Source organism: Eubalaena glacialis, chromosome 2 (genome assembly GCF_028564815.1).
Source record: "Eubalaena glacialis isolate mEubGla1 chromosome 2, mEubGla1.1.hap2.+ XY, whole genome shotgun sequence".
Classification (NCBI taxonomy): domain Eukaryota; kingdom Metazoa; phylum Chordata; class Mammalia; order Artiodactyla; family Balaenidae; genus Eubalaena; species Eubalaena glacialis.
Window position 1 is genome coordinate 5,290,776 of NC_083717.1, and position 121,873 is coordinate 5,412,648.

At 40.1% G+C, this 121,873-nt stretch overlaps 1 protein-coding gene across 1 annotated transcript; it reads left to right on the top strand.

Moving 5' to 3' along the window:
* Positions 1–39,193: 39,193 nt before the first annotated feature.
* ST8SIA6 (ST8 alpha-N-acetyl-neuraminide alpha-2,8-sialyltransferase 6) lies at positions 39,194–90,846 on the top strand. The gene is made up of 7 exons (XM_061181399.1): positions 39,194–39,198; positions 39,823–39,912; positions 64,322–64,408; positions 82,864–83,008; positions 86,443–86,555; positions 88,987–89,079; positions 90,277–90,846. Exons 1-7 carry the CDS (start codon positions 39,194–39,196, stop codon positions 90,743–90,745), a joined length of 1,002 nt encoding a protein of 333 aa, XP_061037382.1. The 3' UTR covers positions 90,746–90,846.
* The last annotated feature ends 31,027 nt before the right edge of the window (positions 90,847–121,873 follow it).

Consider the following 121,873-nt stretch of genomic DNA (forward strand, 5'->3'; position numbering starts at 1 on the left):
AAAGCTGAGCTTTATTCTGCACTGCGATTCCATTTCCTTTTTGTTCCCCTTGTGCGTGTTTTAAGTCTTTATTTTTTAAGAGGAGTTTTAGATTCACAGCAAAGTTGAGAGGAAGGTACAGAGATTTCCCATATACCCCTTGCCTGCCCTCCCCCCCAACACACACACACACACACACACACGCACACACACACCCACGCGTGCGCACACACACACAATCACACATGTGCACACACGCAACCACACACACGCGCACACATACACGTACACACGTGCACACACACGCAGCTTCCCTCATGGTCAACATTCCCCACCAGGTGGTACATTTGTTACAATCAAGGAACCTACGTTGACACATCATAATTACTCAAAGTCCATGGTTCACCTTAGGGTTCATGCTTGGTGGTGTACATTCAGTGGGTTTGGACAAGCATATAATGACATGTATCCAATGTTATGGTATCTTCCAGAGTATTTTCACTGCCCTAAAAATCCTCTGTGCTCTGCCTGCTCATCCCTCCCTCCCTCTCCTCAACCCATGGCAACCACTGATCCTTTTACTGTCTCATTATTTTTGCCTTTTCCAGAATGTCATATATATAGTTGGAATCATACAGTATTTTCACGTTGGCTTCTTTCACTAGAAATATGCATTTAAGGTTCCTCTGCGTCTTTTCATGGCTTGATGCCTCATTTCTTTTTAATGCTGAATAATATTCCACTGTTGAATGTACCACAGTTTATTAATTCATTCACTTACTGAAGGAGATCTTTGTTGCTTCCAAGTTTCAGCAATTATGGAAAAAAACCACTGTTAACATCCATGTGTAAGTTTTTGTGTGGTCTTCTTGTTTTTTCTTTTCCTGCTTAATTTTTGTTTGCTTAGTTTTGTGAATAGCTTTCATAAATTTTACTCCACATTCTCCAAAGGAGCTGTAAAATCTCACTCAATATAGTCCAACAATCAGATAATCTATCACGTTAATTTCTTTTTCTAGAAAATTTCCCTCTTGGAGCTGCCTGCTGTCCTACTCCAATCAGGACTTATCCCTCTCAGCCTGCTGCCCCGTTGTCATGCTGGAATTTCATTTCAGGATCATTCTGTGAATTCTCCTAGTTGCTGCCTTAAACGGGGGTCGCTGTTTCCTGAATCTCAACCTCTTTTTTAATATACTCCCTCATTTTGGTGGATACATCCTCCAATAGCTTCCTCAGAAAGGGTTCACGAAAGATAAACTCTTTGAGACTTCGCAGGTCTGAAAACATTTTGATCCTTCCTTACCATTTCATGAAAGTTAATCTAAGACTAGAATTCTAGGTTGGAAACCACTTTCACTCAGCCTTTCAAAGGCATTGCTCAATTGTCTTCTAGCTTACAGTGTGTCATTGGAAAATCTGGTGTCATTCTGATTGCTGATTCATACATTTATTCATGCATTCATTTATTTTTTTCATTCAACAAATACCTCTGGGACTGTTTCTTCACCTGCTATGTGCCAGGCTCTCTTCTAGGTTATGGGCAACCAGAACAAAAGAGATAAAAGTTTCTGACTTTATTCCAGAGCTTACATTCTGATCTTTTCTATTTTTTTTTTTTTTTCTCACCTGAGGATACTCAAATCCCCCACTCGGGGGTTATAAGCTTGGCTGTCAGCATTCTGAGAGTCCAGTGGAAGGAGGGTATAGGGGTCTCCCATTTGGTGTATATACTTGGACTTTCGCTTAATCATCCCTGTTTCCACTATAGTGCCTGACCGCACCCTCCTTTGTCATGGATGTCTTCAAGTTTGTAGATTCTCTGGTTCCGTTTCTCCAGAGACTATCAGTCACGTATCTTGCTGGTGTGCAGGAGGGGTGGCTGGAGAGGAGCTAGGGTCCTCCTGTGTTAACTGACCCTCCGGTATACAGTGCCCCTCTCTGCTTTCTGGGGTTCTTCGTGCTCATAATTCCTGTGCCTTTCTGAGGTTCTGTGCTTCAAACCAGCATGTTTCTTATTGGTATTCCCCTCTGTAGGCATATAGGTTGGAGGTTTTTTTGCTTCGCGAAGTCAGTTATGATTCACCCATCAACTTTTCATCTTCCAAGAAATTGTTTAAATCTCATTTTCTGTCTTTTAATCTCTTTGCGCTTACGGATTTATTCCTTTGTTACTTTGTTATTTCTTTTGAAAAAAATTAATGGGAATTTAGAAGGAAGTGGAGATTAAATATAATACATTTATTCCACCATGTTTGATCAGAAATTGTACCATATCTTTCCAAAATTTTAAAGTAAATGAATTTTCATGTTAATATATGTATGCTGTTTTAATTTCAGAAGGGATTGTTGGGCCATTCCAAGTTTTTAAAAAGTGTAACCTTTTACACATTACATTTCAAATTACCTGGTGTGTATATATCTGAAATCATCTCAAAACAGCAACCCTCATTTCATTATTTTAGTTTCCCTAATGGGGAGGTATATGTTTGCAACTTAAGGCTTACTTTACGCACTCAAAAGAGACTGTCCAAAATACAGAGAAATGGTATGATAGAACTTATACTCAAGGTTGATCCCTTTTCTTTTATTGCATTCTGTGTTTTTATATTAATTTTAAAATAGATGTTGTATATTCATTTAACATCTAAGACTAAAATGACTTTTTCACTCTGTTGGATGATGTGTCACTACTAGTCTCTTCTGTTGCCACAGAAAATGTCAAAAATAGTACTAGCTGCTCCAATCAAAATTGTCTTCTTATTTTATATGTCATTTCAAACAAAGGATGGTGCCCACACAGGACAAACTGGGGGCTTCATAATTAAAAAGAAAACCAAACATAGAAACAGAGTAAACCATTCTCTTGTCTGGCACTTCCTCCCTGTGACATCAAGAAGGGCTTGCCCTGGGGTCTGGAGCTGGGAGCAGCAACTTCAAAGTACTGGGGAATCTTGGGGAAGCTAATTAGGCATGCAGGTTCCTGGGCCCCGCCCAGAGGCTGGACTTTGTGGGTGGGGCTCGGTCATCTGCACGCAGCAAGTGCACCGGATAATTCCGATCAGATGATCCTTAGATGACCCTTTGAATACCCCGGGTCTGGAGGATCCGTGAGGCCTGAGACAGCATGGCTTAAGTTGTTCTATTTAGTCTTCAGCTTTCACATGGCCCAGATATGTTCGGCTAAGGGTTTGGACATCTCAGAGCTATGTGACACACTTAGCTTCCTTGAGCAAAACAATTTCTTTACCTGGCATTTTTTCCCTCTTTAACATGCTATTGTAAACCACTTTAAAGTGATTTTAAACTTGTATCTTTTTAAAAATTGTGGTTTTGTGATTATAAATGTATTATAAATTCATTGTGGGAAACTTAGAAAATAACAAAAATTGTAAAAAATAAAACGAAAATGACTACTCTCTCACCATTGAAAGGCTACTTGCTACCTTTATCATATGGGTGTATTTTCTTATAGAAAAAAAAAATGCCATTTTTTACCTTTCTTTTTTTCATTTAATGTCCTTAGGAATCTGAATATTCTGTATAAATAGATGTTTAGTGTTTTTATTTTGTTTGTTTGTTTGTTTTTAGCTGCACTGTGCAGCATGTGGGATCTTAGTTCCCCAACCAGGGATCGAACCCTGGCCCTTGGCAGTGAAAGAGCGGAGTCCTAACCACTGGACCGCCAGGGAATTCCCGTAATTAGATGTTTTAAGTGACTGCACTTCCCTTGTCTGAGACTTCCATAATTGAGTCATTCTCTTTAATTTCTATTTTTCACTATTATAATCCTGACCTCCATCTTTTCACTTTCATAATACTTATCAATATATGATATGTTATATATTCTATTTGATGATTGACTGTCTGTTTCACCCTGCAAAATGTAAGCTCCAAAAGGGAAGGATTTGAAGTTTAATTACTTAAACTTCCACCCCTATACTCAGTACCCAGAACAGTATCTGGAACAGAGTAGATATTCCATAAGTGTTTGTTGAATGAATAATGAATGAATGAACAATGCAGTGAACATATTTATGCCCATACTTTTTTCACTTTATGGATTCTTTTCTCTGGGGTTGATTTTAGAAGGATAATCCCTGTCAGCAGATACTAACAATTTTAAAGCTTTGATACCTATTGATATTTTCTCAAGTCTGGAAAGATTATGCCAACTTAGACTCCTACTCCTATAAGAATTCTTGTTTCATGAGACCTTTCCTACCCTAAGTATTATTATGTTTTTATTTTTGTTAGTTTGGTGGATGAAAATGGTATCTCTTTGTTTCATTTTAATTTCTTTGACTATTAATAGTTGAATATTAAAGCTATATCTTAAAGCTTCAACCTTATGAACAAATTGATGACGCCCTGTGATTTTTTTTTTTTGGTCATTGGTGTTCAACAATTATTAAATTAAGCAAGTTTTTCTCTGTGTGTATGTTTAACAAATTGATGTAGAAATGTGGTTCTTTCTACATCATAGAGAAAAGGCAGAGGTTATTATTATTTTTTCTAGATGTAGAATGTTCGTTAGTTTCTTTTTATTTTTTAAATTTTTTATTGAAGCGTAGTCGATGTATAATATATTACAGGTGTACCATATAGCGATTCACAATTTTTAAAGATTATACTCCATTTATAGTTATTATAAAATATTTGCTATATTTCCCATGTTATACAATATATCTTTGTAACTTATTTTATACATAATACTTTGTATCTCTTACTTCCCCACCCCTATGCTGTCCCTCCCCCATGCTGCCCCTCCCCCTTCCCCACTGGTAACCACTAGTTTGTTCTTTATATTTGTAAGTCTGCTTCTTTTTTGTTACATTCACAGTTTGTTGTATTTTTTAGATTCCACATATAGCTGAGATCATACAGTATTTGTCTTTCTCTGTCTGACTTATTTCACTTAGCAGAATGCTCTCCAAGTCCATCCATGTTGCTGCAAAGGGCAAAATTTCATTAGTTTCTTGAGTCATACGAAGAAGCCAGAAAAGTTGGGATGTGACCATGGTCTCAGACATCTGCTCCCTTGGGCCAGTAAGCCAGCTCTAAATATGACACCCACCTGGTGTCCATTCTTTGACAAGCTGAAAAGTACATCTCCATCATTGTTTATGAGCTCATAATACGAAACTGTATTTGTTGGCTGTATTTTTTTCTGCTAGCATGTTTTTAGCATACATGTCATAAACTGACAACAATAATAAGCCGGAAATGCATGCGGTGTTTTGAAACCGAGGCTTACATGCGTTGCATCATAGCAAATTGGTGGGGTAGCAAAGGCCTATATCCACCTGCCTGTCTGGATGGGTGTAATTGCCCCTGCGGTACCCAGTGCCCTTCTATAGTGGAGTCTTAAAACAATGAGCTGAGGGGTCCTTTTCCCTGTAAACCCTCCCTGCATCTTGCTCAGAACAGGAGCCAAAGTCCTTGCAGTGGTTCATGAGTCATCATAAAATCTGGCCCCGTGGCCTCCATGACCTCATCCCTTTCAAGTCTCCTCCCCGTTCACTGTGCTCCAGCCACACACAACCCCCGGCTGTTTCTACAGAACACGCTGTGCTCTGGTGCCTTCTCCCGACTGCATCCTCTGGCCGGACCACTGCTTCCCGACCCTCACCCGCAAATATCCCCCTGTCCTGTTCCTTCCCCTCATTTCGACCTTCTTCCAAGTTGTCCGCTCACGGAGCCAGCACTGTGCACCCTGTTGGCCACCAAAGCCTCCACTTGCTGACCTCGCTCTCCTGTCGCTCTTTCCCAGCCGTGTTGGTCTCTGTGCCGCTTTTCACCAAATGTCCTGAGGTACATTTTCCTTCAGGTTGTGTCTGTCTTCTCTCACTCAGAAGTCAGCTCCCCATGGGCAGGGCTGTGTGCCTCTTTTCCTTTCCAGCCAGGCCTGGAATAATAGAGGCTGACTCAACCTTTGCTAGTCCATTCCTGTTTTACAACTGAAGAAAACGAGGCCCGTGGAAATGACTTTCCCACCATCACACAAAGGGAGGGGGTAAGCCTGGAGATCTGAGTTGGAACCCCTGCCTCCAGGGATGTTCTTAAGGCTGAAAGGGGCACAGCACTGGCTTTCTGAATTCTTCCTTTGTTTTTACAGTGGGCTTTGCTGTTCTAGATTCTCCTTGCCTCATGGTAGCCTGGATAGCCTCTGGCTGTCAAAAATCCAAACAAATCTAAACTACAAGCCCCTCCCCCCTTTAAACTGTCATTGTTTACTAAGACGACTGCTTTCAAAGCAGTGTATCACTATTGAAGGTGTACACATGGTACACCTTGAAGGGATGTGCTTCACATACCTTTGCAACAGCACTGGGAAGAAATCCCTTTTATGGAAAGGTTGTAGATGTGCTTTAAAATAGATGCCCTGACTTTCTTTTCTTTATCCTCCATCTCAAGGTGGAATCTACCTACCTTCAGAACAAGGACCACAGAGATTTCCCCTCGTTTATGTGTCATTCTGTGAAAGTCCCATGTCTTCACTGGGCTGGAGTCAAGAGGCCACTTGGCCTGTGATGCCAGGACCCTCAGGTGGTCTCAGAGGAAGGTGATGGGGTGAGGGGATCCGGTGACACTGCGGGTTCCCCACTCTGTTTCCGCCGGAGATGTGTCTCTTTCATCATTTGATGTATTAAGCATTTGTATTCAATCTTGTTAGCAAAAAAAGAAAAAAAAAGATGTTTCACAGCAAAAGAGTTTGAGAACCAGGTGGTTAGCGATTTTACAGCTGAGGTCCAGAGAGGCTCCACATGCAACAAGCTTCTCCAGCACTCAGTGCAGGCTCTCCTTCACCAGCTCACAGTTTTTATGGCCTTCAGCAGTTTTAAAACTGGGAACCACACGCATAATTTTCACCTGAGGCACTCATTGAAGATGAAAAGTCCTGGACCCCACTTCGAATCTAGGGCATCAGAATCCCGGGCCCCAGGAATCTGCATTTCTAAACAAGCCAAGCGCCCGTGTTTGTCCTGGGGCTTTCTCTCAACATACACCCCCCTCAGCACAGCCTCAGGCTGCTTCCTTGTTATCAGGGCCCCAGGACCCTGCCTGCTCTGCACTGGCCACTGTTAGACCTTTATTTCCCTCCCCTCCCGTTGCTCCTCCCCTCCTGGCCCCTCCTTCAGTAATTTTATATTAATAGGGGGAGGGGATAAGCCCACTTTGGCAGGTGTGACCCATGCAACTGTATACTTTCTCACCCAGGCGAGCTTCTGGGTCCTTCTGTGGTTTTCACCCAGAAGTCAAGAGTATCCAGAACCCGTCCAATCGGACTCCAGGGTTGTCGGATGGGAGGGCTTCTCAGCAGAAGCCGTGGCCGCACTCGAGGCAGCAACAGGGCTTTATCCTCCTCACTTAGCAAGAAGTTCTGGGGGAGCAGTCAGACTGGTGTCCCAGCTCCCCAAGCTCCCAGAGTCCCAGCGTCCTTCATCCCTCCTTTCCACCATCCTCAGCGTGTCTTTCTCATCCTCATGTCTGCAAATCGTGGCTGCCCCCGGACGGTCTGCATTGCAGTTGGGATGAAGACAGAAGGGCTGAGGGCAGAGAAGGCTCTCCTTTCCTAATGAGGCTTTGCCTTTATACTTGGAAAGGAAATCCCTGCCCGTAATTGTCTCATGCCCAGCCTGGCCATAAGGAAGTCTAGAAAGATACACGTTCTGGCTTTCCCACCCTGAGTGCTAGAGGAAGACAAAGGAAGGGGCTTGGTGACTGGCCGGGGAGCTGTCAGTCAGCTTCCTGCCACAAGGGGGAGCCCCCAGTCGTATGGCGCAAGTATTTTGTGTAACCCTATTGATACAAAGTATCTACGAAGAGTATAGGTGCTTGGGAGAGGAAGGGAATACATTCATAGATACTTTGCTACAAGAGCAAAGGATAAGATGCTAAATGAAGCCTCAGTAAGACGTGAGGTCCAGACGAAAGTGGAACAAATACACAGGAGTATGTGGAGGTGTGGACAGTGGGGTTAGTGGTGGTAGTGGTATAACTCTAAAGGGAAAAACTGGTTGAATAAACATGTAAGGGGTCATAAATTGCAATGGCAGGAGATGTACTCAAAATATGGAATATAGATGCCAAGGGACCTGTCTGCAAGTACTGGCTCTAAGCCAACAGCGGTGCACCTCTGGGCTTACTATTTGAGGTGCTGGTAAAACCATGACTTCCCCACAGGGCACCAGGTGGTGGGGTGGCGGTGCAGCTCGGGTGACAGAAGCCACAGAGCGTGTTTGTACTCCGCTCCAGTTCACTTGCCAAGTTACCCCAGACTCACTTCTGCCCCTGCGGCTCTCTTTTTGCCGTGATGATCAGCAACAACGTAGCCAACGAACACTTCTCCATCCCTGGCTTACTTGCTCCGTCGGTTTGCCCGTTCCTTTCTCCTCTGGATGGTTTTGGCCTTTGACTCACATGATGCCAGCGTGGTGACTGTCCTTCTGTGTCTCTCATTCAGTGTTGCCTCCCCAGCCCCTTATCGAGCCGTCAGAGGCGTCCCAGCTCTGCCCTCCGTGCCTCGTTCTTGCTCTTCCTTCCGCCCCCTCGTCTGCCTGGCTGATTCCTCAGCTTTTCCCGGGAGACCTAGCTCAGCTGCTCCTTCCCCTGGGAAGCCCTCCAGACTGCCTTTCCTCCCTCTGTCTAACTTGCTCCCTCTGTGTTTCTTTGGCATAACTCCTTATCACTGGGGGAAATTGACTCTATTTGTCCATTTGTCCATCTCCTGGGTAGACTGAGAGCTGCGTGAAAGCAGGGGCTGGCCATCATGTTTCTATCTCTAGCATTTACTGAGTGTCACCTCACAAATGTTTGTTGAATGAATGAATGAAAGTATTAGGATTTATAAGTACTCTAACTCTACAGAGAGCCAGCAATCATCAGGACAGCTCATGAGGGGGACAGGGTGTGAGAGGGGAGGGAGAGGGATGATGGCAGGTCACACTCAGCTCCAAGGAGACAGGCCCAGCTAGACACTTTTTACGTATTGTTACCTTTATCACTACAACAGCCTATAGAACGCGTGTTAGAGCGTTTGTGTTATAGTATTTAAAGAAATGGACATTCAGAAAGATTGAGTCACTCAGCTAGTAAGTGAGGGCAAACTTGTAGGGATAATACTAAAAGTTAATAGAGCTTAAAATGAAGTCACAACAATGCCTCGAAACACTCTGACAATAAGCAAAATGATCTTGCTTCTTTTCTTTGTACAAGGAGAAGGGTGTTTCACAGGCATAGAGAAAACCCGCCCCACTGATTCCATCCCTCGTTGGGTCTGCCTTTTGTTTATTTTGTTATTATTTTTTTAACGTTGTAAATTGCATGCCATTCTTTTTTATTTTATTTATTTTTAAATTAATTTTTATTGGAGTACAGTTGATTTACAGTGTTGTGTTAGTTTCTGTGGTACCACAGAGTGACTCAGTTATACATCTACCTATATCCACTCTTTTTAAGATTCTTTCCCATATAGGGCATTACGGAGTATTGAGTAGAGTTCCCTGTGCTGTGCCTTTTGTTTAGACTGACCTCCTAGAAGGTGTCTGGCTTTGCCTCTGCGGGGCCAGGCAGCAGGAAGATGCACCCTCGATTTAGAGGCAAGGTTGTGAAACAGACCATTCAGAGACTTCCTTCCTTGCTGCAAGCACCCTGTGCTCCGTGGCCTACCTACCACCTCTAGGTGGTACTGTTTCCAACTGGTTTTTCAGGTTCTGCAGTAAAGTACCTCACCTAATCCTGAATTCTCACTGCTTCTCCTCGTGTGTTGTACCCCATGTTCCCTACCATCAAATTTCTTTTTCCGTATCAGACCCTTACGGCTCTGTGCTGAGCCATCCATCACGTGGCAAACTGTATCATATGTTAATTTCCACCGAGGTGTTCCTGCAGGATTCTAGCTCAGTGTTGGGCATACTTGCCAGTCGTATTATAGTCACTGGGAATCTCTTCAAGACCCAGTGCCTCACTGAGAAGGAGTGAATCTGAAACTGTAGAATTTCAAAAGGGTTGGCGTGGATCTGCTTGGATATATAGGGCACTTGCTAGAGTTTCTTAACCCTAACAGGCTGTGTATTCTGAATACACTCTTGAAGAAGGCATGGGTTTTTTTTCGAATTTTATTTTATTTATTTATTTTTTATACAGCAGGTTCTTATTAGTTATATATTTTATACACATCAGTGTATACATGTCAATCCCAATCGCCCAATTCATCCCATCCCCCCCCCCCGCTGCTTTCCCCCCTTGCTGTCCATACGTTTGTTCTCTACATCAGTGTCTCTATTTCTCCCCTGCAAACCGGTTCATCTGTACCATTTTTCTAGATTCCACATATATGCGTTAATATACGATATTTGTTTTTCTCTTTCTGACTTACTTCACTCTGTATGACAGTCTCTAGGTCCATCCACATCTCTGCAAATGACCCTATTTCATTCCTTTTTATGGCTGAGTAATATTCCATTGTATATATGTACCACATCTTCTTTATCCATTCGTCTGTCGATGGGCATTTAGGTTGCTTCCATGTCCTGGCTATTGTAAATAGTGCTGCAATGAACATTGGGGTGCATGTGTCTTTTTGAATTATGGTTTTCTCAGGGTATATGCCTAGTAGTGGGATTGCTGGGTCGTATGGTAGCTCTATTTTTAGTTTTTTAAGGAACCTCCATACTGTTCTCCATAGCGGCTGTATCAATTTACATTCCCACCAACAGTGCTAGAGGGTTTCCTTTTCTCCACACCCTCTCCAGCATTTGTTGTTGTAGATTTTCTTATGATGCCCATTCTAACCGGTTCGAGGTGATACCTCATTGTAGTTTTGATTTGCATTTCTCTAATAATTAGTGATGTTGAGCAGCTTTTCATGTGCTTCTTGGCCATCTGTATGTCTTCTTTGGAGAAATGTCTGTTTAGGTCTTCTGCCCATTTTTGGATTGGGTTGTTTGTTTTTTTAATACGGAGCTGCATGAGCTGTTTATATATTTTGGAGATAAATCCTTTGTCCATTGATTCATTTGCAAATATTTTCTCCTATTCTGAGGGTTATCTTTTCCTCTTGTTTATGGTTTCCTTTACTGTGCAAAAGCTTTTAAGTTTTGTTAGGTCCCATTTGTTTATTTTTGTTTTTATTTCCATTACTCTGGGTCAAAAAAGATCTTGCGGTGATTTATGTCGAAGAGTGTTTGAAGAAGGCATGTTTCCTGTCCCACAAGAGACTCTCAGTAAGCATTTGAAAAATGAAAATTGTAGGTATGATGAGACTGGCCTTTGTGGCCCGTGGTATTAGAAGCTAGAGCTTTAAATTCTTGGGGGTCTGAATTCTGAGTTTCAGTAGAGATTTTTGGGGAGGAAAGACTTCCTTCTCTCACCTCCCTGAGACCTTTGTGATGGGCTTTTGTCACCTGATGGTGAGATTTCAGGGTTTTGTTCTTCTTTCTTTTCCAAACAGTAGTTGATCTGGGAATAGCTTCTTTTTTTTTTTTTTTTAATTTTATTGAAGTATAGTTGATTTACAATGTTATGTTAATTTCTGCTGTACAGCAAAGTGACTCAGTTATACATATATATATTCTTTTTCATATTCTTTTACCATTATGGTTTATCACAGGATACTGAATATAGTTCCCTGTGCTCTACAGTAGGACCTTGTTGTTTATCCATCCTATATATACTCGTTGGCATCTGCTAACCCCAAACTCCCAATCCATCCCTTCCCCACCTGCCACCCACTTGGCAACCACAAGTCTCTATGCCTGTGAGTCTGTTTCTGTTTTGCAGATAAGTTCATTGGTGTCGTATTTTAGATTCTACATGTAAGTGATATCATATGGTCTTTGTCTTTTTCTGACTTACTTCACTTAGTATGATAACCTCTAGGTCCATCCATGTTGCTGCAAATGGCATTATTTCATTCTTTTTTCATGGCTGAGTAGTATTCCATTGTGTGTGTATGTGTGTGTGTGTGTGTGTGTGTGTGTATCTATCTATCTATCTATCTGTCTCACATCTTTATCCATTCATCTGTCAGTGGACATTTAGGTTGTTTCAATGTCTTGACCATTGTGAATAGTGCTGCTATGAACATAGGGATGCATGTATCTTTTTGAATTATAGTTTTGTCTGGATATATGCCCAGGAGTGGGATTGCTGGACCATATGGCAACTCTATTTTTAGTTTTTTGAGGAACCTCCGTGCTGTTTTACATAGCGGCTGCACCAATTTACCTGATTTGGGAATAGCTTCTTGGGCACTGGAATTCAGAGGCAAAAAGACGAAGCGCTAATCAGGGTTGTCTTCTTTCATGAGCAAGTGGGTTTCCATGAGACCAAGACACTAGGCTAATTCCAAAGGCAAGAACAGACTCTTGTTGGACTAAAGGGATAAAGGCAAGTGCAATATATCCCCTTATCAACAGAAAGATTCCCAGTGGTTGCCTGGGAAAGTGGTTCCAGTTGTCAGTATTGTCTCCTTTGGAAACCCCTTGTCACTTTGTTCATGGAGAGAAGGTCCATGTACACTGGGACCTTGGGTGAACGCAGGTTCAGCTGCTGTCTTATGTGCTTTTTCCTGGACTGTCTCCTTGACCTCGATCTATATAAAGCAAATAATCACCTCCTCTAACACCAATACAGCAAAGACAAAGCTGTTGATTCTTTTTCTGTTATTTAGCCTCATGCTTTGATGGTCCATCCTATTTCTGAAGAGGTCTGTTCTGACATTATTTTGAGTATGTCACATCCTTATCACTCGGCACAGGTCTCCATAGCTCCACACCTGAAGACCTGTGGTGGCAGAGCCTTGGTCTAGAGCCCGGTGTGGTCTCTGGGCCAGCAGTATCAGGGAACTCGTTGGAAGGGCTCACCACGTAACGAGAGACTCTGGAGTTGAGACCCAAGCCCTCCACGTGGTGTGGATACATGCTAAACCCTGAGCCCCACCCACCCGGGATGCCTCCTTTCTAAATGCTCGAGGTGAAATGAATTGGCATCATGCTTTATCAAACCATGGCATTCAACACTTTCCTTTTTGTCCTTTAAAAATCCTCCTTTCTTGCATAGAACTTTGTCTGTACTGAAAGATGGAGTCTTTTTGTGTGCAAATTGATAAATTTTGTGGGAAAAATTGGGAACTGTCACGATTTTGGCATGATGGACCATCTTGCTTTCACACTGTATGCCCTCAGGCCTTACAGCTGTGGTGCCTGCAGACCCACTTCCATCCGCAGGCCTCTGTCTCTCTGGCTGAGGGCTGTCTCTGGCGGGTTCGTCTGCTTCACCCATTCGTAACATGCCAGCTCTCAACTGGTGACTGACAGGTGGCTTGAAAACACCCAGTTCCTGTACACATGGGGCGGGTGTCTCTGAGGCCGGCTCCGCACTGGCTCCTAGAAATCCCCAGAGGGTTTTCCCTCCGGTTACCCAGTAGTCACGGTAGTTATTCGCTTGACAACGCACACTTTATTAGATGCATTCCCTTCTGTCTCCGTTTTAATTTTCTCCTATTTTCTTCGCTGGTGAGGCAAGGATGCCTGCCCTAGGGTTATGGAGATGACCAGACACACATCACCCGGCGCCATGCAGATGAGATCACCAGCATTTATGAGCCACCTGTACTCCCAGCCCGGGGGGGGACGCTGCATGCCACACAGGGGGGCGGAGAGACTGCATTCCAGAGCACTGTGCCCAAGCAGGGGCTCTGAGGCAGGCTCTGTAGTATCAAGAGGGTGGGGTGCCTGCCGGCTCTCGTGGGACGATGAGGTTTGTTTGAATAATTCTGTGGGCTGGCAGGGAACTGAAGCCCGCTGGTAAGGGATCAACAGGAACGGCGCCTGATCCTGTGACGAGGAGGGCTCTTTGGCTAAGGGACCTTATCTGTGGGCGCAGAGTCAGGAGGAGAACCTGCAGTCAGGCCATTCAAGGCCCCCAGTTGCCCCCCACACGTCGAGGCACACAGAACACTGCACACATAGCACTGGGCTCCGTTTGGGGTGATAAACCACAGTATCTCACTCCCCTCCCATCTTCCCTGGGGTCATCTCCCCAACACACTCTCTTACATTTGAATCTTTATCTCAGGGTCTGCTCTGGGGAGAACCTGAGCTAAGACAACCATGTGTAGACGTCAAGCATGTCCTGCTACCAGAGCATTAAATACTGATGAGTGGGTTCCATAATTTCTGCAAGTCATCTTGTTTTAGAAAACATTCCTAGGTCGTTACCCCAGTTTTGAGTCAAATAGCTGGTGCAAGTAAGCTAGTTCTTTAGATCACCGCACATTTATGGTAACACTGGGGATGTTATATTTCTTTCTTTCTAAAAGAAAAACAGAAAAAACTAGTTCGGTAGACACAAGCTCGGGTAAAAAGGAAGATACTGAAATAACTATGAGTAAATGGAATGAGAGTTACTCTCAGGTTAGACCTGTTGAAATGTTTGCAGAATGAAGATCCATTTTTCCTTTTTCTGTAATTGATAATAAGGCAAAGTCTTAAAGTGAATAAATCAATAGATGACAGATACACACACATTTCGGGGGTACAGGCAAGACTGAAATAGAGTGTCTGTTATAAGGACAGTCAGGCAAAAGCAGAACTTGCAAATAATGCTATGAAGGTTGTTAAGGGTAAGATATCAGCGTAAAGCGTGAGGGGATGGAGGGGATGTTACTTCAGAGCAGAAAGGTGGAAAGTGTGAGAATGACCATCACCGGACCAAAGAATCCAGTAAAAATTTGTTAGATCCCTGTTTGTGATTTTGGATAATTTTTTAATAATTGGCACATAGCAGGTACTCAGTTAATACCTGTGATTTTGGCATCACTTAACTGTAGAGGCCTGGTAGAATCTATATGGTGTTGCTCTGAAGATGATTTCAGGCAAACATGTAGTAAGATTATTGCTTATGGAAATCAGGACCCATCATGGGTGCCTGAATGCGCGTGGAACAGTGGTCTATTTTCGGTGTGCAAAGAGGTGGGAGAAGTGGGCCCCATTGCTGGACATGTCATCTTGTTTACGGGATGCTGTCTGCTGTTGCATTCTTATCACAGTGGTAGCAGAAGAGAAAGTGAGAGTGTTGACAAAGCTAGCAACGACCAAAACGAGACAAGAAAATAAACCACTGATGTGTCGAGAAGATTATTCATTCATTTAAAAAGTGTATTTGGGGGCTTCCCTGGTGGCGCAGTGGTTGAGAATCTGCCTGCCAATGCAGGGGACACAGGTTCGAGCCCTGGTCCGGGAAGATCCCACATGCCACGGAGCAACTGAGCCCGCGAGCCACAACTACTGAAGCCCACGTGCCACAACTACTGAAGCCCGTGCACCTAGAGCCCGTGCTCGGCAACAAGAGAAGCCACCGCAATGAGAAACCCGTGCACCGCAGTGAAGAGTAGCCCCCGCTCGCCACAACTAGAGAAAGCCCGCACGCAGCAACAAAGACCCAGCACAGCCATAAATAAATAAATAAATAAATAAATAAATTTATTTAAGAAGAAAAAAGTGTATTTGGAGAGGTACAAACTACCAGTTACTAAATGAATAAATCACAGTGTTGTAATGTACAGCACAGGGAATATATTCAAAATTTAATAATAAAAAAAGGTTTTTTTGGTGGTGAGCACAGCATAGCGTACAGAAGTAGAAATACAGTGTTGTACAAGTGAAACATATCGTGTTATGAGCCAATAGTACTTCAATTAAAAAAAAAGAGGAAATTAAGGTACAATGAGGTCAGATGGGTGGATCCTAACCTAATCAGACCCTTATAAGCGGAGAGATTAAGACGCAGACATTTGGATACTCAGAGAAGGGACCATGTGAAGAGAGAGAGACAGAGAAGATGGCCTTCTAAAAGCCAAGGAGAGAGGCCCCCGAATGAAACCAGCCCTGCCCACACCTTGGTCTTGGACTTCTAGCCTCCAGAACCATGAAGAAATAAACTTTTGTTGTTTAAGCCAAAATAATTCTATTTACACTATACTGTAGTTTATTACATGTGCAATAGCATTGTCTAAAAAAGCAATGTACCTGCCTTAATTTAAAAATACTTTCTTGCTAAAACATAAAAATACATGAAAAGTACTTTTGGAGCACCCGTACTGTATCACACACCCCACTAGGCGTGTAGGGAACCAAACAGTGATGGGGTCTCTGGCCTCATGGAGCTGACAGTCTGCTTGGGGGAGGTAAACATTAATCACAGAACCCCAGCAATATTAAGTTATACGAAGGAGAGGAAAATAGGAGGCTATGAAGACATAACAAGGGGACCCACTCTGGAGGATTCCAGAAGGTTTCCTGAGGAGGTGATTGGGATTTGGAGAACAGGAAAGGAGCAGGTGTAAATACAGTAAATTTCACAAGCTTCCACTTACCTGTTTTACATGGTTGGACTTTGTGGGATGGCTTCTGCTTCTGGTGTGGTTTCAGTATTTCTAATTACCTGCTAATTTGCCTGCATAATATGTCAGGCACATATTTTTTGTTATCAAACACCCTCTGAGTGTCTCGTTGGCTCTGATGCTGCCAAATGAATGGCAACAATATTCTATTAACGATTGCCCCCATGCACATTTATCTTCTGTTGTGTCGAAAGAGATTTTCATCACTTTCCAGTTGGCTCTATTCAATGTGAAATTACAATTGTCTATCATCCTGTCTGGTCCATATTGTTAAACAATTTCTATATTTTCTCTCATTCCCTTCTCTGTCTCTTAGCATGCTTAATCTTGTCCCATATTTGTTTATTTTGGGCGGGGGAAACTTATAGCCAAATTTAGTGGATTTAAGTGGTGTGGAATCCCTGAAACCCAGGCATTTCTGATCATTTTCAAGTCCCTTTGGCTGTAAAGACATAGATACAGCACTGCCATTAAAGTAGAAGATAAATTGTTGTCCCTGAGAGTCAGTAAAATAGTTTTTTTACAGTCCATTTCACTAAGTGTTTAGAATGTGTATTACCTGATTAATCAATGTGTTGCAAGATTTGGGGGGGGGGCGGCAGGAAGGGAGGAACAGCATTATTTAAGGCTCTGTTTGCCATGGAGCAGTAAATTATCCTCTGTTAATCATGAGAGTAGCTGTTGGCTACCCTTTGGTAATGAGAAGATCAGTATCGTGGGAGGACAGAAGGCGATATATACATTTTATCTTTGTGATTCACAGTAATTGCCTCTGACTGGCTAAATTCTGTCCCATGAAACAACTCTTAATTACTACTTGCGGGGAGTTGCTTTAGGGAAAATGATAACCCAGAGCATACTTGCAATATTTTGGAGATTAAAAATGATATTTCCTAAAAGTTTAGAGTGGTTGACCCTTTCAAATACGAGCTTTCTCCCAAAGTTTTTTTTTTTTTCCCATTTATTTTATTTTTAATACCAAGTTTCTTCTCTTGTGACATGATTTGAGACTGTTTCTGTTGGCTTAAAGACTGTTGTTCTCTTGATTAATATCATTGTTAGGTGCTCTTACTTTCTGTAAATAGATTTAAGATTGAAATTATCGATCTGCATGAAATTATAAATTCTGAAATATTAAAATTAATAAAATATCTAATAGATTCTGAAAAAGAATGTATAAACCAAACATTTGCAGAGTCTTTATATTTCTTCACTTGTTTCCTTTTTACTTTAGGGACTGGATACCCAAAAAAGGAAATAAAATACAATTTAAGACTTGTTCTAACTTTGTATGCATCCTTTAAATTCTTGGATCTTGCTTATTCAGGTCTAGTTAATTGGACAGTTTATATACATGATTTTTTGTGCATACCAATTAGAAGCACAGATGAATTAAACTACATACTATGTAATTTTTATCCTATTAGGGATCGTTGGAAGTTGGGTTCCCTGGGAAATAGACTCCGGGATGGAGCTTTGTGTATAGGAAATTTATTAGGAAGTGCTCCCAGGAACAATGCCAGTGAGGGTGTGAGGGAAGCAGGATTGGCAACGGCAGAACTTACACTTTAATGCTCCTGCAACGAAGGTCTTGGCCACAGGGCATGGGAAGCTGGAGTGTCTCCTCTGAGTTGGGCTGAACTGAGGTAAGGGGTCAGGCATTGATCAGTCATTGGATGCAGCCCACACCTTTGAGAAGGCAGCTTCTTCACCCGAGGATGGTTCCTAGGGAAGGATCCATGTGGGCATCAACAGAGTCCCAGCAGCTGGAGGGATGCATGTCCTAGTTCTGATGGAGGAGTCTGGATGCCACAGCATCCTCTAGACGTGTGAGCACTAATTTCATAGCATTTGAATATTTAAGCATTTATTTTTTTTAACATTTTTATTGGAGTATAATTGCTCTACAACGGTGTGTTAGTTTCTGCTTTATAACAAAGTGAATCAGCTATACGTATACACATATCCCCATATCTCCTCCATCTTGCGTCTCCCTATCGCTGAATATTTAAGCATTTAAATTGGTTCCAAGAAGTATTCATCAGTATCTGTTCCTGGGGTGACCTTCAATAGAGGGTTTTGGGGGATGATCCCAAGTAATTCAAGTAGTCACATGACTTCATTCAAGTAGTCACATGCTACCTCTTTACAAAGCATTTCAGAGTCCTCGGTCTTTGAGATGATAATTCTTAAAGAATGATCTATCTCACGGTTATCATTTTATAACCTCATCTTTATCTGTTTGGAAAACATATGTCTATTTAAGGCTTGCCAGGTGGAAAAATTCTTTAAAAATAAAATGCTGATGATATAGATGCAAATGAGAAGAATTGGGAGGCATCTTGTAAAGTAGTGTGACTGCCGATCTCAGGTTCAGAGAAGGTGCGTGGAAAGTTAATGTTAGGGTGTGTAACAAAGATGTGTGCAAAAGAGTGGTGTGTAAGAATGTTGTGGAAGAGGCTGAAAAATAGAATGAACCTCTGATGTTTTTAAGCAAAAAACAAACAAAAAAACGGATATGCTTGTTGCTTGGGGCAAATTGGGTATTGTTCCTTGAAGTTGGGGAAATCAAACTGCTCCATTTCTATTTTGCTTCCAACTTCCCTTTCAAGAACAGTGATCTTCGAAAAGGAAACATCTGGCACAGTAAAGAGATTGGAAACCCAAGACAGGTGAAGAAGGAGTAAGAGATCACCTTGTCACTTCAAGTAAATTCTGTTGTCCAGATGGAGACAATTTATCTGCCAGGAACTAAGTGTTCCTTACCCATGTAATTGTATACCCCACTGCTGGTCATCTTTAAGGGATTTCAGAGAAGAGGTGATAGAAAACTAAGAATGGAACAAATGTTATTTTGATATTTGAAGAGAGCATAAAGATATATTTTGGAAACCATAAATTGGTGAGCTTGACTCACATTACCCCGAGCAATTAGAAGGGAAATGGTAGGAAATCCCCCGGCGGTCCAGTGGTTAGGACTCAGTGCTCTCACTGCAGGGAGCCCAGATTCAGTCCCTGTTCCAGGAACTAAGATCCCACAGGCCATGAGGTGCGGCAAAAAAAAAAAAAAAAAAAAAGGGAAACGGTAATAGAAGGCTGCATTGTTTACTGGAAACAAGACATGTCCAGTTAACCTCCTTTCTTGTTTTGGAGGGAAGCAGATGTGTAGGAATATAAGCCCAGGCCCTGTAGGCAGAAGTCCTGGCTCTGAATCATCATTTTGTCACAATTAACTGAATGAGTGTGGTTATGTCACATAATCTCTCAGAACTTCAGTTTCTTCCTATGTACATAATAACTCTCTTGGAATCATATGGGCCCCTAGAGGTCAACCTTAGGCTGGTCCTAAAGGAAGCACAGCTCAACATGCAAAAAATAAATAAAAATTGCATTCTTATTTTCCTATTTTCTTAAAATACATAAAAAGGGATCCAATTCAGAACCCTCAGCCATGCTGTTCATATCCCGTTTACTCTGCTCAGTTTTTTGTCTCTCACCCGCTCCAGAGACTCAAACTTGACAGGTGCTGAGAGAGCTCTCTCGCTGACACCTAGACCACATGGATTTTTTTCCCCCTTTTCAGTGCTCTCTCTTCCCACCTCCTCACTCAGACCTCTATTCTTTATTATTTCTGGCTGACAACCAATTTCTCCAAGTCTTTGCCTACCGAAGCCTTTCAGATCTATCTCCCTTTATTAATTCTCTGTCACTCTCTTACTCTGATGTACAAAGAGCCCAGGACCGGTCTGGCTGAGACAGCCCTTCTTAGGAGACAGATGGGGTAGGGGACACATGGGGGATTGGGGAAAGCCATTATGGCAGCCTGGCGGAGGGAGAGGGTCAGTGATCAATTTCACTCTTTCAGTGAGTTTTTAGTATATGCCAGGCAGGTGCTTGGTGCTGGAGATATAGCAGGGGGGCGACAGACCAAAGCTCTGCCCTCTTGGACAGATACGTAGTGATAAGTAGTTTGCAAAAACAGAAAGTCGATGCTAGAAATGAGAGTAGGAAAAGTCACTTGGAGGGGCTGACATGTGAGTTAAGACCTGAAGGACAAGAAATAATGTTCCAGGCAGAGGGGACAGCGAGTGACCAGACCCTGAGCTTGGCGTGTTTGAGAAGCAGAAAGAACAGAGCATGGGGAGGAAGGGGGAGATTTACCAGCGATCTGGTAAGTAAGGTCACGTTGTAGGACATGGGCTGTGGTGACAGTTTTGAGTTTTATTCTAATAAGTGAAATCACTGAAGGGTTTGAGCGAGAGAATGACAAAACATGATTTACATCTTTGAAAGCTTCCTCTGGCGACTGCATAGGGAGTGGATGGCAGTGGGGCGAGGTGGAAGCCCAAGGACCATTCGGGGAGGCCCTGGCTCCAGTCCAGACAAGAGGAGGTGTGCCTGGAACCTGAGTGATAGGAGTCGAGATAAAGAGAAGTCGATAGATTTGAGGCAGAGCTGCTAAAAGGCTGGATGGGGGAAATGAGCAAAGGGGAGATATCAAGGATGATCCATTTGGGGCTTGAGCAGTTCATTGCCATCCACTGAGATGGGGAAGCCTGGAAAGGGAAAAGGAAGTCAAGGGTTATGTTTTGGATACGCTACATTTGACAAGACTATTAGACGTCCAGGAGGAACTGTCAGCCAGGCATTTGGAGCGTATAAACCAGTCTGGAGCTCAAGGGGGAGGTCAGAGCTGCACGTATAACTTTGGGTGTCATCACCAGAGAGACAGGATTCAAAGCCAAGAAACGAGATGAGCTCACTTAGCATTAGAAATAGCTGAGAAGAGAAGATGAACTTGCAACAGCAAGTTCTAGGGCACGCTGGTATTCGGAGGTTTGCAAGAGGAGTCGAAGCCAGCAGAAGGAGACCGGGAGAGTATGATGTCATGAACCCGATAAGAGGAGAGTTTTCAGGACAGAGAGTGTTCAGTTGGGTCACATGTTGCTGAAAAGTCAAGTAAGATGGAAAGAGAGATGTGCCCATTGAATTTGGAGCATGGAAGATGTTTAAAAGCATGAGGCAAGCAGTTTTAGCCAGATTTGAGTGCTCTGATGAGTGAATAAATTGTTGAGGAAGGGGAAACAGTGATTTTAGAGAATTCTTTCGAGAATTCTTGTCTCCAAGGGAGGTAGAAAAATGAGTTGGGAGGTGGAGAAACACCGTGGAGTCAAGGGAGGAGGACGTCTGAATTCTTGGAAGAAGGATCCACAGGAGGCTCTGGCTACGTAAAAGAAAGAGATGGGTGGGTCAATGATTTTCCTAAGAAGGTGCTAAGGGCTGGGGACCCAGAGCCGGTCGGGGGCTACTGGCTTTTGATGGGAGCAGTGACTTTGTTTCTGTTGTGACTCATGGTAACCTGAAGAAGATGGGCAGTGTTAAGGACTGATCTGTGTCTTCACCAAAATTCATATGCTGAAGCCCTAACCCCTCAATTTGACTGTGTTTGGAGACAGGGTCTCTAGGGGGGTAATTAACGTTAAATGAGGTCATAAGCTTGGGGCCCTCATCTAATAGAACAGATGCCCTTACAAAAGGTGGAAGAGATGCCAGAGAGCTCTCTCTCCACGTGTGCACCCAGGAAAAAGTCCACGTGAGGGCACAGTGAGAAGGTGACCATCTGCAAGCCAGGAAGAGAGGTCTCATCAGAAACCAATCCCAGTGGCCCCTTGATTTTTAGCCTCCCAGACCATGAGAAAAGAAATGTCTGTTGTTTAAGCCACCCAGTCTGTGGTGCTGAGTAGACTAATGGAAGCCCAGAAGGCGAGAGGTTTTAGATATAGTGGAAGATGTACGAAGGTGTTGCCCTTTGTGGGTTTCTGTTTTTGCAGTGGAGTATGAGGTAAGGCTATGAGGTGGGAGCGTAGGGGTTAGGGAGTGTGGGAGGTTGGTACAGAGGGAAAAAAGGAAGTAATGATTTTGAGAGAGGAGAGTGAAGTTTATTAGGGAAACATAGTAGGCTTGCCAAACTTCAATGCCAATTTGAAGTTTACAGAGCTGAATTTATTTTATTTTATTTTCACTTTGTCATTTTTTTATTGAAATGAAATTCACATGCCGTAAAATAATCACGTAAACCACTTAAAAATGTACAATTGAGGGCCTTCTAGTACATTCAAAATGTTGTGCAACCATCGGCACTATATAATTTCAGGACATTTCCGTTGCCTCAAAAGAAAAATCTGTAGCCATTAATCAGTCCCTGTCCCTCAGTCCTTGCCAACAACTAATTTGCATTTTGGTTCAGTGGATTACCTATTCTGGAGATTACCTCTCATTGAAATCATATAACATGTAGCCCTTTGTGTCTGACTCTTTTTTATTTAGCATAGTGTTTTCCTCTTTCTTTTTTTTTATTTTTTAAATTTTGTATTTTATATTGGAGTCTAGTTGATTAACATTGTTGTGTTAGTTTCAGGTGTACAGCAGAGTATCCATGTACAGTTCATATACATGTATGTATTCTTTTTCAAATTCTTTTTCCCATTTTGGTTATTACAGAGTAATGAGCAGAGTTCCAAGTGAAGTCCTTCAGCAGAGTTCAGTGATTTTTCTCCAGCGGTATTTGGCTGGTCCAGGGATGGCCCAGATGGCAGAGAGTTGGGTGCATCCAGGGCTCCGCATTTCCCGGGCAAGGGCGACAGAGAGAGAGAGTGTTTTTGAGGGTGTGAGCTGGGGAAGGAGGGAAATGAAGGCAGGAGTTTGTGTTGGAGGGAGATTGCAATGAGATGAATCACTGCAGAGAGAAATACTGGAGGAAGTGAGCTGGACAAGTAGAATGTATTAAGTTAACAGCAGTGAATTTGATTTATTATGCGAAACTGGTGGTTAAGACCCTTCACAGCGTTACAGTAGCCAGGTCATGGGAGCAACCTAAATGCCCATCGACAGAGGAATGGATAAAGAAGATGTGGTACACAGATACAATGGAATATTACTCAGCCATAAAAAGGAACGAAATTGGGTCATTTGTAGAGATGTGCATGGACCTAGAGACTGTCATACAGAGTGAAGTAAGTCAGAAAGAGAAAAACAAATACCGTATATTAACGCATATATGTGGAACCTAGAAAATGATACAGATGAACCGGTTTGCAGGGCAGAAATAGAGACACAGACGTAGAGAACAAACGTATGGACACCAAGGGGGGAAAGCGGTGGGGGCGGTGGTAGTGTGATGAACTGGGAGATTGGGATTGACATGTATATACTGATGTGTATGAAATGGATGACTAATAAGAACCTGCTGTGTAAAAAAAAAAATAAAATTCAAAAATTCAAAAAAAAAGAAGATCCTTCACAGCATTATTCCAAGGATTAAATGCAAATACTTGGTAAGCTGTAAAGTGAATTATCAGGCTGGTAAAGTAATATCGTAGATATATCTTGATTTCCTCAAGGTACTCCACTATAGCTGTCACTCACAAGCTGGATTGATGAGTGACTAATTGCATTGTTGCAAAAACATTTTTGATTCTGCTTGTTTTTAGCTCTGGGCCAACTCCCTTGGCAAAATGGTCAGTACTTCCGTCTCAGACAACCCTTAGGTAAGAAGTTTCAGGTGGAACATTGGATAAGTAAGGCTTTTTGGTGTTTTCCAGAAGCCAGAAATGACTAGATGGCAAAGATATCGAAGAATCATACTATTAATTTCAGGAATCTCAAGTGAAAAGTTGCAGGAACTCCAAAGAAATACATGCAGAACGGCACCTTTTATACTTAGAACTGCTCAGACGGAATGAGAATGTGATGAGACTTGTAAACTCCAAATTACAGTCAGTTGTATGTAATAAAGAGATCTAAGAAGTTGAGACAATATGTATTATTACTGGGAAAGAAATAGAAGAGTTGAAAAAACAATGATAATAAGTAGTTTAATCAGATAGAAGCATTCATTGCCTAAGGAAAAACCCACAGCTATAAGAAAAACAATCATTCTGAATATTATATTTCTAGAATTAACAAATGCACTCAAGTTTTGATGGAATTGAAAAAAGAATGTTCGATAATAAAATGCTAGCACTGTGTGTGCATGTATCTCAGCTTTTCCTGGATTCTCTTGATCAGGCAGACCTCATTTTATTGCGCTTCACAGGCGCTGCATTTATTACAAATTGAACGTTTGTGGCAACTCTGCGTCCAGCAGGTCTGTTAGCGCCATTTTTCCAACAGCCTCCACTGATCACTTCATGTCTCTGTGTCACATTTTGGTAATTCTCGCAATATTTCAAACTTTTTTCACTAATATTATATCTGTTAACGTTGATCTGTGATCAGTGATCTTTGCTGTTACTACTGTGACTCGCTAAAGGCTCAGATGACGGTTAGCATTTTTTTGCAATAAAGTGTTTTTCAGTTAAGGTGTGTACATTTTTTTTTAGACATAATGCTATTGCACACTTAATGGACTACAGTATAGGGTCAACATAACTTTTATATGCACTGGGAAACCAAAAAATTCGTGTGACTTGCTTTATTGTGATATTCACTTTATTCGGTGGTCTGAAGCCAAACCCACAATGTCTCCAACGTGTGCCTGTATTCATACGCACTTAATTCCTGTAAAATTCTTGTAGATAATGTTCCCGAAAGGTCTGTATATCAGAAAAATGCAGGTTCAGACCAAAGGAAGATACCTCGACGCAGCCGTTTTGATGTCACAGCGCTTGGACTTCCTAGGCTCAAATGAAGGATTCACAGCAAATTGGTCTTCACTCAGGGTCATCCCTGTGCATGATCTTCTTAGGTCACACCTTAGCCCCCCACGTGGCCTGACACTTATGCAAGAACGGGGGGTTGCATGGTGTGGCTTGAGGAGCCCATTTCTCTCCAAAACTTGGGGCCTGCTTCAGATGCCAAATCCCTATCTTAGGACCTCTGCTTGGATGATTCACCCCCTCTGAATCCCAGTTTTGAGTTCCTGGGACTGGGTTGGCCAGCGGTCAGTCCGTGGGGTGTGGGTGAGGCTCTGAGCAGCCAGAGCGGGGGCTGGGAGAGGGCAAGTGTTGTCCAGGGCAATAGAAGCCAAATCTCGGTGACGTGAGGGCGGTCACAGGGATTGCGCACCATGTCCCGGAGAGATCCCCAAGGTGAAAACAGGGAAAGGCAAATCTGTCCAGTGGGACTTGGGTGGGAAGTTGAGAATTGGGTAGCTGTAGGTACCCCCAGGGGAGTAAGAGGGGCCAGAGCACCTCCAGAGGCTCAGTGATTCAGTCCTCAGTCTAGACCAGAAGGGGGCTGTCTTTGCCACCAGGGTTGGGTGATGAGGGCAGAAAAACATTCCTTAAAGACTTAAAAAATTTTTTTTTAATTGAATTATTGTTGATTTACAATGTTGTGTTAATTGCTCCTGTACAGCAAAGTGATTCAATTATACATATATATACATTCTTTTTTTTAAAATACTCTTTTCCCTTATGGTTTATCACAGGATACTAAATATAGTTCTCTGTGCTATACAGTAGGACCTTGTTGTTTATCCATCCTCTATATACTAGCTTACATCTGCTGACCCCGTCCTCCCACTCCATCCCTCCCCGATTAAAGATTTTTTTTTTTTAACACAGGTATGTTCATTGTGAAGTGTGGTCCATTAAAAACTCATTAGAACTCATTACCATGCATGACCCTACTCACAAACTCTAGTTTTCCAGATGAGTAGGAAATGGGACTAGGAATTAGCCGACGAGCGAGAAGGACTATCCTCCAGGGGGAAGGTGTGTAAGGGGGACATGAGATGTTGCAGGAAAGAGGCCCTGTGACAAACAGAGACACAGAGCGTGAGCCCTGCTAAGTTGCAGAAAATCCAGAACCAGACCCAGTAGCTCTGACTTAACAGGATTCGGATTATTCCAAATCTCCAGTAAAATAACAGCAGGACATTTTATCAGCTGGGAAATTGTGAATATGCAGATATGAGATTAATACACTGTAATGTAATCAAGAGTTCCATTTTGTTGAGTATTGCTCCTGAGTTTCATGAAATGAGACTTGATTGACTGCACTGCTCAGAACCCAACACCTCATTTGAGTAATTGTATTTCCTCTTTTCAAGGATTATTACATTGTGCTGTTTCCTTGTTGAATTTCATCTGTAGTTATATTGCTCCATTTTGAGATGGATCGGTCTCCTAGGACACTCTCATAACCCTTCCTAATTATGATTTACCTAAGCACAGTAAATTTGGTGAACCAGTTCTCTGACACTTTCATTCATTATTAATGAGAGCATTTTGACATCATTTTAACTGCAGTAAAATCTCAATTAAAGAGAATGAACAGAGACTGGGTTCTTCTGGTTGATTAAATCTTATAATTATCTGGGGGTTAATCAGAAGAACCTTTTGGTTCTAATTCTTCCTGTTGACTTTTATTTTCCTAGAATTTTATTTTACTTTTCAGTCTGATCAGCTCTGGAGTCTCTTTTTCCCTGGATAAGTTATAATCTTCAAGTATCTCAGGTTCATTGATCATTTATTCATTCATCCATTTGCTCAAATTTATTAGGGAGCTACTAATAGGTAAGGAAGACACAATCATGTCAAAGGCAGACATAGAAATGTGTCACAGGTAATCAAGGGAAAATTCTGGAGGTTGCTTTTTGAACAAATTCTAGTTTATAGTTTTTTTTATGAGAACAAAGGGAGCTTTAGAAGATCAAATAAAAAGTATAAATAGTGAGTCATACAGCACATGAAGTGGAGATTCCAACATTCTTTTTTTGCTTATGTTGCTTTTAATGGCATTTGAGATTAAAGGTCAAATAGAATTCAACACAGTAACCCTTGTAAGGCTTGATAATCTATATTTGAAGATTCTAACTATTCATCTCTTCACCCAGAACTTCACTTCTCAACAAGATGTCTGTCTTTATTGCACTTTTCATGTCTGTTTACCTCAAATCCTAACCAGCAAAATGGGTACTTTAATTTTTTTATTTTTTAATTAATTTTTATTGGAGTATTGTTGCTTTACAGTGTTGTGTTAGTTTCTGCTGTACAGCAAAGTGAATCAGCTAAATGTATACATATATCCCGTCTTTTTTGGATTTCCTTCCCATTTAGGTCACAGAGCATTGAGTAGAGTTCCCTGTGCTTTACAGTAGGTTCTCATTAGTTATCTGTTTTATACATAATAGTGTATATATGTCAATCCCAATCTCCCAATTCATCCCACCCCCTCCTTCCCCCCTTGGTATCCATAAGTTTGTTCTCTACATCTGTGTCTCTATTTCTGCTTTGCAAATAAGTTCATCTGTACTATGTTTCTATATTCCACATATAAGCATTAATGTACAATATTTTTCTCTTTCTGACTTACTTCACTCTGTATGACAGTCTTTAGGTCTAGCCACATCTCTGCAAATGGAACTATTTTGTTCCTTTTTATGGCTAAATAATATTCCATTGTATCTATGTACTACATCTTCTTTATCCATTCCTCTGTTGATGGACACTTAGGTTGCTTCCATGTCCTGGCTATTGTAAATAGTGCTGCAGTGAACGTTGGGGTGCATGTATCTTTTTGAATTATGGTTTTCTCAGGGTATATGCCCAGGAGTGGGATTGCTGGGTCATATGGTAGTTCTATTTTTAGTTTTTTAAGGAACCTCCATACTGTTCTCCATAGTGGCTGCACCAATTTACATTCCCACCAACAGTGCAGGAGGCTCCCTTAGTTTATAGTTTTTTCATCACTGCCTTACACAACATGGGTCACAGAAAAAAATCTTTATTGACAGCAAGATTCCGGTGAGCTTTCTGTTGACTGAATGAAATAGTTCGCCTCTTTATATTTCAGAATTTCAAAAATCATCATTATTCTGTGATAGGGCCTTCTGCCTCGTTTCACATTTATAAAATTGCCGCAGTGAGATGACAGTCCACTTGCTATTTTTATTTTATTATGACATACTCTTCTCATAATTTTATTTCATATTTCAGGCGCCCCCAAATGTTTGGACATGATTTCTGAAAGATTTTTTGCACTGATTTTCATTCTGATGACACTAACCTGAATTCCACAAGTAAGCCCAAACAGCCTTTGTAAGATCCACCAGTCTTGATTAGATCAGTAAATTAAGATTTTGCTCGCCGATCAGATGTGTTCAGCAACTAGCCTTTGGAGTATTTCTGTTTTGATAGCATATATTTCCCTGGAGTCTCCACACTGACTGGGCAGCTTCTCCGTACTGGAGTCCAGTCTTGGCATCAGTTTTCATTGCTTCAACTTTTCCTTGCTCTGCTGATCAGAAACCATTGTACCACCCTATTAAACTTTGTTCATTTTGTTATTTTAAAGGAGATTCCATTCAGTTTTCTACATGAGGTCCCTGGCGTTTGACCCTAATGTTACCAAACCAAACTTGGGTCTCCTCGCTCGCCACGCAGCAAAGCCAATCCACTGAGACCGGGTTGTGGTGAAGGAAAATACAGCGTTTATTGCAGGGCCCAGCAAGGAGAATGGGCAGGTGATGCTCAAAAGACCTGAACTCCCTGATGGCTTTCAGGGAATAGTTTTTAAAGGCAACGTTTGGGGGAGGGCTGCAGGGTGCATGACTGTCTTCTGATTGGTTGGTGGTGAGGTAACAGGGTGATGTTTCCAAAATCTCAGTCATCGACCTTCTGGCTCTAGCCAGTCTGGGGTCTAGTGCTTGTGGTCAGCATGTAGTCACTGTCTTCCACCTGGGTGGGGGAGAGGTTCCTGAAGAAGCCCACAAAGATATGCATCAGATTATTATGCATATCCCTTGAGGAGGAATTAGGACTCTGTTTTATCACTGAACTCTTGTCATGACTTTTCTTGTTAAACTGCTCTTCCTTTGTTTCTGCATTCGCTCACTTTCCTAATTAGTAACTGCTTGTGCCTGCTCTTTGGAACTCAGGGCAGACCTAGGAGACTAAAGCCTTTTTCTACAAACTGGTAATGGGGAGGAGGGGCAAGGAAGGGCTTTTGTACACAGGAGGGCCCTGCAGGGTCCTGCTCGGTTTCACTAATGCTTTCCTGAAAATGAGTATGAAATATGAATATATTAAAATGAGCTGTGAACTTACAGGTAATAAGAGGGTTTTTGCTCTTTGATGACTAAACTTATAACAGTGGTTATGGTTCTAATATTTAAGTATTTTTAAATTATCAAGTGCTGTCTCACACAGCACCAGAGAGTCAGTACGGAAGGTAAATAAAAGTTATTTTCTCATTAAAGGTCTTATCTTGGAATTCACTTCTCCAAGTTTTATTGAAGAGATATTTAGTTGCCAGAGGAATTTCCTCATTTGTTTTTTGGTTGGGACAAAGAACTTCTCGACTGGGGTTGCACAGCTGATATGGACACTTAAATGTGGATTTTACGGACATTTTAGAGATGTTTCCCACACATGTCCATTGGCCTTTTTTCAGAAGACATTGCATCCTCCAACTACATCCAGTTTGCTTGAATAACGCCCGTTGGAGCGGTGTGTTTGACGGGCTGGTTAAGCCTGAGTGAAGGTGTTAGGGATGGTGGGTGTGTGTTCTCTGTAGCAGAGCTCCCGGGAGGATGAACCCTGGGTCTGACTCCGGAAAGCAATTATGTTAAATATTCTCAGTACCATACATCTCCTCTTACAATATTTCCTTGGTTGAGCTCTTCATATGAAAAAGAAAAAAAAAACCTCTTCTTTAGTGACATGGTAACTTAGCTCATTTTACTCTTGTAGTTCTGTCAAGTGTTTCATTGTTTCTCCCCGCTCATGCTTCTGGCCATAGGACAGGCCCACATTTCTTGGAAGTCTTACTCTAGCCTATTATGAAAAATCTATCAGTGCAGATGAACTTGATCCAGGAGGCTTATCATGCTTTGTCAAAGTGTGATCCTCAGTCCGGCAGGATTGGCGTCACCTGGGAGCTGGTTAGAAATGCAGACTAGCAGGCCCCATCCCAGAGCTGCGTTTTAGTAAATTTCCCGGGTGATTCATGGGCACGTTGCAGTTTGAGAAGCACTGCTTCAAGAGGCATTCCGTGATCTTGACGGCCGCCTTGAGGACTCCGGCTGAGCACTGCCTAAGTGGGCTCTCTGTTCCAGTCATTGTGCTGAGCGTTTTTTATGCATTATCAGTTACAAACTTTGCATCAGATCTATCAAAGAGATAGTAATCACCCTCATTCTGCACACGAAGCTGAAAGCATAGAGGGGCTAAATTATTTTTAAGGGGCTAAGCATCGAGTGTGTAGCAGAGTAGGCATCTGAGCTGTGATGTTTGCCACCAAAGTTTGTCCTCTTTATCAGGTAGTGTTTATTCACTTTGCAAATGCTTCCAGCACGCTCATTCAGAGTGTTAAAAGATAATTTTAATAAAAAGGTAAAATCGTGGCTCTCATACAGATATGAAAATGAACACTTTTTAAAATTTTATTTAACTCATCAGTGAGGAAGCTGGTAAGGGATGACAGCCAGTTCAAAGGAACAGACGCATTTATAGGTCAGGAATACTGAGATGAACATGGCAAGGGAGACAAAACAGATTTTTCCACTGTGAGGAAGGGTTGTCTCTCCACTGGACATAACCTATTTGCATGCCCGTAGATAAGAATTGTTTTATGTTGCTATCACTTAACTTCAATACATAGAATTGCAAAATAGCTCTGTTAAAGGACAGGCAGGCAAGGCAGATTTTATTCAGTACTACTGCAATGGGTGTAGGGACTCCTGCAGTGGAGTTTTGCCATAGGGGAGAGAGATTGGACTCAACTCTGAATCCAACAAGGAAATGTGGGAATTTATAGCCAAGGAGCAGGTGGGGGTCAGTGGAGGGAACGTCAAGGGGTAAGGGATGATTCTCGCCAAACCAGCCTGCTAGGAATCTTGCCAAAGGCAGACCAGGGTGATTGGATATCGCCTGGGGAATGGTGGAGGATGAGGAATTTGGTCCGATAGCAAGGGGGAATCACACCTGGAGGATGGGGGATTCTGGATAAGCTGACTTAGCAGGGCTCTTGTTAAAACTGGTCTCTTAAGGACATACCCACAAATGGGTCCTAGTTGAAAAAGACCTCAGAGGAGCTTGACTAGAGTTTGGTCAAGGAGAGACCATTTGTCAGTTCCTGTGGACTCAGAATCAGGTAACCTGGAGTGGTGAGTGCTGTAGACAATGAATAGCTCTCCACTGAAGAACAAATTTTTCCCTATAAGGGGAGGTAGAATAGCACAGTGCCTAAGAACACAGACAGGTAGTGTCTGGGTTCAAAACTCTACTCCAGTTCTAACAGAGTGACTTTACATATGTTCTTTAATCTTCCAGTGTCTTATTTCTCTCATCTATAAAATGGGCACAGTCCCTACCTTGTATATTCATTGTGAGGAGTATATGACACATGAATAAAGTTTACAACAATACATAGCGCCTGATGACCGTCCAATGGATGTTGCTGTTATCATCTTCATGCTTAACCAGGAAAGCATATCAGAATTTTTGCATCAAGGAATCTGGATATTAGTATCAAAAATATACTCAGTTTATCCAAGGTTTGCAAATTCAAAGCACATTAAAGAAAGGTCAGAATAATCTTGGCTGTATCAAGTAAGAAAATATTGTTGGAGGTGGGTTTTAAAAGACTTGGAAACACTGTACTGAGAGCAATTCCATCCTGTCTACACTTTTGAGTTGATCTCAAGGCCCCAAGGATCTCACACTCAAGGACCAGTGGAAAGAGGCACGAATGGTCCAGTGCTAGTCACTTGTTTTCTTCCATTTGTTCTCAGTCTGCTCCTATTTTACTTTACCTCTACTTTGACCCTCCTCTTGCCCATCTGGACTTGAAGTTTAAATCAATCTCCATATCAGACTTGTCCTTCTGGTAACCCTCACTTCAACCTGCTTAGGTAAGGCGGTGCCGCCTGTGTGCCTCGGAGGACTTATACCTAAACCAGGTCCACCTGTTCCCCTTGGGCAAGCTGTGGAGTGGAGGAGACTGCAAGTTAGATAGTGTGAAAGTCTTTTAGGTTCATTACTCTTGATCCTTCCTTTATAGTGGTAGGCAGTGATACTGTTAATGGTTTAGGGGAAGTTGTGCGCTTCGGTGGATACATTGGCATTGTTCAGATCACACACCTCTGAGTTAGCTGGTGCTGATCTCCTGGGAACAATTTTACAGCTCTGCAAGATGTAGTTAACTCAGAGCAACACAGAATAATTATCTCTAAATATGCAAATTACATCCTATCTGGTAGCGGTCCAATGGACTTCCTTCTATTTGCACATTCATTTCAGTACTTCTGATCTATAAGTCTGTGTGTTCTGTGGCGTCTGCTTTGAACTGGTTCCCTCATGGGGAATTAAAGAAAATCTTTAATGCATGTTCATTTCATATCTGTATGATATTTATGATTGTCCATTTTTGAAAACTGTCTTTCAACAGTGGTGGAGGGACCAGAATACCTTAGGGTAACTGATTTAGTAAGGGAGTTAGTTAATTAATCTTTGTCAAGGGTAACCAAAGACAGGTAAAAGTCAAGGTGAAAAACCAAGTTAGCAGAGATTATTTGTAGAAATTTCTGCAAGTTAAGGTGGCTGCAGTGTTCATGTATAAGGAAGTGAAATTCTAATGTAGCCATTTTCAAAGCAGTTCTTAATATTTTGAATTAAATGATACCCACCGAAACACAGATTCATGGTTTCTTGAAAGTAACGTGATGGTGGGAAATAGCCAGCATCCATTCTGCAGACTCAGCATGGTAAGCGTGTGCTTACTTGTCTGTCCTCTGCACCAGACTCTTTGCTCCAAGGCGACAGGGACACGGTCTTGTCCCTGTCCTTTCTCCAGTAGCCGTAGTTCTCTGTGGCACAGATGCCTGGTGAGTGACTGAACAAAGAGGTTGGCCGGGGTCTTCCCTTCATCTCTGTAGACACCAAGACTTGATTTCGTCAGTTCTTGGGTCTGATTTCAAAGGCAGACTTGTGTTCACCACACTCATAAGCCAGAATATTAATTTGTCAATTAAAGAGAGTAATCAGACTCTCCCGGTAGGCTGGGATGCTTGCCTTTCTCCCTCGGGGAACTCGCATGGCACGGGGTGCACATGATAATTAGCTGTTTGCTTGATGAGCTTGAAGTGAGCACAGTTGGCCCCTGTCCCCTCTGTCCTAGAGCTGGCAGGCCAGCTGTCACACCAATGGACGGGGGTTTCTGCTGATGGTCAGGACGCACTCCTGGCTCATCAGCATCTCTTCCCAGGAACAGGGAAGGAGTGTGCAAGGTACGTAGATAGAACAATTCCTATTCTTTGGATTTTCCATTTTTAGGCTGTGTTCCCCATCTGTTAAGAAATTCTTTCTTCAGAGAGAATAAAGTTGATTCAGTTTTAAGCTTTTCATTTAGATTCACAACTCAGTTTTTGCCCCCTTTCTGGCCACTGTAAATAGAATTCGGATGTCCCAAGAACTTGGGACTTCCCTGGTGGTCCAGTGGTTAAGGATCCGCCTTCCAATGCAGCGGACCTGGGTTCAATCCCTGGTCGGGGAACTGAGATCCCACATGCCACAGGGCTACTGAGCCCGTGCGCCACAACTAGAGAGAAGCCCATGCGCCACAACAAAAAGCCCGCGTGCCACAACTAAGACCCAACACAGCCAAAAATAAATTAATTAATTAAAAAAAAAAGAATTTGGATGTTCTTGAAACTCCTTAGTCACTTACAAGCAAATGATTCTTTGGGATGTTTTATTTGTCCGGGGACTGAATGCATATTGCATTAATTAAAAGTCATTAACTCTGTGTTTTACTGGTGCTTGTGGATACCGACTAAATAATGATGACATTACTTTGTAGAGACTGAATCACTTGTTCTGGTTAAGAGATATTCTTTGCATTTTCAGAGCCTTAATTATTATTAGTTTTCAGTACCCATTGTAGTCTCTAAGCTTCTTGTTATATTGTGAAATCTTGCCAGTTGGTTTTCAACTCAAGTCTGACTTATGAAGATAGAATTTCTAAAAAGCAGATCAGCCACATAGATAGCAATGATAGCAGAAATGCTTGTTTTTGTGTATCTTTCCCCTAACCTTATTAAAGATTTTTTTTCCCCCCTGTGACATACTGAAGTGATGAAAACGTGCCTGAAGGCTTGGTTGCCGGTAGCAAAAAAATAAATCCTACAATTAAATAATAAAAGCAATCAAAATCCATAATCTAAGACTCGCAAGGAATGGAAAAAGAGGAATTTGTACCATTTAATGGTTAGCAAACTGTCAGTAAAAGATGAGACTGGAATTACGGTCAAGGGCCAGGTCCTGGATGGCTCTGTGTGTCCCTCTGAGGCTGAAGGGGGACATGGAAGGGAAATGACACGATCAAATGTGTATGCAAGACCGCCCACCTCGGGGACCATGAGGATGGAGCAGAAGGGAAAGGGCCTAGCGTACTGGACACCATGAATTTATCAAGGCACCAACCCACCTACCTGGGTGATTTTGTTCCCAGCAGTCCTCAGGGGGCAAGTATAGGAATGCATTAGGCCAGAGGCTGTATTGCTCCATTATGGCAGATTTGCAAGGTGGATGTGACAGAATGTTGAAGGAGCAGGAACTTGGCCATGCTGGTGAGATGCTACCCATGATACAAATGAGCAGACAAGCAATCTTGTCTAGTGACATGCAAGCAGAGATTGTGATCTTGTAATGGAGCAATTAAAGAGACATTGGCAGGGCAATTAGAGCCGTCTCAGCTCTCTGGTCTGGGACGCCTCAAGCACTAACTTGGTTCATCAGGTTCTAGCAGATCTCCAGGAGGATGGCCACCGTCCCTCCATGACTTGTCCTGGGAGGCACTCTCCACTGTATATTTGACAGATTGTATGTAGGCTGATTCTTTTCACTTCTTTGGCTAATTCTGGTAAGAAGTTCTTTAAAAGGGTTTTCACCAGCAAATTGAAATTAAAAAAAAAAAAAGCTATCAGAGTTGATGGAAAGATAATTATTATCTTTATAATAGATAATTATCTATTATCTTATTTTGAACCCATGAGAGTCTGGCCCCAGAGATTTTGGTTCTTAGAGTTTATTTTTGTCTCCCAGACCCAACTGCTCAGACCGCCAACTTGAGTTAGTTTGTGGGGGGCAGGGGTCCCTCTCCATTCATATCCTAGACTTCTACCTAAATGTGAGATCCCCGGCAGCAGCAGGCTCTGATGTGCTTTCTCTGCTGCTTCCTTTATCATTTCAAGTTCTCCCTGAACATCCAGTCCTTTTGGATGAGCCATTCCAACCTGGTCCCCAGTCATCCTTCCTTGGGTTATAAATCAGCCCACACGACTTGTAGCCATCTCATCTTCTGCCAGGTTACTTGTGACCCCAGGTCTTTGGATTTCCTACTTTCATCTCGTTGTATTTCTCTCTGTCCCCTTTGCCTTGTCTGAGAGATGTCCCCAAATCAGAAGTTGAGGAGGATTTATTCTAATGTCTTCATCTGTGGTGGATGCCGTCTTCTCAAATAGGATTATGGCCTGGCTCAACTCAGACCTGGGAAGGTTTCTTCTTTTCCTCTCTCAAGAGCAAGTAACTCCCTTATGGTTCTCCTCATGAGCTCAGATCTAAGGAACGTCTAATTCTCATTTATTCCCACAACAGAGAGGACTGATGGTCTAGCCCTCTCCCTGGAAGGTCTAATGCCTTCCACTTCTCCACAGGTCCTGGCATCTCTTACGGTGTCAGGTCTTCAAGCATCTTAAAACATGGCGGTTATATTGTTAATTTGTATTTCTGTCACTTTGAATAACAAACATTGTTGAAAACAGCATGAGCTAGGAGTCTTGTCTAAGAGGCAGTGAAAGGGGCTATATTGGCCAGATGCCTAATGTAGACAAACATTTGAAGTTTATGGGTTCCACAGGTCAGTATTTTAGCATTTTCCTAGGAAGATTTTAATGACATTAGATGAAAAAGAAGAAAACTAGGAAGATCCTTTGAATGAAAAGGGGGCAGGAGAGAAGGAGAGAACTCAAGGGGCTCCTCTTTCTGTTCCTTTCACTGTGAAATGACTTCTGTGGGTGGGAGAAGTATTACCATACCGTCCCCTATGGTAGTAACAACAACTGAGGAAACAACACAGAATGCATTTAGGAGAACAAGAACACAACATTTATTTAGTAACTTCCGTGTATCAGCTGTTTTTATACTCATCCCATGTAATCCCTTGTCTTGGTCCATTCAGGCTGCTAGACCTGGACCGAGTGGCTTATAAATACCAGGAATTTATTTCTCACAGTTCTGGAGGCTAGAGGTCCAAGATCATAGCATGTACAGGTCTGGTGTCTGGAGAGCCCACTTTTCCATAGACAGCCATCCTCTCATTGTAACCTCACAAGGCGGAAGGGGACCAGGAAGCCCTCTTGGGCCGATTTTATAAGGGCACTAATCCCATTCATGATCGCCCCCTCCTCATGACTTCATCACCTCCCAAAGCCCCACCTCCTAATACCATCAGCTTGGGGGCTAGGGTTTCAACCTATGAATTTTGGGGGGACACAAACATTCAATCTGTAGCATCCCTATAAACTACCTTATTGAGTAAAGATTCAAAAAAGGATACTCTTGGATTTAAAGGCCAAGGTCAGAGAGTGGAGCCTAGATTCAAGGCTGGCCCTGCTGGCTGACACCTAAGGCCGTTTTTGTCCCTCTGGCTTCATTCTCTCACCTCCACTTCCCCGCAGGTACCCTCATGTGCTTTCCATGGGCCTTCTTTGGTTTCAGTTGGGCAAAGCTGTTTGGACTTTTTACTAACAAGGATACTCTCCGATTTAAGGAAAGTGCTCTGACACCGAACCCTGGGTGCCTGTGTGTCACAGTTTCACAATTCAGTCTTGCGAAGCCATCAAAATTCAAAGCACTGCTGGCTCGGTAATTCACTTCATTAATGGTGCTGCCTGAATAAAATACACAGCAAATTAGAAATAACAAATCCTTGGAAAGTACAGTAATACATTCAGAAAGCACAGAAGGTGAGGCACGTAGACAGAAGGAGGAAGGACGTGGGGAGGGGGAGAAAATGGTATCAAGATAAAGAGGGAGGGACTTACCTGGTGGCGTAGAGGTTAAGAATCCGCCTGCCAATGCAGGGGACACAGGTTCGAGCCCTGGTCCGGGAAGATCCCACATGCCGTGGAGCAACTAAGCCCGTTTGCCACAACTACTGAGCCTGCGCTCTAGAGCCCGCGAGCCACAACTACTGAGCCTACATGCCACAGCTACTGAAGCCTGCGGGCCTAGAGCCCGTGCTCCGCAACAAGATAAGCCACCACAGTGAGAAGCCCACGCACTGCAACGAAGAGTAGCCCCCGCTCGCCGCAACTAGAGAAAACCCGCGCACAGCAACGAAGACCCAATGCAGCCAAAAAAAAGAGAAAAAAGATACAGAGGGATTTTGTGAGCCCATATGTATTTTGTGCACTGTCTTTTTAGACAGCACTTCTGGAGGATTAATTATGAATCTCTCTTGTTTATATCTTTACCTTGATACCTCCTGCTACCTCACCTCCCATATCCAACTTATTATGAAGTCCTGTCAGTTTTACCTCTGGAATAGATCTCAAATCTGTCACCCTCTCTTCCTGCCAGTGGGCAAGTGGATGTGGGCTTCTGGTCCACTCTTGGATCCTGATCGCCTCTTTCTCTGGGCACAGAGGATGATTGCCCTTTTCTGACAACCACTGTGCAGTCAGGTCGGGCATGCAGCTAGTTCTGGCCAGGCTGAAGCATCCGGATACAGAGTAAGACCTTCCAGCACTTTCTTCTCCTGCCACAGCGATTATGGAAGTGGGTTGTTGAAAGGAAGGTGCCCCAAGAGTGCAGTACGCAGTATTCCTAGGTTGCAGGGAGCACGGCCACCCTAGAGAGCTACCCAGTGTCTAGTGGGCATTTCATGAGTAAGAAACAGACCTTTGTGATGCAAAGCCACTGCCATTGGGTGATGTCTGTGAGCACATCATAGTCTGTTCCATCCTGGCTGGCAAAGCAAGTTGCCGTCCTCTCTCTCCTGGAGCCCTGCAGAAGCCTTCTAACTTTCCCACCTTCTCTCTAGTCCTGCTTCCTCTCGTTTCATTTCTCAGTCAACTACTTAAAACACACATGAGGCCAGGCCCATCCATCACTCCCCGCCCCTAACCTCCTATTGCTCCCCGTGTTCTTAGGGTCCATTCTAAACCTGGTTCACCAGGCCTGTGTGCTCTGGCCCCTACTTACTGCTCCAGACACCCTTTAGCCTTTCAGCCTTGAGCCCCACCGGCCTCCTTTCAGCTCCTCAAACATTCTGGGGCCTTTGCACATGCTTTCCCCTCTATCTGGAATGTTCCCCCCTCTTCCCAAAGTAATGCCCTTGGATTACCCTGGGGATCTCCACTCAGATGACACTTTCTCAGAGGCCCCCCGCCCCCGGGATGCAGGCAGCTCCCCACTGCACCCCTCCATGGCACCCACTGCTGTCCTCAGGATCCTAACCACAGATCAGAATTCGTTATTCATTCCTGTGGTTGTTCGTTTGATATACATCGTTCTCTTTAACCAGACTGCAAGCTCCACTAGGGAATGGGACTCTGTGCTGTGTTATCCAGCCCCGTATCCTAAGTCTCCTGTGCCTGGCTCCCAGCACGTATTAGATCCTCAGCAAATACCTTCAGGATGATTAAATAGATGCACTACCAGGAAGCTGGAGTTGTGTGCATGTTTTTGAAGTGTAGAGAAAGTGGTGGTTGATATTTTTTTGGGCATTTACTGTGGTAGGCGTGGTACCAGGTGCTTTTCATTGTTTCCGCTGTTGTGTATATATCATGACAATAGCGCTATGGGGTAAGGACTAGAGATGCAGAAACAGAGGCTTCAATCAGTTCAGTAGCACACATGTGTCCGCAAGGCTCGTTAGGCAGCCCGACTCCATGACCCATTTCCTTAACTCACTTTGTGATTTGGTTTTGTTCCAACTCCAGTTTTTCCAAGTTCATAAAACAATAGCAACAGACCCTTGTATCACAGCTACTGTAATAATCAAAGGCCAGATTTATCTTGCCTTCTTTTGGGAGAGAATTACTGATCTCCTGTGTCTGCATGCTTCCTAGCCAGAGACATCTTTTAAAAATAAAGCCTGCTTACACACACAATGATTAAAACTATTCAATAACTTGTTCATTGTACATACTAACCTCAAAATATGAGAACCTGAAAATACAGTCCTCCATGGAGTGTTCTTTTCTGTTTGACTTTATCATGTCAACTTTCTTTTTTTTTTTTTAATTTAGACCCATTGTTGGAGGTGAACATATCAATTTCCTTTTCCGCAGAGAAATCCAATAAAGGGATGAAAATCAGACCTCAATTGGGCCCACTTTATCAATTAAATCTGCTTTTTTTTGTTAACCATATCTCATAAGCTCACCTTTTAAATCAATCTATTTTTTAATCTCTTTCACAAAACAGCACATATCTGAACGAGAAGTTCCTCCCGCCGACAGAGAGATGCCAAAATCTGCAAGCTGGGTTGGAGACTTTATCTAACAAAACGAGAAAGTAAGTTCTACTCTTTGCATTTAATTTAATTTTTTTTTTAAATGGAACTTTATTTATTTATTTATGGCTGCACTGGGTCTTCCTTGCTGTGCGGGCTTTCTTTAGCTGTGGTGAGCTGGGGCTACTCTTCGTTTTGGTGCGCAGGCTTCTCATTGCGGTGCCTTCTCTTGTTGCGGAGCACGGGCTCTAGGCGTGCGGGCTTCAGTAGTTGTGGCTCGCGGGCTCAGTAGTTGTGGCTCGTGGGCTCTAGGATGCAGGCTCAGTAGCTGTGGTGCACGGGCTTAGTTGCTCCGCGGCATGTGGGATCTTCCCGGACCAGGGCTCGAACCTGTGTCCCCTGCATTGGCAGGCGGATTCTTAACCACTGTGCAACCAGGGAAGCCCTCATTTAATTTTAAATAGGTGTTTTGTAAGTGTCAAAAAATGTTGCACGGCATCTTTGAAATCGTTTGGAAAATAAGACTGTTCGCGAGAAAAGCAAATATCAGACAGTAACGCATATATGTGGAATCTAGAAAAATGGTATAGATGATCTTATTTGCAAAGCAGAAATAGAGACACAGATGTAGAGAACAAATGTATGGATACCAAGGGGGAAAGGGGGGGAGGTGGGAGGAATTGGGAGACTGGGATTGACACACATACACTATTGATACTGTGTAAAGTAGACAACTGATGGGAACATACTGTAGAGCACAGGGCACTCTACCTAATGCATTGGGCTGACCTAAATGGGAGGGAAGTCCAAACAGGAGGGGATATCTGTATGTGTCTGGCTGATTCATTTTGTTGTGCAGTGGAGACTAACACAGCATTGTAAAGCAACCATACTCCAATAAAAATTTTAAAAAAAGACTCCACATGGAGGCATGACCTTGGGCTTGGAGAAGCTCTGTCGGGTGAGGGGGATGGTGAGGGGCTGAACAGTGCAGACCAGGGTCTGGCCCTGGCACTGGGGACTCTACGTATCTGCCTCTGCATCCACATTCACTCGACACTCTGTGTAGTTTTACCAGCTCAGCTTCTCTAGGCCCTCACTCTTTTTGAGAACCCCGTGGCATTCCGGACCCTAGTCTAGAACAACGCACACCTGTATCGAGCCGCTTACAGTCCCATGAAGGTTAACAGGTTGACCCCCCCACCCCACCCCACCCCCGCCCCAGTCCCAGCTGTGGTTCACTCCCAGCTTCCCACACCTGCTGACAATCCTGTATTTCAGAGAGTCTCCAGCACCATCTTCTCCGAACTGGGGAAAAGGAGTTCGAAAAGCTCCGAGCTGCATGCCTGAGAGTCCGATGGTAGAGGCACTGCCTGGGCCTTCCCGGGAAGGGGCAGAGTCTGGCGGCGTGGTGGGGTGGGGGATGGACGCGCCTTCGGCCGGGGCCTGGGCCGGCACCTGTAAATCTCCCTGGAAGGGACTCATCAGAGTTGCATGTCGCTGTGCGCTTGCCTGACCGAGTTGGAAAACTGTGCAGGGTGAGAGGGAGGGCGGGTTCCTCATGGCAGTCTTGCGCAAGGGAGACCCAGCGGCCTTTCCTTCTCTTTTTCTTCCTAATAATCGGTCTGTCAATCAGTCTTTCTCTCTCCTCTGTCTTCCTCTCCTCCTCCTTCCTCCCTCCCTCCCTCTCTCTCTCTCTCTCTCTCTCTCTCTCTATCTCTCACACGCACACACACACACACACACACATCTCTTCCTCTTTTAACGTTAAGAACAGTTTACGGGAGGAAGCAGTTAAAGCTGCCTATAATCCATGTACTTCCGTCCCTGGAGGGTGACCCGGGGGGGAAAGGAAACTGAGGTAGGCAGCCTGGTCTAATCTCCTTTCAACTAGACCTTGGGTAATAGACTAATAATACTTGCTGGGAGGAAGGGACGTTATCCACTGAATGTCCTAGCAGTCTGCTCCCTGCCTGAGGAATTACTTACATTAAATGGAACCCAGGATCCGTGAGGCAGGTCTCCCTGGAGAGCGGCACATGGGCTGTCCAGCTCTCTAGGTGTACGGGGAAATGTTTCCTAGTTTAAACATTCCTGCTGTGTAAGGAACCCAGGGACCTCACTTAGAGGCCTCACCTACCCTTCTGGGCCAGAGGTGCACGTCCAGTGCAGGAAGCCAGGACCGGGGAGGCCCCCTTTGATGTCCCAGGTCCCTCTGCTTTGTCTGAGCCTCCCGACAGCCTGGATCCTTGAAGTTAGTGGGAAAGCCTGCTACCCAGTAAGAATTCTGATTTGAGTGAATCTGGTTTGACAATCCAACCCTGTATGTTCCTGTATGTTAGCTCAGTTTATTACAATGGATAGTCCTCTGGAAATGTTTGTTTTCTTTTCCTTAAATTCCAACTGAGGGGCCTAAGCGTCCTAGAGAAATCCACTGTGCTGCGTACTTGCATTTGCTGCACGGGACCCACTTCTCTCCCTTTGCCACAGTTTGGTCTGTGTCCCTCTTTGCCCTGGGAGGCCGACCTACAGGGACTTCATCCACAGGCTCCTGGCTCCTTTGTCAGCTGGTTTTCTTTGGATTTGACTCAGAGGAGAGCCTAGAAATGGATCAGGAAGACGGAGGAATGAAAAGAAGCTTTTCTCTTGTGACGTTGCTGCAGGCGAATTACATCCTTGACCGAAGGAAGGTGTTCCATCCTTAATGAAGGTCATGACTTTTGTTAAGTGTCTCTCTCTCTCTCCTTTTTCACTTCATTCCCTCCACTGGACTCTTCAGCCTAGGGGTGAGCTCTTAATGGTCCCCTGATACTGTATTTGGATTTTCCTACATCCAGCCCAGGACTTTGGGAAAAGTGCCTTCTTTAAGCTTTTCTTAAATGACTCAGTTTGAGCAGGCCACTGGTTTTGCCAGGACCCTTGCTTATGGTAGATGGGCCAGAACTAACAGTTGCAAACGCTTCTTTTCTCGCACAATAAATACATTGAATTTTGAGGCGGACGTAAAGCAGCTCATGCATTATAGATGGCACTGCACGTCTGTTTTGATCATATTGGAGCCATTGTTTTGCTTGTTGTTTGCTGGGCTCTTTCTGAAACTTTCCCTGAGGGACTCAAATTCCAAATGTCTTGCGGCACCACGCCTCATGAGAGTAGAAGTTGGAAAAATTGGTCTTTGCTCCCCCTTCCCTGCGACAAGCCTGTTGTATTCCTTGCCCGACATGTGAGTCAGCGTGTGAAAGTTTCAACTGACTCTCTTCACCTCTCTCTCTCTGATACGAACTGTCTTCGTTCCGCAAAGTGACAAAAGTGCTTAACGTAACCATGACCCACAGCTGTACTCTGGAGCAAAGCACTTGAGTCGACGTGGCGGAAAGTTCTTTAATCACAGAAGGTGATGTTGTTTTTCAAGGCAGAGGATTTTACGACTCTTCTGTGGGCGTCCACAAATACGGTTAACTGCAGCATGGTAATGAGATTGCCTGGGCATATGTTCTCACGTTTGCGCTCTCACTTTTTTCCTGTTGTTTTGGATTTGGCGCTAAGACCTTTTCTCGGCTGTTCTTTAGAGGGATGCCTTTTCATGACCTGCACAGTTTTCAGCCGGCTCGTGTAATGACCCTGCACTGTTATTCTGTTCGGCAAAGGCCTAGAGAAAGTAGGCATGAGTTACCCATTGTTATGAAAGTGTTATTTTGCACTCAGGAGACTACTTTGTTCAGTTGTATTGTCTATTGTCTGGAACAGGTGTGTTCTGCGACCACTGCTGTTACAGACGTACGGGGGACAATCAGGAAAGCTATACGGTGCGTGGTGATAAAAGGCAATTTCATTTTCTTAGAAATAATGATTTAGCTCTGTTTTTGTCATGGTCTGTTAAAGAGTTAGAATTTTCTCTTTCTTCAGCCAATTTGTCCATTTCAGATGCTTAAATAGAACTTAGGAAGGCGGCACTAGAGTGGGAGGGAAACAGTGCTCTGTCTCCCACTGGTCTTGACTACATTTTTCAATAAAAGGAAGTTAAACAGTTGCCATTGGGAAGACCATTGGGGTGGGGTACCATGTATCACAATTCTTTATTTTCTGTTTAAGACTATGAGCTCCAAGGCTATGAGTTTGTGGTTCTGTCCATGGTGCCTATCACAGGGCTCAGCACATAGTAGTTGCTCAGTAAGTATTTGTGGGATTAAACTAATGAATGAATAAATATACTTCTTAGATCCTCAAAGCATTTTCTCTACTATCTCTAATTTCTAGCTCTTAAAAAATTATCCATAAACTTCACCTCCTTTTTGAAACCTATCTTTCACTTCTCTGGCTCTGTCTCTTACTTTGAATCTGAAGTTCTCTGTTTTTTCCTATCTCATCCTTTCTCCCTGAATGTTTCTCTGGGTTTCTCCATCCCAAACCTTTTTTACCAGGTGTCTCCCAGATAAAATATTATCAGGAACTAAAATGCTACCTAGCCGGGGCTTCCCTGGTAGCGCAGTGGTTAAGAATCCGCCTGCCAATGCAGGGGACACGGATTCGAGCCCTGGTCCAGGAAGATCCCACATGCTGCGGAGCAACTAAGCCCATGGGCCACAACTACTGAGGCTGCGCTCTAGAGCCCGTGAGCCACAACTACCGAGCCCACGTGCCACAACTACTGAAGCCCGCGAGCCACAACTACTGAGCCCACATGCCACAACTGCTGAAGCCCACGTGCCTAGAGCCCGTGCTCTGCAACAAGAGAAGCCACCGCAATGAGAAGCCCGCGCACTGCAATGAAGAGTAGCCCCCGCTCACTGCAACTAGAGAAAGCCCGCACGCAGCAACAAAGTGTAGCTCACCACAACTAGAGAAAGCCTGCGTGCAGTAACGAAGACCCAATGCCGACATAAATAAATAAATAAATAAATAAATATATTTATTTATTTATTTATTTTAAAAAAATCTTTAACATACTACCTAGCCATCTTATCACTGCTAATTTGCATTTTTCAGTATGGCAAAGATTATTTGTAATCTTTTGTGCTATGTGTATATTATTTTAAAATGTTGACCGTATGAATATCCGAGTTGTCCATCTTAGTCCACTTTGTTTCAGACCAATGAGCTGGTTTTTCAAGAGCAGATACTTCAGAGGGGCTGATCCAGGAAATGAACTCATTCCTCCCCATCTTAGGTTTTGCTGCCTCTGTTCCTGTGCCTTTTTCTTCCTGTGTTCCTCTTCCATTTTCCCAGATGATCCTGGATCCCAAGAAAATGTACATCTATATTTCTTCAGTTTCTACCATCTGGTCAGGGTAGATGAACTACTCCAACAAAATCTCCCCAAACGCAGTGTCGTGACACAATCTTGTATTCTCTCTCATGCAGCATTCAGTATAGATATTCCTTCCTGGTCAGGCAACTGTCCTCTGAGTACTGACTCAGGGATTCTGGCTCTTTCCGTCCTATGGTTCAGGCATCTTCAACAGGTGATCCCAGCGTTGCTGCTGAAGGAGAGGGTGCTATGGAGAAAGCACACCCAGCTTGGAGGGGACACACATCACTTCCGTTCATGTTCCACTGGCTGGAACTAGCCCACCTAGATGTTTCGGGTCATGTGACTGGGCTTGGCCAATAGAATGTGAGTGGAGCTGGTGCGTGCTTGGCGTGGGGGAAGTAGTTCCTGGCTGGGATGCTGCTTACAGCAACAGCTATGCTATGGAAACGGAGCGCCAGTCAGTGACGTCAACCAGATATTTCTGCGCCATATGTATTAAATAGCTCTGCCGTTCCCATCATTCTGTTGACTCTAGGCCCTTCAGGTCTTCCTTAAAGATGGAAGGAAACATTTTTCTTAAACAACAGCAATCTCTTACATCTTCTGAACACTTGAGTAGTTTAAATAGTACTTCTAGTGAAAGGAGATATTTAGAGCTCTTCTTAGGCACAGAGTGTAAGCCACTGCCCTGTAACTTCCTGCACAATCACCAGGGCATGAAAAAGTTGCTCGTGTTCAAATAGCTTTTCTTGGTAAGATTCAGATTCTCAGAATTAAGGTTTGGAACACAGGCTTGCATAGGCTAGGTGTGGCTTGAACCATACACTGCTTGGTGAGTGTGTATGTTTGATGAGCTATTTCATGCCGTACCATTTAAAATTACTGAGAACAGAGAATTTTCTGAAAGGATCATCTTAATGGGGCATCCTAAAGATGTCTGTTCGAAGGCTCTGTTTTGCAGGGTGAAAGGCAAAGTGAATTGAAGGCTGGCCCTAAGCGTTCTTCCTGTTTATTATCTCAGAGAGCACAGCATGACCTGAATTGCAGCTTGAAAAGAAGAAGTATAAATTATGGCAGATCAGGCTTCAAAAAACCTGACTCTGAACATATCACTTGACAGCCTGTTAACAAAGCAAGTATTCCTAAGTTTCACTTGTCTGTCAGGAAAAACAGTTTGTGGTCATATACAAGATTTTCTCGGCATAGAATGATATACGACTGGTTCATCTAGCTTTAAATCTATGGTGCTTTCTTTGCTTCTTAAAGAGATACCCACACTTTTGTCTGCCTTTTCATCTCTGACCCTTTAACTTGCCTTTTGTGGTCAGCTTTTAAGGACTAGCCCTTAAAATCTAGCGCTACTTCCTTTCCTTGGTATTGAGGTCAGAAAGAAGAAGTTAACACAAAACCGCCATTCATACTAGCTTGGTATGTTCTTAATATCTTGTGATGTATCTCTTGGTAACCAAAGGAGTGGCTGTGTTTGCTGGTATAAACTTTTAAGTTGGGGCGGGTGAGCTAACATCGAGGCTATGATAGAAGTCTCTGGAAAGTTTTTTTTTTTTTTTTGCAGTTGTGTCAAGTCTATCAAAAGGTGGTTTAGCCATCATTCTGTGACTCAAAGAATACATAAGAAGTAAACCATCATATAATTTAAGAACTTGAAGGAATAGTCTCTTAAATTCTTCTAATCCGTATACTTTTTTATGTGTAAGTTTTGTTTTTCTAAAAAATCTAATTTCCTCAGTTTAAAGATAAAAGTGGGATTATGACTTGTTCAGAGTCAGGCAACCAGTTAATAAAAAGGTGGGAAATAAAATATTTTGCGTGTGGTTGTTGCTGCTAGAAGGTAACTAGAGGAATTCTAGTCTGAATTCCTTAGTTAATATGTGGCAAGAGTTGCTTAGTATCATTTGTTACCATGCTGAAGATTGGAATTGTGAATTATTTGATTATAAGTGTTTGTCAGTGGAAACAAAACCGCATTTTCCCTCAGAGGAAAACTGAAACACTGACTTTCTCGTTATACTGCAATCTTGATTATGTATTCACATTAGGAATTATTTCCAATTTTAGAAGTGGGATGGAGAAAGAAAGCAAATCTGTCATTGATACTTTTGTTCACCACTTTCAAATATGTTAAAGGTATCGTTTCTTTACTATTTGTGGTAACCAGACTTCCAAGATGGCACCCAATGATCATTTCCTCCTGGTATTTACTTGCTTTTCCCCTGCCTCACTGAATAGGGCTGCCCTGTGTAACCAGTATGATATCACAGAAATAACGATGTGGGATTTCAAGGCCAGGTCATAAAAGGATTTGATAGTTCAGCCTTGCCTGCTCTTGGGTTGCTTGCTCTGGGGGAAGCCAGCTACCATGTCATGGGGACACTGAGAGGTCCACATGGCAAGGAACTAAGATCTCCCACCAACAGCAGCACCGCCTTTTCAGCCATGTCAGTGAAGCTCCTTGGAAGTAGATACTTCGGCCCCGACCAACATCTTGACTTTACATCCTAATGAGCTGCTGGTCCAGAACTATCCTGCTAAGCTACTCATGAATTCCTGACCTACAGAAACTGTGCAGTAATAGTTTATTGTTGTAAAACAACTAAACCGCTAAGTTTTGCAGTAATTTTTCACATAACCACGAATAACTAATTGACTACTCAATTCACAATCTTTATGTTATTATATTTTTATCATAATGACAATTATTATGATTACCAAAATTATCAGTAGTGGTAATAACAACTACCGTTTTTGTGGACCTACTGTATGCAAGATAATTTAAGTATATCTACAGTCTTTGCAGTATTTCTTCAGAATAGCTTTTGTTATTCTAATTCCGCAAGTGAAAGAGATGAAGTCAGAGGGTTAAATGGCTTGCAGAACATCAGACAGTTAGAAAAGGCAGAGCCAGGGCTTGGATGAAATTCTGACTGTTTTATTCTCACTACTGTATGGTTCCATCCTTAATGAGAACAGAATTACAAGTCACAAATACAGGAAGAGAAAGGCATTTGACTTTAAAATGTGAAGCTACTTAAAAGCAATATTCCTCCAACATACCATATACTTTCCTCACTTTTTGTTACTTATTTTATTTAGGCATCCGTAATGTAAATATACCCAGGTAGCTTTATCTTGTACAGCAACCGCTGTACCCTGATGGTTACTCGGGGACCAGTATGGCTTTTCTTGGTAAGATCATGGCGGATGGCTAATTTTTGTCATAGTTCAAAACTAATATCTGAAACCTTTGGGTGTTTTTATGTTCTAATCATATATTAAGTTTCAATTTCAGAAACACACAGCAACTTCTCTGTGTCCAGCACTATGAAAGGCACAGAGACAGTGATTCTCAACCTGGAGGTGTGTATCATACTCCCTGGGAGCTTTTTCAAAGGATGCGTGGTTGAGAACAGGTTGAGAACTCTTGCTTAAGGAGCACAATGATAAAGAAATTATTTCTACTCTTTAGCAGCTTGCAGTATATTAAGAAAGTCAGGGACTTCCCTGGCGGTCCAGTGGTTAAGATGCGGCACTTCCACTGCAGGGGCCACGGGTTTGATCCCCAGTCGGGGAACTAAGATCCTGCATGCCACACAGTGCGGCCGAAAAATAGAAAAAAAACCAAAAAGCAACAGAAAGACAAAACACCAACAACAAAAAAGTCAGAGAGTTACAATACTTTAGTTTCTCCTTCTCGATCTTTGTAGATTCCTCCTCATCTCCCCTCACTTTTGACACTGGAGTGTTCCAGCGCTCAGTCTTCAGACCTCATTTCTTTTCCTCCTCAGACCTCAGGGACCTCATTTAGTCTCATGGATTTAAATACCATCTACATACTGATGATTCCCAAGTTTGTATTTCCTGCCTAGACCTCTTTCCAGGTTTGTATTACCTCTGCCCAGTGATCACCTCCCTGGGGTACTCATAAGGAATCTCAAACCTTATAAATCTCACAGGATCTCCTGGATCCACCCCCCTGAACTTTGTGCTTCAGCACTGTTCTCCATTTCAGTTAATGGCAAGTCTATTCTTCCAGTGCTCAGATCTAAATGCTTGGAGTTATCCTTGACGCCTTTCTTTTTATCCATCCCATTGTCTGTCATTAAATCTCACTGGCCACCTTGAAGTCATACCCAGAAGCTGATAATTTCTTACTCACTCTATCACTTCCACCCTGGACCAAGCCATCTTTATTCCACTCCTGGATTGTGGCCAACATCTCTAAATTGGTCTTCTGGCTTTCACCCCTGCTCTCCTAGAGACTCTTCTCAATGAAGTAGACAGTGGGAACCTTTCTAAATGTAAGTCAGATCAGGTCACTTTTCTGTTCTAATGTCTTCGCATTTCACTCAAAATAAAAGACAAAATTCTTAAAGTAGCCTACAAGGTCCTTAGAGCACTTCTCAAATATACATGTAATATATTTGCCAATAACAGCACAAAGGAGCTGTTATGGGTGGGAGCAGAGTTGCATCAGGCTAAGGAAATGACTACAAATGGTAAAGTAATAATTATAACAATGTGTAGTTGGGTTTATAACATTAATAGATGTAATATTGTATAACAAAAATTCCACAAAAAGAAGAAAAAGGGGAGAGAGTGATATAAGAGTAATATTTTTATATATTAGAGCAATTAAGCTAGTATAAACTGAAAGCTGATTCTGATAAGATGTGTATGGTAAACCCTAGAGCAACCACAAAAAATATAGTTAAAATTATTAAAGATGTCAAAATGCTACATTAGAAAAATTCACTTAAGGCATAGGAAAGCTGTAAAGGAGGAATAGGGGAACAAAAAATACATGAGACATAAAAAAACAAAAGTAAAATGGCAGAGGTAAATCTAACTGTATCAGTAATAACATTAAATATGAGTGGATTAAACCATGCAATCAAATGACAGAGATTGTCATACTGGATTAAAAAGCATGATCAAACTGTGCTATCTACAGAAGACACATTTTTGGATTCAAACACACACATACATTGCAAGTGAAAGGATGGAAAAATATATATCTTGCAAACAGCAACCACAAGAAAGCTTGAGTGGATATATTGATATTAAAAAAAATAAACTTTTAAAACAAAAAGTGTTAGTAGAAATAAAGCAGATCTTACCATTATAAAAGGGTCAATCCAGCAGGAAGATATAACAGTTATAAACACATATACATCTAATAACAGAGCACCAAAGTACACAAAGCAAAAACTGACAAAGGGAATAAATAATTCAGCAATAATTGGAGATTTTAAATACTCTGTTTTCAGTAGTGGATACAACACCAGACAGAAGATCAACAAGGAAATAGTAGAATTGAACAACACTATAAACCAGCTAGACTTAACAGACATCTATAGAGTACACCACCCATCAACAGAATATACATTCTTCTCAAGTGCACACAAAACATTGTCCAGGGTAAATCATATGCTAGATTATAAAACAAACCTCAGTAAATTTAAAGAATAGAACTAATGCAAAGTATGTTATGTGACCACATTTTAATGAAATTTAAGATGAATATTCAGGAAAAATAATTGAGAAACTCACAAATCTGTAGAAGTTAAACAACATACTCTTAACTATGCAGTGGGTCCAAGAAGCAATAGAAAGGGAAACCAGAAAATACTTGGAGATGGATGAAAATGAAGACACAATAGGCCAACGTTTATGGGATATGCAGGAGGTGATAGCTAAAGTGTACAAGACGTCTTTTTGAGGTGGTAAAGGTGTTCCAAAATTGACTGTAGTGATGGTTGCACATATCTGCGAATACTCTAAAACCCACTGACTTCTCTGCTTTAAATGGGTGAGCTGTATGGCATACTAATTATACCTCAGTGAAGCTGTTAAAAACTTTAACAGGTCTGCAGATCTTTTGAGGATTTTATTTTAAGACAGAGTCTGATTCTGTAGGTGTGAGGCAGGGCCCGAGAATCTGCATTTCTAATAATCTTTCTATGTGTTGCCAATACTGCCAGTCTGAGGTCCACACTTTGAATAGCAAGGCCTCTACCATCAGATTTCCTGTGACCTTTCTGACCTCATCTCCTGGCACCTTCATAAGTGGATTCCTGAGTGACTCGTGTGTGATTTCCAACCAACCTGACCATCTTGCTGCTCCTCAAACATACCGTGCCTACCTCTACCTCTGGCCTTCGCACTTGTCCTTTCCTTTGCATAGAATGTTCTTCTCATTCCCAAACCCCCATATGTGTATCGCTTACTTAATCCCTTTCTTCAAGTCTCTGCCCAACTCTTACCTCCCAGGGAGGTCTTCCCTGACCACCCCACTTAGATTGCAGCCCTATTTCACATAGTTTCTTTCCCTCTTTTCCTGCTTTATTTTTCTTCACAGTACTAAGTACATTATACTTCAACATGCTTCAACATACTTCAACATGCTTTTAATTTATGTATTATTTGATGTACAGTTTGTTAGGGCTGCCATAACAAATTACCATAGACTAGGTGGCTTAAACAACAAAAATTTATTTACTCACAGTTCTAGAAGTCTAAGACTGAGGTGTTAGCAGGTTTGGTTTCTCTGAAGCCAAAACCAAGTCTCTCTCCTTGCCTTCATGCTGTATGTATGAAGCATACATACATGGTCTTTTCCGTATGTATGGTCTTTTCTGTATGTAGGCCAGCCTCCTGGTATCTCTCTGTAAATAAAAACTTCCTTTTCTTATAAGAACACCAGTAGATTGGACTCGGGCCACCCTAACGGTCTCATTTCAATTTAATCCCCTATTTAAAGGCCTTATTTCCAAATATAGTCATATTCTGAGGTACTGGGGGTTAGGGTTTCAACGTATGAATTTGGGGGAACACAGTTCAGCCCATACATTGGGTTTATTGTCCATAATCCCCTATTACAATATAAATTTCATGAGAATGTGCATTTTTTTAAAAAAATTTATTTTGTTCACTATTTTTATTATTGGTCTCTAGAACAATACCTTGCACATAACAGATGCCCAGTAAGTACTTATTAAGTAAATACATGAAAACAAAAGGTAAGTGCTATAGAGATATTTAGTGGATTTAGGGTGGTGCAAAGGACATAGGAGAAAGAGATCAACTCTGCTTATGTGAGTCAGAAGAATTTAAAAGGCAAAAGGTTCATAGCCATTCATATATGGTTTAAAAATCTTACCAGGTGCAATATCCATGCTAGCTTCTTCACTCTTGTAACTCACTCTAACTATATAATGTTACTCTTTAAGAGATGGAGAAACAATTTATTGGTTCTTTCTGATTCCTTGCAATATGTAGGATCCTAGTTCTAAAAATTTATAGTATAAGATCACTAAACTGTTATTTTCAACTCTGGATATCCTCTTATATGTGAAGATTTCTTTCCATAAACTTGAAAAGTGGGTCATCTTTTTTTCATCTTCAGAAATCATACAGCAATAGTGTTGTGAGGGAAAATGTGAGAATCGTAAATAGCAGCCTCAGTCCTTGTTTATTCATTCTTTCCATCCTGGTGATGTATTTGCATGTTGCAGATATTTGTGAAGGGGATACTTTTTAAAAAAAATATCTTTATTGGAGTATAATTGCTTTACAATGTTGTGTTAGTTTCTGCTGTACAACAGTGTGAATCAGCTCTGTGTATACATATATCCCCATATCCCCTCCCTCTTGCGTCTCCCTCCCACCCTCCCTATCCCACCCCTCTAGGTGGACACAAAGCACCGAGCTGATCTCCCTGTGCTATGCGGCTGCTTCCCACTAGCTATCTATTTTACATTTGGTAGTGTATATATGTCAGTGCTACTCTCTCACTTCATCCCAGCTTACCCTTACCCTCTGTGCCCTCAAGTCCGTTCTCTACATCTGCGTCTTTATTCCTGCCCTGCCATTAGGTTCATCAGTACCGTTTTTTTTTTTTTTTTTTTTTAGATTCCATATATGTGCGTTAGCATACAGTATTTGTTTTTCTCTTTCTGACTTACTTCACTCTGTATGACAGACTCTAGGTCCATCCACCTCATTACACATAACTCAATTTCGTTCCTTTTTATGGCTGAGTAATATTCCATTGTATATATGTACCACATCTTCTTTATCCATTCATCTGTTGGTGGACATTTAGGTTACTTCTTAAAATGATATTTTTTGTTGGACTGTGAGGTACTGCTTGACTTTGGCATTATATCAAATGAGTCCAGTGAAGTAAATTGTTACCCCAAAATAATTCTGATAAATAGCACCATGAATAGCTTTCCACTTACGCTATGTATTCCTGTTTCATCTTCCAGATCTACTCTCTACCTTTTTCATTCTTGCTGTGTGCTCCAGGAGGCTGATTTCCTTGTGCTGCCTTAGTTGGATTCTCATAACTTTTGGCTTCTGGTTAGGGTCACTTTCTGGAAGTCATTGGTATGAGAGTAAAAAATGGGAAGAGAGAAAGTTTGGGGTACTTATTCCCCTGGATCTCTCTCTGTGGGAGTGGTTTAGGGATGACTTCATCCTCTACCAAAGGCCACCTCTCCAGTCCTGTGGCCTTCTTCTACACCTCTAGCTATAGCTCTTTCTGGCTAGTGTATGGACTTAGGGTGGTAACAGCTTTCCTACTCTACCCCTATTGTAGCCTCAGTGTGCTTCACCAATCCGTGTAGCCTTTCCTTTACCACGTCCCACCCCTTTGTAAATGGATACCCCCTTCCGTTTTGGTTGGCTAAAGTTAGTCACTGCTTGCAGTATTTCCTAGCACGTGTCTTAAACATACAATTACTGTCCAAACCCCAAAAGTTAATGATCCAGGACAGAGAAAGTGTTCTTTAAAAAAAAAATCAATATCTGGCTTTTTCAAATGTGGCAATTTGGAGATTTCAGTGGCGCTGTGAAGAAGAACATTGGCATCTTTAGGAATTCATTCCTAAAGCTGTTTTGGAATACTTAACTTGCCTGAGGGACACTAAAAGGTATGCAGAGAATAAAAGTTTGAATCCTTTTCTCCTATGCCAAGTGACAATAATCACAGCATTCTAATTAGAAGTTACCATCACGCAGAGTTAAAAACGATGTAAATGGAATTCTCTTGCCTTTAGTGGTTGAAATGTCAGTATGTCAGTACCATGTGTAGCTCAGTTCAGTCTGCTTGCTACATATTTCTCTTTTTTAGCTGTCACACATTCATCAGCCATTCCTTTAGCATTTGCCTTACCTATTGAGGTGCTCCTATGTTGGGTGCATAAATATTTACAATTGTTATATCTTCTTCTCGGATTTATCCCTTGATCATTATGTAGTGTCCTTCTTTGTCTCTTGTAATCGTCTTTATTTTAAAGTCTATTTTGTCTGATATGAGAATTGCTACTCCACCTTTCTTTTGATTTCCATTTGCATGGAATATCTTTTTCTATCCCCTCACTTTCAGTCTGTATGTGTCCCTAGGTCTGAAGTGGGTGTCCTGTAGACAGCATATATATGGGTCTTATTTTGGGATCCATTCAGCCAGTCTATGTCATTTGGTTGAAGCATTTAATACATTTACATTTAAGGTAATTATCAATATGTATGTTCCTATTACCATTTTCTTAATTGTTTTGGGTTTGTTTTTGTAGGTCTTTTCCTTCTCTTGTGTTTCCTGCCTAGAGAAGTTCCTTTAGCATTTGTTGTAAAGCTGGTTTGGTGGTGCTGAACTCTCTTAGCTTTTGCTTGTCTGTAAAGGTTTTAATTTCTCCGTCGAATCTGAATGAGATCCTTGCTGGGTAGAGTAATCTTGGTTGTAGGTTTTTCCCTTTCATCACTTTAAATATGTCCTGCCACTCCCTTCTGGCTTGCAGAGTTTCTGCTGAAAGATCAGCTGTTAACCTTATGGGGATTCCCTTGTATGTTATTTGTTGCTTTTCCCTTGCTGTTTTTAATATTTTTTCTTTGTATTTAATTTTTGATAGTTTGATTAATATGTGTCTTGGAGTGTTTCTCCTTGGATTTATCCTGTATGGGATTCTCTGCACTTCCTGACCTGAGTGACTATTTCCTTTCCCATATTAGGGAAGTTTTCAACTATAATCTCTTCAAATATTTTCTCAGATCAGCCATTCCTTTAAAAAGTAATGCCCAGTGGAAATGATTGGCTGTACTGACTGAAAATCTTATACTGCTGTATTGACTTGCAGAATTTATTTTCATGTAGACCTGAGCTCTTCAGGGGTTTTATAGAGACTAACTACTAAAGACTGTTTGACCTACACAGGATACCACTTAGAAGCTTACTGACTTAATATTATTGGGGTGTCTCCACCCATTTCAGTAGACAAAAAGATTGGCTTTCACCATGAAGAGATGTTATAGGAAACTAAATCAGTACCTCAGCTGTTTACATAGGACTGATAAATGAATATCTTCAAGATAAGGTCTAGGCATCTAATAAGTACCCAATAAATATTTAATGATTAAGTTAACTAACCATAAATTGTGCCTTTTGAAAAGTCCTATTTATATCTTAATTGAAATAAAACTAGTCACAGCAGGTGGGTCTTCATCTCCAAAGAGACGTCTCTAGAAAAACATTTTATTATTATTCTTTATTGAGGTATAGTTGATTTAAAATATTATGTTAGTTTCAGGTGTACAACGTAGTGGTTCACAATTTTTAAAGGTTATGCTCCATTTATAGTTATTATAAAATAGTGGCTATATTCCCTGTGCTGTACAATATACTTTCATAGCTTATTTATTTTATACACAGTAGTTTGTACCTCTTAATTCTCTACCCCTGTCTTGTCTTTCCCCCTTCCCTCTCCTCACTGGTAGCTACTAGTGTGTTCTCTATAGCTGTGAGTCTGTTTCTTTTTTGTTATATTCACTAGTTTTTTTTTTTTTTAGATTCCACCTATAAGTGATATCATACAGTATTTGTCTTAGAAAAATATTTTAAATTTTAATATTATATTTACCTAGTATCATTTTTGTATGTTATTTATAATCTGTATCTCATTTTGAGTATTATTAATAATGACTGAAATAGACATTATTTATTCCTTTGAAAATAACTTGCTGCGTTATTTAGTATGATTTATTGTATGTCTTGGTACCAGAAAATACTTCTGATGGGATTGATTTGCAGTTTCATTCTGAAAATAGATGAGATGCAGCATGATATATTGGAAAGAGAGCCAGAGTGTGAATTAAAAGATGTGAGTTTAATTCTTAGTTCATCTCCTTACAGTACCACATTGAGAAAGCTGTTTATCTTCTCAGAACTTTTAGTTTTGTCATCCATAAAAATGGGGGTGATATCATAGGGGTAGCTGCCTCTCACAATTTTTGGGTGAAGACCATACTTTGCAATTGAAAACCAACTATAACTGTAAATTTGCAGAAAGTCTGACGTGATTTAGAGCATTTTACTCAACAGGAAAATTCTATAGAGGCACATTTGTTTCACAGATTGGTCCGCACTCGTAGCATCCATGTGATTTTCCTTCTCTAGCCATGCTCCCACCTTACAAATCATGATGGTGCTGTGGTAGTCTTAATTATCTCAAAAAGCTCGTTGGTGATTTATTGTTCAGTAGAAAAGGACCAGCATATAGGGGAAAAAAACTCCCTGTAACATTCCTTATTCTTTAGTCTTCCCCTTTATAATACCAGAGGATAATGCTTCATTTCTAAGCATAAAAAAAGATTCTTTGAACACAGCAACTCCAGGAAGTAAGTAGCTTGAGTATTGTCTAATGATTATAAAATGACCAGGAGTATTTCTCCTTTTAAAATATTGATACATAGGTCTGCTGTAATGTGTTTGACTTGCTTTTAAGTATCAGGGACTATAAGGTCAAAAGCCCTTCTATGCAGCTAACTTACTAGTAAAATCAGATACATTATGATTGGCATCTTTCAATATTAAGTTACATTGGAGCCAGCTACAATTTATTGGGAGACATATGGCATGAAAACAAAACGTTTTTAAGACTATACATACTTTACAATACACTTTTATTCTAACTGGCAGTGGATGATAATTTTAATGTTCTAGACTAAACTTGATATAATGGGAAGGATGATTGTCAAAATGACACAAACTCTGCTTCTCAAGTAAGCCAAAGTTGAAGTATAATATACAAAAGAGTGCTTAAAACCTTTGGAGAAATAAAGTCATCTGTAATTTCCCGAGCTTGGAGTTGCTCCTTGGATCTAATATGATAGTTTTGTTTCACTGAGGCTTAGGACCCCTCTGAATCAGTTTTCTTGATGAGTCAGGTGTGGCAGCAAAGTCTTACCGGGCCTTCTCGGCCGGCCTCCATAAGGCTCAAACTGGGGGAAGACTGGAAGGTTCTGAGCAGTCTCACAGGTTGTGGAGCAGGGGTGGAGAAGGATGGGGCAGTGGTGCACTCATGTTTAACAACTAGCTTGAGGAGAAAGCCCTGACTGGCCACATTTGCTGCTTCCAGTGATGTAAATAGTCCCACCTTGGCTAATTCCAAGCTACCAGTGGTTTAACAACCTGCTCACAACGTTGCTGGACATTTACCAGGCAGTTCTTCCACGCTTGTATGAGCCAGCTCTAGCACAATAATGAGAAAGAAGGTATGGAGCTAGGAAGAGAGGTTCCCCGCACCCATCCTGCGGCAGCAAAGAGAGTTGAGAAAAGAGCTTACTCTCAAGTCCAAGAGTTGGCCAAAATGAGATAGGGATTTACTGTGTTTTTTGCTTTTACAAGTTGCACAGGTTAGATCTCTCACAACATAACCCCTTTCCTCTATTTCCTGTGTGAAATCTCAGCAAATTCTGCATTGATCACGATTGAGGGAGTTCAGAGTCGAAGATGGAGGCAGTCATGGGTTAATCATTGCAAAAAGGGTAAAAGTGTAACCAGATACGCACACGTGCACACTCATTTTATTTCATGCTAAGAAATTGGGGGGCTTCCCTGGTGGTGCAGTGGTGAAGAATCCGCCTGCCAATGCAGAGGACACGGGTTTGAGCCCTGGCCCGGGAAGATCCCACATGCCGCGGAGCAACTAAGACCATGTGCCACAACTACTGAGCCCACATGCCACAACTACTGAGCCCACGTGCCACAACTACTGAGCCCGCACGCCACAACTACTGAGCCCGCAAGCCACAACTGCTGAGCCCATGTGCCACAACTACTGAAGCCTGCACGCCTAAAGCCCATGCTCCGCAACAAGAGAAACCACCGCAATGAGAAGCCCCTGCCCGCCGCAACTAGAGGAAGCCCGCACACAGCAACAAAGACCCAGGGCAGCCAAAAATAAATAAATAAATAAATTTATTAAAAAAAAAGAAAAGAAAAGAAAAGAAACTGGGAAAGTAGGAAGGATGAGTTGGGTTAACGGACTGGCTGAAGTGACTGACGAGCTACTGAGCTCTAATCTGAGGCTCTTCAGGCAATATGCTGAAGGAGGGGTAGGCTTTAATATAGGGTGACTTGTGAACGGGTCAAGGGAGTGCACGTCAGCACTGGGGAATGTTACTGAGTAGAAGCCATAATCCATGGAGGAAGGAAATATTGCTTTGAACTTACAGTAGTTTATGACATTACATTTTGTATTTATAATTAAATTACTCACGTATTTCCTGGGTTAACAAGAATAATCAGCTTGACCTGGGATTGTGTTAGTCTAGAAATGCTCAGCCATCGAGGTCCTGTGGGGAAAGGCATAGTCTAGAAGGGCAGCCAGTGTGTAAACACGGAACGAAATTCAATGTGAGAAAGGCTATTATAGGAGTATTGGTCTAAGGACTCTGAGAACACATAGGAAGTAGCAACTTCTCAGCTCTTTAAAAAGCATATTCATTTAAATATACTGTAGGTTCAACGTGACTAGAATTTTGAATTTTAGATATTTTGTCCTCAACAATGGCCGATGTATAATGCTCATTATCGTATTTATATCACCATGGAAAATACAATTTTTTAGCCCAATATGAACATTTTAGAAGTTTTTTGAGGGGTAAATGATGTGCAATATACTGTAACTTAAGCGTGCCACGTGAGGAGTCTTGGCATATGCGTGTACCATTACTCCAGTCAGGATTAGGAAGACATCCATCCCCCATCAAAGGTTTCTCGTGCTTTTTTGTCATCCGTTCCTCTGTACCACTGCTGCCCCTCGTGTGCCAGCCCCCATTTCCAGACAACTCCTCACGGGCTCTCTGTCCCTGTAGGCTAGTTTTCATTTTCTGGAGTGGAATCTACGTTGTGTACTCTTTTTTTGTCTGTATTTTTTCATCCAGTGTACTTACTTTGAGATTGATCTATGTTTTTGCAGGTATCAATGGTTCATTTCTTTTCATCACCAAATAAAAGCAGCACTATTCCTTTGTAAGTAGATACCACCATCTGTTCATCCATTCACCTCTTATGATGTTCACGTGATAGTTATTTGGGGCTGTTACAAATAAAGCTGCCATACAAGTCTTTTTGCGGATGAAAGTCCGCATTTCTCTTGGAATACCTAGCAATGGAACAGCTGGGTTGCATGGGGTATATGTAGGTTTACCCTTTGAAGAAGTTACCCAGTGGTTTTCAGAAGTTGTTGTAGATTTTACATTCTCACCAGTAGTGTATGGGAGTTCCACTTACTCTGTTCCTTGCCAAACTTCGTGTGGTCTGGCTTTTCAGTTTTAGCCATTCTAGTGGATGCAGAGTAGCATATCATTGTGATTTTAGTTTGCAGTTCCCTAGTAGCTAATGTTGTTGAGCATCTTTTCATGGGTTGATTTGCGACCTGTTTACCATCTGTGGTGAAGTGTCTGGTCAAATCGTTGGCCCAGCTTTTAACTGGGCTGTTTGCCTTATTGAACTTTGAGTTCTTTACATATTCTGGATAGCATTCCTGGTACTGCAGATTTGCTGGTATGAATTCCTTTAGCCTTTTTATACCTGAAAAAGTCTTTATTTTACCTTCATTTTTTGAAAGGTTTGCTCACCCTCGAATCCTAGATCGACAGTCCTGCCAAATCCTGTACTGTATTTTAATGGCATTGTTCCACTGCCTCTGACTTGCATTGTTTCTGACAAGTGTGCTGTAATTCTTATCTTTATCTCTGTGTACATAATGTGTCTTTTTCCTCTTTTACTTTTAAGATTTTCTCTTTATCACTGGTTTAAAGAATTTTTTTTTATTATGTGCCTTGGTGTAGTTTTCTTCATGTTTCCTGTGCTTTGGGTTTGTTGAGCCTCTTGGATCTGTCGGTTTATAGTTTTCCTTGAATTTGGAAAATTTGCCACCATAATTTTTTCAAAAATTTTTTGGTCTCTTCTCTCTTTCTAGGACCATAATTTCTCATTTAGGCCCCTTGAGGTTGTCTCACAGCTGAATGATTCTCTACAGCTTTTTCGTTCAATCTTTTTTCCCCTTTATGTTTCATTTTCAAGTTTCTATTGCTGTGTCTTCAAATTCACTAATCTTATTTTCTTAGCTATACATCATGAGAAATTTCATTTCTTTTTAATTTAATAAATGAAATTTAAACAAAACTTTAGACTCTGACACATTTGGTTTTTATGATAGGATAATAATTTCTCATTTACTGTACTTTTCATGATATGTTTTATTTTGATGACTTAAGATACAGTTGCAGTTCTCATTGGTTTAATTAGATATTTTGTATTTGGCCCTTCCCTTTCCATTTCTCTTTAGTTGAGCTTTGTGAGACAACAACTCTTTTATAACTTTTAAAATTTTTTAATTGAAATGTGGTTGATTTACAATGTTATGTTAGTTTCAGGTTTACAGCAAAGTGATTCAGGTATATACATATATACGTATACATATATGATATACATATACTTTTTCAGATTCTTTTACATTATAGGTATTACAAGATGTTGAATATAGTTCCCTGTGTTTTGTCTATTTTATATAAAGTAGTGTGTATCTGTTAATCACAAACTCCTAATTTATCCCCCCCTCCGCCCTTTGGTAACCATAAATTTGTTTTCGATGTCTGGGAGTCTGTTTCTGTGTTGTAAGTAAGTTGATTTGTATCATTCTTTTAGATTTCACATATAAGTGATATCATATGATATTCATCTTTATCTGACTTACTTCCCTTAGTCTCATAATCTCTAGGTCCATCCATGTTGCTGCAAATGGCATTATTTCATTCTCTTTTGTGGCTGAGTAATATTCCATTGTGTGTGTGTGTGTGTGTGTGTGTGTGTGTGTGTATATATATCTATCTCATATCTTTTTTGTCCATTCATCTATTGATGGACACTTAGGTTGCTTCCATGTCTTGGCTATTGTGAATAGTGCTGCAATGAACATTGGGGTGCATGTATGTTTTCAAATTAGCATTTTTGTCTTTTCTGGATATATGCTCAGGAGTGGGATTGCTGGATCATATGGTAACTCTATTTTTAGTTTTTTGAGGAACCTCCATACTGTTTTCCATAGTGTCTGCACCAACTTACATCCCCACTAACAGTGTAGGAGGGTTCCCTTCTCCACACCTTCTCCAGCATTTGTTATTTGTAGACTTTTTAATCATGGCCATTCTGACTGGTGTGAGGTGGTACCTCATTGTAGTTTTTGTAGTCTTGATTTGCATTTCTCTAATAATTAGTGATGTTGAGTATCTTTTCATGCGCCTGTTGGCCATCTGTATGTCTTCTTGGGAGAAATGTCTATTTAGTTCTGCCCATTTTTCGATTGGGTTGTTTGGTTTTTTGTTGTTGAGTTGTATGAGCTGTTTGTATATTTTGGAAATTAAGCCCTTGTCAGTTGCATCATTTGCAAATATTTTTTACCATTCCATAGGTTGTCTTAGGTTCATTTTGTTTATGGTTTCCTTTGCTGTGCAAAAGCTTGTAAGTTTGGGGCTTCCCTGGTGGCACAGTGGTTGAGAATCTGCCTGCCAATGCAGGGGACACGGGTTCGAGCCCTGGTCTGGGAGGATCCCACATGCCACGGAGCGGCTGGGCCCGTGAGCCACAGTTACTGAGCCTGCACGTCTGGAGCCTGTGCTCCGCAACAGGAGAGGCTGCGATAGTGAGAGGCCCGCGCAACGCGATGAAGAGTGGTACCCGCTTGCCACAACTAGAGAAAGCCCTCGCACAGAAACGAAGACCCAACACAGCAATCAATCAATCAATAAATAAGAACGTGAATTTAAAAAAAAAAAAAAAAGCTTGTAAGTTTGATTAGGTCCCATTTGTTTATTTTTGCTTTTATTTCTCTTGCCTTGGGAGACTGACCTAAGAAAACCTTGGTATGATTTATGTCAGAGAATGTTTTCCCTATGTTCTCTTCTAGGAGTTTTATGGTGTCAAGTCTTACGTTTAAGTCTTTAAGCCATTTTAAGTTTACTTTTGTGTATGGCGAAAGGGTGTGTTCTAACTTCATTGATTTACATGAGGCTGTCCAACTTTCCCAACACCCCTTGCTGAAGAGACTGTCTTTTTCCCATTGTATATTCTTGCCTCCTTGGTTGAAGATTAATTGACTGTAGGTGTGTGGGTTTATTTCTGGGCTCTCTATTCTGTTCCATTGAGCCATACATCTGTTTTTGTGCCAATACCATGCTGTTTTGATTACTGTAGCTTTGTAGTATTGTCTGAAGTCTGGGAGGGTTATGCCTCTTGCTTTGTTCTTTTTCCTCAGGATTGCTTTGGTAATTCTAGATCTTTTATGATTCCATATAAATTTTAGGATTATTTGTTCTAGTTCTGTGAAAAATGTGAGATGACAATTCTTTTGATACTTTGCATGATGGACCCTGGTACACACATTGCTCTGATGGTTGTCCTGTTTCCAATGTGATCAAATGACTAAAAACCACGCCTTGGTGGTAGATAAGACTTCTCCAGGCAGGAGAGGATAGTCACAATGTCACGTCTCTCTCTTGAAGAGCCAGAAATTGAGAGAGCCTTGAGTAGGCTGCTGAATGTGCATGTCTTCTTTTTTTTTCTTTTTTTTAGCTTAATGCTGTTTTGCAGAAGGTCTTTAGATTAACTCTCACCATATGGAGGCAGGTGATCCTCACTCCAGCTGGGAAGTGCCACATCTAGACAAAGCTTTGGGGCTAGAGTATAGATCTCTCGAGTCCCTTGGTGACAAGACTTGGGGCCCTTGAGAGTGAGGTAAAATGGTTGAGGTTGGAAACCTGTATACAAGTCAAACTATTTTTAATCTCTCCCGTGGTAGCTCTTTGCTTTGTTCTCCTTTAGTATTTTGCAAAGTCTTTCAAGATTTTCAGCTTTTCTTAGCTGGTCCAATGGGAACCAAGAGAAAATATTTTCAATTAATCTTGGTGGCAACATTGACAGGCGAGATACCCAAAAGGTAGGTAAATTTCAAGGGCAAAGGAGTTGATTGGTTGACTACCTTCCCCACCTATAATAAATACTTCCTTTTAGAGACAGAGCTGCATTATACTGCATGGGGGTGGAGAAGGTCCTTTTCTGACAAGATTCTTTACTGCCTTCCCCAGACACTCATCAACATATACTCTGTCTTTTTATTGCAAAGCCTTGATCTCAAATAGCTGGCAACTAATGACTATGCTATTAACTGAAAGGAAATTTAAGGGTTTTTTCACTCAAAAGGATACATGCATTTTAATTGATAACCGTTAAAGACTAGAGGCTATTTTGTGATTTCAGGGAGTTATTACGTAATGATGAAATTTCAGGTAGAGGGAGATCTACCAGGGACTGGGATCCGGCCAAACTGTACCACTATGCCTGTAGATTTTTATGCCAATATACATCTCTTTTAACCTGGCCCAATCTGGTGTTTTAGTGTACTGTTCAGAATTAAAATTTAAGATGATTATTTTGTGGAAATGTTATCCATATATCCCAAGATAAATCTATCAACTTAGAGTCTGAAAAAGATGGTAAACTATATATTTATGGTAAGTGTCTATAAAAATATATTTATTTGTTAATGAGAAGCTAAGGTGAACTAGCCATAAGATATGCATGTGAATTAGTGTGCTGTCGTGGTTGGTTTGTAATACTAAACTTGACTTATGAATGTGAAAATTACATATTCCTAAATCAACATAATAATTCTTTGTGAATTGCATGCTCCTACAAGTTTTGAAATGGGTGTGATGTTTACTTATTTCTACATCACCTTATTTCAGAAAAGATTTAGAGGGCTAAAATGAGTAGATTATAAGTGTCGTTTAGAAGACTTATATATTCGTTTAGCAATAAGTGAGATCTTTATTTTCTAATTTCATTGACATTTGACTTTTAGGTATTCAGAGGATGACTATCTTCAGATTATCACAAATATCCAGAGCTGTCCATGGAAGCGACAAGCAGAAGAACATGAGAAGTTTAGGTAAAAAATTTCTTCATAAATAATATGAGATAAAAAATGTTTTGTACATTTGCTTTGTCGTTAAAATAAGCAATGCGTTGTTAAAAAGAAACGTAGAAGGGGCCAAGCGACCATCAGGAACTTTTCGTTCTGAGATCCTCTCATGAGACACAAGGCCCTGTATCCCCAGCTCTTAGATAGAAATTTGTATTATGTTGCTGAAATTAATTACAGAAATCCCAACTTCAAAAAGAAAGTTTTTGTTGTACTTTTTATCATATTTTAGAGGATGTTGTTGCTTCTTTGTACATTTGTATTTGACATTTATTTGTAAATAACATGTAGCAGTGTAAAGGAATTTTGGAAAACATAGAAGGAAAAAAAAATCACCTATGGTCCCAACACTCTAGAACAAAAACTATGTTCCTTTCTGCATATTCCCTTCCTGTTTTTCTCATCAGTTTTTTAATCTCAGCAACATTCAGGAGCATGAGATGCTCCAGGTAATAACCCAGGGAGGCGCCGTCAACCTGACAAGACCAGGTTATCAGTGGATGATTACAGAGCTGTCTTGTGCTTGAATACCTCGGAGCCCACCCAGACAGAAATAAATTGTGTCAAAACAGTACCCTGCGGGGGGTGCCTGGGTAGTTCTCTGGCACTGCTTCCTCCTATTATCTGCTCATAGGGTGCAGCCAGGCCAGGTATCTCTGTGCCTGCCTGGGCTACCTTGCTCTGCTTTTCTTTGCCACATTCTGATTCTTTGCTTTGCATCAACACAGGTTTTGTCTTGTGCCAGGTTATTACAACTTGGTAATATGTTTTTATCTTTACTGGTTCCTGTTTTCAAAATTTACGTTAAGCATCGACTCTTCTAAAAACCTTATTAAAGAGACTTGGCCTTCCCCTGAGATTCTCTAATGCTGCTCAGTTCTGTTTGCTGTGGGAAGCCAGCTCTTCTGCATGCAGGGTCCTTCAGTCAGTACATGCTGGAGTCATTGGACCAGCTGTCTTTGATTCTGGTGCCACTGGAGACGGGTTGTGGGCAACTCTCATTGGGTAAGAGAGAAACTTCCTGATTGGGTTAAAGCTGAAAATGAACATCCTTCCTCCACTGGGTAGACACATGGTTGTCATGACCTCCTGTAGGATTCCATTGTCTTTCCTAACTGACAGTTTAGAGTGTGGGATTCCTGTGTAACTATTTCATCTCCAGGACATTTTATGCTAGATCGTCCACTATAGACTGAACTTGTCCCCTCATAAGTCATAAGTTAAAAATCTAATCCCCAACAGGATGGTATTTGAAGGTGGGGCCTTTGGGAGGTGGGAGGTGGGAGGTGATTGGGTTATGAGGGTGGAGCCCTCATGAATGGGATTCATGACCTTATAAAAGAGACCACGTACTGCTGTCTCGCCTCTTCCATCATGTGAGGACACAGCAAGAAGACAGCTGTCTAAGAACCCAGAAGTGGATTTTCACCAGACACTGAATCTGCCAGCACCTTGGTCTTAGACTCCCAGCCTCCAGAACTGTGAAAATAAATTGTTGTTGTCTCTAAGCCACCTGGTTTATAGCATTCTGTGATACCAGCTCAGATGGACTTAGACACAATCCTACCGAAGACTAGATTTGAGAGATTCTCGTGACAGGAAGACCTGATAGAAAGTTGCACGGGCAATTGTAACCTAAGTGATCACAGGGTCAATGAGTAGCAGAAGAGTCTGTTTTTTTTTTTTTTTTTTTTTTTATTTATTTATTTTTGGCTGTATTGGGTCTTCGTTTCTGTGCGAGGGCTTTCTCTAGTTGTGGCAAGCGGGGGCCACTCTTCATTGCGGTGCGCGGGCCTCTCACTATCGCGGCCTCTCTTGTTGCAGAGCACAGGCTCCAGACGCGCAGGCTCAGTAGTTGTGGCTTACGGGCCTAGTTGCTCTGTGGCATGTGGGATCTTCCCAGACCAGGGCTCGAACCTGTGTCCCCTGCATTGGCAGGCAGATTCTCAACCACTGCGCCACCAGGGAAGCCCAAGAGTCTGGTTTTGAGAGACCTTTCTACCAGTGCAGAGTAGGCAAAAAAAGAAAGAGAGAGCTATGGAGGTATTGAACTATTGAGGATTAATCCCAGATAATTAGCTGGAAGGACTAGATGAGTAGTGACACCGACAATTAAAGTCGGGGTAAAGGAGCTTCCACTTCTGGTGGTAAAGTTGATTTAGGGCAAACCTCCTGAGAATAATACAAACAAAACGAAGTATATGAAACACTTCTTTTGAGGGCAATGGAGAGCTACCAAGGCAGGGGGAATTTCCAGGACTAAGATCCAGAAGAAGAGAGAAGCTGAAAGAGAAGAGACGCCTTTGGAGCTGCTTTCCCTCACAAGGAGCTTGCTGGATGCAAAAGCAGAAGCATGGAGGAGAGGTAGAGACATAGGGCAGGGCTTCCAGCATACCCTAGAAGAGACCAGTTCTCTAAAAGACTGAAGCCCAATTGAAGTCATTTCCATCCTCCCTTGGATTTAGGTCTGCCCTTAGCCTAGATGCCTGATAAAAACAAAATAATCCTGGGGCATCATTTAATCCATTGAGGGTCCCGAATAGAACAAAAAGGTAGAGGAAGGGCAAACGTGCTTCCTGTGCTTGAGCTGGGACATTCATCTTCTCCTTGGCCATCAGCCTTCGGACTTCTACTGGGACTTACACCGTTGGCTCCCTTGGTTCCCAGGCTTCGGATTTGGACGAGAACTACACCACTGGTTTCCTGAGCCTCCAGCTTGCAGACCGTGTATCGTGGGACTTCTCAGCCTCCGTAATCATGCGAGCCAATCCCGCATAATAAACGTTCTTTCTACATAGCTATATTTACAAAAATAATCCTCTCTGGAAGAAGGTGACCTCCTTCTGAGCCTTGAATGATCTCTGCAAGTTTTTACGCACAACGTCTAGCTGAGTTAAAAAGGGAATTCTTTTTAAAGGTTTTTTCCTTCTTTCCCTCTTGTGTGTGTGTGTATGTGTGCACATGCAGGCACTAAAAATCAGGAGTCTCTTTGAATCCAAAGCCGTATGAAAGTCACTGGTGCAAATGATAATGGATAGATGCTGTATAGATGGCTGGTATGCAGATTGACTGGCCATTTTTCCCTTAGAACCATCTCAATGTAAAAAGTGCATCCATAACTGTGATGATTACCCCATGGTAATCATCTCTATCCCTTCAGGGCCAATTTAAGTAAACATCTGGGACCGTAACCCTTATTATTTGTTGTCTTTCAAGAGAACAGTCATGGTGACATTTATTTATTTACTTGAATATTTATTATATTGGTACATTCTTTTTATGGGCATATTTGTGAACTAAATTATATAAACCCTCATCAGAAATCTGTGCAATTAAATTATAATAAACCGTTCACTTTCCTCAGTTTTTACTGATACAGCTGGCCAAATCTGGGGAGTTTCTGGCTTATTTATATAGCTGACATTATACAAATGTCCCCTATTATTATAGATGTCAAGTAACTAAATAGTATTGTATTTTATTTTATTTATTTATAGCAATTTATACCAAATTGAAGAAAAGTGAAAGGTGGTAATATTCTTTTAGCAGGAATAACAAAAGTTACATTAAATTCTAAAAAATAGGAGCAAGTGAATATATTCTAAATCCAGCTGTAGCCTGATTGTTGAAACTCCCAGAAGTTGACACCTAGGGGCTATTTGAAGATTATGGGACTTTGTGGTCACAGGATCTCAAAATCAGAGAGCTTTTAAAAGCTTTCCTTAAATAAATATGCTACTCGCTAGCATAGGGCATACATTTTATTTATCAATAAATATTTGTTTCGGGATTACTCTGTCAAAGCGCAGTAGGCTTAAGCCTGTTACAGTTTCAGACACAAAGTAGAACCTCAGTAAATATGTATTAAATAAATGGATGCATGAAAACCAACAAGGGAATGCAGGGTTTACTTACTGATTTCAAAGAAGTTGAAACAGTTTGGAGAGACGAGAAATAAAAGTGTGCCTATTTATGATTTAATGTAAAAATGAGTGACGTATACAAATACCGTAGTATATCAATGCTCGGTCACTGTGGGATGTAATTTCTTGAAACGTTTTGTGGAAAGAGGCAGGGCTTGAGCTGTAGCTCTGAGGACAAGTGGAAAGAGAGGGAGAGACCAGGAGTGATGGGACCAGGAATAAACATGAGTAAGTTTCAAGACCAGCTTCACTGTTGCAAGTGCACTTGTTCTAGAGGGTGCTTGGGGTGCAGGGGATACTTACAGGTAGATGGGGTCGGCCTGATGCTGCAAGGACTCTGATTATCAGAGTAAAATCCTTCCACAGGCTTTCTGTAGATACCAGGAACCCAATAGGGATATTGCCAGCAAGGGTATTACATGATGAATCTATTATTTTAGGGAATGCATTCAGTCAGCAAAGTCTTAGGAGGGAGTGAATAGACTGAAGGAAACCAGAGCAGTCAGGGGCTGGTGGTAGAAAGATGACTGCAATATGATGAAGATCTAAAACATCACTGGTAGCTGTAGAAATAACAAGGAAAGGACACTTGGCTGTGAGCTCCTTGAGGACATGGTATATTTTTTTTAATCTTTGTATCTCCTGTGACCATCACATAGATGGTACCCAATAAACAGCTGTAGTATACATGACTGGAAAAGGGGCAGAACTTGGTTGCTTATTGATTCCTAGTTTTCTAATTGAAGGAGAAAGAAAAATAGAGTCAAAGAACCATGAGAAAATGTGGGTCTGGTCGATTGGGGTAATAGTGGTGCTAGTGACAAGTAGAAAGATTTCAAGGGGAAATTGCTTTTGAGAAGATAAGCCTATTTGGGGCAGGCTGTGTTTGAGATGACTTTGGGACAACCAGATGCAGAAGATGTTGTTTCCTTGGTCTGGGATAAACATGTAAGTGTTGAGAGAAAATGGGCTCTCCCAGAAAAGAAAGTTTAAAAGCTAGGTTATGTAAGAAATATGGCCCTGGAAAAGCCTATCTTCTCAGCAGTCTTAATTTTTTTTCCATTTAACAATGTTTGTCCGCTTTTCATAGATTCTTAACCTTTTAGTCATTCAGTAATATAATTGTGAGTCTGAGAACTTGTACCTGGGGTTTGAGTCCCTAACTTCCCTCAACCTTTACCTGGAAACATCTGAGATCTATATTGGTGGTTCCATGAAGCCCTTGAAATTGTATGTGACACTTTGCACATGTTTCTGGGAAAAAGATCCCTAACTTTCATCAGACTCTCAAGGAGCCTGGGAGCCCCAGAGTGGACTAAAATATTTCTAAGAACTCTTCCAGACCTGAGGCTCTGTTTGCTTTGGGGATTGATTGTTTGTTTCACCTTCCATGTAAGCATGATTATCATTAAGTTTAGGTGTGGCTATAGCTCAGATTTATCCCTACTTGTAATTCTAAATTAATTAATTAAATTAATTCTAGACTTCAGTTATGAATTGTTATTTCTGTGAGATCATAAAGAGGGATTTGAGTAAGAGTTGAAAATGTCCTACCGCCTTTTTTCTCCCTTGGCGTGTAATTTCATTTACGTATAACTGTACAAAGTTAAGAATGTCAAGCTGTCTGCCTTCTGCTTTTAAAATCATCAATTAATTTTCCTATTACAGTTATTTTCCCCAAGCACAAGTTGGTACACGTATACTAATTTGTGGAAAATCTAACCTGGATTTCAGTTTAAGAAATTATAGATGGTCCCCCATTTACGATAGTTCGACTTAACAATTTTTTTATTTTATAATGGTGAAGAAACAATATGCATTCATTAGAGACTGTACTTCACATTTTGAATTTTGATCTTTTCTGTAGTGTCTGAGGACAGAGGGAACAAAAAGTGTCCACTGAACTGAGAAGGTATCTTGAGATTGAAGAATGAGGCAGGCAGCTCCATATAATCGGTGGATCCGTTTATTATGTGGTAACTTACATACAGGGTAGGATCAGGCAGATGTTGATCCAGAGCATGTGCAGCTGTACTCTGCATCTCCGAGGGGCAGTTGGGACAATTTTATAGTTAACCTAGGGTATGGGTGTATGTGTTTGCAGACAGCAAGTGCATTCCTAAGTCAAGATTTATGATGGGGAGCTAGTCTCATGGGTGCCAGGAATATGTCCGCGAAGGTCTTTATCACTGTTTGGAGACTAACACAGCACAGAAACCACCTGGACCTAATGATGATTAAACAACATCTATGAACTACAAAGCCCTTGACAACAAAGAAGAGATTTACCCCCAGTACAGTCCTAGGTAGGGTCATTGGAAGGACAGGAGGCCTGGGATGGCATCAGTATGCTAACAGCCGCGCACCAGGATAGCGATACATACCTGATATCATTTCGTGATGCTGGGCAGCTCCCAGGCAGCCTGGTGGTCACGAGTGTGAATAACCCACGCACTGACAACCATTCTGGACCCAGACCACCATTCTGCTTTTCATCTTCAGTACAGTATTCAATAAATTACAGGAGATAGTCAACACTTTATTATAAAAGAGACTTTGTGATAGATGATTTTGCCCAGCTGTAGGCTGATCTAAGTGTTCTGAGCACATGTAAGGTAGGCAAGGCTAAGCTGTGATGTTCGGTAGTTTAGGTGTATTAAATGCATTTTCGACTTAGGATATTTTACACTTCTGTTGGGTTTACTGGTGTAATCTCATTGTAAGTGGAGGAAGGTCTGTATTGGTTTCCACACTGTCTCCCTGTCACGTTTAGAGATGGGTAGGTAATCATTTGCTTGAGCAGGACACTTGGATATTTGAGAATAATGTTACCGAGTCCAAGCTTGTACTTCTCGCCATACAACAGGCCAATAAATTGAGAGGTGAGTTGTTGGAGCGAGGACGATCGGCTTTATTTGAAAAGCCAGCAGACTGAGAGGATGCTGGACTAGTGTCCCGAAGAACCATCTTGCCCGGGTTTGGACGCTAGTTCCTGTTATTGCTGCAGATATTTTCTGGTTCCTGCCAGACTCGGGAGGGGATGCGTTCATTCCTTTTCTCCTGCAGCCACTCACAGGTGGGCCGGGTCAGGATGTTTCCTGTGAGCGAAACAAAGGTATTTTAGCTTAAGCCGCAGGCATGCGAGGCAGGGTTCCTAGAGATGGGCCATACTTTTACAACCCTTTAGTGATGCTCTAGCAAAAGCAATAGAGCAATAGAATACAAAGGGTGAAGTAAAAGAAACAGATCCAGTATGGAGTCAGATGTGCTCTTCCCTATTACAATAACATCGAAATACTTAAATTTAAATTAAATGTGTTATGAAATGCTCCCGACTCCTCTTCCTCATCTTCCTCTTTGCCCTTGAAAACTCTTTTGTGAAGCTCTGGAAACTTCTGGTAAGCAGGTTTTATCCCAGAAGAAGGTCTTTGAGCTTCAATAATCAGTCTTAGATTCCCTCGGTAACTTGCATGGTTTATTACTGCATTAGCTTTCATGAATGGTTTTCTAACTTAAAAGAACTGTGTTCATTTGTGTAATCAATTATAGAAAGCTAACAGGTATACAAGCAACAGAGCTTAATTTTTATTTTCCTTTCACTTTTTTTTTCCAGAAATAGTCGCACCATTATTTTGCTTTGGGTTTCTTTTGGAACCTCTAATACCATTTGATTTCTTGAGACATCCCTATGTTTCACAGACGTGAGTTTGAATACAAAAATCACTGAACATTATCAGTATTTACTGAAAACATAGTGGCAGAAAATGGTGCTATTGTATAAAGGCACATGTTTATTTTAAGGCTCATGCAAATGAGATGCGTTTCAAATTACTTGTAAAACAGGTATTTTGTACCTGATTACTTTGTTACAGATACCTATTACATGGTAGCAATTTTAATAAATCTCAAATTATCCCCTCAGGTTTGGTTCCATTAAAATTTCTTGAAAGTAACTTTGTCTTTCTTTGTGTTGGATATAAAAGAAAAGATTCCATTGCTGTCTTAGTAGATTCCTTGATATTTCTAAAATAGCAGCCAATGTGTTGCTTTCATTTTTATTTGAGCTCCTTGGACAAAATACAGTGTTAAACAAAAGAAACTTACAAGCTACATATCACATATGTTAATTTTTTTACTATGTGACACTTACATGTTTGATGGTTTAGCTATGTGAAAGGATATAAATTCTGCAAATAAATAGATGGTTAAGTTAATCAATATTTTTCAAGAAGTCATAAAACTGAGCAACCAACCTTAGTTTGACCAACAAAGTTTTCAACTATCTTCTAAAATATGTCTCCAAAAGCAATAGCTATGGTTTGATTTTGGATAGCATGTGGTGAGCTTACTCCCTTTTTTTTTTTTTCATTCAGTCAACACTTAACATTATTAAGTCCCAGACATTTTGTCTTGTAGCATAGATTTCTTGGAGAAAAGCAAAAGTCATCTCTATCAGGGGCTGCTTTTGATTAGACAAAACCATGTTCATTTTTCTGAACCTCTGTTCTCTTCCTCCTCATACCCTTTAAATTGCTGCTTACGATTCATGCAGGGTGACTATGATGACGGCTCAAAGCAATACATAGTTTTTAAAAAATTTAAGAAGATGTTTGCACTTTGTGATAGGTGTTTTGGGTCAGTTGTCAGATTGAAAAAGCTTCTTTCCCTCGTTTCCTCTGCCTCGAGACCATTTTTCAGTGTTAATAGTCTGTCATACCATTTTCTATTTGTCATGCCATACAGCCTGCCTGTGCATTTAGAAAAGCAACAAAAGCCACACCATGTCATTACACCTGCTGTATTTAATAATAGAAACTGGCTCTGTACATTTAGGGACTAGTTCCTGTCTTAGTCTTCGGAATATAAACTTCGCCATAAAAATGCATCAAACCACATGGGATTCACTGACCTTCTAAATTTTATTTCAAAAATGTATCTCCCAAGTTGTACTCGGTATTAACCGTATTGCTTTATGCTCCTAGGTCAGAGAAGTCTTCTTCTAGACCACCCTGCCTTTCAAAACCTCTGCTCCTTGTCACGTTGCCTGGGGTATCTTCATTGGTACATGACATTGTTTAAACACTGGTGCAATGTCCCTGTATACGTAGAGATCTTTCTCCAGTGTTTCAACATTATCTCCTTCACTTGTGAGTTCACATTTCAGTGGAGTTCCTGTCCTTTGCTTTGACAGTCACAGTCTCTCATATTTTATTTACCTTGGTTTACTTATATTCTACTCAAATAGATGAGCTGATCTTTCATAAACGTCAAAATATCAGTGTACCCATATAAGGACAAAACTCAGTCATCTGAGATGCGGATGGAATTTGGTCTTTAGTCATTCTCTTCCTTAACCTGAAACTTGTGTGAATCCCACATTGAACAGGGAATCACATACCCTCTTGGATTTTCCTAGGGCTGCCAGGTTATGAAGCAGAACTTTGAGTGGGTTGAGGTAAAGCTAAAATTGTGAAGTGTGTGAAACTGTCCATTTATTGTATATTTCAAAACGTATTGAACATCCAACTCTGGGTCAGGTGCCTGGGCTTCCTTCCACCCCGCCTTTTTGATCTTCTGTAAATTATCCCACTCCCTTCCTCATTTCTCTCTTGCTTCTCAATGCAATGCCTCAGGGTCCAGAGACACAATGGGATGTCAAGTTTCCATGTTCCCAAATGTTTTCTCCCTCATCCTTCCTCAAAACTCCACTTTCTGTCTGCCAGACCACCCCTGCCATGGGACGTACTAATTCATGTTACAAGGTGAATGATGAATGGGTGGCTTTTTTGAATGCCATGCCTCCCATTCTGTATCTAACTGGATTCATTAAGGACCGTCACCAATGTCTGACTTTCTAATTCTAAATGTCTAGGCCATTCTGCCTTCCTAATGTTGTGAGAGAGCCAAGAATTTGAAGGTAAGACTCTCTGTGATTAGTATCATGAATTAACCTGAATCAGGGATGACTATCAATTCTCCCATCCTATCTTTCAGTGTGATGCCAACCTGATAATCCCACAAACTCGTAACAGATCCACTCTGGGTTGCTGGAATTTCTCCCAGTGGTCTGGGAGGCTAGTTCAATCTCACGGGTGGTTCTGTTTTAATTTAGGTATAGGCATATTGCTAAAATAGGTAGTGTCTATTTGAAGCCCTTAATTCTTCTGATCTGTTGGGGCTGAAACAGAATGTTTTCATGCCTTTTGAATCCCTGCGAACCACTGGAATTCTTAGATCATTGTATTCTTAAAAGCAGTCTATTTTTTGGACTTCCCTGGCGGTCTAGTCGTTGACTCCGTGCTTCCAGTGGAGGGGGCGTGGGTTGGATCCCTGGTCGAGGAACTAAGATCCCACATGCCGCATGCAGCCAAGAAATAAAAAAGGAAAAAACAACAACAACAAAACCAATCTATTTTTTTAGCGTGAAACATATATTCATTGTGAGCCAGTTGATTCTAAAATCACAGTATTTTGACATGCCATCTTGATTTGAGTTTTCATTTTACTTCTTACCCAAAGACCCTTCTCCACTACACAACCGAACCCTGGAAAGAGTTGTCTGTACTCTCTCTGTCTTCCACCCACATCTTTAATGACAACATTTCACCTATGTCAGCAGTGACCCCATGTGCTAAATCCAAAAGGCATTTTCCCTTCCCATTTTGTTTGAGCTCTCACCTCTTACCAGGATTTGGAAATGATAAACCATTCCTCGCTCCTTGAAAGGTTCTCACCCTTGGCTTCTGTGTTGCTCCATTTGTTCTTTTAGCTCCTTCCTCCTCATCCCCATATCAATCCATCCTCGAGTCCTGTTTGTATTTTAGAAGTGTCTCTCTAGAATATGGGACTCTTTGCTGGTGCGTAGGAGACACTCCATGACTGACTATGGTTGGGGGGACCCTGTTTGCTTCATCACTATTTCTCCTTTGGATTACTGCAGTGACCTTCACGATGGTCATCATCCATCATGCTGGTACCCTTCTGCTCCGTTCTCTATACAATAACTGGGTGGCTTTTTTACAAAATTTTATTGGAGTATGGTTGATTTACAAGGTTGTGTTAGTTTTGGATGTACAGCAAAATGATTCAGTTATACATATATTCATTCTTTGTCAGATTCTTTACCCACATAGGTTATTACAGAATATTAAGTAGAGCTCCCTGTGCTATACAGTAGGTCCTTGTTGGTTATCTATTTTATATAGAGTAGTGTGTGTATGTTAGTCCCAAGCTCCTAATTTATCCCTCCCCACCACATTTCCCCTTTGGTAACCGTATGTTTGTTTTTGAAATCTGTGAGTCTGTTTTGTAAGTAAGTTCATTTGTATCATTTTTAAAAAATTAGATTCCACATGTGAGTGATATCATATGATATTTGTCTTTCTCTTTCTGACTTACTTCACTTAGTATGATAATCTCTTGGTCCATCCATGTGGCTGCAAATGGCATGATTTCGTTCTTTTTTATGGCTGAGTAGTATTCCGTTGTATATATGTACCACGTCTTCTTTGGATGGGTTTCTTTAAATGGAAATTGGGTGATGACGGGTGGTCACAACTCACTTCCACCAAGCCTACCCCTGCCCCAACCTGTTTGGAATCCGCTGGGTGGTGGTGTTGTTTTGCGGGGCCGGGGGGGGTGCATTCAAAACTGAGACTTAAACTCCCTTTAAGGCCCTATATTTCCTGGCCACTACCTACTTTTCCGGCCTCACCTCACACCACACTCCGCCTGGCTCTTTTTCCTCCATTGCGTTGGTCTTCTGTCTCATCAAATGTCTGATACTTGCTTCAGCCCCGGAGGCTTGACAGCTCTGTCCCTTCTGCCTCCCCATGCCCCTGTTCACGTGCACTAACCTTTCAGATCCCACATCCGTCATCTCTTGTTCAGGAAGGCCTTCCCTGAACACCCTGATGAAGTCATTGCTGCTGTCCTGTGATGAGATTCTCCTTCATAACACCGATCACAAGTATGGATTGGAATTTTGTGTGTGGGATTAATTTATAGCCCTGGTTACCTGTGATCCATGTATTCTATAGAGTGCAAAATATTGATGGGAAAACATCTTCATCAGGAAGAACCAAGAATCTTTCTAGATGGTTCTAAAATGAGTCAGGGCTCAGTATAGGAACCAGGGGTTGGAAAGTATACTCAGGTTTCTGGGCTCAGAGCATAGGCTCAGCTTCACATTGGCTTCATGTGTCTTATTTTATTGACCTTTTGTTTGTTGTCCATAGTCGTTGATTTTATGTTATATTTGATCTCCCTATGAATGCTGAGTTCCCACTAGGGACCATTTTACTTTGGACAAGAGGCACCTGGGCAGTTGGTTATTTGTAGCATCATTATCATTCTTATTAGGTTAAGTCACTTCTCCCGGCCAGTCTCTTTATCAGTTTGATAAAGATGAGTAATACCTTCTTTCATGAGTTTTTATGAATTTTCAATATGTAGAATGTTCAGTACAGAGTCTGTTATATGTTAAAGTCTCAATACTTGATCACTATTATTATTATTGTTAGTTTAATATCATTTTCCTAGCTTACAATGAATATTTTACTAAAAATAGTAGGTTGCAGTCTTCCTATGCATCATCTGCAGTAGAAAAGGACTTACCTTTATAGGAACTGTCTGTGGCTTGTCCCTCCCTTTCAAGACGGCTGGTCAAATCGTGTTTGGCAACACGCTTCAGAGGTCCAACAAGGAATGACTTTGAGTTGCCTGAAAATTAACCAGCCTAATTCTAGGCAGAGCACAGAGTTCTGCATCCCGTTCTTTCCCCAGATTACTTAACCCCTCAATGGGGACAAAACCCTAACCGTAACCCTAACCTTAATCCTGCCCTGGCAAGTTCAGGGTAGAATGCCTTATCTATTGGGCAAAGCCTGAGGGCAGAGATGAAAAGTCAGGATGTGGAGGGAAACCAGAGACCAAAAGCAAGAAAATAAGTGCCCAGGTCCCGGAGGCCAGGCAGAAACAGAAGCTGAGCTTGGGGCTGAAGCCAAAAAAGCAGAATCCCACTACTGGGCATATACCCTGAGAAAACCATCATTCAAAAAGAGTCGTGTACCACAATGTTCATTGCAGCTCTATTTACAATAGCCAGGACATGGAAACAACCTAAGTGTCCATCATCGGATGAGTGGCACATATATACAATGGAATATTACTCAGCCATAAAAAGAAACGAATTTGAGCTATTTGTAGTGAGGTGGATGGACCTAGAGTCTGTCCTACAGAGTGAAGTAAGTCAGAAAGAGAAAAACAAATATCGTATACTAACACATATATATGGAATCTAAGGAAAAAAAAAAAAAAGGTCATGAAGAACCTAGTGGCAAGATGGGAATAAAGACACAGACCTACTAGAGAATGGACTTGAGGATATGGGGAGGGGGAAGGGTAAGCTGGGACAAAGTTAGAGAGTGGCATGGACATATATACACTACCAAACGTAAAATAGATAGCTAGTGGGAAGCAACCGCATAGCACAGGGAGATGAGCTCGGTGCTTTGTGACCACCTAGAGGGGTGGGATAGGGAGGGTGGGAGGGAGGGAGATGCAAGAGGGAAGAGGTATGGGAACATATGTATATGTATAACTGATTCACTTTGTTATAAAGCAGAAACTAACACACCATTGTAAAGCAATTATACTCCAATAAAGATGTTAAAAAAAATAAATAAAAATAAAAATAAATAAAAATCAAAAAATAAATTGCAAAGAAGTGAATGTCAAAAGACATAAGCTGGAGTCACGAACAACCTGGGCACCTTGGTTCTAACCCGTAAGCTCTCTCAACTCCAGTTTTCTCATCTCTAAAACGGGAATGGGGGCTTCCCTGGTGGTGCAGTGGCTAAGAATCCGCCTGCCAATGCAGGGGACACGGGTTCGAGCCCTGGTCCGGGAAGATCCCACAGGCTGCAGAGCAACTAAGCCCGTGCGCCACAACTACTGAGCCTGCACTCCAGAGCCCGCGAGCCACAACTACTGAGCCCGTGTGCCACAGCTAATCCCCCGCGCCACAACTACTGAGCCTGCGCTCTAGAGCCCGCAAGCCACAACTACTGAGCCCGTGTGCCACAGCTACTGAGCCCATGAGCCACAACTACTGAGCCCGTGTGCCACAACTACTGAAACCTGCGCGCCTAGAGCCCGTGCTCTGCAACAAGAGAAACCACCGCGACGAGAAGCCTGAGCACCGCAATGTAGAGTAGCCCCCGCTCGCCACAACTAGAGAAAGCCCTCGCGCAGCAACAAAGACCCAGTGCAGCCAAAAATAAATAAATAAGACTACTTACTACTTTAAAAAAATAAATAGATAAAATGGGAATAATTATATTTTCTATCTCCCTGGTTGTTGTGGGCATCAGATGTCATAATAGGTGTGAAAATGCTCTGGAGAGTGTACAGTGCTTTACCAGGGTGAGGTTTGTGAATGCTGATCTGGTTGGATGTTTACTATGCATTGGAAAGGGCGAGCTTTTGGACTTCATCTACCGATTCAAATGCTAATCCTTCCTGAAACATCCTCACAGACACCCCCAAAAATAGTTTTACCAGCTCTCTGGGCATTGACTTGGCTCAGTTGACAGGTGAAATTCACTATCACATCTAGTGAATACCAAGTGTCCTTCATTTGTTAATGTCTCTTACTCTTTGTACACAAGAAGGGGGAAATTGCCGTTCCCATTATTGTGAGCACATCTAGTTGACTTTGGAGTTACGAAGGATTAGAACTGACTCTGTTTTTAGGGATGATGGGAAATGGAATAATAGAAATACAATGCCATTTTGTTTTGTTTGTTCTAAGCATCTCAGCTCTATACTAACACTGGCTATTATGGGGATCTTTACCATGCAGGTGACCTGGGAAATGACAAAGAGCATACATTTATAATTTTGCCACTAACTATAAAGGCTTACAATGTCCCGTTAGTCAGTGACCCAACACAGGCTGCAGAAATGACATTTTGGATAATTATTCCGATGTTTTTCCTGGGATGTTATTAGGAGTGATTAGGTATTTAACATTGACTTTTGATAGTGATTTCTTTAAAAGTGCAGAGGGGATGACTAAATCAATTCTGGTACATTCAGACAGTGCAACACTACTCCAGCAATAAAAAGGGACAAATTACTGACATACATGGCAACATACATGAATTGCAAAAACATTTATGCCAAGTGAAAGAAGCCTTACACAAAAGCATATATACAATATGATTCTTTTTTAAAAAATTAATTAAATTTTTAAAAACATTTTTATTGGAGTATAGTTGATTTACAATGTTGCGTTAATATGATTTATATGGATTTATATTTATTTATATAGATTTATGTATATGTTTATATAGTTTCTGGAACAGGCAATACTAATGTTTGGTAAAAAATAATCACAAAAGTGGTTGCCTTGAGGCGGGGGAGGGCTGGAGGTGGACTGGGAAAGAATTTGAGGGAATTATCTAGTGGGGTTGGTAATATTCTGTATCTTGACAGGGGATTGGGTTACAGGGGTATATGCACTTCTCAAAACTCATTGAATGCACTTGGGATTTTATTGTATGTAAATTCTACCCCAAAATACAAAATAATGATATACATGCTGAAGTATTTAGGGGTGAGGTGTACTGATACCTGTAATTTATGTTGAATTGCAATAACTATAACAACAAAAATGGATCGATGGATAAATACACAACAAGGCAAATATAGTAAAAAATTACTTGTAGAGTCTAGCTGGTCGTTATTCACATGCTCATTGTCCAATTCTTTCAACTTTCCTGAGGGTTTGAAAGTTTTATAATATAATAATTGAAAACATAGTTTCAGAAAAAAACAGTTTTTAAAAAAAATTTTGGCCACACTGCACAGCTTGCAGGATCTCAGTTCCCTGCCCAGGGACTGAACCCGGAGCCACAGCAGTGAAAGCGCCGAATCCGGCCCACTAGACCACCAGGGAACTCCCAAAAAAAAAACTATTTAAAAACCCACAAAGGGTACTTTGCTTAGTGGTTGTTTTTTTTTTTTAATAATTGCATTTTTAAATTTTTATTTATTTATTTTTGGCTGTGTTGGGTCTTCGTTGCTCGCACGGGCTTTCTCTAGTTGTGGCGAGCAGGGGCTACTCTTCCTTGTGGTGCGCGGGCTTCTCATTGCGGTGGCTTCTCTTGTTGCGGAGCATGGGCTCTAGGCGCGTGGGCTTCAGTAGTTGTGGCACGCGGGCTCAGTAGTTGTGGCTCGCGGGCTCTAGAGCACAGGCTCAGTAGTTGTGGTGCACGGGCTTAGTTGCTCCGCGGCATGTGGGATCTTCCCGGACCAGGGCTTGAACCTGTGTCCCCTGCATTGGCAGGCAGATTCTAAACCCCTGCGCCACCAGGGAAACCCTGCTTAGTGGTTTTTTTGTGTGATGCAATATTATTTCAAGCACCAAATATCCTTAGAGAAATTAAGTTACTTGTAAAAGGTAAATGAGAATCTATTCCATTGCCTTTCTCAACATGCCGCATAAAAGAGACATTTAAAATTATAAACACATAAGGATTTCTGAGTTTGCAATATGTCACATGAATTGTTATGAAATTAAATTTATAATTACAAATACTTAGTGTCATACTTTTGACTATACATCATTTCATTTTCAATTTTTTCTTTTGTTGGTCTCCATGAGCTATTAGAAATGGTAGGTTCTGAAATGCAAAGAGAAATAATAAGCAGGTGATAGAATTCAAGTAAGAATGTACTGTTTTAATAATATCAGCTAACTGATAGGAACTAATTTGAAAATCTTGATTTTTAGGGTACAAATAATATCACAGCACTGACTTTTCATACCCTGAGAATTACTGGCATTCACGAAGACTGGAATATAATTCAAAATGACTATGACAGATTAGAGCGTTGTATTCTTTCAAAAGAACCAAATTCAGTAGGAACATATAAAAGTATACCCTTCAGGACCAAAAACCAATAAAAAAAAAAATGCGATGGGAAAGGGCCAGTTAGGAATTTAGGGTATCAGTACTGATCACAGTCAGCTCTGTCTGCTGAATAGTCACTGTTCCTTGTGCTATGGTGGGATCCAACTTTAGTATATATTTTTAAGTAAAATGGAGAAATTAGTAAAGGTTTAAAGATGAACAAGGTGACATTAATGAAAAAACTGGTCTTATGGAGAAAATCTGAGAGAAGAGGAAATTCTCTAAATGCTTCAAAATTGAAAAGGTTCAAGTTTTGCTTGATGATTACCATTTTCAATTACATGAAGTGTTTTTTATGGAGAGATTCTATGAAAAACTAACCAGGGAGGTGGATTTAAGTGAAGAGAGTTCAGTTGGGCAAACCAAAGAGTCTCTTGACTTCAGGGTTGATTAAGCTGTGGAATAATTATCAAGAGACGCTATGGAGTCTACATCCCCGGAGAATTACATAAGCAAAATATAAATTCTGAGTGGTTCTGGATTCACCTGCCAGAGGTTGGGGGCAAATTCCGACAACCCCTGGCAGGACCTTTCTGGGTCTGCATTCTGACAATAAGGTTTCACTCCATAGGAATAGTTTCGAAATATAGCTCAGTACTAAATTACATTTTTCTGGGCTTTCTGTAAAGAATGGCAGCTTTAAATTCACGTCTTTAAAAATTCACTGTATTAAAGTACAGCAGTGTAGTTGTGGTTAGCAGTACTGTATTGCATACTTGAAATTTGCTAAGAGGGTAAATCTCAAGTATTCTTACTATACAAAAAAAGAAGAAAAAGAAAAAAGATAACTATGCGAGGTGATGGACATGTTGATTAGCTTGGTTATGGTGATGATTGCACAGTATGTATGCATATTAAACCATGAACATAAACAATTTGTATTTGTGAATATTTTTTTTTTGGCCATACCGTGAGGCTTGTGGGATCTTAGTTCCCCGACCAGGGATCGAACCCCAGACCCCCCTGTTAGGAAGCGCAGAGTCCTAACCACTGGACCGCCAGGGAATTCCCCATACGTATTTGTGAATTATACCTCAGTGAAGCTCAAAAAACATCACTGTATTGAATGATGCTTCTTTTCATGGAACTTGTCTCATAATAAATGATTACATATTGCTTTGGTGATGATTTGTGACACTGGTCTTAATTTACTTTCTGTACTGTTTAATAAAATAATTAGAAGGTATTCTGTCATTTTCTCTTTGTTGTTACAACATTATCATGAGAAAGAAGTCTTTGTATTTAAACCATTATATAATCAGTATTTCCTATGGGTGACTCGGTCCCTACCTAAGTGTAAGTACGTTAATGTTCTTTGCTATTTAATCCTACCACAGCACTCTTGCACCATCCAGGGACAGTTAGAATGGAATGAGATAAAAATGTCATCTTTGCGAATGAGGTATCTTCTCTCGGAAAGTCAGTATGGCAAAATCCTCTTCTGCGTTTTCCATCGTCGTCTCTAGTTTGGGTTTCTTAATCTTATTCCTTGACTCGCTTTTATCCTTATCCTTCGCAGAGTGAAACTTGGCTCGTGTTGTGATGCCGTTCAAAACTTCATTGTTTCTCAAAATAACACTCCCGTCGGGACTAACATGAGTTACGAGGTGGAAAGTAAAAGCGAAATCCAAATCAGAGAGAACATTTTCGATATGCTGCCAGTGGTGAGTGAGAATATCTTGTGGTTTGTGTCACCATTTAAGGTGAATGTTGGCTCAGATTAAGATATAAGAATGGAGCAGTTAATTCATTAAAATGCCACACTGTGTTGTGTTGTGTAAGATACGTATGGCAGTCCCTTTTCAGAAGGCAGTTTTGAATACTTGTGGCTCTGCGGGGAATGGTATTTATATCTTAAATGATAAGCTCTTCCAGCCCTTGAGTCTTCATGACTCATCCTTGAATGAGATGAGGTACTTGGGCTTTCTGCATAGTAATTACCAGGGCTTGGGAAGATGACCATTTTTCACCTGCAATAAGATTCCTCCAGTTGTCAGTTTCAGTGACTAAATCAATTCCTTCACAAAGAACTGTAGGTTTATGTGGCTAATCTTTGGGAAGTAAATACATAAGAATTGGAGGCCCGTAAACATAACCTCCACAAGACAGGGATTTTTATCTACTGTGTTCTTATGTATCCCAAGCTCCTAGAACATTCCCCAGTGCACAGATGCATTCATTACATATTTGTTTTTTAAACTAATGAGTAATGATTACTGTATCATTACAATATAAATCCAAACTTGGGGGGAATTTTTCTCCTGAAAATATCCCACTGCTGATGAACTACACTCTCAGGCATCTTTTTATGATTTGATGAAAAGCAATTAGGCCAAGTCAGTGGTCAAAATGGGATCGCTTTATATATGCAGTTTACCAACTGTAGAATATTCAGTTCTTACAATTAATTCCATTTTGCTGGACCTTTGACTTGTTTCAACTATTTTATTGTCATGTAAGTTGTTCCAATTTTTTTTTTAATATTACAATTCAAAGGAAGTATAATTTTCTGGGAATGAACGAAAAATCAATATAAAATGTTAGAGAAAAAATATTGCACATTTTCCGGAAGGGAACGGGGACCAAAAAAATAACTCATACGGCATTCTGAAAATCCCCTCGTGATGCACTGAAATTACCAATAGCTGAAAAGATAGCAACTAAAGAATATTTATATCCCTTATCAGGGAACGCCTTGAGGAGTTCCACAGAGAGCAACTCTTTCACCCTTGCCATTTTTACTAGTGTTTTCCTTGCTTTAGGCTGGTCGGAACAGAGGAGCTGCAGGTATTTTTTTTTGCTTCTGATTGGCACCTTGAAAAGAATAACTTAGCATAGGCTTGATAATTCTGGGTGCAATTAACAACAGCATCCATTTTCCAAATTAATACTGACTTTTTAAAACTAGGGGGAGGAAATTCTGAAGTTAATACAGTAACAGCTGCAAAGTGAGGTCACTTTTCTGTGTTTCTTCAACATCCCCTTCCACAGACACAGCATCCGAGGTTGCTTCCCACACCCCAACCCTGCTCTGTTCTGTGGGGCACGCAGCGAGCAGATCACAATAGATGCTTTGGACGAAATGTTGTGAAGTCACTTACTCCAAAGCTTTGCTAAGTTACTTGAAAAGAAAACCACGAAGCTGGTTTTCAACCAGAGTTAGCAACAAGCCCGCAGTTGAGTCGCCCAGATATGCGTTTCCTTAGGAGCCTTATTTTAAGGAACGTTGAAATTGTCATTTATTTGAACTCTTACTGAACGTAAGATACCAAAGCATATGGATTTTTTCCTCCCAGTTGACCAAGAAGCCAGAGAAAAACGTTCATTATTTTGAGTGCTTAATTGGAGATATGTTCCCCTCAGTAATCTTTTCTATTGTACCATAAAGAGCCTATTTGCATTCTGCCCTGTCTGTAAAATTCAGAATTTACTGTGGTATCGGTTAGTAAACACGGTCTGAAAACAGCTTGCGCTAGAAGTTCAGTGATTTGAAATAGCCCAGGGTCTGTGGGAACCATTCATTAAAGAGCCAGTCACTCTGCTGGGCGTCACATCTGTGCAGGGAAATAAGGCACATCCTTCAGTTAACCTTTCACCCCTTGAATGACAGACAGCACCTGTATAATGTGTCGTGGTTAAGACCACGGACTCTGAACCAGACTGCCTGGGTTTGAATCCCAACTCTGCTGCTTTCTAGCCCTTCCTTAAACTCATGCCTCCGTTTTCCCGTCTGTAAAATACTCACAAGGTTGTTGGATGGATTCCATGTGTTAACAAGTTACGACCTGGGAAAGTGCTTCTCGCACCTGAAGCACAACATGATTTTTCATTTTTATGGACAAAACGCAGACGTGCTGAAAGAGAGTTCTCGTCACTCGTTTGGCATCTCCCAATGCAGATTCAGGAGCACAACGGGAGTCAGGGTGATTCAGGATCTGTTGGGCAGCTCAGAACCACGCCGGTCCTGGGGCGTTGCCAGTGGGGCTGGTACACCGGGCAGGAGGGTGCCCTGATTCGTAGCAGTGTAAATATCCCCATCGTGGCGATTGTAATTTACCAGTGGTTTCACAATCGGCTGACAGAATTCCTGAATATTTACCAGTTGGTGCCCATAAGCTGGTACAGCTGGGTTCCAACATGGCACCGGGGGTTGCACCCAGGTGGCCATTGGGCCAGTCGTCGCCCATGGAAAAGCGGTGATCCTCTGGGCGAGGTCTGCAGTAGAAGAGGGGGGAAATGAAAAGTAATAAACATGCTCTCTGCCCCTGAGGACCTACACTCACATTCTGGAGACAAAGCAGGTGAATCAGGACTTCATCACTGCGGAACTCTGAGCTGACACCCTTGCTGCTGGTTAAGGTCACATCATTACTTCCGGAAAAGTGACCAGCAAAGGCAAAGTACACTGTCAAATTGAAAAGCTGTGTTTCAGACCGCGGAGGATTTGGTAAAAGTGGGAAGTCTTTTGGGGTCGGCCAGTTGGGTCCTTGGAGGAAACAAAAATGATTCCGGCCTTAGAAATGAATTTGAAACAAGTCAGCACAGAGTTACTGGACCTCCCTGAAGCACCGTGGCCGATCATTTACAGAGATCGCAGGCATAAATCTCCTGTCATCACTGAGCCGGAAGGTCTAACTATTTAAGAAGCACAGAGAACTTTCACTAAATTATCTATTAATTTTCTGGCCAAGAATAGAGAATTTAATGCTACTTTGGAATTGCTTTCTTTTCTATTTTTGGCTGAAAATGGTCCTGTTTGTCGGAAAGGCCCATGTGGGATTTTGCCATCCTCAATTTATTTACTTAATTATGTGATGTAATATACGTTAAAGTACATTTTAAGAACAAGTGTATTATATTTTGTATTATTACATTATGTTTGTCTATGATATGCTATATATTCCTCTCAAGAGAAATGAAACAGGTTTACAGGATTTTTTTATGATGTCATAAGTTGATTCACATGCTGTGGTATTGCTTCTTGTTCTTTTTCTTTCCTTAGCATGTGTAAAAATCAAGCTACTTGAATTAAGCTGATGATGTTTATGGTTCTAAAACTAAAGCTATTTTATGGCAGTTTTTCCCTTTCTCCTGATAGTCTCAGCCTTTTGTGGGGTACCCCTACAATCAGTGTGCGGTGGTTGGAAATGGGGGGATTCTGAATCAGTCTCTCTGCGGAGCCGAAATCGATAAATCCGACTTTGTTTTTAGGTAAGCTCTGTCAAATTGGTTTCTTTGACATCCAAGATCAGCTGGATATTTTAAATGAATAAGCTAAAGATACTCTGTAAATTTTGACCTTTGAACTCTGTTGCTTAAGCCTACAGTTTATCTAGTGTGTTTCCAAAAGTGTTAAATGGATCATGAGTTCCTCTGAATGTTGCTATGGTCACTTAACTTTCCAGAAACCCTGCATGAAATCATAGTCAAAGAGGGTCTTCACTGCAGGACTTGTCAGAGCCTTCAGTATATTAAGGATACTTTTTTTTTTTTTTTAAACAGAGCATTTCAAGAACACTTTGTTCTCAGGTAATACTTGTGAAAATGCTGACTTAGATATTGTATAGCCACACAACATTGTTGTTTATTTAGGTTTCTGGCCTGAAATTTTTAAAAAATGTGCAGCTTCTAAATTCTGATCTTTTAAAATGTTTATATCTCAATACAAGCTAGCTTGCCAAAACAGAAACAAAAGTGGTTTCTCTGTGTGTCTGAACTAATAAGACAAGCCACAGAGCATCTCCACTTTCAGAATATGATGGAAAGAGGATTCATCCCTGTGAGGGTGGATTTCAATTGAAATGCACCTTTTTATAAAGTCAGTTGAAATCTGTTTCTTTCTATTTCAGGAGCACCGATTGCATACATCAGAGGAGATCCTTTGATCTTTATTGATTTAATGCTGCCCATTTTAGCACGTGAAAAAGAAACACGATTCTGAATCAGTAGCTCCCCCTCACTTTAATCTCATTTAGAATTTTATGCTGAAGATAATGACAGAACAACAGACCTGGCAGTCCAGCCATTATTGAATGTGTTCCTCATGATGAATGTGAAAATGGCCAATACCTGCATGATTTAGCTATTTTGTTAAAGTACTCAGTATGGAAAAACCATAAGGAAGATAAATAATTCTTCTTGTAATAGACTTTTTTATAGACTGAAAATTCCCAAAACATCTGGGGTGAATATTATGCCTAAACATCCATTTTACTTTATAGCAGATATAAGAAATACAAGTTTAGGTTTAACAAGCAGGAAAAAAACCCCCAAAAACAAAAAACTCAACAGCTACTTAATTTATAACTCTAAAATAAATACGTATATTTCTAGATTCTGCATTTGTTGATGCCAGCTATTTTTCTGAATATAGAGTTCCTTTTGAAGTTAGCCTTCCAAACTGAAAGGTCAAATTGGGGCTGTACATGGCTGGTGGCATTAAAATTTATTTAATTTTTAAGCCTTTGTCTATTTTGGTCGTACATGTTTCATAGTTTGTAAAACCATCTGGAAGCTGATTATCATTTTTTTTTTTTTTTCATTTCAGAAGATTGGGAGCTGTCAGTTAAGTGTGTAAGGAGCAAAAATAGGCGCTGAGTGGCTTTACTGTACTGTATATATACAATACCCAATATTTCCCCTAGGGGTCTCCAATGATACCATATTGGAAATCATCTTTGAGTCTTCAAAAGAATATGAGACTGTTCTAGAAAGTAGATTTGTTACAGGAAGCCCACTAATGAAGACATTTCTGTGGCCTATTATCTAAATTAATATTTATTTTTCCCAAGGTGCCATATTTGTTTTCTGATATATCTTTTTTATCAGTGAGAGAAGTACGTGTTTCATTTATTCATATATTTCATAGAGCATGGAATAGAATATTTCAACCTCATCTTACAGAACACATCAAGTTTAAACAGCCTTCCTCACAGATGCTCCCTTTGTATATATAGCTTTAAAGAAATGGTCTACTTGAAATTCTGTAAATGATACTTTCTCTTTTCTGTGTGACAAGAATATACTTACTCAAAATTACAATTCTTAATTTGTTTTCCAATTTAAAAGCAAAATAGTACTCAAAAGAGGATGAGAACATCAATATGAAAACATCATTATAAGAACATTAAGGCTTTATTTATTAACAGCTTAATTTGGTGGAAAAACAGTCCATATGGGAATCAGGAAATTTTGATTTTTTTTATATAGCCTTTGCTTCTGACAGACACTATAACCTTAGTCGCAATGCCTCAATTTTTTAAAATCTGTAAATTGGTGATCATACCTCCATGGGAATCTAATTAATATAAATAATAATTTTAATAAAAGGATCATGAACTCTTCAAAAGCTAGGCAAGGTGTAATTGTCATTTCTAGTTTTGTTACTTATAAAGGGCTTACATAATACTGAAAGCATTTATCAAATTCATTTATTTTATCCAATATTGAAATGCCAACTAAGAGTTCAGTACTTATTAAATGGTTTTCGATGGAAATCAGATGAATTCTGAGGACCCTCTTAACAACAATAATTTTCTCCAATAAAATGAGAATGATCACGTGTATATGTGTGGATATATGTGGATGTACTTTTTTTTTTCACAAGTTATATTTTGAGAATAGTTTTCCTTCCAAATTTCAGGTGTAACCTCCCCCCAACCACAGGAAATGTTACCAGTGATGTTGGCACTAAAACCAACCTGGTGACTCTAAATCCCAGTATCATAAGACTAAGGTAAGTACCTCAAATTACATAACTGTTCAAGAACATTTTTCTCATTATTTAACCTGTTTCTTAGTCTGAGCACTAATCTTGTTGCTGAGACTGACTTCTAATACAGCTGGAATGGCTTTTTAGGAAAATATATAAGAATATATTGGTAATTTAGGTTGTGGCTCATAAGAGGTATGTCCAGTTGTACTTCTAATGTCATAAGCTGAATGTTGCTAATCCAATGAGAACTTTTTAAACAATAGTGAAGTTCCTTTTTTAGATTTCCTTTCAGAATTTTAGTGTTACTCTTGTCTTGATAGCACTTTCTTGAAAAAACTTAGTCTATTTAGAAGCTTCAGAGAGTAACCCTTAGGAGAACCTGGCAAAATCAAGTTTTCACTTTGGGCAGTTTATTACTAAAAAATAATTCCTGTATTTTATTTTCCACAATGTAACTACTACAAAATGTTGGCTGTTTAATAAAAATCCCATATATAGTTTTATTCAACTATTTTCATCCGAAGTGACTAATAATTGTTATTAGTAGAATACACCCCTCAAATAGTTCTAGTATGGCTTAAGGGAATATAAAATATTGTACCTGTCTCCCCAAGGCTTATTTTCTAAACATATGCAGTCATGCACACCAGTATATTTACTGAGGTATTATTTAAATTAAACACATAGAGCTATCACAATCCATGGAGGAAATTTAAGATGCGTGTGTGTGTGTATGCATATAGATATTTTAGGCTTTCTAAAGGAAACTGTTATTTTATAATAACATGTATATACAAATGTACAGCTCAATGAATTTTTTTAATGTACAGATATTTTAAGAGTGTGTTATGTTTGAGAAAACATTTCCGCATTATACATTTGGAAGGTAATTCATCATTAAAAAGCAACCTTAGGAAAAAATTACTGAGTTGGAAGATAAAATAATATAAAAAATGTATGTCCAGTAAGGGTATTGCCCCATAAGAAGGTAGAAATGAAAGCCTAGATATGCCAAGAAAGAGAAATGAAGACCTCACCCCTGATATTTACAAGATGCTTACTTAACATGAGTTTTCTCTGAATCTGCAGTTTGTCTCTTTTATATACAGTGATATAAATGGTTCTGTTTTTTGGCCAATGGTGAATTCAGCCTCATGTTACCAAAACTGCTCCTTTGATGATTACTGTTAAAATCATGATGTTTTAAAAATTTGGCAGATATGGGAACTTAAAGGAAAAGAAAGCAATATTTCTGGAGGACGTTGCAACCTATGGAGATGCATTCGTCCTTCTGCCAGCATTTTCCTTCAGGGCCAACACTGCGGCCTCTTTTAAGGTGTACTACACACTGAAGGAGTCTAAAGCAAGACAAAGAGTTTTATTTTTCCATCCCAAGTACCTGAAAAACCTTGCCCTCTTCTGGAGGACTAAAGGTGTGACCGAGTATCGCCTGTCCTCCGGCTTGATGATCACAAGTGTGGCAGTTGAACTGTGCGAGAACGTGAAACTCTATGGATTCTGGCCCTTCTCTAAAACTGGAGAGAACACACCTGTCAGCCATCACTACTACGACAACAAGTTACCTAAGCGTGGCTTCCATGAGATGCCCAAGGAGTATAGACAAATTCTCCAGCTTCACGTGAAAGGAATCCTCAGATTACAATTTAGCAGATGTGAAATAGCCTAAACCAGATGTCTTTAAATGGGAATCATGTTCACACAATGCAGTAGGTGAGTGTCAATGTTCCAAACACCGAAAGAGGGGGTTGTAGGGTGTCGTAGGAAGAGTCCCGAAATTTGGTTGGATCAAAGCTCTGGCACTAGGTTTGCAATCTCAGCAACTCATTTCATTGTTCTGATCTTCAGTTCTCTTCCTGTAAAATGGGGACCATGATCTCTAACTCATATTAGGAGAATCTGATAATCTGTGAAAACTTTCCGCAAGTATTTAGCATGAGGTAGGGACTCCATGAATATCTCCTCGTTGATATTTTTAACAGCCGTTTTCACCTTCACCAGACATAATAAAAAGGCAGGCTGTCTTGAAGACTCTTTCTGAAGAGAATAGCTGAACTGCCAGTGTCCACTGGAATTCTTTCTCTGGCAGGAGCCTCTATTATCCATAATCTCGTTCCCACCTTTCTTCCTGTCTTAAAGAGGGCATATAAGAAAACTGTAATTAAACAAGAAACCCGTGGTTATGCAGGAATGAACACCTTACGCCTCTAATTACATTCACTTGTGTCTTGAGCTGTGCTGATGTCGTGGTTGGATTTAGGCCAATCCTTTTCCTCCTTTATCTACATTTAAAAATCACTCTTTAATATATCTATTAACTTCCTATCTCACTCTTAAGCCTTTTCCTCTCCCACTGACAGGATTTACTTCACGGGCAAGAATAGTTACAATTCTACTTACCTGTTGTCTGTGGAGGTCACTCATACAATTTACTTTGCTAAGGTTGTTGAACAGCTGCTTCACGCTAGACCCTTTCCCAGGCTCCGCGAGAGGGGTATAAAAATGACTAAGTCCTGGGGACTTCTCTGGTGGTCCAGTGGTTAAGACTCCACGCTGCCACTGCAGTGGGCATGGGTTCGATCCCTGCTCGGGGGCATAAGATCCCACAAGCCGTGCGGCGCGGACAAAAAAAAAAAAAAAAAAAAAAGACTAACTCGCGCAGGAAGAAACAGATGTGGTGTTGTGAACAAGGAAAGCGTGTGCTCAGTGTTCTCACAAAAGCTATGGGGAACAGAGGCAGGAATCATTCAGTCCATTTCAGTGGAGTCGATTTCAGAGAAGAGCTGGTTTCTGAATTAAGCCTAGAAAGGGAGTAAGGCTTTACCAAATGAAGAAGATTCTAGGTAGAGGGAATATGATGGGGAGAAGGCTGTCCCCTTGATTCTTTTTTTTTTTTTTTTTTTTTTGGCTGAGTTGGGTCTTCGTTGCTGTGTGCGGGCTTTCTCTAGTTGCGGCGAGCGGGGCCTACTCTTCGTTGTGGTGCGCGGGCTTCTCATTGCATTGGCTTCTCTTGTTGTGGAGCACGGGCTCTAGGCGCGTGGGCTTCAGTAGTTGTGGCACGCGGGCTCAGTAGTTGTGGCTCGCGGGCTCTAGAGCGCAGGCTCAGCAGTTGTGGCGCACGGGCTTAGTTGCTCTGCGGCATGTGAGATCTTCCCGGACCAGGGCTCGAACCCGTGTCCCCTGCACTGGCAGGCGGATTCTTAACCACTGCGCCACCAGGGAAGCCCTGTCCACTTGATTCTGATTCATGAAAACGAGGCTGTCTGAAGGTAAATCATGGTCTTTGCCCCAAGATCTGCCCCATGAGGGTAGGATATAGCACATGGCGGTGGTGGCTTAGGCCCACATCTGTGACATGGGAATAATACCAAGCTGATTGATTTCATAGGAAAGTTGTAAGAACTAAAGCACAGAGAAACTTAATTCTCATAAGGAAAAGTGTACATTTACATGAGAAATAAGACATCAATATAAAATAAAGCTTAAGGAGACATGGAATATTAGCATTTCGCAGAACTCCCTTACATCCTGATGATACATGTTAATACAGGTCATGAGTGCCTCCATTGCATAAGTTATCTGACTTAAATAAGTAATTCCGTGCACACTCTGGCGCTCGCCTTGGTGCCAGCACGAGAAGAGCAGGAATAGGAGCAGGGCAGGCTGAGCAGCACGACAAGTTAATGACGAATATAATTCTGAATTCTTGCCTTTGCCAGATTATTGTCTTATTCAGGGTTCACTTGTAGGAACGCTCTGCTGTAAATTGCTTATTTTGATAAAGTACATCTTTAATTTGATTGTAGTTGCCATTTGTGATGCTATTCTTTTTTTTTTTTTTTTAAAGTTTGACTATTATTGCTTATATTTCCAATGTACACACCCGTTTACTCCTAGACACTGCATCTTCTACTGGCTTCTTTTTTTGTTTTAAAGCAAGTGATTTTGTAAATTTATTTTTGGCTGTGTTGGGTCTTCGTTTCTGTGCGAGGGCTTTCTCTAGTTGCGGCAAGCGGGGGCCACTCTTCATCGCGATGCGCGGGCCTCTCACTATCGCGGCCTCTCTTGTTGCGGAGCACAGGCTCCAGACGCGCAGGCTCAGTAGTTGTGGCTCACGAGCCTAGTCGCTCCGCGGCATGTGGGATCCTCCCAGACCAGGGCTCGAACCCGTGTCCTCTGCATTGGCAGGCCGACCCTCAACCACTGCGCCACCAGGGAAGCCCTGTGATGCCATTCTTAATTTACATTTTCATTTGTTCTTCTATAGCAAATGAAACCTATTACCGGCATAAATTGATTTCAAAATTCATATGGAGATATTTTCTGAAAGGAACGTGCTTTTAGTTACATAAAGTCTAATTCATTTTTCTTTCTTTGTGTAGTGACGAATAAATGACTGTTTTCTACTGCTTCTAATGGGTTTAATTAATTTCTGAAAATCTGCTCTCAGGATTGGTAATGTTTCTATCATGTTACTAGCAATGATTATGAAAAATAGATCGGAACACTCTAATATTTTATAGTTTAGTAAAATGTTACCCTCAAAATGTTTTCTGCTGGGTAGAGACATAAACTTTGCTTTTTGATGACATGGGAAATACATGATTGATGAGTAAAAATAATAGAATATAGTGAAATAAATCATTAGATATACAATATGGAGACTTTATAAGTTATTTAATAAAAAATTACATATGATTAGGACATTTAAAGCCTACTTAAGTTTTTCCCATATAACTTCCCATTTTAACCTTGGATATTTTGTCTAGAGTATCAAAACATCAGTAAAATTTTCAGTGTCACTGATAAGGATTTCCGAAATATTCAAAATGGTGTGAGAGCAAGGAACATTGTCCTAATGATACCCATGTTCCGGTTAAATGTCAGTAGAAAAACTTTTAAGTTGTGGTGAACATTTGTAGATCTTTTCCCATGGACACAACCAAAGTTGGTTTCTTGTTTAACATTTGTATTAATGTTTGCGTTGCCAGCCTCAAAGCATGTTGACGTTTTTACAACCCTCTCAGCTAGGTTCACATTAGCCAAAAGCCGAGGTCACAAAGAACACGTGCACTCTTTCTGTCTCTTTCCTGAGTTGAAATCACAAGAGCTTGCAGTTACCTGCCATTGCGTGAAACTCTCCTTCACCATCTGTAGTGTCCTCAGGGTTTCTTTATTGTGGAAATAAAGGGAGTGGGAGGATGGAGTTCATGTGACATTATCAAAATTCATGTTGTATTATATTTTAGAAAGTAAAAAAAAAATCTGTTTTGGAACAGAAGAACATTATTGGTGCATCACAGTGGAACACATGGAAGGTCATCCTCCACCAGAGAGGAAATGTTATAATGTAACCTATCAGCTACATGAATTGGAAATAGTAAGTCACAGTTCTTTAGATCCAAACAAAAAGAGAAACTCTGAACTCCATCCTGTAGATTTAGAGATTAACCAAGTCTGACCATGACACTCAAGAAATCCCTGGGTGTAATGAGCACTGGTTAAATGTTATTACATGGATGGATTTGATCTTCTCCTCTTTAACTTCAAGTACATCTATAGGCATGGAAAACAGAAAGTCTGAGTACTAATGCTAGCCAGTACTAAACTCTTAGTTAGAACTCCAGCTCGTAATACCACCCCGCCACCAGTTTCTAAGGGAAATACTGGCTTGCTTGATTCCATTTTCTACTTGTTGTTTAGAATCTATGGGGCAATGTAAGTGAATAACAAGAGTCCAAAATAGTTTCTATTGAAATCCAGGGGTAAGGCAGAAATATTTATTTAAGCATATAATAATGCTGTATGGCCCTGGGAAGGGCTCCATGAATAATTGCATGGAGTTAAATTTTATACACAATAGTCCTTGAAGTCTCTGGTGCTTTTTCCTCCTAACGAAAGGCAAATGCAAATAGATCATGACTTTCACGAAGGAAAATTTCCTTCTGCATGTAAATTCCAACCCAGTGAATATGTGGGCACTCAGCCAGGTAATCAGCCAGGGACATTTTTTTGAGGACTTACTGTATATAGAATACTGAAGTAAGCCATAAATCAGACCTGTTTGGGACAAGATTTTTCCTTGCTTACAAAAAATTTACCAGTTAAATACTATATCATGTCAAGCACCCTAAATCATTCCATGGATTTCCAAACGCTTTGGGAAAATTGGAAAGCTTTGTGGATAACAGGTCTGCTCACATTCTAAACAGCTAAGTGTGATGCAATATGTAGTATAGTTATGACATTAAAAGCATTTTATGTATGTAACATGACACGGAAACACATTGTTATGCTACTAAACATTGAAGGAATTGCAGGAATTCACAGGAAATATCTGAAGCACTTGACCTAATAAGACTATTTCTTTCTTTATTCTTGGTTTTTAAAAATCCCTTTAGAGCCCCTGGGTGAGTTCAAGGTTTCCTACTTGCATGTGGCTTCAGAAGGCTGAATCCATAGTGAGCAGTCACCATTACCCTCCTGAAGATGGATGGCCAGGGATATTTTTCTTGCCCATCTCATCTGGGTCATCACCCTTCCAGGAGCATTCTTCTTTTTACCAAAAAAAGTGTGGTATATGATAGAGATGCATCACTTCATTTTATATAATGGAGAAAAGATCAACTCTTTAGCAGATGGTATTGCAACACTGGCTCATAATAGAGAAAAAAACAAATTCCTACATTGCACCATAGAACAAGTTGGACTCCAGGTAGATTAAAGAGGGATTAAAAGGTGACTGCAAAGCTAATAGAACAAAATGTAGGTAAGGGGCTGTACCCCTTAAACATAACCCCCAAATAATGTCTTAATCAGGTTGAGAAATGATGGCTACGGCTACATTAAAATGAAGAATTTTCTAGTCAGTGAACAACACCTTAAAGCTAATAGAGAGTGACAGACTAGAATAGCTTTTAGCAATGCATAAAATTAATGACATTATTATAGAAACATTCCCGGGAACTACAAATCAACAAATGAAAGACAGGAAGCTCAATATAAAAATGAGCAAAGAATAAGAACGTGATCTACAAAGAGAAAAGCTGAGTAGCTAATAAGAATAGAAAGTGATGCTCAAACTTACTAATAGCTGAGAAATGAAAATTAAAATGAGATATATTATATTGCTAAGAATTCATAAGATTGTTAATTCCAAATGCCAGTAGAAGTATAAACTGATTCAACCATTTTGGAAAGCAGTCTCGAAGTACTGAGTTAGTAAAATTAATTATTTGGCCTATGGCCCAGCAATCCCACCTTCAGACCTATGTCCCAGAGGACTTCCTTTGTAGCTCCACAAGGAGACAAGATTTAAGATATTTATTTCATTATTGTTTGCGGTAGCAGGAAGTTGGTTACACAGGTACCCATCTCTAAGGGAGTCAATGAGGTAACTTTGATAAACACATAGTATGGAATATATCAGTTAGAAGCAACTTACTGGATGTGTATAGAGCTAGGATAAGTCCTTAAAATACAGCAGAAAGGGGAAAATAAGAGCTATAGCACAATGCCATTGAAATATACGTTAAAGCATATATATATATAGATACTTACATATACGCATGCATACATGTGTACATACATATTAAAGGGCATATATTAAATACTAGAAGAGTGCCAATTTAGGAGGCGGTAATGGGAGTGGGTTTAGAGATAAAGGAACAAGTAAAGGGATAAAATGAATAAATAATTCAAGAAAAGGATCTTGCAGGGACTGTAGCTACTAAGTATGCCATAAACGAAGAGCCTGGTTAACAACTCACAATCTGAAGCAAAATTAAAGTCAGGAGAGAATGAATAACATATGTTAATTTAAAAAGAGTAAGAGTTCTAAACTAACATCAAAATGGATTTCCTGTTTTGTTCCAAGAGGGAGAGGACAGACATCCTTTGGTAGAAAAATAATAGTGCTAAGGAGGTAGGTTTTACAGAAGGGGAGACATGGTACAAAGGAATAGGAGAAGAAAATACATACATGGAAGTGAACATTTGTATGGTGCCAAGTATGAGGCACCATACTTTATGCTGAGTACTTTACATATGATATCATGTTTAACAAGGCAAGCCTTTGACACATATTCTTATCCTCACATAACAAATAAATATACAAGATGAGACTCAAATAGGTAAGTAACTTTTGTACGGTTACATTCTAAGAGTAGCGCCGGCATTCAATCTCGTATGTCTGACTCTAAAGCCCTGTGTTCACTCATAAAGCCATCTTCACAATCAAGATGATATACACAACCATTATCCCAAAATGTTTTCTTATGCTTTTTTTTAACTCAACATAGTAATGCTAAGACTCACTCCTGTTGTTTGTGTGTCAATAGTTTATTCCCCTATTTACTGAGTAGAAATCTATTATATGGATGTACCACGATCGGTTTATCCATTCACCCACTGAGATACATTTTAGTTGTCTCCAGTTTTTGGCTGTTACAAATACAGCTATCATGGACATTCATGCACAAGTCTTTGTGTGGACATATATTTTCATTTCTTTGGGGCCAATATCTAGGGTTGGAACCACTGGGTCACATGGTCTATGCATGTCTAATACTTTTTAAAACTACCAAACTGTTTTCCAAAGTTGTAACATTTCATGTTTCTATCAGCGGTCTATACCAGTTGTAGTTACCTCACATCTTTGGTAAAATTTTGTATGGGCAGTCTTTATTAATTTTAGACATTATGTTGGGTGTATAGTTGTTTCTCATGATTTTAATTTGAATTCCCCTTATGATTATCTTCTCAGATGTTTATTTGCCTTCTATGTGTCTTCTTTGGTGAAGTGTCTATTCAAATATTTTGACTATTTTTGTTGGGATTGCTTTATTATGGAGTTATAAGAGAATTTTTATAAATTACCGATACAAATCTTTTGTTAGATATATGTTTTGCAACTATTTTCTCTCAGTTTGAGGTTTGCCTTTTCATTTTCTTAATAGTGTCTTTTGAACAACAAAAGTTTTTAATTTCACTAAAGTCTAATTTATGGATCTTTTAATTTTATAGTTTGTACCTTTTGTTTCAAATTTAAGAAATCTTTGACAAACCCAAGGTCACTAAGATCTTCTCCTGTGCTTTCTTAGAAGGTTTTACATTTAGTCTTATGCGCCACTTTGAGTTAATTTTGTGTGTGTGTTTATGGTGTGAAGTAAGGGTCATTGGATTTCACTTTTATAGTTGCTTAAGGTAATTAATATGAGACTTATTTTAGTTTTTAACATGGGAGTTTAATGCTGTAGATTTTCCTCCAAAAGCTGCTTTCCACAAATTTTGATATGTTATATTTTGTTCTTCATGCAGTTCAGAATACTTTGACTTTTGTTTCTTGTTTGTACCAAAAGTTATTTAGAAGTATATTATGTAGTTTCAAATATTTCTGAATTATTCCAGATATATTACTGTAGATTATTTTAAATTAATTTCAGTGTGGTCAGTGAACATACTTTGTATGATTTTAATCCATTTCACTTTATTGAGACTTTTATTTTTATGGACTAGAACATGGTCTTTCATGGTAAATTTTCTGTGTGCACTTGAAAAGCATGTGTATTCTGATGTTGCTGGGTGCAGTGTTCTACTAATGTCAATTAGGTCAGGTTGGTTGATATTGGTATTTAAGTCTTGTGTATCTTCTGATTTTCTGTGTACTTGTTCTGTCAATTAAGGAAAGAAGAGTGTTAAATCCTTGACTATAACTGTGGATTTAACTATTTCTTCTTGCAGCTTTATTCATTTTTGCTTTGGTTCTCTTGATAAATGACCTCATTATCATTCTGAAATTATCCTCTTTATCCCTAGTAATATTATTTTCTCTGAAATCTACTTTGATATTATAGCCACTCCAGCTATTTTTAATTATATAATTAGCATATCTCTTTTAGCATATCATTTTACCTTGAACTTATTTGTTTCTTTATACTTAAAGTAGTTTTCTTATAGGCAGCAAATAGTTGGGTCTTGCTTTTTTATGTAATCTGAACATCTGCCTTTTATTGATGTGTTTATATCATTTAGATTTAATGTCACACATTTTACTTCTACATATATTATAAACTGCACATATTATATTTTTTGCTTTAAACTGTCAGTTACCTTTGTAAAATTTCTTAAGGAAAATTTTTTATATTTACCCACATATTTACCATTTTCAGTACTCTTTATATTTTGTGTAGATCTGCATTTTCATTGGGTATTATTTCTCTGAAGGATTTCCTTTAATATTTCTTGTAGGGCTGGACTGCTGGTGATAAATTCTTTCGGTTTTTATATGTTTGAAAAAGTTTTTATTTCACCATCATTAAAAAAATGTTTTTTGCTGGATTGACAGTATATGTTCTTTCAGTACTTTGAATATGTTACTCCACTCTCTTGTGACTTAACATTGTTTCCAATGAGAAGTTTGCTGTCATTCTTACCTTTGTTCCCATGTACATAATGTATCTTTTTTTTTTTGACCAAGAGCTATGTAGCTATTTTTATTCATAAACACGTTTCATATCACCTTCACAAATTTATTTTTTTAATTAATTTTTATTGGAGTATAGTTGATTTACAATGTTGTGTTAGTTTCTGCTGTACAGCAAAGTGAATCAGTTATACATATATGTATCCACTCTTTTTTAGATTCTTTCCCATGTTGGTCACTACAGAGTATTGAGTAGAGTTGGCAAAAACTCCTCCATAATCAACATTATCTGAACTCATTTACACACCTGATGATCCCTAGCCATTTAAAAATGTATAAGAGCTAATTTTAGTGACCAAAGTTTTATATCAAAAATATTATCCAAATATTCTTTATTAATTTATTAAATTTAAAAGTTGCCATGGTCTTAAAGTTAACAAAAGATCTATAAATTACACATTCTTTCAAACACAATTTTTTTTTAAACGTCTTTATTGGACTATAATTGCTTTACAATGGTGTGTTATGTTAGTTTCTGCTGTATAACAAAGTGAATCAGCTATATGTATACATATATCCCCATATCCCCTCCCTCTTGCGTCTCCCTCCCACCCTCCCTATCCCACCCCTCTAGGGGGTCACAAAGCACCAAGCTGATCTCCCTGTGCTATGCAGCTGCTTCCCACTAGCTACCTATTTTACATTTGGTAGTGTATATATGTCCATGCCACTCTCTCACTTCATCCCAGCTTACCCTTCCCCCTCCCCGTGTCCTCAAGTCCATTCTGTACATCTGTGTCTTTATTCCTGTCCTGCCCCTAGGTTCTTCAGAACCTTTTTTTTTTTTTTTTAGATTCCATATATATGTGTTAGCATACAGTATTTGTTTTTCTCTTTCTGACTTACTTCACTCTGTATGACAGTCTCTAGGTCCATCCACCTCACTACAAATAACTCAATTTCGTTTTGTTTTTATGGCTGAGTAATATTGCATTGTATATATGTGCCACATCTCCTTTATCCATTCATCTGTCGATGGACACTTAGGTTGCTTCCATGTCTCGGCTATTGTAAATAGAGCTGCAGTGAACATTGTGGTACATGACTCTTTTTAATTATGGTTTTCTCAGGGTATATGCCCAGTAGTGGGATTGCTGGGTCATATGGTAGTTCTATTTTTAGTTTTTTAAGGAACCTCCATACTGTTTTCCATAGTGGCTGTATCAGTTTCCATTCCCACCAACAGTGCAAGAGGGTTCCCTTTTCTCCACACCCTCTCCAGCATTTATTGTTTGTAGATGCTTTGATGATGGCCATTCTGACTGGTGTGAGGTGATACCTCATTGTAGTTTTGATCTGCATTTCTCTAATGATTAGTGATGTTGAGCATCCTTTCATGTGTTTGTTGGCAATCTGTATATCTTCTTTGGAGAAATGTCTCTTTAGGTCTTCTGCCCATTTTTGGATTGGGTTGTTTGTTTTTCTGATGTTAAGCTGCATGAGCTGCTTGTATATTTTGGAGATTAATCCTTTGTCAGTTGTTTTGTTTGCAAATATTTTCTCCCATTCTGAGGGTCGTCTTTTCATCTTATTTATGGTTTCCTTTGCTGTGCAAAAGCTTTTAAGTTTCATTAGGTCCCATTTGTTTATTTTTGTTTTTATTTCCATTTCTCTAGGAGGTGGGTCAAAAAGGATCTTGCTGTGATTTATGTCATAGAGTGTTCTACCTATGTTTTCCTCTAAGAGTTTTCTAGTGTCTGGCCTTATATTTAGGTCTTTATTCCATTTTGAGTTTACTTTTGTGTATGGTGTTAGGGAGTGTTCTGATTTCATTCTTTTACATGTAGCTGTCCAGTTTTCCCAGCACCACTTATTGAAGAGGCTGTCTTTTCTCCCATAATGTATCTTTTTTCCCTCTGGTTCCTTTTAATTTTTTTTTCTATCACTAGTTTTAAGCACTTTTATTAGTATGTGACTTGGTATAATTTTCTTTAAGTTTTTTGTACTTGAGTTTCTTTGAGTATCTTGCATCTGTGGACTTAACAGTTTTCATCAGATTTGGAAAGTTCAGGCAGTTATTTTCAAATATTTTTTCTATCTTAGCTCCTCCTTTATTTTTCTGGTCTGTTTTTCATTTTGGATAGTTTCTATTCCTGCATCTTCAAAGTCACTAATTTTTTTGTTTTACAGTGTCTAATCTGGTATTAATCCCATCCAGTATGTTTTTCATTTTAAACATTGTAGAAGTTCTGTTTGTGTCTTTTTATACCTTCCATGTCTATATTTAGTATGCTTGTATATTTATCTTCTTGAACATGTCAGATATACTTATAACTATTTCAGTGTCATTTTCTACTAATTCTGTCATCTGTGTAATTCTTGAATCTGTTTCTACTGGTAGATTTTTCTCCTCAGTATGAGTTGTATTTTTCTGCTTCTTCAAACATCTGGTGATTTTTTTATTGAATGCCAGATATTGTAAATTTTACTTTGGTGTGTGTTAAATATTTTGCGATCCTGTAAATATCTTAAGATTTGTTCTGGGAAGAAATTAAGTTACCTGTAAACAGTTTGTTCCTTTTAGAGGCTTACTTTTAGTCTTTGTTAGTTGGAATCATCGCAGCGCTATCCTAGAGCAAATTTTTTCTCACACTGAGACAATACCCTTATGAATACCCTACTCGGTGTCCCATGAATTACAAGATTTCCCTTTATGTTTGGTGGGGACATGAATTATTCCTGGCCTTTTTAAGTTTCAGGAATTTTTCCTTCTCTTTTCTGGTGATTCTTTTCCCAGATTCAGGTAGTTTCCTCACTTAAATGTGCTTGTCATTCCTCAGCTGAAGACCAGAGAACACCCTGCAGAGATTTCTCTCCATGAAGCCTTCTCCACTCTGTATCTACCTTGGCATCCCCAGACTCCTAGATCTATAACCTCTATTCTCAGAGACCACTGGACTCTGCCTGAGTTTCCCCTCCCTGTGCTGTGGCCTGGAAACCATTTGGCAGTAAGTTAGGGCAATTGTAGGACTCAACTCATTTGCATCCGCTTTTCTCAGGGATCACCATCCTGAGTTGACTAATGTCCAAGTGTCTGAAAACCATTGTTTCATTCATGTTGCCTGTTTTTGTTTTTTTTTTAAAGTTGTTTCAGATAGGAAGCTAAATCCAGTACCTGTTACTCTATCTTATCCAGGAGGAGTAATTCGATATGATTTTATTTCTATAATGTTTGCCACCTGTCTTTTCTTGGAGTTGCTGGAAATATCTTTGAGGATTTCCCTTTGCCCATCTGAAATTTGGGCCTGCTTTTTAAAACCCAGTATTCTATAATAGACTACCAGATGTCAGTGAGATCCCTTGGAACTAATTTTATTACGTGAATGTAATTAACATATTTAATTTAGGGCTTACTATACACTTGGCACCTATACAAGAACTTGGCTTATGTTATCTTATTAAAACCTAAGTCTGTGAGGTAGATTATATTATCTCCATTTGATATATAAGAAAACAGGCTAAGAGAGGCTAAGAAACTTTCCCTATGTTATATAGTATACAGGTGTCAGAGCCAATTTTCAAATTTAGATTGTATACCCAAAGCTTGTATGTTTAATCAATATTTTAACCTCTCTTTAGCTTTATTATCGTTGATGTTGTTTTGTTTGGGGAAATAAGATTATCTAAAATTTTTAGATTTTAGAATTTTACCTTCATTACATTGGGTCATTTTTAATTGTCTTATTCTTCTCAATAAATTCTAAATTTTAACTTTTCTAAATTAAGGAATTATGATTCAAGCTTGCACTATAAATTTTTATATATTCTACTATATTCATTTTAAAATTTATTGAGAAGTATCCAGTATGTTAAATTCCCCTGAGATCTTTTTGAAATGAGCATTTAATGTGATAAATTAATTTCTTTTATCAGCCTCATTCTGTTTTATTTGTTTTGAGATATGTGTATGTACCTGTGTTGTGAAATCCAATAAAGTACCAATGGCATTATTATTCTATTCCTTGTCTTTTGGGACCTCAAGAAGATTCAGAATCCTTACCTCAGCTATGAAAATGTGTTCGTTGGAGGTTAATATCACAGTTTTATGTGATATGGAACTGTGAGCAATCAGAAATTAAAGCTGTTAAAGATTTGCCAAAGTTAATTATTAGCAAAGTTAATAGCAGGTATTCAGTGTGCAAGGCAAGCAGCACCTCAAACCTGATACCATTTATTGAAAGCTAGTATTGCACCAAGCACCATGCATAAAACTTTACCTGTATTTTGAATTCTTGCAAGATTGCAGTGGAGCTATCAGTCTGATTTCCACAGATGAGAAAATGACTCAGGAAGATCAGAGAGCTTTCACCTGAAAATATCAAAAGTCTCATCAAACTGACTTAAACTTTATAGAATTCTTGGCCGCAGATGTAGAAGTCCAGAGACAGGGCAACCTAAGAACTTTGGTTCTGGCTTCATTTCCCTGCAAGAGTGTGTTGACTTCATCTTAAGACTAGTTGTTGAACAAAAGCAGCACATGCGGGCCTCATAGGTGTGCATCTGTACATCTGTACATATCCAGAGAAGAGGGGAGAGTTACTTCTGGACACTATCCCAGAAGATAGAGGAAGATCTTTCCCCAAAACCTCAGCAATCTCATTGGTTCAGATTGGTCACGTGTACATTCCTGAACAAATCATTGGCAGAGGGAATAAATGGGATTTGGGGTTACCCTTTTATAATTAGTCCTATCCCTGGGAAGCATGGGCTTCAAGGGGGACAGGTGTGTACCTGAGCAAATTCAGGGTTTTGTTGGGAAGGAGGAAGAAAAGATTTTGGATGGGCATCTAACCGTATTTGCTACAAGCAATTTTCTCTGTGTCACTCATCTACTAAGCGATTGAACTGGAGTATGAGCCCAAGTAGTTGTGACTCCAAATTCTATGATCTTTCTCTCAAGCCCTAGAGACTTTTAGTATGCCATTCTGCTGACCATAGACAAAATACACAGTGTGACATTAAACAAATTTTTTTTTTTGTATAATCAGTTACTAGGGATTAAATGCATTCACTTCAGAAGCAATTCTTACATTAATGACTCCTTTTCCATTTTCGTTTTGGGCACTGATCCCTCATCTCTATTCATCAAAATGTAATATGGAGGCTCCCGTACTCTTATTTGTTTTACTTGTAAGACAATGACTTGATTAATTTTCATCAAATATGTGAAATGAAATGTTTCATGTGTGAAGTCTTAGAAATAGCTATTAAGACTTTTTACCTTAGAGTAGACTTTCTGTGCTTACTGATCTTTGGGTAAATAGAGTGATATTTTAACAACTTTGTCTAAAGAGCCCAAACCTGATGGTTTCCCAGAATGATATTTACCCATTAGTTATTTACCCAAGTTGCTCTTCTAAGAATCATGAAATTCCCTATATGGTAGTTATGGTCATAGAGTCTAGTTGTAAACATCTCTGAAGAGAAAGCTTTCTTCCATTTAGCATCTGAGGCAATGAACTAAGGCAATAGTTCATCGAAAGTTTATTGTTAATAATAGTATGTCCTGGTTTGCCCAGATAGTCCCTGTTTATCCCTCTCTATTCTCAGAAGTGTCCTGTTTGAATGGTAACATAGTACCAGGTTCTTGGAAATCAGAATTTCTTACACAGGATTCGGTGGGGCTGTAAACCATATACCTTAGTCCAAAGTTTAAAGTTCGGGTTTTAAAATCTTAGTGATGTAATATTTCCACCTCTCTGGAATATTATTCCAGTGACAAAAAGGATGATGCACAGTTCTGGAACAGACATTAGAGGGGGTTATGTAACATTGTGAATGTACTTAGTGCCACTTACACGTACAATTTAAAATAATCAAAGAGTTAAATTTTAAATGAACGTTATGTCATAAGCAATTTAGTATATGTAAGAAAAAACACATATTAAAAATGGACTTGGAGAGGAGGGAAGGAATCCTTGTTGTCTCCACGGGGAATGGATTTTGTTTTCTGAACGTGTAGCTCGCTCTCTAAACAAGGACATGATTAGAAGGTTATGCCGTCATTTGCAATACTCCCTGAGTCCATTCTAATACCAGCTTTCTTTTGGGGCTGTGAATATATTTAATCTCCTTTTCCTATGCTAAGAAATGTGGCTAGAGGTACCTGTCCCATCATAGATTAATGGAATACCGTTAATGGAATACCATCATAGATTAATTTGCTCAGTGTTTTAAAGGCAGAGAACCTATCATTTTAACTTTTTAACATACTTAACTCTCGTCAGTTTGTCAAAATATTTCTAGGTGGGATTAAAGGTAGACATTGAAGTTGCTCTCATGAGGGTAAGGAAAATGATCCATTGTATGAAAAAAGCACCGGTCTTAAATATAATGCTGGTATCCGTTTACTCAAGAGGAGGTGCTGATTATTTTCCCCACTACCTTTTGACACAGTGATAGCAGTAAATGGCTTCATTGACAGTAAATGCCAAAAACAATATTAACATTTTGACTGTATCTAGCAAAACTTAAGGAAACATTTCTTTGCTTCCTGTGTTTGTCTGTCTCTTCTGTTTTTGTTTTTGTTTTTGAGAAACTGCTAAAAATTCCACAGTTTCGAAGAAAATTTTAATGTCTGATAAATTTCCAATCCATTCAGCCTCATTTCATAAGTATCTTTGGATGTATATAGTTGTTTTATAATTAAACAGAGCACTTCAATGATAGCCTGCTTTATAATGTTTGCAGTTACAAAAGTTGGATGTCGTTGAGCACTGATGATTTTTTAATAAGGATAGCATCAGCATATTTTATTATCATAGTGGATGTCATCTAGGTAGGTCCCCAGCTACTTCCAACTGGCCAAAACCAAAATGCGTGATCAAGCATGAGCAGAAAATAACTTTTAAGATTTGTGTCATTACTACCATTTTTGAGTTATTATTCCATTGAGTTCTTTGACGTTGTTACCAGTATTATTCTCATTTTACAGATGAGAGCGCTTGAGGTTTCAAAACAGCAAGTAACTTGAACTAGATTATACAGCTGAGAAGCAGAAGACTAGAGAAACTACTTTTTAAAGACTTTTTTATTTTGAAATATTTCAATTTACAGAAAATTAGCAGAAATAGTATACCCTTCACGTGGAATCAACTATTGATTTAAGGGTAAAGTGAAGATCTCATGATCCTTTGCCCTAAGTCAGCATGTATTGTCTAAGAACAAGCACAATTTAATTAGTAATGGACTTCAGGAAACAAATTTCCTTCTTCACTAATATGCTAGATTGTCTCCCCAATCTAGATGAAGAACAAGACTGTTATTTACATATACAACCACTGAGTCTGTGCACGGATTTTGTTCCTGAGAATAACGTTTTCTAGTTTTGTTTTCTAGTTTTTGCTGTCCTTTGGCATATTTATAGTCAAACAGTGAGTGCTGTTGTGAGTTGTCAGTAAACGCAGTCTAAAAACCGTTCACAAAGTTCTTATGATTATAATTCATTTTGAGTGGCTTTCTAACAGCCTATATGGCCTTTGGATGCAAATGAGGAGACAGAGTAAGAGATGGGAGTTCTCAGCTTTCCTCTCCCACAATTTTATTCAATAAAGTTACTGCTGTGAATCCAAACAGAATCCTTGAGTCTTCAAACATCTCCAGCTCCTATATGCCTTCAGAAAATGTTAACGTGGTTCATTCTGTCACAGGCTTTCTGAGGGTTATGACGAAAGACTAGAAGGTTTTATGTTTCCCCCATCGTCACTCCCCTTCCAGAAAGGTGTGCCTGCTTTAAATATTTCCTTGAGCAGGGAACTCTGAAAACTCCGAAGGCATGTATTCTGGGATGTTTTTCCTTCTCCATAACATATGTTGGAACTAGTGAATTTTGACCCCTGTGACTTCATACAATGTCCTCAGTCAGCCACACACTTAACTGCATTTTGTGATCTCTCGACATTGGCACCATTGCAAAGGCAACTCCCCACATAATTCATCACAAGTGACAAATCTGGCTTTTATTTCAAGATCCTCAGTTGATACACAGTAAAAGTGCCTGTATGATATCAGATGCTTGGAAGTGTGACCTGTCAATCTATGAGATACATGGGATTGCAAAGCACCTTTTGTTTAATAGTGCATGGCGTGAAACGGCATTTCTTTTTTAAATATTTTACTGAAGTATAGTTGATTTACAATGTTGTGTTAATTTCTGCTGTCAGCAAAGTGATTCCGTTTTTTTTATATATATATATATATATATATTCTTTTTCATATTCTTTTCCAGTACACTTTATTACAGTATATTGAATATAGTTTCCTGTGCTATACAGTAGGACCTTGTTGTTCATCCATTCTATATATAATAGTTTGCATCTGCTAATCCCAAACTCCCAATCCATCCCTCCCCCACTCCTCCTCCCCCTTGGCAGCCACAAGTCTGTTCTCTATGTCTGTGAGTCTGTTTCTGTCTCATAGGTATGTTGATTTGTGTCATAGTTTAGATTCCACATATAAGTGATATCATATGGTATTTGTCTTTCTCTTTGTGACTTATTTTGCTTAGTATGATAATCTTTAGGTCTATCTGTGTTGCTGCATGAAATGGCATTTCTGACACGAAACATAACATCAGTCTTTCCTCAGACACTTCATACAAGGTAGATTCCTGAGGAGACAGTGATCTGACATATTTTTCATATATGTAAGATCTCAAAGCTTAAAACTGGCGTATTCTTTGAGTTTCCAGTGTTTCTACTGTATATCAGATCCACTGAAGTTATGAACATGACTCCCTCCCCCTAACTGGCAATCTGCCAGGTCTCAGGAGCGGTCTCAGGGATGCATGCTTTTAGGGGTTTGCTGTCCTCACTCTAAAGTTCTTTATTCCCCCCAAAATCAGCAAACCAGGGAAGAGTATTTTGTCCAAGACAAGAAGAAACAAACAAACCAAAAAAAAGGGACATTTTAGAAGCAAGATAGCACTTGGAATAATTTTAGATACAGCTAATTATTTCTTCAAGTTGCCTTTAAAACTTTTGGAAGTAATTGGCTCTAAGCTGTAATTATATATATTTTTCTTCGATATTAAATAATCTAAGAGCTAAAATTAGTCTAAACTTGAGGAAATGAAGAATTCGAACTAAAATAAGAGAACATATTTTTTTTTACTGTTAACTTTGTGTTAAGATGAGATACGTGATACTGTTTCATGCCAAATAAACATACGTAGTTCAACTCCTGGGAATTCAGGATAAGGACACTCTTTTAGAAAGCTGCCTTTGATGGTCCAATACCATTTTCCTCCATTTCCTTTCAGCTGACTTCTGAAATGTGTTGAGGTTTTAGTTCTCAAATGTGATTGATAGAAAACAAGTTTTTTAAACGTAACATTGTTTTATATGAGAATTAGTGCCCCTTTCATTAATTTGCCAGAAACTAGTAGAATGTCTGTTATGGGCTGCTTATAGGGGTAGAAATATGGGACAGTTTGTTCTTTAAAAATTCAGATTCTAGGAGAAGGACTAACTTGTTAAAGAATTACAACATAATGCAGTGAAACACTCAGAGAACTCTAGAAACACAGGAGAGGTGCCCTAACTATGCCTGGTTGCTGGCTGGTAGATGAAGGTTTAAAATCCATGTAAAGGCACATGCCCAGGTATAGGCAGAGGTTATAGACTCTTGCCAACCTTAATTTTATTGCTTTAATACTTATTAGTGGCACAGGTGTTATGTGTCTTTTCAAAATGAATTGATTTTAATCCTTCCCCTTAAAGAGAGCCTCTGGTATAGGTTTCACTTTCTTAAATTATTTTTTCTCCTCTCCCTTTATGACCCTCAGTTTCCTCGTCTCTAATGTGAGAAAAATAAAAGTCAGGACCACCACGTATGGCTTTGGAGGCTGTTTGCACAACTCCAAGAGGCACCATTTACATGGACCAATGTATGAGTGGCGCCCCCTGGAGTTTGCAGCTGTTATTAATAGTACTTACCCACAGGGCTGTGGAGAGGATTTTTTTTTTTTTTTACCAAGGTGGAATCCAACTTTTTAAAATTGAAGTATTGTTGATTTACAATGTTAGTTTCAGGTGTATAACAGTGATTCAGTATTTTTATAAATTATATTCCATTAAGTTATCACAAGATAATGGCTATAATTCTCTGTGCTGTACAATATATCCTTATTGCTTACCTATTTTATACATAGTAGTTTGTATAAATCTTTTTTTAAATAGCTTGCTGAATCCCCTACCCCTATCTTTTCCCTCTCCTCTTCCCTCTCCCCACTGGTAACCACTAGTTTGTTTTCTATATCTGTGGGTCTGTTTCTGTTTTACTATATATATTCATTTGTTTTATTTTTTAGATTTCATGTATAAGTGGTATCATATGGTATTTGTCTTTCTCTGTCTGACTTATTTCACTAGGTATAATATTCTCTAGGTCCATCCATGTTGCTGCAAATGGCAGAATTTCATTCTTTTTTACGGCTGAGTAATATTCTGTTGTATCTATACAACACATCTTCCTTATCCATTCATCTGCTGATGGACACTTGGGTTGCTTCCATATCTTGAATATTGTAAATAGTGATGCTGTAAACGTTGGGGTGCATGTATCTTTTTGAAGATTAGTGTTTTGATTTTTTCCTGATACCTACCCAGAAGTGGAATTGCTGGATTATATGGTAGCTCTGTTTTCAGTTTTTTGAGGAGCCTCCACACTGTTTCATGGTGGCTGCACCAAGTTACATTCCCACCAACAGTGCACAGAGGATCCCTTTTCTCCACACCCTCTCCAGCATTTGTTATTTGTGGTCTTTTTGATCATAGCCATGCTGACAGGTATGAGGTGATATCTCATTGTGGTTTTGATTTGCATTTCTCTAGTGACATTGAGTATCTTCTCATGTGCCTGTTGGCCATCTGTATGTCTTCTTTGGAAAAATGTCTATTCAGGTCTTCTGCCCATTTTTTGTTTGGGTTATTTGTGGGGTTTTTTTGATACTGAGTTGTATGAGCTCTTTATATATTTTGGATATTAACCCCTTGTTGGTCATATCATTTGCAAATATTTTCTCCCATTCCAGAGGTTGTTTGTTTGGTTGATGGTTTCCTTTGCTGTGCAAAAGCTTTTAAGTTAAATTGGATCCCATTTGTTTATTTTTGCTTTTACTTATTTTGCCTTAGGAGACGTATCCAAAAATATCACTGCGATTTATGTCAAAGATTAAATGATCTGTGTAAAGTGGTAAGCACAGTGGAGAGCACATAAGGATTCAATATGTGTAGCCATTGCTGCTATCATTATTATATTATTATTATTTCACATACATTCTTTTTACATCCTTTAAAAATGTGAAACGGAGATGTGTCAGTGAAGAAATCCTGAAAGCTGATGATATGCAAACATAATTTCTAATGAGATAAAGCCAATATTATGTATTTAAAGAGATGTCACTGCAATTATATTTTCATTGCAATTAATCATGACAACATTGTAAAGTGTCTTATACCTTTTTTGTGGTATATAAATGATTGTCTTGTATTTTTTATTTCCAAGTGGAGGAATTTTAGTAGGTACCCTGAGCTTCTCCTACACTATTTTTGTTACAGTATAATCGACCCTATAATAGCTGCTTCTCATAGGTTTTAGAAATCTATACTTGAATTAAGTTATTTTTCAAAATAAATGAATAGTAACTGGCCTCAAAGACATATTAGGATGACTGGGCTTTTAAAATATTAATGTTCTGTAAGAGACAAACTGCATTGGTGCTTGCTTTTAAAATATAAATCTGATATTGTTAAAATATTCCAGTAACTGTGCTTTGTGCTTAAATCCTTGAAGAGCTATGAAAATGCATTTGCTTCATTATTGATCATTTCCTTACACCTCTGTACCTATTATTGATATCTTAGTATCTGTGTTTCATAATAATAAAGATATGCTGAACACATTTTTGTGCTTTCATTGATGTAAATTCTAAAACAGCATATTTGTCTAAAGAATTTCTCCAGGTATTTAATTTCAGGGACTATTTCTAGGTAGAATATACTTACTCTCTTGCCATTAACATTTCAGGAAATTTCTGACATGAAGCACATTTGCTTTTATCAGAAAATTATAAGAAAAAGTTAAATGAATTGGGAATATTAAATACTGATTTAGGGTAAGGATAAGCAAGTACAATCAACAAACCTCAAGATGTGTAATAGTTTAAAAAATACTGAAGTTTATTTCTAAATTTTTGTAAAGTCAATAATAGGTGTTCCTTCCTACACTGTTGGTAGGAATATAAATTGGTATAGCCCCTACGGAAAACAGGATGGAGATTCCTCAAAAAGCTAAAACTAGAGTTGCCATATGATCCTTCAATCCCACTCCTGGGCATATACCCTGAGAAAACCGTAATTCAGAAAGACATGCACCCTATGTTCATTGCAGCACTATTCACAATAGCCAAGACATGGAAACAACCTAAATGTCCGTCAACAGATGAATGGATAAAGAAGATGTGGTACATATACAATGGAATACTACTCAGCCATAAAAAAAGAATGAAATAATGCCATTTGCAGCAACATGGATGGACCTAGAGATTATCATACTAAGTGAAGTAAGTCAGAAAGAGAAAGACAAATGCCATATGATGTCACTTATAGGTGGAATCTAAAATATGACACAAATGAACTTATCTATGAAACAGAAGCAGACACAGACATAGAGATCAGACTGGTCGTTGCCAAAGGTGAGAGGGGTGGGGGAGGGATGGAGTGGGAGTTTGGGATTAGCAGATGCCAACTGTTATATATAGGATGGATAAACAACAAGGTCCTACTGTACAGCACAGGGAACCATATTCAACATCCTGTGATAAACCACAATGGAAAAGAATATGAAAGTGAATGTATATATGTGTATAACCGAATCACTTTGCCGTACAGCAGAAATTAACACAACCTTGTAAATCATCTATACTTCAGTAAAATAAATTCTACAGAAATAGTAGGTGTTCCTGATTGGTAGGAAACTCACCTCCAAGTGGTAATTCTAAGACTCTGACTCACTGCATTTTGTGTTTTGCTGTCTTCAACACATGATATCTAAATTTGTCCATCTACATATATTTGGCAAAAAAGAAACAAACATGGAGAAGTACAGATTTGAGTATTTTTTATGGGCCAGATATAAATATGGTGCCCAGCATTTCTGCTCACGTATCATCTGATGGTGACCTGGTCATACCTAACTGCACAGAAGGATAAGAAGTGTCATCCTTGTTTTCAGGAAGGAGAGAGGTTGGGGTGAGCAGTGGAAAGTCCCTAAAAATCAGCCGTCTTTTGGGCACACTTTCCACACATGGAACACACTCTCTCCCCAAAGAGGACAACCCAAAATATCATATATATAGTGGGTACTGTGGAATTCCTCTTTGGTGGATGTATTGCTTTTTTTTTTTTTTAATTAATTAATTTATTTATTTATATGGTTGCACCGGGTCTTAGTTGCGGCAGGTGGGCTCCTTAGTTGCAACTTGTGGGCTCTTTAGTTGTGTCAGGCGGGCTTCTTAGTTGTGGCTCCAGGGCTCCTTAGTTGCAGCTCACCAGCTCCTGAATTGTGGCACCTGGGCTCCCTAGTTGTGGCATGCAAACTCTTACTTGTGGCATGCATGTGGGATCTAGTTCCCTCACCAGGGATCGAACCCTGCATTGGGAGCACGGAGTCTTATCCGCTGTGCCACCGGGGAAGTCCAGGATGTATTGCTTTTGTAGTCCACTTCCTACTTGTGTAAACTGAGGAGATGAAGGACAATTTTAAGGAATGAGCCATCAAGGGCATTCTTGTATTCTGGGCTCATAATATTTCTCTGGCACTGTGATTCCTTCAAAAACTTAAGAAGCCTCAGATTTTTTTACTTCCAGTCCGTTTTTTGTGTTAGGAACCAAACCCATGTTCTTTCCACTATGTAATCATCAAGACTAATTTTTTCACTTCCTCTGTTGCCTCTTTCTCTCAACTTTTTGGGGTTACCTGGAGGCCATGAGAAGCAGATGTAGCAGGCTGGAAAGACTTGTTAGGCTGAACCAAATATTTGGCAAAGCTGATACTGCATCAGCTGGGAAAGCAGACCAAGTACGTGCGGAAGCCCTCGCTCTAAGGCAAGACTTAGGAAAACAATATTAGGAGTGTTGGTTGTTGTCACTTATATTTAGCAAAGGATTGCAAGAAAGAGAGGAGCTCCCGTGAGAACTGGCTGGGTTGAGACACAGCTGGAAGGGAATAGAGTGAGATCATAAATCTGGTGACTCGAAAGGTGGGAAAGCCCCTGCTTTGGGACCCTATGCAAGCAGTGATAAGGCCAAAACATTTTTTCTACAATTGCCACTAGCCAAACATCATGATTTTAAAGTATTGAATGCTGCTGCTAACTTCTTAGTTTTAGGTGAAACTTGTCACATTCATAAATATAACTTGTAATCCCCAGTTTATTTAGTGATTGTATAAATAGCATAAGCATATAATGAAATCTAATGTAATCTTCATTAGATGATATTCAACTGCCCTTATTATAATAGTAATCTAAATTCGATAAGTGATGAAAATGTATTATCTTCATCTACGCACACACACACACGCACACACACACAAGATCCCAATGGCCCATTAGCCGTGCCACTGAGAAAGAATATTCTGGGTTACTAGGAAAGTATGTTAGCATAAATTAAAACAACTGTGTTTTCTACCAATTTACTACTGTTTTCCTCTAGTAACATACTTTAAAACCTCTCTCCAGTATTTGTCTTTACTGCAAGTGTATTCCCATTTTACTCATAGGGAAAGCGACAATAACAATGGCCATCATTTATTGAATGTAATTGAGCTGGCGTTTTACTTAAATCACTGAATGCTCCCAATTCCCTTATATATAGCTACTATTATTTCTATAGTGGATGTGGTTATTTTGATTTTATTGGCAGGAAATTCACATTAAATCTAAAACAAAAGAGGGAGAATGACTGCAATGTACGATCTCCCTCAAGAGCAAGTTGGACGCATGTGAGAGTTAAAGTAAGAAGTGGAAAGCCGTTGGATACCCAGACAGCCATTTCTTCAGTCTTTGCTCCCTGGTTCTGAACGACATTGACTTTATATTCCTCTCCCTGGCTCCTGGTTTCCTTTCTCTTTGCTGTCTTTCTCCGCTTCTCCGTGCGTGTGCTACCCCACCATTCTCTGGGTGCAGCCTCAAGCAGAGACTTGCTGACTGCAGCGCCATCTCAATGATAAATTCTCGAGTGGAAATCTGATGGTCGGGGTTTTGGTCAAGTATCCACTCCAGGCATTAGCCCCAAACATGACCACTGATGCCCCAGTTTGAGGAGGGGCGTAGAAGCGGGGAAGGGTGTGCTCTGGAGAAGAGTGCTGTCCGGGGCTAAGCAGACACCGTAAAAGATGTGCACTACAGCAACATTCTTAAAATAAGGAAACTGAGACACCGAGAAGGTAATGATTTAGCCAGAGCTGCTAATAAGAGGAGAAGCCAGCAGGATGTCAACTCAGGTCCTCGTACATCCAAAGCTCATATTGTTACGTTTTGCTACTCAGCTTACTGTGTTGTAGAGTATGAATCAGCAGTTCTTTGAATCACTGTCTTCTGCTTTCACTGTCTTTGTTCAGGTGTATATAAATCCTTAATGAATAGATAGTCCATTATGGTCATAATAATAAGTATTAGAGATCTTAATCATTTTTCAATGACCTGGTCTTCTCCTTTAGGATTTCTCCAGCACTAATACATGCTGAAGATATAAAGTAACACTTTCAAATCTTTCTAGTCATTTATTTTCCCGTTAAGTTCAGTTTATTTCCCAGAAATTCAGTGCCAAAAATGTTTAATTCATCAGTAGGCAGAAATCTGAGACCCCTCAAGTAGATTATGTGGTTCCACATGAGATGACACTTTTATTCTGGAGGCTGCTTGTTGATTATTGGTGGAGCCTTGTAATTCTCTTTTACCACCAACATGAAGGAATGCACTTTGACCCATCTGGTTTCCTAGTTAGGCTACTTCTGTTCTGCAAGGGAAAGTCAAGGTGAACAGAGGGTGACATGTTTGCTGTCATCAGCAAACAAAGATTTTATGATTCTGGGAACACAAAAGTAAGAAGGGGAATACCAGGTAAAGGATTGGGCTCAAAAACGTTTCCACTTTTAATCTGATGAGGAGAGAAGTGATTCTGCTCTGTGTGCTTAAACCTGTCTAAATGGAAACAGGCTGTCCTATAAAATCAGCATGAATTCATATATACAGTGGCTTTTGGATATGGATTTACTAGCCTTTAGGGCCCTGTAGGGACTGCATTGTCATCTCCAAAGCTCCATTCAATCAGACCCACAAAGGAGAGGTGAAACAATGTTCCAGGCCACACAGGTCTTCACCTCAATCTTGCCATCAAGAGATTTTTTTCAATATGTTATTTGACTTCATTCACTAAGTGCATAACAAATATTTGAGGGGTGAAGGAAGGGAGCACAGTCATATCTTCTTAAAGGATGATTATTTTTTAGCTGAGAATAGCTATCAGGGGACAGACGTTTCATAATCACCACCATCTCCTCATAACATGCACTGTGGCTAAATCAGATTTGCTCTTCTCCTGAAATAAAGGATTAGCAGAACTGCAGGTGCTGAAATGGCAATTTGATGTCAGCTTCAATTTTCTGCAGTTTAAAAGAGGTGAGAGTAGGGCTTCCCTGGTGGCGCAGTGATTAAGAAGCCGCCTGTCAATGCAGAGGACACGGGTTCGAGCCCTGGTCCGGGAAGAGCCCACATGCCGCGGAGCAACTAAGCCCGTGCGCCACAACTACTGAGCCTGCTCTCTAGAGCCCGTGAGCCACAACTCCTGAGCCCGCATGCCACAACTACTGAAGCCCACGCGCCTAGAGCCCGTGCTCCGCAACAAGAGAAGCCACCGCAGTGAGAAGCCCGCGCACCGCAACGAAGAGTAGCCCCTGCTCGTCGCAGCTACAGAGAGCCTGCGTGCAGCAACGAAGACCCAACGTAGCCAAAAATAAATAAAATAAAATAAATTTGAAAAAAATTAAGAGCAATGTACTTTAAAGAAAAAGGGGTGAGAGTAGGTGGCACTCTACAGAACGCAGGGTGTCCAGTCAAATGCAGAATGCTAACAGCTGTTTGGAAATGGATCTGCTCTAACAGATGATTCTTTCTTGTACACAGAATGCTACTAACAAGCTCCAAACTCAGATTGTCTAACAATTGGCACAGCTACTTCTTAGATTGCCATATTGGGACTCATTAAGAATTAAACCATACTCTCCAGATTGCAAACTGGTGATTTGGGGTAGTAGAAATTTGCAGCTTCTGATTTTCAAAGATTTCCGAAGATGTTTTGCTTTGCTCTGGGCTCAGTACTCCTTTGTGGTTCACAGGAAAATGACATTCTCACCTTCGAGAAGTGGGGACAATTTTACACCCTCAAATAAACGTGCAGTTGTGGAGATTTCTTCCATTCACTTGCTTTGGCTTTTGCTTATAAAGCCTCCAGGATTCATAAATTTCAGCTCGTGATTTTTATTGTAGACAATTAAGAAAATTCTAGCCTGGATCTCTCTTATGAAATGGGTATTCTGTGTTATAAATGATTTACTGGGAACTAGAAAATATTTATTGATTCATAATTTCATGATGTGATGCAAGTGATGGGGGAAAATGAAAGAATAAGTGTTTCTTTTTAAATAAAATAGCCCTCAATAAAAAGTTAGTTTTCTTTCCCTCCTTTCTCAGGCTGGACATTAATTCTGTGGTGCTCCTGTCATTCTGAAATACAGTCGTTCAAAATAAATCTTTCCTTCGTGCATATATATGTGTTTGAATGTAGGTAAGCCACCTTCTTTGTTTTTAACTGATTCTGAATGTTACTGGCAAATCGGTAAGAGTACATGCTGCAAAGAGCCCTTTGACCAGAGTGAGTAATATTGACACCAGATAATAAAAAAGAATAATCACTTCTTACCCTTTCATTCTTTCTAGGAAGCCTTCAGGGTGGCAGCTCTTAGTAGTTAAAAGAACAACTTTTATATTTTGGATTAAAAAGGAAAAACTAACTTTACACCACAACAATACTGACCCAATATTTTTTGAAAGGACTGTTGAGAGGGCAGATCATTTAGACTTGCCCAGGGTGTGCAGCAGCAATCCGTTCTTGCAGACTGTATTTTGTGCCTACCAGGGACGTATGGGCATGCCTCGTTTAATTGCACTCCACTTCATTATGCTTCGCTGAACAGATTTGCATTTTCTACAAACTGAAGGTTTGTGGCAACCCTCCATTGAGAAAGTCTGTCGGCACCATTTTTCCAACAGCACTTGCTCGCTTTTGAGTCTCTGTGTCACATTTGGGTAATTCTCAAAATATTTCAAACTTTTCCATTATTATTCTATTTGTGATGGTGATCTGTGACCAGTGATCTTTGATGTCACTGTTGCAAAAAGATTACAACTTACTGAAGGCTCAGGGGTTGGTTAGCATTTTTTAGCAATACTGTGTTTTTAAATTAAGGTATGTACTTTTTTTAAAGACATAATGCTGTTACACACTTACTAGACTACAGGAGAGTATAAACGTAACTTTTCTATGCGCTGGGAAACCAAAAAATTCCTGTTACTCACTTTCTTGTGATGTTTGCTTTATTGAGTGGTCTGGAACCGAACCCTCGATGTCTCTGAGGTCTGCCTGTACAAGAAAAAGTTGAATTTGGTTTATTCAAACTAGAAATATTTATCAAGTACCTTCTGTAGTCTGCATCAACTATATATACATCTAACTTGAACTCAGCAGAGTTTATTGTGTTGAGGTACCTATCTTCTCTTCCTAGTTTGCTGAGAGTTTTTTTGGTGAAAGGATGTTGAATTTTGTCAGTTTTTTCCTGCAGCTAATTAGATGATCATGATTTTTATCTTTCAGTCTATTAATAAAGTATATCACATGAATGGATTTGCATATATTGAACTATCCTTGCATCTGAGGGATAAAACCCACTTAATCATAGTATATGATCCTGTTAATGTACTACTGAATTCAGTTTGCTAGTATTTTGTTGAGGATTTTTGCATCTATGTTCATCGTCAGGGATTTTGGCCTATGGTTTTCTTTCCTTGGAGTGTCTTTGTCTGGCTCTGGTTTCAGAGTAATAATGGCCTTATAAAATGGATTGGGAAGTGTTCCCTCTTCTTCAGTTTTTGGAAGCGCTTGAGAAGGGTTGGTGTTAACTATTCTTTAACTGTTTGGTAGAATACACCAGTGAAGCCATCTAGTTGTGGGCTTTTCTTTGTTGGGAAGTTTTTGATTACCTTTATCAATTATTGGTCTATTCAAGGTTTCTATTTCTGCATGATTCAGCCTTGGAAGGTTGTATGTTTCTAGAAATTTATTTCTTCTGTTATTCAATTTATTGGTGTATAATTGTTTGTAATAATCTCTTAGAATCCTGTTTATTTCTGTGACATCAGTTATAATGTCTGTTCTCTTTCTTTCTTGATTAAGCTCATGAGAGTTTATTTTATTGGTCTTTTGGAAGAACTGGCTTTGGGATACATTCAACCTATTATCATGTATGTTTTTTCTATATCATTTTGCTATCTTAATTCCTTTTTAAGCTCTTTTGTCTTTGATTTTGTTTCCAATTTCTTAAAACTAGCATTACATTTCCTTAATTTAATTTTTTCTATAATTGTGGAGGTATTTGTGTAGGAAAGTGGTAACTCAGCAGGTCTGGCCGCTTAAGCTCTGCACATTCCCAAGAAAGATCTGTCTTCAGGACTGGCGCTTGGCTGGCTGCTGGGAGATGAACTCTGAGCCTTGAGAATATTCTACCGAATCAGAATGTTTTTGCATATCTGGAGCCTTAGGCCATGCAATACAGTTCAATCAGTTTATTCTAACAGTGTGATTTTTTTGTGAATGCCTGTCTTTGCTCTGGGAGGTTGGAGTCTGAATAGCTGAGGTCAGTCATGCAGACACTAAGTGCCTGTGTTTCTGACCTTCAATAAAACCCTGGACGCCAAAGTTGAAGTGAGCGTCCCTGGTTGACAGCACTTTGCATGTGTTGTCACACATCAGTGCTGGGAGAATTAAGCGCATCTGTGTTACTGTACAGGGAGAGGATACCTGAAAGCTTGCACCTGGTTTCTCCTGGACATCATCCCATGCACCTTTTCCCTTTGCTGATATATATTTATTTATTTTTGTCTGCATTGGGTCTTTGTTGCTGCACACAGGCTTCCTCTAGTTGCGGTGAGCGGGGGCTACTATTCATTGCGGTGCACAGGCTTCTCATCGTGGTGGCTTCTCTTTGTTGCGGAGCATGGGCTCTAGGCACGAGGGCTTCAGTAGTTGTGGCACGCGGGCTCAGTAGTTGTGGCTCGAGGGCTCTAGAGCGCAGGCTCCATAGTTGTGGTGCACGGGCTTAGTTGCTCTGCAGCATGTGGGATCTTAACCACTGTGCCACCAGGGAAGTCCCCCCTTTGCTGATATTAATCCCTATTTTTTCCTGCAATAACTGTGAGTATGGTAGTTTTTCTGAGTCCTTCTAGTGAATCGTCAAGCCTGAGAGTGGTCTGACGTTTCCACTGAATACAGTTTTCACTGTGTTCTGGAGGTTTTAGAATGCAGTGACCTTCCTTTCATTGCTTTCCCTATCATTCATGATTTTGTTTTGATTGTTTTCTTCTATCCAAGATATATTTAGAAGTAAATTTCCTATTTTCTGAGTCCCAGAGGCATATTTCAGTTTTTTATCTCATTTTACTGGATGATGACCAGACAACGTGGTCTTTAAAATTTCAGCTTTTGAAAATGTTAGGTTTTTTTCTCTTTGTAAAAAGTATATTCATAACCAAACATCATTTCTTTACTATTATATAAAAGTAGGATATTATTCCTTTATACTTTGGATACTCTATTTTGCCACTGTTTTGCCCCATGCACCAGAAAGATGATAATTTTTGAATACTTTTAATTTTACTTAACACTTTCCTGTCCTCAACTCCTAGGTTTTGTTGAATTTCTAACTTTTTAGTATCAGGCTGTCATTAGCATGTTACTCACAGTTTGTGGAAGAAAGAAACTCTGCTGTATATGGATCAGCTCTATCAGAGGCAGCTTGAATTATCTCTATAGCTGTTGAGAAAAGAACTGGTTGGAGGGGTGGGTGAGGCAAGCTTTCTGAAAAACAGGAGAACATGCAGTGTGATAGGTTCATTATCACAAGGCCGGAAAGTTCACATCCTGAGTGGTAGGTTGTTTTCCCAAGTCTGATGAGTTAACTTACAGCTGAAGTGAACAAAATCAATTTCCTATAACAATGTTTTCAGGCTTTGTGGTTAAACCATTATATTTACAAGCCTGCTTGTCAAATACTTATATTTCTCAAGGAGTCTTGTTTTTTCCTCTTAATTATCAGTAAATTTCAGGACAGCATCTCTTCCTGAGTTAGTTTAATCTCAAAGACCATGGACCCTTCTAGGTAGTTTCCAGCACTGTTGGTTTGTTTATTTGTTTGTTTAGAGTCTCTGGTAGTCACCAGGATGTAGATAGTTTTCATCATTCTCCTTGTTGTCTTCCTAAGAAAAACAATATCAACACAGCCCATGAAGACTTATGTCATCAAAGACCACTTTTCCTCTCAAGGCTTCTTATCAATTAAAATTATAAATTAGATATCTATAATTAAGGTCAGTCAAATAAATGAAGCCTCTAATTTCTAATCTTCATATTCTATCACTCTTCATTTAGATTTAATGATTTATAAATTTCAAGGTTCATTACTGATCACTGTTTTCTCTTTTTATCTTTCCGATCTCTATTCTGAACATTTGGTTGTGTGGCTAAAAGTTGTTTCTTGAATATTGTCCTTGGATGAGGTTCACGGAATATATTTTTAGAATCCTTGCATATTCATAAATAAATATATTTATTTTCCTTGATAGGTGAATGGTATCTTAAATGGACATGTTTCTTGGATTTCAGGGGTGTTCTTTTTCCCAAAAGTCTATGGTCATCTCCCATGTTCATTCTACAGACAAACTAATGCAAGTCTGGGCGGGGTGTGTGTGTGTGTGTGTGTGTGTGTCTGAGAGAGAGAGAGAGAGAATTACTATATTTCCTGTCTAAAATCTTGTAAAAATTTGTTTTTAGTTTTAGACTTCGGGAATTTTGACAAGATACGCATAGGGATGCCTCCAGAATGCTCAGCTGTTGAATTCTAGACTCAGACAATGTGATAGGTAGAAAAAAGGCCTCTCAAAGATGTCTTAATCCTCAGAACCTGTGACGTTGTTATCACATC

Excerpts from the sequence above, each read along its gene's own strand:
- ST8SIA6 (XM_061181399.1), top strand. Across the intron at positions 39,913-64,321 it reads TTATCTAACAAAACGAGAAA|GTATTCAGAGGATGACTATC; the intron begins GTAAGTTCTACT and ends TTTGACTTTTAG. Across the intron at positions 86,556-88,986 it reads AAATCCGACTTTGTTTTTAG|GTGTAACCTCCCCCCAACCA; the intron begins GTAAGCTCTGTC and ends TCCAAATTTCAG.